The sequence below is a fragment of the Magallana gigas genome, chromosome 8 (genome assembly GCF_963853765.1).
Source record: "Magallana gigas chromosome 8, xbMagGiga1.1, whole genome shotgun sequence".
NCBI classification, from domain to species: Eukaryota; Metazoa; Mollusca; class Bivalvia; order Ostreida; family Ostreidae; genus Magallana; species Magallana gigas.
The window spans coordinates 40,000,844-40,140,024 of NC_088860.1; the positions used below are offsets into that span (position 1 = coordinate 40,000,844).

The window sequence follows — 139,181 nt, forward strand, 5'->3', positions numbered from 1 at the left end:
TCTGATCCTGTGAAACCCTTTGGTGTAAAAATAAAGACTTTAAGAGGATGAAAGGTGTCGTTTAGAACAACCGTATATATAGTGAAAGGTAATTTCATCGAACGAAATTCGACCAAAACAAAAAGGTTGGCCTATACAAAGAAGCATAAAACCCCCCACTTTTTTTGAACCTGTTTAAAGCAGCATATCGTTTGCAATATGTTAGCATTTGATTTTTCAAAATACCCAAACCTGCCTTTTTTTAGGAATGTAAAAAACACGACTATTCTTTTGCTTAAAAGAGTCGTTTGGAAAACGGGGGTCAATGAGAAGACACAATAAGTCAAGATGTCTGTGTGAATTTGTTAAGTAAAGTTTAAGAGGGCAATTCAAAACATGCATAACAAATTGAAGTCTATACAAGATTCGTGATTCTACTTTCAATTTCATTTTAATTCAGCATTTTTGAGACCTGTTTGAAAGTTTGATGTTTAAAGAATGAGATGGTTTGCGGCTGTTCTTTCAAAATAATAGTTAAATATTATCTTACCGCATGACTGGATTATATAATTATGACTTTATTGTCAAGGACATGACATTATGAGGTATAGGTTTTTTTATGTTTTTTCGCGAGAGCGTGGCGCTTATAGGACTTTTACAACCGTAATGTTTATTGTTTTTATATCTGGTCTATATTAATTGCATTTTAATTAGGACTTTTACAACCGTAATGTTTATTGTTTTTATATCTGGTCTATATTAATTGCATTTTAATTACATACATTTTTATCACTCCATTTACCCAGTGTGTTTTATCTTCAACGCGATTACTTTTGGCAAAATGTTTTAATATATTTTTTATAAAAGTTGTCAATTCATGACAAAGTCATATACTTATTTTGTGGTCGAAACAAATCAAATTCTGTGCTCCGTACGCGTTTAATTGTATCTTTTGATTTTAGTTATTTGTTGATGAAAACAAATTTCTGCTATTAAAGCTTAGATATTTCATGACCCAAAAAAAAAGAGTTGAAAATGTTGGAAATATAATCACAAAGATGTCATCAGATGAATTCTAAATGTTTCAAGAGTACGTAAAAATTACGTGTATGCGTTTAAATCTGTAACGAGAGCTTCCGCTAAAACTGCTGCATCTATAGACAAACCGAGTGTGGCCCACAGAAACCTTATTCATTTCACCGACTTATGACGTTCGGCAACGCTTTAATGATCAGGGATTATCCTTTTAGATAAAAGTAAAAACCTTTACATCCGGGAGTGCCTAGAGTTCAATGGCGGTTTTTTCTATACCTCTACTTAAACTTCAAATGTATCGTTTCACGTAGAAACTTTGTCCATATATGGAAAAGCAGTACGATATGCGTGTCGTTCCCATTATTAGATATACCGGTAAGTGTTCTATGTAGTTCATTAACGAAGAGATCGACTTTAGTGAAAATAATGCAAATCATGTAAAACTTCCCCAGCTAAAAAAAGACAATGAATAATCCAAAACAGAACAGATCAACAACACAACACTCCTTCTAATGTTATGGAAAGAAACACTACAAGACAAATCAGTATCAAACAGAAGATCCCAAATACCGGTATAACATAATTATCTATTGTAAACTTAAACATATTTACTGAATACGTACGGAGAGAGAGAGAGAGAGAGAGAGAGAGAGAGAGAGAGAGAGAGAGAGAGAGAGTTTCAGTTTCCAGAGCCAAAGTTACAAAAATTGACTTCTTAAAAAAAGTATCTTTTTGAATAATTATGCATAACTAAGAGAAAACTTTACTAAATAGTTATATTGACCAAGAAACACCCAAACAATATTGTAAATATCATGTACCCCAGCGTAGACGGTCTTTTCTATAGGGCAGGGAATAAATACATGTGGTCGTATAGAGAATGAAAGATGAAAGTATATTTTAATAAATATGGTAGCGCTTGAAACAGGTGTTGTATCGTCAGGTGGGGGTTAACAAAAAATCAATTTTGTTTTTTAAATATGATGACATTAAAAATGATTCAATACAAATGAGTAAAGAATTAATACAGTCTTCTTCTTTCATTCTGAATGCCTTGAGCGATTTAAAATAGTTCAACGAATAACGGTATATACAAAACAATTTCTATAGAGACGTTTACGTTTACAATTTCCTGATTTTATTTTAACAATTAAAAAACTATAAAGAACACTTTTTAACCTACTAATGTGGTTTCATTTATTTATACAATATTCAAGGGTATCAATTTTCGTGGTTAAAGTGAAATTCACAGTTTCAATGATATGTGAGGTTGTGGCCAATGATCCTATCAGTCCAAAGTTTTAGTAGACATTGTAATTTATTTAAGGAAGGAGTCTTCTCGTTATCAAACATACTTATTATAATAAGAAATTCATGAAATTTTAACACAGTCAAACAGATCATATTACCAAATGATTCTATCAGTTTAATCAAATTTGACCTTAAGTTTTTGTTTTCGGATATAGGTTAGGTCAAGGTCCCTACCTTTTTCCTCAACGTAAAGGATGATAAATATAAGTGTTACTCTTTGTAGTTCTGTAGACATTTGTTTGAGATTTGAAGATTCTACTCTTCAATGAAATGATAGAATATCAGAATGTCTATTAGCTTTAACTACTAAATTGGAATAAATATTTATACTAAAATTGATATTGATTAGACCGCATTTCCTCTAATTTTCTTAAATTTTGAAGAAATTTTGATTATTTTTTATGATTCAATAATGAAATATTTCTGAATTTTATGTAGAATGAAGACTTTATATAAAGATATGAATTGACAGAAAAGCTAATATATTGAGGATTTAATAAGAGAGAAAGACTGATTTTAGCGATTTTTTCACAAATATCGATGTTTAGAATGGGCGCTTTAAAAAGCTTATAAAAATGTAACTGCAGGGCTGTAGCTCCCGGTCTGAAAAATTTGGATTAACGACCCGGGAGCTATAGTGCCTCCCATAGTAAAAATCTGCAATTTACGGCGCACAAAAATCTGCGCTAGTTTTGGACTGATTAACCTTATTTATACAAAAACTCTGTAAAAAAGAAAATAGTACCATTGAATTATTCATGCAATTTTCTACTGATGTCGCCTTTTTACTTGCCTCAGACTTTTCCCAAAACACGGTTCCCGACCTGGGGAAATGAAGTATGTTAAATTCACGTCGAGATCGAGAGTCGCCATTTTTACATGTAAACAAACTGCATCACTTCACTTCACGGGACTGGTGATGGTGTTTAAAAGAATATCAGAGGCAAGTAAGGTGACGATATCTGTAGTAAAATGTCCGAAGAATTTTTTGAAATCAAATATTTGTACAGAATGTGCTATGAAATAAAGTTAATCAGTCCAAAACTGGCGTAGATTTTTGTGCACCGTAAATTGCAGATTTTTACTATGGGAGGCACTGTAGCTTCCAGGTCGTCCATCCGAATTTTTTCAGACCGTGAGCTAAAACATATTCTAAAACCCAAGTATCATAACATTAGTTCACATTAGTAAATAAATTAAACATTAATGTTATTGTTTTTGAAATGCTAAAACAAAATCAATAATCTGCAGCAATTCTGAATTGCAAAACATGTGATATTTTCCTACGCCAATATTACGCCAAAATATAGTACTTGTTAGATTCTAAACATTGATTACTTTTTCTATGCCAAGTTGTATGATAAAAAAAGAAAAGAAAAATATGCTATTTAAATTTCCTTTCATCTTGATTTAAAGAACAATTAAATCAAATTAACGTTTGACAAGTCGAAAACCAGAAAAGACTCCTTCCTTAAATGAACATTAATTTTCATTGATAAACTTGAAGGGGCATGGTCACGATTTTGGTCAAATTCCATTGTGGTATTTTTTTTTTATTTACAATGCTTTATGAATGTATTTCTTATGATCAAGTAAAATTTGAGATTCAGTCGTAGGGTTATGAGCAAGATACAAGGCTCACAAGTCTTTGTCATGTAAACAAGGCTCGTGCCCTGTTTTTGTTTACAGAGGTTCAATACAGCAATAAAAGGATCTTTTTCAAGCTGATTTGTCTATCCTATTATTCATTTTAAGCATAAATAAACAGTTTCTAACTTTTAACACATTCATTTTAGGTCTAAAACTGGAATTTTTAATTCAACATTCAAAACGTAAACAAAAGCTTTGTTCACAGAACAAAGAATTGTAAGCTCTGTAACTTGCTTAAAACTCAACAAATGATACTCATATTTTGGTTGCCTATTAAAAATGTCTTAATGAACCATTGTAAACATTAAAATCGGTAAATATTTTTTGACCAAGATCGTGGCCATGCCCCTTTAACAACGAAATCCACGAGATATTGATGAAAACCACAGTATAGGCATTTCATAAAAGGAAAGGTATAGGGATAAGTAAAGATATGATTGTGTATTTCACAAATGAGTGTGTGGTAAGTTGTATTACAGAGAATTTCTATAATACATTTCCAAAAAAAGGTAACACAGGTTGGATAAATTGTTTTCTGTATCACAACAACTCTACCGGTGTATAAATATGGATATATTTTTTTTCAATCTTATGACAGTATACGTATTTTCTCCATATACCATATATTTATTTTAATGAAAAAGCTTAAAAAATAAAACAAATATACTTCCTTATCTACTTGTTTATTCTCAGTTATTGTTTATTCAAAAGGCAACACCAAAGCCGTTGTGTAAACTGTTATTGTTGAACAAGGTGTGATCAAAGTGTGATGTAGAGTATTCCAGTTATTTATGACATAATTGTCAAATTGCGTACTCGAATCAAAGTGCTGAAGTCCCAAAAAGGAGTTACTTGATATTTATATATATATATATATATATATATATATATATATATATATATATATATATATATATATATATATATATACACCATGAAGTAATGACACATATGGCAAAAAAAACACCCAATTATGGTATAGGGTTACAGTTATAGCGTCATATGACGGATTATAAGGTATTTCACTCCTCATGTTTTGATTTCATTGCGCAGATGATCATTATATTTAAAATGAATATGATTATATTTATTTAATCATCACAGATAGATTATTATTTCATAATTACACAACATTCATAAAGAAAATCCATTTGAATTCAAGAAACAAACGAGTTTTTTGGGGAACTATTTTTTCGTGCGGAAGGTTTTTTAGACGAAAATGACAGAAACAAGGAATTTTATGAATTTTCAATATTCTTTTCTTTTTATTATACTTTATTCATTATTCACATTTTTAACATTTGATAGGTTTGTAACATATTTTATAGGTTCTGTGTGACATGTACAAAATCAAATCTTGAGAATGTGATAGCCGTTTAGCATAAAATCATGTATATATATAGAACGTCTGAACTTTTTTAAGGAAGGAGTCTTTTCTGGTTTTCGACTTGTCAAACGTAAATTTGATTAATTGTTCATTAAATCAAGATGAAGGAAATTAAAATAGTATATTTTTCTTCCTTTTTTTACTATCATACAACTTGGCATAGAAAAATGTTATTAATGTTTAGAATGGAACAAGGACTATATTTTTGACGTAATATTGGCGTAGGAAAATATCACATGTTGCGCAATTCAGAATTGCTGCAGATTAAATATATATAATGAGTCTGTTTTAGCATTTTAAAAACAATAACAATAATGTTGGATTTTTTTTACTAATGTGAACTAATAATATGATACTTGGGTTTCGGAATATGTTTTTGAAATATGATTTGCCTATCAAATAACATTTTTATAAGCTTTTTAAAGCGCCCATTCTATACATTGATTTTTGTGAAAAAATCACTAAAATCACTTTCTCTCTCTTATGAAACGGTCAATATATTAGCTTTTCTGTCAATTTATATCTTTATAAAAAGGCTTCATAATACATAAAAATTAGAAATATTTTATTATTGGAAGCATAAAAAAATAATCAAAATTTCTTCAAAATTTAAGAAAATTAGAGGAAATGCGGGCTAAGCAATATCAATTTTAGTATAAATATTTATTACAATTTAGTAGTATAAGCTGATAGACACTCTCATGGTCTATGATTTCATTGAAGATTTGAATCTTCAAATCTTAAACAAATGTCTACAGAACTATAAATACCTACACTTATTTTTATCACTCTTTACGTTGAGGAAAAAGGTAGTGACCTTGACCTGACCTTTATCCGAAAACAAAAAGGTCAAATTTAATTAAACTGATAGAATCATTAAGTAATATGATCCGTTTGACTGTGTCAAAATTTCATGCATTTCTTATTATAAGAAGTATGTTTGATAGTGAAAAGACTCCTTCCTTAAGTCAAATTTTGCGAGAATTTTACCTTTGAAGCCCTATATCTAAAATTTGACATCACTGACCCCATGTTATATTATGTCAAAATGATACTGAATACATATTTAGGCAAACTGGATTAATCTTATAAAATTCTTGATATTCAAAAAGTTTTTATTTCAAATCAAATTGTAACTATTATAGAAATTGTCTATTTTAAGTGCAAAAAGGTCACAAAAAAATTTATGCAGCTTTGTACAATTTTTTTTCGTAATCCCTCTATTCAGTGTGACCATTATGCATAATTAAAAACAATATTTGAAGAAATAAGTTTGCTTAATCAAAAATACTGACAACAAATCCTAATCAGGATGAAATTGCATTTTAGGTGCAAAAAGGTCAAATTAAATGGGCCATAACTCAGAGGGATGGATACTGATCCCCCATTATCTTTGTATTTTTTAAGTTTGTTTTGTCTACAGATTTCAATGATATACTTTTCAAGAAAATCTTGATACAACAACATTGAGGAGTGGGATACCTTAATTCTCCACATGGTACCTGAGATAAATTTATATAATTGTACTCTATAACAAATTCATTACGTCAAACGATCCAAAATGAGACAAAACAAATAGAATGATGTATATATAGGTATATACCAGACACATATATACAAATGTGAGAGAAATATTTCATATTTCACAAAGGATGCCTAGGGCGTAACAATTCTTAGATTTTGTAATGAACAGTCATCTTTCTAATGTTTGGACGTTAAGGGTTGACAAAATTTCTTTGAAGTCGGCATATTTGTTTATTTCCAAGTTTCAGGTTTTCATGTAGGCTTGTTTAACTATACACTAAGGTCGCTGTGTAGTTGCAGAGTCTGAGGAAGTTCTGTGTTATAACTAGTTCGAATGGCCTAAAATTATATCTTCTATTTTCCCAACCCCACCTTCTAGAAAAAATATCAATGAAGTATAAATACATGCAAAACGAAACTATAAAAGTAAAAAAAAATCAAATAAAAACATTTACAAAACACTAAATTACATTAATTACAACATTGTATTTTGTTTAATTTTAAACAGTAAAGATACAATGTAACTATGCATTGTTATTGTCTTACTGACTACATTTTATAAATCTCTCTCTCTCTCTCTCTCTCTCTCTCTCTCTCTCTCGTTGAAGATTTATGAGTATACAAGTTGATCAACTCCTTTCAATCGCCAGAGAGCACAGTCATCGCATTTTACTTTCTCATCTTCCTTAAAAGCAACATGTCTCCAGCAAGGAATTATCTTGCAATGAAACAGTCATCTTTTAATCTCCAAATGATATTTGCCGATTTAAAAACTTGTCAGCTTTTCGATACAGCAGTGCTGATGAATTGTCTCTTGGTTTAATGCAGTCTCGTTTTTAACACTTCCAATCAATTGGCCTTCGCTTCGCCTCTGGATTAAAAACGAAAAGTCACTGTAATTGGCCACGGTAGCTTTCTCGCAATTAAGTAAATTACCGCGGAAGTTCCTTGCACATGATTTCGTTTCCTGGTTCTAACAAGATTTGATTAGTTGTAAAATGGAGACAATTTCTACTTTTGTGATAGATTCGGTGTTTATATTGTATCGTATATCGGAGCTCTTACTAATGCTCTAACCAATAATTGAGTAAATGTGCATAGACGGTTTAGTGTCAAATGTTAGCAATGAAACACTGTGATTTGCAATCTTTTCATCATTACAACAGAGTACAACGACTCGTCTAAATTAATTGAATACTTCCAGACTGATAAACTTTCAAAAATAAAGTAACGTGTATGTAGGGCCCAACGGTAATATTTGTAGGCGTTTTTATGTCTGATAATATCTTTTTTTATTATTAACCTTAGCATTATTTCTAGGTAATTTTATGTCTTAAAAATAATTTCAAAACATATCACATTTACAAGTAGATTAGCCGTGAGTGGTAGGTTTCATTTATGTTTTAGAAACATCGTAAGTTGCCACTTGTCATATTTGTATGACTCATGGTCTTATAACCGCATAGCCGTGATTTCCACTGTCGTGCACACACCCAATAATGTGTTATTTTATCAGGAACATTTACTACATGATGTATATGCATGTAGTAAAGTAAGCCCCCATGAATACCGCATTTTATATAGTGTACATGTATTCATGTACTGTATTGCTTTCATTACACAAACAGTACCAGATTTATTCCACTATTCAGAGTTAATCCATTGGTACTGCTCCGAAGAAAAATCTCTTGCAATCTTTGAAATGATTGATTATGAAGTTTTTTTGAATGAAAAATTATATCTTGCTTGAATATGTGTATAATTGTTTCTCTAAGAGAAAATTTGGTTAAGAGGCAGGCTATCAACCGAATTTCCTAGTAAAACTACAAATCTGCAACTAGAAAATTAATAATGAAAAAAGAAAAACGCCCTAACTATTTGAAAATCAATATAAATGATGATTGCACAAGAACAATTGACAAAAAGTGCTGGTGAGTAAATTCGAACTTAGTTTAGAGGCATTTTATTAATGAGTCATGTATGTAGTGAATATGGATTGAAAAGCAGGCAAAGTAGCCTATATTATTTTTTTTCATTAGAGATCAAAATATAGATACATGACTGTATAACAATTATAAAAAAAAATATAAATGGTTGTAGTTTTACAAATTAGTCAAAACAAGTCACTCAAATCGTGACCTCATCCCTCAGATTCCGTGATTCAAAATTCGGCTTACATTGACCTCATATTTACATGTAAGTACAGTCTCATCTGGAAAAAAAATCGCAATTTCCGATACATGTTTAGCTCCATCACGACAACTTACAGAAATATTGCCTTTGTGCCAATTTCTTAAAGATTCTGAGAGTTAATCTCAACTAAATCCCAATCCTGACTGAGCTTAAATAAAAAAAAACTATTTCAAACTATTACAACTTTTTAATCTTAAAAGTAAAAATTCATGTGGTGATAATTCATCCTTCCTAAAAATGAGATAATGATACAGGATCTGTAAAACAAGAGGTCGGTACAAAGTGACAAAAATATGTATCAATCTCATGCATGTACACGTAGAGTCGAAATTCAATTCAACATGTCTACCGAGTATCAAGCGGCGTCACAGTAGGTTTATATTCAAATGGCACACGAACAAAGCTAGGCTAAAATTTCCAATGTCGTAAGTGTTGACACATATCATTATAAATTGTATTTTACAGAAAATGTATGTACCCACGTATGTGCTGAATCACTGTGTCGGATAACTATGTTAGTGTCAATGTGGCATTTCTGCACCCTCGTGAGATGCAGTTTCGTAAAAAGACATTTAAGAAATAAGGTATCATTTTTTGGATGTAAATCGGGATATAAATACGGGTTGGTCACGTAATCAAATCCCAAAAAGCCCGAATGGCTTATTTCCTATATTTACATTTGTTGCAAATTATGTCAATAACAATGCTCCATACTTTCTCTTTTGTGATGACCTAGAAAGCCGCTTCGATTAAGATGATGTAACAAAAAATAGTACAACAATGTTGCAAGTATTTGATTATCATGATAAATAAATATGACACTTCTTTTGACAAGAAAACACTTTATTATAAAAAAGGGAAACAGAAAAGAAAATTCACTTGTACAATTGAAAAAAAACAACGATTGAAGCTTGGCAGAATAGTACCATTTCTGTTGAAGTCGCAGAGCGGTTAGAAATTTGAAAACAAAGCGATGGAAAGTTGAGAGAAAACTCTAATCGCAGAATCAGATTCAAGAGCATAATGATTTCCTTCGACATTATAGAGCAAAGCAATTTTAACTTCGAAGTTCTTTTTCCGAAACAAAACGGACAGAAAAGCACAAGGAGTTAAATTTGACCGTGATCCATGAATGGACTAAACACGAAAGGTCTGTGATATTGCGTTTGCAATTTTGATCAAAGCTTGTAATAAAGTCAAAAATGAATTTTAACTCTCAGGAGTTAACTCCTTTGACAAATTCCGATTGTAATTTTCAAGAACGCCTCCTTACGATGTCGATCCTTTATCCCCCGCATAATTTATGTTTTATTTTTTAAGAAAATGAATGAATAAAACTTCGTATAACAAAATACAGATACGTTTATTTTTTTGTTGCCTAAATTATGTGTTCATTACGATATCTAATAGGTGTGTTTCAGCACAAGTCGGTTAGTTTGAACACATAGAAAAAATAGTGACCTAGATTATTCATGCGCTACTTTGAACTCTTGACCCATAATGATGCTATGCAGGTATAACAGCGGATTGCGCAAACAGGGAAAACATTTGCAAGTGTAAATATATATATTTACATTCTACTGTGTTTTCCCAATTAAATTCCGTGATGTTTAAATGCCTCTAAATGCAACATCTACTCACTGCGTATGAATTTACAAGTAATTTACATAAGTAGTTCTCAAACGGTCCAACATAAGAGTGGCTCACATGTCAGATGAAATATTTACTTTTGAAAATTAATATTCTAAAGGAAAATAATAAATCCTATATGAGAAATAATTTTATACAGCAAATATTGAAAATCCTGTAAGATATTCTAAAATTATAGAAATTATTTTTCCTGTAGGAAAAAAAGTATTTCCTTCAGGAATTCAATTGAGATCACGGATTTCTTTGCGCTGTTGCGTTATGTCCTTTCCTAGATCGAAACTGGTTTGTTGTAAGTTTTCACTTTCTTCTATTTGATGTTGTATGGTTTGGTGTTGGTGCTAATTTTCATCACGTAGGTCATCTTTAATATGTTGTTGTTCGGACAAAGAATACTCTAACTCGGAGTTACGAAAGTGCAAGTCGGATAATTCTTCTTCTTCATCCTCAAAAATCTGAAGTTGGTGGTTATACTTATGGGTTAGCGCTTCAATCTCTTCGGATGCCATTTTGTTTAAATCTGTTTGGTTGCGTCGAGTTGTATCTGCAGCTCTCTTCATTCTTTTCCGGAACTCTCTTGAAGCGCGTACATTTTATTTCTGGTCAAAATTAATTCCCTTTACATTTCATTGAACTGTGCAATCAATTCTAAAAAGTTGTCCTGTGAATCTTTTAGAGACTGTTTCGTTTGGGCAAGTTCATGTTTGAGAACAGCCGAATAGTCTATCAAATTACGTAGGGCCGAATTTCTTACGTTGTAAAACAGAAGTTCCTTCAAAAGTTGTTTTTGTTGGGAAAACTCTTGGATCCTGGATTTCCCACGTACCTGGTTCGATTTTGATTTCTGTGCTTTGCGAACCGTGCAGGTTCTGGCGAAATGTCCAGGCATGCGACATCCGAAGCAATTGTCGTTGAACCAGGGTTTACGTTGTTTGGAATTATGGGGAAAGTCCAAGACATCCAAGCTGGCCGAAATTGATAAGTGTCCATCGTCGTTTAGTTGAAGGGGAACTCGCTTGCTTTTATATATATATATATATATATATATATATATATATATATATATATATATATATTGTGTTTTAATTTTGATCTTCTTCACCTGCAACCGGTTTCGTCCCGTTGTAATTGTGCTAAAAAGGGTAATTGCTCAGTCTTTAATTCGCCCGCTGACAACGAAGGCAAAAGGAGCGAAACGGGGCGAATATTTCCCTGTATAGAGTGTTTGTATCTTTATAAAATTCTCATTTCCATACAAGAATAAAATTTTCTCTATATTGTAGACAAATCGTTGGTGCTATCAGTTCTCATTATATCATACCGACACAGAGACACCCCCACCCCCCCCCCCCCCCCCCCCCAAAAAAAAAAAAAATTACCCTCATTGTAAACGGAATTCGTTCCTATAATGTTATCATTTTCATTTCATGAGGTTTTCATTCAGCTTACCCTTGTGCTTCATTTATGTGCTAGTATCATCTTCTGAACACGGCACGACCACTTTCATTAATTGCCTATACTAAGTACACAATCAAGTGAAATAAAAGCAAAAACCATTCGTAGGCGATGTCGTGAAAAGATGCATAGAAAAGTGAACACAATTGAATCCTGACTTTGAGGAATTTTTTTTTGCAAAAAGATGATCCACTGTGTATGATTACGTTTAAAATATCTTTTCAATTTCTAAGCTTTTTCAATCAATTTAATATGCGCGCAATTTAATTAGTTTCTATCATTATATCACTTCTTTACAAACACTCAACTTGAAATCATTTTGATGAATTTCCCAAAATAAAATCCCCGCTAAGAAGTAATGTGATAGAGCAGTCACCTCCTATTACTACAAAACATCCGGATTTTCGCTTTTGTTTCGTGTCTCATGTGTAACTCTGAAGTTAAAAGATCGAGTCCCAACTACAAATCTAGAGTCTATAATGAGAGAGAGAGAGAGAGAGAGAGAGAGAGAGAGAGAGAGAGAGAGAGAGAGAGAGATTAGAATAAATTTAGCAGACAGACAACATTCAGACCAATCAGTCGAAAATTCGAATACTAGTAACTTTAAAGAACGTGCCAGATGATTGCGCAAACGCCTGGCTTTCTTGATATTGTGGTTTCATCAATATTCGTTGAACATAAAATTTTCGTGGATTTCGTTGTTAAGGTGAAATAACGTAAGTTACACGTTGCTGTCGACAAAATACTTTTAATACAATAAAATGTCGTTTTGATCAGAGGTCAGCCATTTTATGATGATGTGTTATTCCAAGATTGCTGAGACGTGGTTAAATGGAAAGTAAATTGTCAACGTTCTACAAAATTTCAGAACAGTCTTGATAATAAAAAATTGTTGATGTACAGTCATAACACACTTTGAAAAAAAAAATTGAAAGTGCTTTAAATTGTTCTCAAATTTAACGCACTTTGAAAAAAATTCCAGTGCGTCGATTTGATCACAAATTAATTTAAAACGCACTTTAATTTTTTTTTCAAAGTGCGTTTTCACATACCTAGAAAGGTCGGTTGTCATGATTATAATCTGTACTTCATGGGGATGTAAAGAAGCACACAAACACTTTATAGTATACAATTCATTCTTCGTTGAAAAAAGAATACAGGCAATATGTAACTTTCTTGATTATTCAACAGAAAAACGACTGAATTGTTAACTTATAGGTGACTAAATGTTAAATGACAGGTGAATGAATGTTACTGAGAGGTGACTGAATGTTAACTTTAGGGTGACTGAATATTAACTAATAAGCGATTGAAAGCTAACTTACAAATACCTGAATATTAACTAAAAGGCGATTGAATACTGAATGGGCGAGTTATATCATACGTCCATTCCAGATTTTTCAGTTAAAATTCAGTTGACAAAAACGAACAGTTCATCCCGTGAAAGACAGGCTGACAAATTAAATATGATATTGCTACATGTACCTGTGTAACCAAATACAGTTACAACGTATTGCATAAAACTTAAAAAATGCATTGAAGTAATTGTACATTTTACTGATGAAGAACTATTTTATTCTTCATGTCTATCACAGTAATTAAAATGACAATTGGTGTTGCAGACAGTAACAAACTTTGGTATCAAATGATTCATTTGAGTTCCATAAGCTAAGTTTTAATTTTTAAATATTAAGAATACATTTTATCTGTGCTCTCTGGAATTCTCAGGTCCATGCACTTAAAACACAGACATCAGAAACATACAAGTAATCCGTGTATGGCAAGTAAGCCAATGGACTGGTCAATCCAATCAAATCTCTGCAGCGAGGCCTGGCGTACATCTAGGGTTTTGCTTGAACCACAGATCAAGTCTTTCGCAAAGTTGTCCCTGCTGATGATAAATCTCATGGATGACTCAGGTATCTCCTGATTCCTTCAACTGTCGCTCTGTGGAGTCTGTATGTTCATGCTTTCTTTTAGGTCTGTACCTGAAAATAAGACAGTAGTTGGTAATCTATGTGGTATAAGGTTAATGCATGAACAAATTTTGTTTTACATATATGTTCATATCACCATGAATAACCCTGAGAAAGAATACAAGAGGCCAACTGACCAAGTTGCTCACCTGAAGACACCACTAAAGGGTTGAAATATGAATGGTGTCTTCAGGTTAGCAACTAGGTTCATGGGCCTCACCAGTAATTCTTGTATCCAATTCAACATTTCATTTAGGTTACCTGAGTCTAAGTTAATCCAGAAACCTACAAGTATAGTTATCCGGCTGCTTGTGTGTCTATCTGCATTCTAAGACTCAGATTATTTAAACAAGCTACAGCGCCAATCTTAAAGCGATATGGTCTTATATTGGAGTGTAACCAAAAAATGGTGTTCAGGCAATGGTTATAAGAGGATTAGTTTTTCCCCCAACTAATATAAGTGCTTTATTCATCCTTCAAATTGAACAATACTAGCTATGTCAAGCACAATACCAATCCTAGCCATGCTTGAGCAACTTGTTTCAATTATTATATTAATTGTAGATCCTCTGAAAATAAAAATTTTTTTCGTCATAAATAAAATATAAACTTTTGAACTTTTAATTTCTAAAAATTCTCATTATTTAACTAATGCAAGTGTACAAGAAATAGGACCCCCTCCCCCGCCCTAAAAAAAATTCACTTTTACAGACTTTAATTTTAAACAACTATGGTAAATCACATATAGTTGAAGAATATAACTACATTGTAGATTGAATTCTTTATCTTCATCAGAGATGATTTAACAAAGTCATAAATATTCTAAGTCTCATGGAATGATATATAAAGAACAAAACTTGGACATAACTTTATTTACACAACTTCTCTGATGTCCACAATAATATTCTACAGCCATGATAATAAATCATTAATTAGTTTGTGATTAATTAGCATTGATTAATTTGGCCGTAAGTCGTAAGTTCTTTTGTAAAACTCAGCCCAGGGCAATAAATTGTGAGTAAAAACTGATAAATTGAGACATCTCATCTCTTTCTTTTGTGGAATTGTTTTAATTGGTGCATGTAGGGGTCAATGTTTAAGGTGGCTCTATACACCACTTTTTGATGACGCAGTACGCAAAAAAGTAAATCTGGAAGCATGCAATTCCGGTACTGGCTGATTTAAACTGAGGTGAATTGTATTGGGACCGCTCTTTTGAAAAATTTGTTAAATGAATAGATTTAATAAACAATAAAATCAAGTATAATTTTTTAAATAGTTTCTTTCCCATCATCGATCTGTAATATCGTAGCTCATTGGGTTAGATGGTTCACTACAAACCTGTAGGTCATGAGTTTGATTCCCGTTGAGAACAATAAATTTTTTAACTTTCCAAAATTTTCTAAAACGTATTTTTTGGTTGAATAGTGTGAAAGAAAATTCTAAACCAGTGAAAGTAGTTCAATTATAATATACTTTAATGCACATTAATATCGACAGATGTTCTTTACCACCTTCAGGGGATGGGAGGGTTGCTTTGAATTTCTCTCAGGTTGGGATACATAAATCCTATTAGCCTAGTCAATTTTCCCCTTTATTTATTTGACTTAGTTTTGCATTAAAGCGAATATATTCACTTATACAGGCCTATAATATATTTATCATTCCAACATTATATTTAGGAAATTTTCTTCAACTCAGAAATGAAAAGTCCCCAAGGTGTTTGGGCCTTGAACGACAACCCTTTCCTGGGGGAACTTTCACACCAAATAAAATTTAAAATATTTTTTTGTGTTTATTTGCAATGATTTTCATTCAATTTTTTATGTCACAGTTATTAAAATACATTTTCTTATAACATCAAGCAACTTTTTCAGATGATTTGTCAACAGAGTAAGAAAATAAGAAAAACTAGATTCGATCTCGTTGCGAGCAACGAGTGGGTCTTCCGTACGATTTTTTAATAGATTAGATCATACTTATCAATTCAAAGATAAAACCGTAGATCTAAGCGAAAAAAAGTAAAAAAAAAAATTTGCGGCACTCGAGGCTTGAACCCGGGTCGCCTTGGCCATGTCCACGACTCTATCGACTGAGCTACTCGGACTCTCGCTTCAGAACTTTGACGCTTAATTTCTCGAGAATGCCTTGATCGATTTTAAAATAAATTACATATTCTAAATCAGTGAGAGGGTCACTATCAGGTGTAAAAATTTCCAAAAAAAATATTCAAAAATAAAAAAGTCGAAAAATTCAATTTTTCAAATGTCCTTCCGGTGACGACCGGAAGTGACGGCTGACATTCTCTTGACCGAGATGCACCAGAAAAACGATAGATCTATCATCTCTGAAAGTTTCAGCCCTATATCTTTACTCGTTTTTGAGAAACCTGAGAGACAAAATTGACTTTAAAAAATCGTAAAACGGCGGTAACTTCCGACCGGAAGTAAATTTTGAAAAAATGTCACGGGGGTACAAACTGCAGATGGCGAGGTATCATCAGTGAAAATTTGAAGGAAATCGAATCAGCCATTTCCGAGAAATCGCCTGCACAAAATGTGTAAGGAAAAAAAGAATAATAATAACTAGAGCAAAGCTCGTTGCAAAGCAACGAGTGGGTTTTCCGCTAATGTCGAAAGCAACGCTAGAAGTACGTCCAAGAAGCAGAGTTCTTAATCTAGTAACAAAGAAACCTAAGTACAAAAAGATAAAAAAAAATCGAATGATTCTTGGTACAACTTAACATAATCCGAATGGTTTTAAGTATGACTTAACCAAAAACCTTTAACCATTTCAAGAACAACTTAACAAAAAAAACAATGTGTTTAAGTACGACTAAACAAATTTGACTTCATTTTAGGTACAAGTTTACTTTACCTTGAACTAACATCTTTTTTCTTAATCCAGAATGTGAAATTAAAATTTACGTAAAAAATCAATTTTGTTTAAAACATAATTCTCAGCAACTTTTCCTCTTCACTGCTTTTCAAAGGGTTGACCTTTCGTACTGTGTGCTCGTTGCGTCATTAATTGTCAGAAACTTATCGATGTAAAGTTTACTTTACTGTACCTCTGTGAATATTTCCTTTGTAAAATTACTATGAACCAGACAACATTGAAACGGTGAACATTTCAAAGGGCCCCGCTTAGGTTATTTAAGAGAATTCTGCTTTGACCTTGACCTATAACTTGAAATTTTTCCAGCTGGCATAGAACTTTTAATTCAATTTCATTCCCCCTAACATACATACATTTTTATTCAATCTGACCAAGATTAAGCATATTTTAAAAATAATCTACTGTCTAAAACTTATTTTAAAAAGATCTGCTGTGACACATTGACAGACTTGGTTCAAGGTCACTGCACGCCATTAACCAATAAACTCTGTAAAGGTAAAATATTAGCCAAATTGGGGCTAAAAGGAGAGTATATCTATGCTCTTAAAATATGGATTTTTGTGTGATCTGATATGACCTTGACTCTTCATCTACAAATATCCTTCGAGGTCATTGCATATATTTTGATCAAAGGCATCATGTGGGTGAAGTATGAGGCTGAATGGAGCAAAGGGAGAGAAGATATACTCCGGACAAGGATTTTAAAAAATATAATTCTGCTATGACCTTCACAGTTTCTTTTCACTGAAAATAGGTTCAAGGTCACTACACACCCTTTCACCCTTTACTCAGAAGCTCTGCTTATGTGAAGTCTGAGCCAAATAGGGGTTAGCAAAAATTATATATGCTCTCAAAAAAGGATTTTTGCATGATCCGATATGATATTTCACCCTTTACCTAGAAATTTCATGCAAGGTCACTGCACATCGATTAACGATAGAGACAGTCTGTGAGTATTGGTCAGATTGGACCAAAGGGAGAGAAAATATGCCCCAGACAAGGATTTTATATATGTAATTCTACTATGACCTTAACCTTATACCTAACAACATGGTTCAAGGTCACTGCACATCCTTAACCCAAAGGAACCCTGTGGATGAGGTATGAGCCAGATTGTGCCAAGGGGAGAGAAGCTATGCTCTGGTCAAGCGATCTCGGATGGACAGACGGACAACCTGATCACTAGAAGGCGCCCACACAAACTTGCTTTTCTATCTAATTTGAAATATTAATACATGTAATATCCATGCTATCTGCCCATGGTGAATAGTCATCAAAACCATTCATCAGCAGAATTTGATTTCCCTCCTTTTTAAGGTTGTATGGGACATTTGTCGATATTAATGTGGATTAAAGTACTATATAATTGAAAAATTTTCACTGGTTTAGAATTTTCAAATTTTACAATATTTAACCAAAAAATAGCTTTTAAAAATATTCGAAAAGGTAAAAATTGTAAAAACCCCAGCGGGATTCGAACTAATGACTTACAGGTTTCTAGTAAACCCTCTAACCCACTGCGCTAAGGAGTTAGGTGACCATTTTTGAAAAGAAACTACATGTACTTATATAATTACACTTTATTTTATTGTTTATTTCGATAAGCAATACGTCACAACATGGAAGTGTCCCATATCACCTTAAACTCGGAACACCTCTGACCTAATAAGATCGCGGCATTAAATACAAAGTTTGATTTAACTCTAATTTGTTTATCATCAAGAAATTCTGCATTGCTGACAAATAAAGTTTTCTTCTGTATAATGAAATACCAATTAACTGACTATTCGGACAATAGCAAGTTTATTGTCCCACTCCACAGCAACTATTTCCCTTGGCTTTGCCTCATTAAATAGTTGCTGTCTTGGGGGACAATAAACTTGCTATTTTCCTCATACCCAGTAAATACTAAATAGGCATATAATATCCCATCCACCTACATTTCATGTTATATAACCTCCCGTTTGTAACCTTCAATTTCACTGTAAAGTCAACACATCTGTCATAGCGGCAAGTTTCACAATTTATTTCTGCTTCTCATGTACTTAAAATTAGGGGCCTTAATATTGCTTACCAATTCCAATAAGACACATCCCATTAACTATCGATAAACATTAAAATTCATTTCATGAATCTACGCAACACTGGTAAATCTTCAAGTACAGTCACTATCAATTTTACAAAATATTGATGGTTCTTTATCCAAAACTGTTCCTTGTACCTTTAACTTAGTACACTAACATTTTATGAAAAGACGGTTTGTCTTAGAATAAGAAAGCTAATGCAATTCTGAGAAAAAGAATACCACATATTGCAAATTCCATTGAGGTTTAATAAAAATATGGCCATTTAAGTGAACCCACCATTTCCAATTTCCATTAGTAAACACAGATTTACAGGGTTCTCCATAGTAAAACATCTTTACCTGACCTTTTAGAGGTCAACTGTTGTTCAACCACCTTTAAAAAGAAACCTTATTCAATACAACATGCATCTACATTATATAATCATGATAAAAGCTTCACATCATTTAGAAATATCCTTACATGTATACCCCCCTCCCACCCCCATCTTTTGATTTTCATAAAAAGTCATGGTTAAAAATGTTTTACCTAATTTTATGAAACTTGTGGCAATTTCCTTGAGTCATTTCTCAACATATTTGAAAACAATCATCAATGATTATAAAATTTGATCTTTATTTGTTTATTGTATGATTTGTACCATTTTAATTAACAAATAGACAGCTCACGGTCCTGCTTGTGATTTCTTGTTTTCATGAAAAAATAAGCCAACAATCATATTTAGTAAATATCTAATCTATTCTGATTTCTAGTCTCCCTCTAACCATGCTAAAACAGTAAGTTACAACCTACAAGTTAGACATCTGCCTTAAATTAGAATTAAATTCAAACACACCCAGGTAGCTGGAGACAGAGTTGATTTCAATGAAAAATGTTCAAATTTGACATGTTTTTCTCTTTTTTTATGCATATATACATTAGAAAGGTAGAAATAGGTTGTTTCTTGTTCATTTCAAAAGTAATTATCATAGCAGATGTTATTTCAAAGTCAAATGTACATTTACATATCCTACATGTAATCTTAATGCAGACAATTAAATAGGGGGGGGGGGGATTTTTCAATTATGTAAACACATCTAAATATCTTTATGAAATAAAAAATAAAGAAAACATAATTGCATACTTTTATTGAAAAACAAATTTTCACAGCAATTATGAATTTCTTTAAACAGCCTTAATTTTGTTTTCATAATTTCTTATCAAACACAAACCACAACATGGCATGATGCTTTCTTCAAGTTCCATTATTGTTTTTGCATTATCTGATTTAATTTGAATTACCGGTAAATAGTCTGTAGAACACAAGGAATATGCATGTGGATAGAGGTGACAGGTTAATCTCAGGAGCTGACCCACAAGAATCAACAGGTACCGGTAAAAGCCATGTGGTCACAAGAGTCTGTTTTGAGCTGAAATAAAAAAAAAATAATTAGCTGTGTTTACATACATGTACTAGTAATAGCTGTGTTTTCTGGAAAAAATACACTGATCATGCAGTGTAATAAGTATGACATTTCCCAATACATGACATAACATTTAGGCAGTACAAGATCAAAAATTTGCATATCAAGTCATAATATAATATTAAAAAATTTTCATAGGGCCTAAAAAAAAAAATAGTGTGTTTAGGGTAACACTGATGAAAAATTAGGTTAGATTGGTGGGGATCTTTTTTTATTTTATCTATTTTTTTGCCTGAATCCTAAGAATGTTTGTTTGTTTCATGTTTAAAAACGTATTTTTTATTGGAAATAAGATAAAATTCACAGTCGGATAAAATCAGGCATCTAAAAATGGTAGGATTGGGCCATTTTTTTAGGTTAGGTCGGGTTACCTGAAACACACAACTTTTTTTTTTAGGCCTAGGTATAAACACTTATCAAATTGAGAGAGAGAGAGAGTTTGAGAGAGAGAGAGTTTATTACCGTACTTGTAGTGCAACAGTCAATATTTCAATTCGTAAATTACAAAGGAATATTACCCACCGAACAGCGTCAAAGTACATGTACTGGTATTAGCTTCTGGTATACCATTTTTTATCAATTCTACTGTGTTGTTTTTTTTTGCAAATAAATTTAGCGAGGGTTTTTGTTTATTTTCTTATAAATTACATGTTTTAAAAACAATACTTATGTAATAAGCATAAAACATGTATGAGTAAACTTAATGAAGAATTTTTAATAGATTATTTTTCACAGAATGTGGTACATTACATGTATGTCAATCTTTATAAAACTAGTGTATATTTCGTGCGCCATAAATTGCAAGTTTTTTGTAAACATCATTTACTTGCATGATAGGTATATATGGTCTAACCAAAATTTTCTTCATAAAGCTACAGCTGTATGTACCACATATATGTTTTGTCACAAGTATACATTTTAAAAAAAATACCCTAATTCCAACAGTTGAAATAAACTCAACTCATTCTCTGATAAGTTCATTGTGTTTTGTGCGTGCATATCTTATTTGTCTGCTGCAACAGCAGCCAATCAGCGGTAAGCTGAATCCACAAAAAGAAAGTTTGTGTTTTAGGAGCGGGTAAATTGTTTATGCGACACTGTCAAGAAAACCACACCAAATAATAACAAGAAACATAAATATTCACTTAAATGTATTGTGTTGTAAAGTAAAGGTTTTTAACACTTATTGCATCTTGCAAAACATGTGATGACCCTTAATCATCTGTCATATATCTGATATACATGTATATGTAAAAGATGGGAGAAATAACGACGGAACAAACTGGGATTCGAACCTGGCCCTCTGAATCTCTAGTCAAGTGCTCTACCAACTGAGCTACATGTATCTGGCACCGGTATTCAAACCAGTCTGACCGTCACATTTCTCCCCCCTTATATGATCTTCACGCTCGAAGATCACCCCTGGCAGGAGTTAACCTGTTACATGTAGTTCCAGGGGTTGGTCACAACACCAATATTGTAACAGGATGGGAGAAATAATGAAGGACTAAACCGGGATTTGAACCTGGGCCCCCTGAATCTCTAGTCAGGTGCTCTACCAACTGAGCTATCTGGCACTGGTATTCAAACCAGTCTGATCATCACATATATAAAGAATTATTTTAAACAATGTTGTTCAATAAAAAATAACACTCGCAACCTTCAGTTTTTGTCTGTAATTAATCAACATTGGTGTGCGATCAGTTCTCGCCTAGTACCATTTCTCACCAGTGCATTGTTACGTCATTTTATCAACACATAAAATTATATACGAAAATATGATGTAACAGTGCACCAGCGAGAAATGGTCCTCGGCGAGAACTGCTCGCACGCCAGTACTGCCAGTAGTCAGATTAAGAAAAGAGAATAAAAAATTACATTTAAAACATTAACAAGGAAAATTTAAGTACACATCATAACTGCTAAACAAGAAAAATTATGTGAACTGGTAGAATGGTAGGCATAGTTCTAACTTGTAACCTACATGTACAAGTACATGTATCGGGTACCCGTTGGTCTGCTAAACCTCTTTAATGATACAATGATTGGCATCATAAAGATATTAAAGTCATGTTTTAACTCTGAAGTCTGAAGTATACAATTTTATTTACTTGAAGTTATGTCTACAGGGTATTCATGACTACATTTGGAGTCTTCTGCACAAGAATATATGATATGTTTCTAATTAGATTCTGCTTTGAATTTTGAGTTGAAAATTCACAATCTGTTATTTTTTTAAATAGATAAATTCAGTTACCCTTTCCAGTCCCCCATGAACCTCGAGCGAGTCTAAACATCCATGAAACATGTAAAAATTACACGTTAGTAAACAAACACCCACACCATAACAAAAACATCTAACAGTGTGCACGTACTTACATGTACATCTATACTATATACTAAATTTTAACCAGTTAACAAGAAACTTTAAAAGGAGTAAAAGCCTCACCTTCTTCAGTAACATCCACATAAATCACACACTTTAATGTCCATCTTTTCTCCTTTATTACTCGTAGCTTATCAACGGCTGATCGTCGACAGAAGTGTGGCTGTCAGAATTTCCTCGTAAACGATTCACACGAGAAAAATATCCTCCTTAAACAAATATGTAGCATTGTTCCCTGTGCATGTTCATATGTTTCACAGTAAATTGAAAATGCATGTGTACACAGAAAGAATACACAACTTCTCTTCTGCATTACGGCTCTCTCTTTTCTACAATGCCGTTCGTTACTGTTTACATTCGGCGCGCGCGCGGGGGTTACAAACAGGGGCGCCCCGACAAATAGTTGCACATAGAACGTTTAAATAATGTGTGTTCATTGAATTCATAAATGATATAGATGAAAAAAAATGAAATTGTATCACAACAATTTATCTAAGACGCAACACAACGTAATGCAGTAAATGCCTGGGCCTTAATGTGGCATTTCTTCGCTTGTGTGTCTATGTACACATATTAACTCGTTCATGTACGATTCTCACATATTTGTTTTATGAAATTTGAAAAAAATATAGCACAGAACTTGTTTAATTTGATACCAAATGACATTATTTAATAGATTAACAATAACTGAATTAATTTGTTTTCATAAAATGTTAACGATTTTTGCTATCAGAAAAATACGTGTATGAGCTGCTGACCCCTAATTATAGGGGCCAGCCCTTTTTTCTTAATTTTAAATGAAAGCTCTCGTTATTCTAAACAACTTTTGTTCTATATGTATTAACAAAATATTTTTAGTTTAAAGGTTATAATACAAAAAGCAACAAAATTTCAGCCCCATTAAAAATCTTAAACTTTGGCGACAAATAGCTCAACAACTAACAAAGAAATTACCAAAATTTTCATGCCAGCAAAACTATAAAGTGTTACCGACAATTTCGCCAAATTTCATGCATCTATCGTCTGTAGTTCCCGAGATCAACTCTGGACAAAAGACCCCCCAATTTTCAATTAAAGGGCAATAACTCATAACCGGAAGTGAATTTTAAAAATTTGAAAAAAACTTCTAGAGATATTAATATCATCTACATACCCTGAAAGTTTCATAGCAATCAGACAAAAAATGTTCGAGAAATCTCGTGCACAAAATTTGCGGGAAAAAAAAAAAATAATAATAAGAAACAGTAGAATAACAGAAGGGTTTTCCGTTGAAAAACGGAAAACCCTAATAATAGAATTGAAAAAGAAACCGAAGAATAATAGAAGGGTCTTCCGCTGAAGACGGAAGACCCTAATTATGTTTTTGGGAAATGCAAAAAAAAAATTGCAATAATAACATTTTTGAATGTTAAGAAGTGTTATATTTTTTCTATGTGTCCGAAGAAAATTACCATCATATGACAAAAAAATTTCTCTCAATTTGTTAATAGGTATCTTTTAGAAAAGTATTTTACAAAAAAACGAAAAAACATTTAAAAGTTCTTTAAAATACCTATAGTATCTCTATCATCATTTTAATATTTGATAAGTTTATGTTTTGTGGGCTTCTATTGAAAATTGGAATAAACTGTGGGTGTATAGAGCCACATTAAGTCATAATCGACTTTTCAAAAATAAAAAAGTAAACTACCATTTCACAGTTAAAAATTAATCTGAAAATTGCAGCTTTTTGCTATCAAAAGATACAAACTGTTACTCAGCATTATGTATTGAAAGAACAACTGATGCCAGTGTTTTTCAAACACCTTTGTGTTACTGTTCACACTATAGAATTTAAAAAACAGCAGTAAACAAACAGGCACAGGTTGGAAACTGTGAAGTCATTTTTAATGTTCTATTTTCATCCTCAGTGCAATGACTTTTTTTTTGTATTTTTTTTTTTTAAATCTTACTTTAATGTGAGGATCAAGTTAATGTATTACCGTTTCTTTACTTTCTAGTAGAAATTGTAAAAATGATTGTTGAAACTTTTTTGTACATTGTTGTACATTTAGAAAAAAAATTATTTAGTCTGGCAAAAAGATATGGTATTATCTTTGACAATTGATTTCAGATTTCATCTTCAAATTGACATGCATGCACTATATATATATATATATATATATATATATATATATATATATATATATATATATATATATATATATATGTATGTATGTATGTATGTATGTATGTATGTATATATATATATATATATATATATATATATATATATATATATATATATATATATATATATATGCACTGAAATTTATAACCACACCTTGTTGGAATGTTTTGGATCAAAAAATTGAATATATTAAAGGGACTTGGACAAGATTTGAGATCAAAAATTTTATTTTGATTTTTCTAAGTATAAAATGCTTTATTGGTACATTTTAAATGATTGGCCAAAATATTAGAACCAGATGTTAAAGTCAAGTTACAAGCGAGATACAGAGGTAAGAATTGATAGTTATGTAAACAAAGCTCGAGACCTATAGTTGTTTACAAAAAATGTAATGTAGAGATTTACCATTTCTTAGAAATTTATTTGATTGATTGAAATTTGATTGAAATTTACACCAATACAACGAAGTTGTAAAAAATGACAATATTCGAGCTTTGTTTACAAAACAAAGAATTAAGAACTCTGTATTTTGCTTATAACTTGATATTTGAGTTTCAAATTTTGACATTGATGGCATTATAAACTTCTATATAAACATTAAAAATTGAAAAATAAAATTTGAAAATTTTAAGTCAAATCGTGTCCAAGTCCCTTTAAAAAGAGAAAAGAATGAAACTTCAAAAGCAAAACAGTGACTAAAGATTTTTTTTTTAAATTTAATTGCATGCAAGGTACAAAGCTTAATCTGTTTATATTCTCACATCAAACACTTACGAGCACGACATAAAAACTCTCTACCTTTCATTGTACTAGTAATTTAATGTTGGGAAGGAAACAAGAGGCCCAGGGGCCACATCGCTCACCTGAGCAACAATTGCCTTAATTCTGATCAAATTAGCATTACAGTATCAAAATATCTTGACAACTGAGTACAGTAGATCTTGCTAAAAAAAATTGAAAATCAGCCAATTTTTATCAACCTCTTATTTTTTGGTAAATACCAAGCCCCTTTTGTTGTTGTACCTGTAAGAAGATTTGTCTCTATTCCTATATACCCCCCCCCCCCCCCTCACCATTTCATGGCCCCATTTTTCTCTAGGGAATCATGGTTTCATCAGACTTAAATCTGCATAACCTTTGCTTTCACACTAAGTACTGAGTTTTGAACCGAACACTTTCCCAGAATAGTTTTAAAGATTTTCTCTTTATATTCCTATGTAAAAATTCAAACCGCCATCACGGTCCCGTCCTACCACTAGGGACTGTGATTTTGCAAACTTGAATTTACACTACCCGAGGATGCCTCTACACAAGTTTAAACCCTTTCTGGCCAAAATTCTTTAAAAAAAAGATTTTTAAAGATTTTCTCTATATATTCCTAAGTAAAAATTCATCCCCCATTGTGGCCTCACCCTACCCCTGGACTATTATTTAAACAAACTTGAATCTATATGATCTGGGGATGCTTCCACTCAAATTTGGGCTTTCCTGGCCTAATAATTTTGAGAAGAAGACTTTTAAAGATTTTCTCTATCTATAAAAATTCATCCCCCATTGTGACCCCGCCCTACCCCCAGGGACCATGATTTGAACAAACTTGAATCTACACTTCCTAAGGATGGTTACATGCCAATTTGAGATTTCTTGGCCAAATATTTTTGAGAAGAAGATTTTTAAAAGATTTTCTCAATATATTCCTATGTAAAACTTGATCTCCCAATTGTGGCCCCACCCTACCCCCGGGGATCATGATTTGAACAAACTTGAATCTACACTACCTGAGAATGCTTCCATTTCAATTTGAGCTTTCCTGGCCTAATAGTTTTTGAGAAGATTTTTAAAGATTTTCTCTATATATTCTTATGTAAAACATGATCCCCCTATTGTGGCCCCACCCTACCCCCGGGGACCATGATTTGAACAACCTTGAATCTACACTATCTGAGGATGCTTCCACTCAAATTTGAGCTTTCCTGGCCTAATAGTTTTTGAGAAGACTTTGGCTCAGGTGAGCTAAAAAAGGTTAAGTTTACAATACAATAAGTTGTTAAAGTTGGTTTCTGGAAGAAGAGACTTTGAAAATTTTCTTAATAAATATTGAATTTTTTTTTAGTTTTTTAATCTTTAGTTTTTAAGATCTGTGTACAAACATAGAATCGTCAGCAAATCTCTGTATCTTGCTTATAATTCGAAGCTTAACACTCAAATATGGTTAGTAAATAGAAATTGTAAACAATTAAAACACAAGAAACATGCACTATAACAAATAAAGAACACAATTTATTTTTTCGAAATGAATCATATATATACATGTACATGTATATACCTACATATTTCCGACAGCGATATCAAACTCTATTTAAACTGAATAAACTCGAGAAAATGCCGAGCATCTCAACAAAACCTATTGCATTAATATACCATTACGCAAAATATAATGCCGAATTACCGATAGAATGAATTGTATTTCAGTACTTTTTTGATACATCAGATTTTGCTTAATTTGCGCAGGTAAACAGTTAACTGTTTGATTTACCGAAGTCTCTGTTTGATTTGATACGTAAAAATCACGAAATACAGACGATAGTTCCCAGGTTACAAAGCATAAATAATGAAAACGAAACGAAAATCAGAACAAGCTAACACCAACGTCATGTGTGAAAACTGTCAACGCATTGAAATATTTAGCCTCAATTTACTTCACAAAATCGGCACCAATATATTTTGCATGTTTCAAAAATTTCCCTTCATTCGCGAACTGTTGCACAACAAGCAAATTCATCATAGTCAGATCGACCCTTTTTCGTATAATGTCATGGCTGCTTTAAACAAAGAACCTCGTTTTAGATGTATGGAATACGAGTCTTGGTAAAATGGGTACGCAAACCCGGGCCGTGGCAAAATAAAAGCCGGGGCAGATCGGCAATCGTCAATTCCAAATACGCATTATTTTGCAGCAATATTTACAGCAAATATAAATATACTGGTCCATCAAATATCCTGAAATTTTAATGAGATTGGCAGATTAATAACTGCCAATCTTTTGTTTTGCCCAGGCCAAGTCTTGTCTACCCATTTTACCGGATGCCGAATCCGAAGCTATTAAACTGATTGAAACACGCCTTTCCTTTATTATTATTTTCGTAATAACTCAGATTTGAAACAGAATTAGACCTTAATTTTTGCAATTTATATTTTCCTTCCCATAAGGATAATTTATGCTAAACTACGTTGAATTGGAATCAGTAGTTCTTGAGAAGAAGATTTTTTAAAATGCACCCCCCTTTTTCTACAGTTTCAAGGTTTTCTCCGCTTTGAATACAGATCGGACTTTTATTTCTGCAATTTATATTCGCCCTCCCATAAGGATGCTTTGTGCCAAATTTGGTTGAAATTGGATAAGCGGTTTTAGAGAAGAAGTTCAAAATGTAAAAAGTTTACAGACGGACAGACAGACGGACAGACGGACGGACGGACAGACGGACGGACGGACGGACGACGGACAAAAAGTGATCAGAATAGCTCACTTGAGCTTTCAGCTCAGGTGAGCTAAAAAGTAATTTTTAATTGGGTCCTCAATAAGTTCAATTGAAACAGGTTTGATGAAATAACCACAGCAATTCCACATTGATCCTTACATATTATTGATTTTTTATGTGTATATATTTTATTAACTGGGGATAAAAAGGAAATTCAAAGAACATTATCCCTTGTATGCATCATCCATGAAAAATGCCAAGCTGTCCTCTGGCAAAAAAAAAAATCTGCCATCGGAAGTCAGCTTCGCTATCCAAGGGTGGCGATCCACGGTGTTTCCCTGTAGTAGGATACTTAATAGAAACACCAGGGATTGTCACACTTGGCTAGATCTAATATACCAGTTTAATTAACCATGTGATGAGTACCTGTCATTTGGAAATAAAATAAGTTACTAGGAATGGGTTTTTTTCAAAAATTTTGCAATTAATATGCAGAATTCATTTGGAAATGTTTTTTGACATTACTTGATCATATCAGAGTTTGCATTCTCGTGCAGATCATTCAATGATTAATTTTTAAATGATTGAATTTCATTAAAATTAATTCAAACGTTAATCAAGATATGAAAGAAAAAGTGAGCATGCTCACATACCCTGCGCTCCCCCATTACTTGCCAATGCTACTCGACATAATGAATGGCATGGTATGCCTTAAATACACAAACTAACGTAGTTTACGTATTTTTTCTGCAGTGTTTATATCTTTTTTTATATTTGTTTATATCCTTTATATCCCGCATGAATCACCATTTAGAAATGAAGCATTTTATTGTTGAAATGAAATACACAATATGTCAAAAATTTGTTTATTCTTACTTATCAATACTGTTATTTGAGAAAATTTTGCTGATCGAGTTGAAAAAAATCACAAATAGGAACAATATTCGATATCTTCATTCAGAAAATATTTGTACCACAAAATGCTTTTCAATTTCACCTAAAAATTTCCAGTTAGAATATAGCACAAAAAATAATATTTTTCTATAACTTTTGAGTTGATGAAGACAAAAATGTCAGAGATTTATCTTTTAAGGTAAAACATTTCCAATTATAAACTTTAAGGAAGTTCAACATCCCTATATTATCATTGAATATTTAAACATTTTACTCCGTAATAGATATAATGTTGGATCAAGAATATTGGATCTCTAAAACTGTTTTTTAAGTCAAACTTGAATTCTAGTTTAAAAGAGATGTTACTTAATCAGATGAAAATATGAATGACAATAAAACAAGTAAATTGAGATAGATAATCCAAATTGACCATCAGATCTAAAATATTTTATCAAGATTTATAAGTACACATATTTGAAATTTGAACAACAGGCACTGTATTCTTTGGGTGGGGTGAGGTTGCGGGGTCTAGGGGTAAAAAAAAAAGCATGAAGGCATTGATAATATCATATTGACATATAAATTTTACCTTTCCCAATGGCGGTGGTTCAAATCTGTGAAATCTTCTAGAGCAGCAATATGTTTCAGATATTTTGACAGCTTCAGTAACTCTCTGTCTTTGTCTCTGTTGAAATGAGCCTCCCTAAAGGCCCTTATCTACAATCCACAATAAACATGTACATGTAGTTAAACTACTTCGTTTTGTTTTTTTCACATGCCACAAAATTTGCAAAATTGGGGAAATTAAATCTGTTACATTTTTATTTGAGTCAGTCATTTTTTAACGATTTAAAAAGTTTCTAAATGATACAGGATATAATTTCTGCGTATTCAGTTATTTGCGATTTGAAAGAAATCGCAAAGAAGCAAAAATTAGATCATCGCAAAAATTACTGGATATACAGTAGTCAAAAGTAGTGTTCAGTAATAATGCATAATGATTTTTTGGTGTGACAAAATTGGTAATAAATATATGTATTAAGTTTAGTAGTCTTCTTTATTTCAAATAAGTTTTATGAAAACAGGTCCAATTCCAAGTGGAAATTTTGTAATGTAAATTTCATAAAAAATAAATCAATGCATTAAAGATTTACTTTGTGCAGCTTTGTTAATCTCCAATCCTTAGCTCTAAAATTATCAATTTCCACTTGTGTCAGTTAATATCATATCTCAATAATTATTATATTCGTTTATAATTATCCTTAACTAAAAAAAATATAGCTGACTTATGTATCACAACCTGTTTGGACCTAATTTCTCATCCCTTTACATTTGACCTTGACCCCCTTTTAATTTTTGGAGTCTTGTGACCTTGACACTACATACCCTGAGTCCTGTCTGGGGGTTCATGATGAAATTTCTCCTGATATCATCAAACATGATGGTATTTTTGGCACTCCATTGTTCATATTTACCCCAAATGACCCCTAAAGGTTTCACCTACAAAGGAAAAAATATAATAAAAAATATACAGATATCTTTTAGAAGTTTCTACTTTTGAAAGAACTTAACCTGGAATGTCTTCATCTTCACCAAATCACTGTTTGCAGGGAAATATTTACCCCCATTTAATTTTCGCTCCATTTGCCCTCGTGGTCGGTGGCAAATATAGTGCTTCAAATTACCTCTCTTAAAACACAACTTTGTCTGCGCGAATTCAAGACAGGGCGAAACCGTTTGCATGTGAAAAAAGGCAATGATAAGGTAGTGTGAAAGAACCCTGTATATGCAATAAGCAATAATTATTATATCTTTACATCTTGAACTGGTAAGGACAAAACACAATTGTGCCAAAACTGGGGAATCGATTCTTGGACCCGTGTTACTCGATGCATTACATGTACCATTCAAATATTTAAGACCAATATGTCCATCATCAGTTATTTTTTCATTCACTAAGGGGCTTTTTTCATACTAATCAGACTTTGTAAAAAATTAAGCAGTTAAACATATGAAGTTGTTGGCCAAAGAAAGATTATTAAAAAAAGATTGTTTTTTGTGATTGGAAGCATGACATAAAAGTTATATGCCAATTTGATGGCGACCAATGGATGCCAAATTTTTTCCAGGGGAGTCTGAACAGGGATTGCGTTTGCCGGGGGGGGGGGGGGGGGGGTCCAACATATTTTTAACACTTTTACTACATAAAATTTGATGAATTTTAATATATTAGGAGGGGCGTCCAGACCCACCCACACTCTATAGCTAGGGCCACCTTTGAGCTCTAAACATGTTTTTAATTTGGCCCAAAGCTTCTGATTTTACTAGAAGTCTGAGTTTTGTTATTACCTCAATGACTCCATATTTTGGTGTGTGGACACTGATCATGGCTAGGCTGTCCAGCATGAAGCAGATCTTGTAGTTGGGGTGAGAGGTCACTCCCAGCTCCTTCATTTTGACCTCCACCCATTTCATACCCGTGGCAGCTACAAATAGAATAGGAAATGGATAAATCAAGCTATTTATAGAGGCCATATTAGCACCTTTTGTTTAAAAAATTCATACCTTTGATTTAGCTCAAGTGAAGAAATAATTTGGCAGACCCACAACATTCAACAGAGAAGTGAAGTGAAATACAGTGAACATTTAAAAAAAAAAAAATAGTGTAATCAGACAAAATCCAAAGTTTGTTGGGACAGTCAAAACACTTATTGCTTGAGTAGGACATCATTTTGTTGGTAATTAACTGTTTGAGATACATCACAAGAAATATATTAACTTCAATGTTTACAATTCTTGATATCATTGATCTGAGAGAATGCAAGTTCTTGGGTCAGAAGCATTCACTAAAACCCACAAGCACTAACCAAGCATGAGCAATGATAATTAAACAGTGCATTTTAAACATGGAAATCAATCTGTGAACAGCAAAAAAAACTTTCATCAATACAAATTTCATAACTTTAAATACTTACACCATATGACAATGTCATAGTTTTCATAAGCCGACTCTAGAAACTCGTGTAAGAAGGGCCTCATCAGCTCGTTAGCTGTCTCTGCTACAGATCTATGGTCTGAAATAAATTAATAAATGATAAACGTGTGTGTAAGAAATCATGTTTTTGTGTCTTAATCACTTTTAAGATGATTAATGCAGCTTAATGAAATACCCCCCCCCCCCTCGGGCACAATATGGAATGCTGTGGTTTCATTAATATTCAAGGGTATCAATTTTCGTGGATAAAGTGAAAATCACAGTTTCAATGATATGTAAATTCGTGGCCAATGACCCTATCAATACAAAATGTAAATAGAAATTGCATTTCAATGAACATTAATTTCATGGATCAACTTAACAACGAAATCCACGAAAATTGGTATTCAACCAATATTGATGAAACCACAGTACCTATTTTATTTTGAGTTTTCTATTAAAGTCCTAGAAGTAATAGACACTAAAGAAATCATAGCACGATTCACATAATTCATCATTTTTTATCAACTTTTATCTGTCTTTGGTTAAAATTAAAAAAAAAAAAACTTCTAAAAACAAAACTGGTTTAAGTATACTAGCATTTCCAAATTCATGAAGAAAATTTATATCATAGTTACTGTAACATTGAAGTGAAAAATGATGAAACGAACTAGCTCTTCATCAATTGTATATTCAATATTTCAATTTTTTTTATTATACATACTCAGTCTTGTATAAACACCAAATCTATGTTATTCATGAATACAACTGGTAAAAAAAATCTTGATGAACAAATTTCGTTCTTATGTCATTGGCACATACATGTACCACCCAGTCAAAACACACATTACAACCACAATTTAAATAAGAGCACATGCTGTCAAGAGGAGCATCCCTTGCAAAATCAAAGTACTGAAGTACTGACGGGAGTTGATTTTATCGATTATCATTTATTTTAAAATCAACTTATCTTGCATGGCAATTAGTTTCTAGTCTGTATTTGAATTACGCTTTTTTTATTATGAATTTTCAGACTTTTCCGACAAGAATTTCAAGAAACCCCATATGAATCATGTTGTGTATTATTTAAAGATAGATTTCAAACTATGTATTAGTAATTGAAACAATTCTAAGAATCGTATGGATCCAGGCACTATTGATATCGAACTCTAGTCTCTTTCAACCAGGAGCTCGGCTGTCTCCGTTTATCTCCGACAAGCACGAGAGCCAATCGCAGCTTCTCGGACCTTTCCATCAAGCTCAAAAAACACATTGTCTCCGAGCTTGCCAGAAAGGCCCGAGAAGTTGCGATTGGCAAGAGAGCCTCTCTGCTTGTCAGAGATTTACGGAGACAGCCGAGCATCTGGTTGTTTATTAAACTCTGGTGTAGGAACGCATAAGACTACAAAAATATCTAAATTGTTCGTATTATATAAAATCTGACTATTTTCAAAGTGTTTATAGATAAGTTTCCTTAAAAAACAATGCTTCAGCATACATTACATCGAATTTTTCTATTATTTTCAAGAACTAAGTCTTGTCAGCGGTGATGATTTGTGCTTAGGTCCAAACACTGTTTCACTTTCGGTTTGCCAGAGTAACTGCATAGGAGGGTTGATTAAAATCAACTCCCAAAAAGAGGGTTTCATGTTCTTGTATATATTCCCTCTGCAACAAGTTAAATTGTGTTAATCACAGGTACCTGACATTATTAATTTTTATTATGAGAAAATTTTTTAACGTACGTCAGGATCCTGTGGTGTTAATGCCTTAATTGAAAACTATCTACTTAAAATTCTAAACCCCAGACTATAAGAGATGTTAAGTTTGGTGAATACAGCATACTAGTAAGAAATTACATCTCTATATAGATGATATACATACCAAACAACGTGTAATCAATGTCTAGCACCAAGAGTTTCTTCCCTTCCCTTGGTTCATTCAAAACATTGATTTTATACTCTTTGATCCGGCGCTCTATTTTGGCAAGATATTCCTCTCTAAATAACAAATACAGGCATATACAGTTTAATGATTTGCATAGTGTCTATTGAAGTATAAATATCCTAGACCAATACTCACACATTGTTTATCAGTTTAATATATTCCAGATTGACCTTTATCTATCGAGACTAGTAACTACAGTACATGTACTATTGTATGGACAAAACTACAACATTATTAGAACATACAAACTAGCTTCATGTTTTTTTTAACGTCATCAAAAGATCATTCCTAAATACTTCCGACAGATTAAGCTATGCATGTGACAAGCCTGAAGAGTGAAAACTAAATATAAGCATTTTGTGGCTAAGGGTTTATTTAATTTCACAAGGAAGCACAATAGAGGTGTCCCATTTATATGAAATGTGAATAATGCAAGCTGCGATGCACATGTAGCTTAGCGTTTTAAATTTGTGATGCTTTGTTATTTCACCAGTGTTCCTATGTATTTATCACCCTTGAATGTCTCATTGTTAAATACATAAACATAATAAATACAATATCCCTATCCCTGTATTACTACATTTATTATAATCATATTCACTGCACACCTCAATGGTGTACAAAAGAAGGAACAAGTTGATGAAAGGTTAAAAAAAAAAAAAAAGACTGTGGAATATTTAATCTGTGAAATACAAGTGTTGCTAACATAGACTTGTTTCATATCTGTTTAAACTTTTAAGCCTTGAATTTAAAAGAAAAATTTGAAGAAAAATTCAAAATAAAGATCATAATACAAGATAGGCAAAGCTAAAAACATGGAGGTGAGTACATGCATACTGTGGAATCATTAGATTTCGTGGTGGCTCAATATTCATGGAATTTGTAGGTACCTCTCATCCATGAATCAACTTCCTCCACGAATTAATAACTGATGGTTATAAAGTATTATTTCCTTTTTCAAGTATAAGAGAATACATGAAATTATGTCCCCATAAACCTGTAAAATTTAAGAAATCCTTGAAAATTGGCCCCCCACATGTTTTCATGATTCCACAGTATCCATATAGACCATATAGACCATATAAACGTCTTTAATTCCGCGGGTCTAAAATTTCATGGTTTGCCCAGTTGTTACCTTTCGCTGTGGTTTTAATTTCACGGAAAATCTAATTTTCTATGATAAAAAATTCACGATACTTGTCGTCTTTCGGTTTAAAGATGTCGGAATAAATTGCTATATATTGTTTATATCTTTGGTGTTTTTTCGGCTCTTTTACAGACCAAATACCGAGATCAATCATAAATTATTCACATTGTGCCAATTAAAATGAAGTCTGTTTTAGTAAAAGAGTTAGGTACACAGCCTGTCGCTTTAACTGATACAGAACAATACTAATAAAACAGCTGTTTATAGGCATCAATTTTGAACTCAACTATCAATATGTACACGATGTTGTTAAATTCACAGAAAATAGTCCAACGGTGAACATAGTGAAATTAAAAACATCGTAAAACTTTCCAGGTCTACAGTATGGCAAGGGCATGAAATTAGTACCTGTTCTCTATTGCTATTTCTTCCTCTTCTATGTCAAAGTCATTGACTACTTCAGGAAGGTCCTTTGGAACCTCTTTGACTTTATCCTGAAAGGAATTAAAGACCTCATAATGAAGTGCCAAATAATTACATTTATTTTACCTGTAATTTATTTGTAAAAGATGAGGGGAGAGATTTTGTTGTTTAGGCTATCCTTAAAAGTGTTTGACGTATGGAATTGCCTCCAGGAGGTCTCTGGACCCAGGAGGGAGGGAGGGATTTTTTTTTTTTAATTTTCAAACTTGAAGTTTGAATTATTGAAAATTGGTGAAAAAAATAAAAAGCTCCATATAAAAAAACAATTTCTTGATTTTTTTTAGAGGCAATTCCAAACAAACAATACTGTAAAAATGGTTATATCGGCTGTAAAAACATGTAAAAGTTTGAAGATTTTCCTAACTAAAAGAATTGATGAGTGGAGTTTTACATTTTGCTAAATCAAGAAAAAGATATTGATTGACCTAAAAACTTGCAACATAAAGCCAATTCATGCGAATTGGATATGTTCATGAAAAACTAGAAAAAGACACAGTGTTCGTAAAAAGAATTTTTACTACTGCCAGAATTACTACTACCTGGTAACCAGCAAAATGTGAAAACTTTTCGTGAAATTGTCACAATTATCACCTGCTGATCTGTACATACTGTAAATATGTTTTGATAATTATGATTAAATTATAAATAAATGGATGAAAGGAAATTTTTGTTTGTACAACTATTACAGCTGTCACATTGTACAAATGCCAGAGGCCAGAAACCTGGCCGATCGGCATGGCGGTGTGTTCTCCTAACGCCTACTTCTCAATTAAAAATAATAATTGGTCAAGGCAATTATGGGGCCCTCTAAGGGGACACAGGTAGACTTTACCTGTATATACTTTGGTTCACAGGTAGACGACATTGTCTTATTTTTAATTTGAAAAAATAAAAAGATGCAATAAATAGTGCTAATGGCTGCATGTACTTGACATTGTATTAAAAATATCATATCTTTTAAATAACCTAAATGTTTCAGTGAAATAAAGTAATCATTAAATATTATTAAAAAATATAATATAATAAATAATAATTATAATATATTTATGAGTTTGTTGTAAAACCGTGCTATGTGTCAAAATAAAAAGAAATTTGTATATAAAATGTTATGCAATTTTAAAACATTATTTTATTGTTTTGAATTATATGTAGTGCTAATAAATATATTAAAATTAATTCAATGTTTACTTTTTATTTATGCAACAATTTTAATGATAAAGACATTCAAAATTTAACAAAAATGACAAACTGTTATATTATTTTTCATTCAAGGAAACACTGGTAAAGTCTACCTGTGCCCCTTTAGAAGGCCCCATAATTGCCCAGTATAATTGAAGAACGATAATTGGGCAGTAGGCGTTCGGAGAATATATAAATCAAAGTATTGTTATTAGGAGTTGCTTGAAATGTGTTTCTGAGACTATTTATTTTTTGAAAATTTGATTATAAATAGGTTTAAAATATTTTTTTAACAAGTTTAATTTTTTTAAATTTTATGCTGTATTATATTAATCTTACACCAAAATTATTAGTTCGGGATAAAGATGCGCAAAATTAAACGAAATCAATAAGGACTTAGGTGACAAAGCAAATTTTGTTTGGAAAAGAACAAGTAAAATATTGGCAACAAATGAAATAATTCGTGATATTTGTCAAAGTTTCCACCTCGTCAAACTTTCCTCTTATACAATAATTTACATGTATTTTGGCCTAGAAAAAAATGGTTGATTAGAGCATCCTTTTTTAAGCTAATAAATGAGGTGATAAAGGTGGCTTATTTATATTGAATTTCACAAATAACACATATTATTAATTATACACAAACAATATATTACACCATAATTGTATTATAGCAAGCTATGCCATATGTCAGTAAAGAAACCAAAATTTTTTTTTATAAATTACTGGAATCCCATTGGACAGTCACAGAAGTTTGACACAATCTGTGCATAAAAAAGGAGGGGGTACATTTCAAAAATTTTAACATATTCTTAATACCAATTCTTCCTCTCGGCTGCCCATCATCATGATTTTCGTGGAGGGTTTTAATTTCATATCTGTCAATGCCACATCATCTCCTGGTGGTTTCCCTGCAATGAATAAAAAAAGTTCAAGCTAACATAGTTTTAATTCATGATTCACCCAACAAGTGATTACCAAAAAAAATCATATGGCTGTACAATTGTCCTTCTCACATGCTATAAAATATAATCATAGTATGCTCAAATTAAGCCACTGACAGTTGTACAGTACCCGCAACATTATTTTTTACAAGATAACTGATAGGATTCACTCACGATAGGATAGGATTAACACACGATGAGATAGGATTAACACATAATAGAACAGTATACATGCACAATAAGACAGGATTGATACACGATAGTAAAATTCATGCAAACAGGTTTAATTTGTGTGCTGTTAACAGAAAAATATCAGATATTGTCATCGGCGTTTTCTGAGGATGGTTGTTTATCGGTGTGCAAAGACAATCGATGAGAGCTCTTTTGCAATTGACTATTATTTTTATACCTTGACAACATGTTTTATCATAATAGAATGTCAAAATTATCCCATCTGGGGACCCCTGACTCAAAACATATTCAATTTATATATTATTATTTTAAGTACTCGAGTGATAGCTATACAAGTTTTATCACATTCAGACAATGAATATCGTACCACACATAAGCTTCTTTTCCTTTATGAGTAAATGTCACCCACCTGTCAATAACAAGAAACCAGCAAGCCCATAATTAAAAAAAGAAGTTTAATTCTAACACGTGTCCACCGCTCAAAGTGGTCTTCAATATAGATTCTCATTTTACAACGTTTTCTGTCAAACTATTTCTTTCATTTCTCTTCGAATGCGTTATTCCACTGCCAACGGACCAACCATGTTTCCGCGTCAACCTCTTGTGTATGTTCTAAAATTAACTTGTCACATCACGTGCTAATGGATATTTCAAAGTTGGGCATTTATTGACCAGCCCGTTCAAAAAATAAATATTACTCATCATATATTATTCAAATTTATATTAAATACTTTTAAATGCGTTTGATTTAAACTGTATAATTTGCAGTAAGTTTACTTAATAACTTTTGTAGCTTATTGGAAAAATGAAAACAGTTCTTTTCTTAAAAAATTTCATTTAAAATGGCATATATACCTTTAAATTGAACAACAAACCTGATATGATTTGATAAACGCAATATTGGATAGGATTAATGCATGATGGAATTGTTACACACATCATACGATAGGATTGACACATAACCAGATAATCATAAGATTGGATTGTAAAAAAATAACTTTGTGGGTACTGTACCATTAATCCAAGATTCCTCTGACTCTAACCCCTGCTTTTATATTGTGACGTGCAGGGGAGACATAAAAGCGCGGGGGTTAGAGTCAGAGGAATCTCGGATTACGGTACCATTATAGGTACATTTGTGTCAGAATTCCAATACATGAAACCTGTGAAACTTCACAAATGTTTGTTTCAAGATTCTACAGATACATGTGTAACACGTTAATCATTTACGTTTCTCAAAAAATGTTATTCGTGTCTGCTATATGTAAATACATAAACAATCTAACAATTACAAACCTTTGAATTTCAGCCCGAGTAATTTCTGTCGCTCTGGCAGGACACCGGTGGCGGCTTGTGTGGCTTTCTTTAGATCCCCTACCGTGGCATCTTTTGGTAAAGACAGTCTGAACTCTTGACCGCTCCATTTTATCACCACGGTATGATCAGAACCCTCTCCGGACATTTAGAATTGTTCTTCAATCAAAACTCTGCCAACGTTCGCAACGAGAGATGTTTTCGCAGTATCTATTAACTCGTTCAAAATTTAGTCGTAATGAAACAAAACAACTCGTACAGTTAATCAAGATAAAACCCGTCATGTCAGAATATGCTATAGTATCTAGCTTAAAATTAAAAGCCTAAGGCTGAAAAGATTTAACAGGCATAATGGCAATTAAATGACCACTCTCTAAATCTGCGCAAGGATTTCTTTTTACTTTGAAATAACGTTGGAGAGATCATCTTTCCTTGCGTCAATCCAGAGAATGGTCTCGGGGGGGGGGGGGGGGGGGGGGGGGTCTGACCTAGCATAATTAATGAAAATAGATTCCGTCGTAAACAAGATATTGAATATTTTCAAACAGTAATTAATTGCTTAAAATTTGTTGAGGTTCGTTGACCTACAATGTACATTATCATAATTTTCATTAATTTCAAAATGACTGATTTCAACAGCCAGTGGCTGACATACAGGGCTATGGGTAAGTATCACTTCAGAGACAATTAATATATATATCGAATTAGGTTTCCTTTGCCAAGATAAGAAGGACAACTCTAAAGAGTCATTAAAAGGGTAACAACTTTGCAATTGTCAGTTGATGGTGGCACTGAATGAAGGAGGGGGGGAATACCACCCACCCCCCGAAAAATATTGACAAATAACGATCACACAAATATCAAACACTTAGCACGGTAAACATTTTCCAAACCACAATTAATAATTTCAAAACGATGTCATCTCTATTTTTGCACAGTCATATTAGATATTGTTTTGTATAAATTAAATATTATATTCAAATGTAATATTTTATTTACTAACACTCCCAACAACCCATTTACCATTAACCCCTGAATCCCCGCAATTTCGATTCCAATTTCGTTTCTGTTGATTTCCGTCAAAATCATACTAAAATCCTGAAATTCCGACTTACCAAAAAACCCAACTCTTAATTTTATTTTTAAAGAAACCATTATAGGCCCCTGACTTTAATTGCAGTTTAAAGAAATGTGCAATAATTATTTAAAGTTTAGAGACTGGACTTTTTTAGAACCCTTACTCATTTAAGTTTTTCCATGTTTTAAAAATAGGCCTACTTTCTCCTGTCCTTGTTTAAATTGGGATCAGATTAAAATACTGTTGCAATAATAGCACAATAACGGGCTAAACAGTCCGGTCTCAAAGTTGAAACCATTTAAACCACCCACGACTTGAACTTCTAACAAAGAGAATAATAACTGGAGGTTAGTTTGGATTTTTACATTCATTTGGAATGGATTCAGTCTCTGATTCTATTTTAAAATGCTAGTATGTTTAAAGAAAAGTGAAGTCAGTACTCATTTGACCAATGGTTGTCCTCCATTACACCCCCACCCCCTCCTCTCAAAAGGTAAAGACAAAATAAAGACTTTCAGACTGGTACCAAAACGAAAAGGAAAGTGTGAACAAAGCTTGATTCAAATCACTATATAATTTTTTCTGCTACAAATATTTCCAAGTCTTAAATAAAGAAAAGTCAATTTGATTGGATGTATGAAGATTAAGAAATATGTATAAAAACTCGGAGGTCGATATTTTGCATTTATTTTTTAATACAAGAAAAACAATGATTGCTTTACTCTTCAAACAAGTGATTTTTGGTACGTATTTTACATTGTTATTGAATTTATGATCATAACTGTTATACATGCATCACAAGACAAACTTTGACTGCATTAGTTTTATTCATTTAGTACAAATCTAAATTGGTGAAATTTATCTTATATATCTTTTTTAGATGCTATATTCTATATAAAAACAAGATTTTAGAAAAGGACCAACACTTTCACAATGTAGAATAATTGTGTGTGTTTTTTTTACGATGTATTACCCCCCGCGCCCCAACAGCTAAAACCCTACTTCGGCGATAATAAATAAATGGTGGAATTTATTGAAAGATACAAAAAAACTTATTATTGTACGCCCAATGTCCTTTCACACGTCTATCTATTAATACATTTTTTTTAAAAATTACAGTTTTGAAAAACAATTTGAATCTAAATTAATTTTTGTGTTTTAGACTAAATATAATGAATAACTGTTACAGTAATTAATGCTTTGCAGATATGATTTGGTAATTGTATTATTTAGTTTTATATTAAAAAAAAATTATACAATTGAGTCAATCCAAGACATTTTTTCCTCACAAAGGTATACTCCTAAGTGAAGCAGTTTTAACCCTGGCAAACTGTGCAGGTTTCACCTTGTGCAAGAAAACTCGATTTCCATGGAAACGTCACGTGATTAGTTACGAGAGACCGTGCAGCGGAGAGGAAATTATCAACTCCACCGTGTCCCCTGTGTTCTTGGAGGAAAGCTTTGTCCAATTAAGAAACAACTACATGACCAGTTTGTACGAGCTTTCTTGGCAAATCCAGAATTTGACTCTATTTGCGGTAAGTGGGTCAGGTTGATGTTTATCAGAAATTTCCTTTAGATGATAAAGAGTTTTGAAATTTTATTTACTGGGTTGACATGCTGTATTTTCAAATTGATACATGTAACAACCTAGACTGTTGAAAGAACACACTATGAATTATGATGGCTATAAGATCAATAATTATTATATTCAGACACATTGATTATTCCAATCCATGATGTTTAAAGTAGTCTAAGAAATTTTTCTTTTCTTTTCAGATTGAGCGAATGCCTGTCCAAACAAGTTTCGAAAAATCCAGAATCATTACAAAAGTTGGACAAAGATGCCCATCGGTAAATTAGTTCTATTGATAAATTATAAAATTATTTTAACCCATTCTTACTTGAATATAATTATATGATTTAAGATTAATACAGTCAGTTCAATTAAAGAATACAAACTCATGTGACCCTTATCTTTTCGGATGTACACGAACAAGGGATAAAATATATACTAGTACATGCATCCGGCTATTTTGTACTGAAACAAAGGGGGACCAAAACTGTAGACACATGGACCTGGCTTCTTTGCCTAAAACTAAAGAAAATGTTTCATGGTTAAGAAGAAATAATATAAACTCTCTCTCTACTTTTTATTTTCGTTTTTTATCCATAGAGCTCAATTTTACTGGACCTGTTCGAAAAGCTTTCAGAAATCGGACTTTACATGTCTCTGATACAAGAACATTTCTCTGTATTCATGGACTTCAACTGGCAAGAGGACCACCTGCTGAGAGTGATGTGTAACCTGCGGAAGATTTATCACAGACACGGAGAATCGGACCACCATTCGAACACTCTTCTTCAATCAGCCACCAAATACTCACTGTGTATCAAACACAATACAAACTGTGCAAACTTCTACGTTTGGCTGTTGGACAAACTTCAGACTTTAAACAACAAAATGGATCGTGTCGTTACTTCATCTCGGAGGTTTGAGCTGCAGGGACAGTATCATATATGAACTAAATATAAAAGTCTTCCAATTTACCGGTATTATTTATATGCTTGCCATCGCCCATCTTATGCATTACATGTAACATTAACGAAGAATAAATCTTAAAGAACAAAATTTGCTTCGGAAATTGTTCTTGTACTAGTATGTTCCACTTTATCATTACCATCATCTCATATCTCTCTCTCTCTCTCTCTCTCTCTCTCTCTCTCTCTCTCTCTCTCTCATATAGATCTGAACATTAATTTGCATAATGTTTTCCACAACAAATTATTGACTTCCAAGAGGATCAGATTGCTCTTTTCGTCAAAAACAAGAAGTTCATTGGCTATATCGCTCACCTACACATCAGATCTTGTTTAGTATCTTCTCTCTAAATTTTAAAAATACGAAACTATAATTCTGAAATGTTGTAAAACTTAAAAATTTAAAGATTTGACAGTACACAAAAGCAGTAAGCAAAATGAAGATAATTTACAATGAGAATGGTTACTTAAACATATCACAGATCATAGCATGTATTGTTTTCAAAGATTATTTTTACTAGTAAACATTTTCTTTAATATTCTATATTGAACTTTGACCCCCCCCCCCCCCGGATGCCTTATTACTGGGCAATGTTTGAACAATGTACAATCTACACTGGCTGAGGTTGCTTGCATAGTAAAATCTCAGTCTATAGAGTTCAAAGTTTTACACAAAAATTAATACTCACATATTGTGAATTCCTCAGAACTTTAGACGATCATAGAGAGGGAACTTGAGACCGCTACTTCACTGTATGGAAAGTGCTCATCGAAATGTGCATAATTGGGAACACTTGCTACATACTGTTGTATTTTGATACTCTTCTGAACATTTAGACAAAAATGCCATATGAAGCACTTTTACTTAACTTTGATAAAATTGCATCAAATTCATCAAATTAAAATCGATTATCAAATAAATTTTTGAGTGCTATAATTTTCGTTGTCATGACGGCTACACTTTTTCGTCTTAATCACAAGTTTTGTGTAACTATTATGTTCGATGCATTTAGCACCCTGCACTACAAATTATGTGTATGTAAGAATATATACATTCTAAATTATTCATATATAGACGTGACTTTGCAAATGTCGGTTTCAGTAACATTATTTACATATACATGTATCTAAACGTACGTTAACCATGATTGTCTTTGCCTATGATAAAACTACAAATCTATTTTGTAATGTTCTCATTCGTCCAATACACTTTATTAATGACTATTTGAACATTTAATTGTGCAATTACAGAAATTTATATAAGTATAGGTAATAAGGAATAATTCTTTGAATATCATGATGTGATCAAATGAGGCCAGGAAAAGTATAATTATATCTGTCATAAAACTCTCCGGACTTTATTGGATTCGACCACCCTGGCCGTATTTCATTACCTCATATTACTCAAATAATGATACCTTATTCCTTAAAAAAGATACCACCATATAAATGCTAGTTTCAAATATGCTGTGATAGCATTCAGTTTAAAGCTCTGCATTTTCATACATACAGAGAGTACCAAAAACAACAAGCATTCTGAGAGTATTGCATAAGCAATACACGTCCCCTACCGGTTTGTGGAAATTGTGAAAACAATGCACTGTTATGCAGATTATCGAACCCGAACATTAAAAAATTTGAATATAAAAAAATAATTTTCTCGAAAATATGTCAAACAGACGCTACAAAAGTGTAAACTTGATCTGTAGTTTTACATTTTGAAGCTGTTCAGCAAATATCATATTATTCCTCAAACGCACAAAGAAAAAAAGTGTGGAAAACTGAAGTGGGACAGACAAACGGACAGACGGACGGACAGACAGACGGACGGACTGACGGACGCAGAGGAAAGCTATAGTCCCCTCCGGTGAAAACCGGTAGGGGACTAATAAAGCTAGTTCCAATCAATCACATGCACATTTGGAAAGTTGATCTATTCAACCTTTCAAGGTTGTAGAAGGATTCATAAATTTCAATAGGACGTTTTGATTACATTGGTATTTAAACAATCGGTCTATCGATGTTTAAAATCCAGTGACATTATAATGGTAGAAGAGACGACAATTTCAGGTTGTAAATCAATAAAAATGTAACCGAATAGCTTTAGTTTTACACACAAAAATTTCAGTTGAAATATTTATTCCATATTGACTGTTCTGAAATCTTAGGCTGGTTTCTCTATGAGCAGGTTTTTTGACCATATATATACATTTTCTTATAATTGATTTATATGCACAGTCTGTAAAAGACAAGTAACAAATTGTTGACATGTACACTGCACAAAAACATACTCATGTTGTTTGTAAACACATAGTACACAAATTAGTTTACGTGTAATATTGTATTTTTTTCACTTTTCTTGTGTACCACTCAGCCACAAAGAGATTGTCTCTGGTGTCCACACATAAACCCCATGGTAGCTGTAAATCACAGTTATCAATGTAGCGGAGGAACTGTCCGTCCTGATCCAGGATGTGGATACAGTGGTTGTCACGGTCAGCGGTTAGGATCCGACTCTGGCTGTCTGTAGCAATGCCGAACGGTTTGAAAAAGGAAGGTGGAGTATATGGAGGGCCGTTATATGTAAAACGGTGTTTCCCAGCCTGATTGACCACCACTATTGCATGGTCTCTACTATTAGACACACATATGTCTTGGTTCCTATTTTCACAGATATGTTTAGTGTAACCAGGAGATGAATAGAGAGGTTGTCCTTTGTCATCGAATTGAATACTTTGTATTTTTGTGGAGCCAGAGTAACGCACAACTTTTACCTGTTCATTATAATTATTATCCATGACAACCAGGAAGTCACCTGATGAGGTAGTACACAGGCTGAGTGGTTTCCATGCTTGTAGACTAATAGCTACTTGTATATTTGAGTTCTTCTTTACTAAGTTCACAGTTCCTTTTTTGTAATCAGTATAAACTAGGTTCCCATCCTTTGTCACTGTTATGTCCCGTGGCTCGTTCCCTGACTCTGTTTGGATTGACTTTAGTAGTTCCTCTTGGAGATTGTAGAGTTTCATTGTGTTTTCATTACCACAAGTCCATACTTCGTTATCATTACATGTAACACAGGTAACACCGTAAAGATATCCATACTCTGTGTCCAAAGTTGTGCTGATCTGGGGTACATCCATCAGTGACCGGTCTGGGGGAGAGGACTCGGCTCCCTGGGGCGGCATGCTGTGGTCTTGTTCCTCTGTTGTAAAAGATAATGCTGACAGAGAACCAAACTGGGGTACATTCATCTGTGACCGGTCTAAGGGAGAGGATTCGGCTCCATGGGGCGGTATGCTGTAGTCTTGTTCCTCTGTTGTAAAAGATGCTGACAGAGAACCACACCGGGGATCATCTACCAGTGAACGGACCGTGCAATTGGTCAAGTATTGTTTATGTGTCACAGCAGTGTGATTTTCAGATACAAATGTATATTTCTCGGCACAATCTTTACATAAACTTATATAACAAACTTCACAGTACATCAGGTCCTCAGGATTTTGACACAGGGTGCAACGTACAACATCCTGGGCACTGTTAAGGAAATCCATGACAAGGATACTGAAAAAGAAAATACAGTTCATATGAATACTGTGTAATAAAATCTGAATATGTGCCAGTTGTTTCCTTTGGGGTAGTCTGTCTTTGAATTCATTGAATAATAAGTAAACCAGGCTATATATCAAACCATTGCTAAATGACAAAACGTAACAAACAACATAGAATTTTACTGTATCTATTCTTTCTGGCTTCCGTGGAAGGTCATGTTCCACAATTGTTTGCACCCATTATTGACAGTAATGCTCTTCTGTAAAAGTTAGGAGAGGAATTCACCCTTTTCAAACAATTGACAGGTAGTAGATAAACAAGAATATTCAGACTTCATGATTTATTTTTAAAGTTTAGAAATAAGATTACATGACATTAAATGGGCAGTAATGATATTTAATTCCTCGAACATTCATTCTATAATATATTAATTCCCAAGCTCTTTTGAATAAATAATGCAATGTTGTTGTTTTAGAAACTGTCTCTTAAACATATATTTAAACTAAAATGAGATTATCTATATATTTCAAACAAAGTTTTTTATGCCAGTTTCGGATATGTTGTAATCACTTAACAAGTTTTTGCTCAAATATTTAAAAAAAAATATTTTTTCATTTTTATTTTCTTTAATGATTAATGTGGATATTTTTAATGCTTTCAAAATCTGAGTCAAATTTAGAGTAACAATTAAAATAAAATGACAATAACAAACCGTCAACCATCTCAAAAATCCATAAAACGAAATACAAATTCAAAGCAGAGCAACACGGACCTCCAAATCGATAGAGGTAGGATCAGGTGCCTAGGAGGAGTAAGCATCCTCTGCTGACCGGTCACACCTGCCGTGTGCTTTTTGTTGTAATCGAAAAAAAACCCCGGAAAAGTTCGTCGACAATTGGGTGTTTAAGAATGGTCTAACAATTTGTATGAAAAACGTCAGTCAGCATGCGACCCAGTGGAAGAATGTATTTGCTGACAAAATCGTTGTATCGACCATAGAACTTACGAAATATGACTTGATATATAGCCCTGTTTTATCAACTTGTTTGTCAGTCGCTTGCCTCGCCTTAGAAACTGTTCATACGAAGAGCATGCCCTTGCGTATCGAATCAACTGAGAGACAAAAACACAATGTGCAGGTGATGAAGATATATTGCTACATAAGTAAGGAAAGTTGACTTTGGAAGTATTGAAGTCATCGCGTTATCATAAAGTTAGAAGCAAGTTACAAAGGTTAGAATTCTCTGTGTTGTAAACAAAGCTCGAGTCTTGTTATTTTTTACATATGCATTGTATTGGTAAACGTTTTACTCTAATGTTGCTTTTTGTTGTTGATAAATGTATTTAGGTACAAATTTAAGTTTATTTTGTTGCCACACGTTATTTTGTCAAAAAATGATAATTTCTTTACTTTACATTAATTGTAAACAACTATAAAGCTCGAGCTTTGTTTACATAACACTGTCTTCTATTTTCAGTATCTCGCCTGCAACTTGATTTCTAGCTTTGGGATTTTGGTAAACCATTCAAAATACACAAATAAATCATTTTATATAGAAAATTTAATTATAAAATTTTTCATCTGAAATTGTCTTTAGGTCCCTATAGGGGAAGAATTAGTGAAAAACTTACTGTCTATTCAATCGACCTCATTCTCACATTCCAAAATGGCGTTTTTCGGTTGTGGAATATTCCCTGTTCTTCGTTACCTTTACAAGAGCACATGATTGATTTAAAGTACTCTTTTGAAAAAGAATGCATGCAGTATTTTAATCGGCCGTATTTTAAGTTGTCAGATTTAAAGAAGAATCAATTTAAAAATAATATCTTTCTACAACTATGCACCTTTTGTATGTGTAAATGCGATATTATGTTCACAATTCGTTTAGAGTAAAAATGGGATAAAAATAAGCTTACAAGCATAAACGAAAAGAAAAAATGAACATGATTTATTCAAAAAAATTATAGTAAATAGTGTTTAAGAATATCTTGCATACATGCATGTCATGTGTATATTGAAATAAATTACACGTATACGTAAAACTTACATCATTTACATCAATCTACATATTAATTATTTGAATTGCCTTACGCAAAATTACAAAAAGAATGATAAAATAGTGTATATCAATTTTGATTGGTCTTTTAAGGTACATCTTTATAAATATATGACCTTTTTTTTTATTAGATCTAAGTACAATGTTATGCAGTTTCTAGATATAACATGACACTGTCATTTTCCCGACTAAGATTTGAATAACCTGCGAGTTATCGTTCATGTTGAAGTAACGTTTACATTATTTTTTCAAGTAAAGGAGAAAATCCGAAAACTGTCCATTCTGTCCCTTCGGGCGTCGAACAGTTATTTCTCTCACAGAATGGACAGTTTGAGGATTTTATCCTACTTAAAACATTTGCTCTATTGTTAACTTGATAAACTGTCTCACATGTTGGCTTGAATGATTGCTAAGATTACGTAACCCTATTGATTATCCATTTAAAAAAAAACAACAACAACAAAATGGGTGAAAATAATGGTGTATTGTTGAACTTAATAGACAGTGCCAGGTAAGTTTGTATTTAAATGATATCTAAGCTGATTTCTCACTACTCTCTTGGTAAAACTCAATGAGAAAAGATGTATTCATCAGATGGAGAAAGTATAGTGTTGACGCAATCAAAATTTAGAGATCCAGAAGAAAGTGTAAATACAGATGAATTTTGAGTGACATTTTAGACATGGGAAAAGGAGAGGATGAAATTCAGGTGATGAAAAAAGGGGAAATATAAGTGATGGAAAAGGAAGAAATTCAAGTGATGGAAAAGGGGGGAACTCAAGTGATGGTCGGTGTGAAAAAAAATTAAAATGTACGATCCCTGTGGTTTCAATAGCACTGCACCTAGTGAAATTAATATTACCCCTGGAAATATGTCTTTCTCATTCAAATTATGATATGTTTCTGGAGTCACATTTACAGAACCATTCATTGAAATGGTCAGCATATTTGTTGTGCATGTATGCCTTTCTCCGGAGATAATGAATTCATGTTTTTGTAAAATAATATTTTTAATACTGATGTTGGTATTTATGTTTATATTTGAATTAAAGCTAATTTTCCTAACTGTTGAGAACAATGTGTGTGTATTGCTTTCAACATTTAAAACCTGTACATTAAGTTACCTGTAGCTGTACATTAAGTTGGAGAAGCTGTCGATTAAGTTAAGAATCGACAGTTTTTTCCACTTAACATACAGATACAGGTAACTTAATGTACAAGTTTTAAATATACAAATATATTACGCTATATAATGTACCAAAAACATAAAGGATTACATAACAAAAATGTTTTAATGCTACGAACACTCCATCATACAAGTTTCAGGTGTTTTTCAATAATTCACTCGGTATTTGTATGAACATATAGTATACGTATAACTTTATAAATACTTTACATCGTATTTTTATATTTATGATATAAATTATTATTTCCCTCAACGATGTGGATCAGTATACGCATAACGACACTGTAATATTTGCAGATAAATATAATGATTTTTTTTCTCAAGAAAAAATGTAATTTTACTGCACGTATTGACACAGTTGATAAATTAAAAGTTTATCAGTTACAAAACAGTTCTTGAAATCATGGATGTTGCACAGTAACGTTCTCGGTCTGGCAATGTTGTAAAATATAAAAAGAAGAGGCGTAACATTAATAGACTTTTGTTTATACATTTCAAGTAAGACTGAGACGTCAGGAAATTATCTTTTAAGAATTATAAGACCAAAACAGCTACCTTGTTACTTCAACAAAGACAAGGTTTGCACAAAGTTCTAATTTACTAACAGCTTAGGTACGAATTACAATAACATGCAGGTCATCATGGCGACTGTTCCATTAGTTATGGTGTCAAATGATTGCGCCCATGAAAAAAAGAGTCCATATGGCTATTTGTTTAACACAGAGAAAACACTTTATAAAGAGATGAATTTACAGAAAGAAAAAAATCATCTGAGAGTGCAAAACAGAGCGCTTTTTTGGTTACGAACATATGTTTTAGTTATAATTCGAATATCCGTACATTTAGTTTCCCTTCAAAATCTCTTAACAGATAAAATAAGTAATTAATGCGTATACAAAGAGTAAAATTGGCGAGACGATTATGACCCTGTCTATTCTCTTGCGTGTGATGTAAATTAATTGTGTCAGTATGATATGTCTTACTGCCGAATACTGTGAAAAATAACCTGGTTATTTACTTTTAATTACTAAAAAACATTGGGATGTTTCTTTACCCATTTATTGATGGCAGATAATCAATTAGAATGGAATAGAGACGTGTTTTTCGTTGGATGTAAAGTGCACTCTAATTGTGCATAAGACTTCTATGCGTATGTGTCATTTCCCCCTAATTTTTATGGTAGTAGAATATGTTCACTAGTTATGAACACCAATGACAGAATAGACTCATAAAACTGATGCATTATGCTCTCAAATAAAGAATTAATTAAGAGGCATCTGATCTTTTGCTTACATGTACCCCGGCAGACACGTGGACCGTAGTAGCGTGTATACCTGACCAAAACATATAATTTAGTAACAATAAATTTAATAATTTTCTTTTGACCTTTTGTAAAATCTTTACATGTAATGCTGTTAATATTGAAAGGATAAAGTTCATCTCTGTAAGTGTAAACATCTGATAAAAATACAGTGGGAAGTATTCATTAAAAATATGTAATATGTATCACTGATAGGATATAACAATTATGTATATATAATAACATGATCCAGCAAACAAAATGACTCGACATACATTCGATCTAGCGTAAGATAAATAAGAGAAAAACGTCAAAAAACCAAATCCATACTTGACCATGTACATGTGCATGCGAACAATGCATGTAAGTACTATGCAAAAGGAAATATATTTTATTTACGTGCCGAATACCGGATGCCCGGATGCGCTGCACAAAAAACCTGGACATCCTGTTTTTCGTTCTTCACGAGGACGCATTTCTTACCCAGCCTCCAGCGATGCTGTTGTCTTTATTTTTTCTCTGTGTTGTTGGTCCGCTCAGTGGGGTGTTTGGTCTGCCATGGAATCTTCCTCCCAACTTCAGGTGTACGTATATCTAAAAATATAACTTACAGGATAATTTTTCATTGATATGTGTGAAAATTTGTTTACATTTAAAAAAAAAGTTTTTAACAATAATGTTTCCTTTATTCTCTCTGATTTCATGTAAATTTGTTGAAGGTTTCAAAACTTAGATTTCATTACTTTATTATCAATAACTGTAGACTCGTTGATTTTTAAAGTAGATTTCGTTGATACCCCTTACACATTTTTTATATTCCTAATACTTAGTACTAAGTTTATCTAATTTCATCTTAAAGAACCTTTCAAAAATGATAATCAATAACAATTGATCTATTGGACGCTTCACTTACTTGGACATGTACACTGTAAATCTTTTTTTTTTAATCTGTTAGAAAATCTACAACTTTGCGAGAAGGCTAAGATATCAACAAGTTCTTTAAATGCATGCAAATTGAAATATACGGAAAATGTTACTATAAATATTTAAACTTGAATGCAGAAATTAAAACAAAGAGGTTAAATTCTCTCTGACGATTTTTTTTATACATAAATGTGTAAAACAGGCTACATATAGATCCAACCAAGTTCGGGTTTTTAAATATTCAGCGTCAACCAATAAACCAATATACTTTTACAAAATGTTGCCATCTTAGTTCCTGTTCAAATTACATTGATAAAAAGGTAACATAGTCTCGGCATTCCTACAAAAAATATAGTATTGTTTCGATGAAAATCATTTACAACGGCAAAATGATACAAAAAGACAAATGTAACGATTTTTCTATTAAGCTTAAATACAGAACTACTGCAGCTGTTAATAAGTGGAAACTGATTCATTTTTAACAACTTGATTTTAACTTTACATTAATTTTTTGTACAACTTCTTCACTTAAGTAATAAAAAATATTCAACATGTTTGACTTTGACCTTTTAGATCGGCCCGAGTGGGACAGCCTCAGAGGTATGTCGGAAGCGTTTCCCTTTTTTCCTGTTTTGCTATTTCCTGAGAGTTGTTTCTTGTAAAGAAGTACATTATTTTATCTTTCCTTTTCTCTCTTATGCTCGCTCGAATTAAAAATGATTGTATTCTTTTTACAGTTAAATGGGGACTTAATATATTTAGCGAGAACAATTTCCGAAGTCTCCCGAGAAAGGTTTCCGACGCCCACGATAGCCGATTTGCTTTGCTGCGTGATGAGTGTCAAGGTAAGAAAAAAAATCGTGACACAATAGAATAAGACATAAGCTGAAGAGAACTTTCACTAAGGCCTGCAAATCATTGGTTTCTTTAAATGAAAATATATTTAAGATAGCATGAATTTAAAATTAGCCAGATTCACAATTCAAAGGAATGAGAATATGCATGGCGTCAAGATTAGCACCTGTTATCGATTGCTAAATAGAAAAAAACCCACATACATGTACCTACATTTTCCTTTTTACCAAAAAATTATTAATATCTCTAAAATATTTAAATATAACAAATCCATACTTAATTTTATGACATTTAGAAATAATTTTAATGGAAACATAGACAATTTTTACCAATTCTGTAAAAATCCATCTTAAACTAATAGATGTTTTCACATAAATTGAATAAATTATGTACTACTTTTATGTTTTATTTTAAATTATGTCCATGAGAACTCCATACGCGCACAATGAACGGTTACTTAGAATTGCCTGAAACAATGTAACACTTTTAGCGGCTGCGCATTGTTTTGCACTTTAGTTTTCAAATATATTAATTTTGATGTTTAACTACAGAAATCGAACAGGCTAAGAAGGAAGGAAGAAAAAGTCGAGCTAAATTTGCTGGTAGACGCTACTGGAAAAACAATGACCCCAGCGTTGTCCTCATCTATGACACCAATGGCTATGTAGCTGGAATGCAAACTGCAGTGAGTTTTACAGAATGTGACACAATATTGTGCACCATATTTAGAGATTGTTGTTAAGGTTAAATGAATATAATGTTGTATAAGGTTAAATTTATGACATACATGAAATTTTATCAGAATTAAAATTATAATTTTTGTGAGTCAGAGTGAAAAAATTACAATATTTTAGATTCGTAAAAAGATTTTAGAAAAGGATGGCGAAATTATGAAATCTATTGGAGTATGGAAAGACGATGAAAAAATAATGATGCAGTCTAAATCACATGACAAAAGTGCCAAGGAAACACTTCATCGTATACGAAGACAAGTCCAAACGAGTAGCACGTCACCGGCATCGAGCACATCAACACTAGGTTCAAGTACAACACCATCTGGACTAGGTACAACAACACTAGGTTCAAGCACACAATCAACATCAACACAAGGTTCAAGTACAACATCATCAGGTCTAGGTACAACAACACTAGGTTCAAACACACAATCAACATCAACACAAGGTTCAAGTACAACACCATTAGCTCTAGGTACAACAACACTAGGTTCAAGCACACAATCAACATCAACACTAGGTTCAAGCACACAATCAACATCAACACAAGGTTCAAGTACAACACCATCAGATCTAGGTACAACAACACTAGGTTCAAGCACACAACCAACATCAACACTAGGTTCAAGCACACAATCAACATCAATACTAGGTTTAAGCACACTATCAACATCAACACAAGGTTCAAGTACAACACCATCAGATCTAGGTACAACAACACTAGGTTCAAGCACACAATCTACAGGCCAATCAGGAACACCTACATTTTTAACAGGAACACCCACACACTCCACAGGAACACCCACACAATCCACAGGAACACCCACGCACTCCACAATAACACCAATATTGTTTACAGAAACACCCACATTGTTTACAGGAACGCCCACACACTCCACAGGAACTCCCATGTTGTTTACAGAAACACCTTCGATGTTAACAGGAACACCAACGCACTCCCCGGGAACTCCCACACCATTTACAGACACAAAAACTCTCTTTCCGGCTACATCTTCACCTATCCCGGGGTCATCCACCACCTTCCATGAAACACGTACTCACGTTTCGGGGACACACATTAATACCCCTGAAACATCTTTTACAAATCCCCAAGGAGGATCTTCAACAAAGAATCCAGAGTTTTCAAAAGATCAAATGGAAGTATTACTGAAGAGACCATTGCTGTATCCGTATGTTGAAGACGAGGAGTTCTTATTCTTTACAGTTTATTTCATTAAACCAGGTAATTTAAACCTAAATACTGGTAGACATTAATGGACTTGTATTCATTAAAGCTCTGAAAAAAAGACGAGAATAATTTATCGTTGAAATGTTATTCCGTATTATTTTAAAAGAACAATGAAACATAAATAAAAATGAAAGATAAATCAGACTGGAACAATTATTTAAATGAAGACAACAGATAAAACTAATGACAGTTTTACATTAACATGTACATTTTTTTTAAAGAACGTATATGTAATCCCAAGCAAGCGCAGACAGTGGACGAATTTGAACATTTCGGTACGGGTTCCGGATTGTACATGCAAAATGGAACAGGTGTAAATTCAGTCATCGAAATACCACGTGACGAACAAAAGTTACAGGAAAATCATCCATGGAAGGCAGAAAAGTGTTTTTGGACTCAAGGTGACAATCCTTTACATAGGAATGCTTCTACTCTCTTTTAGAAAAATCATTTCCAATAAACCACATTTCTTAGTTTTCATTGATTTAAGGTTATTTAATACTTTCCGTCATAAATGAAAAAAAAATTCAAATGAATGATAAGCTACAAGGAATCAATATTTTAATATCTTTAGGGAAATCTTTTACCAAAATCATAAAACTACTGGACTATATTGACAATTAAATTAATCCGAATGATATTTCTATAGCAGTATTTCTTCACTTAAGATGTTTGCTTAGTTTAAAGTAGTTGACAAAAGAAAGAAGACACTTTAATTCATCTTCAATAGTTGCATTAAATACTTTGTAACAGTCTCTGTCGTCATTGTGATTTCAAGGTAAAGTATTACTTTATTTCAATAAGTTTGTTTTATATACCAATATGAATTCATAAATATATTTATATGATACAGGGAAGATCTATTCATACAACTTTCACGAAGACCAGGACTGCAAAGCCCAGTTTCCTCTTCTACTAAACTACAACAAAGGACGTCTGACTGGGTTTGCCATGTTGTGGAAGATGGACTTCTCATCCCCAAACTTAGAGCATCCAGACAAAGGACTGTTGAAGGTGTGGTTGCTATTTCAAGTATACAATATGGCATAGGTTTTAATTTACCTTTACAAATTTATTTAAGTAAAACAAATATTTAAACAAATTTGTTTAGTGATTCAGAAAATTAACTTAACAGATGTGGTCATGTAGGTTTGAGTTTATTAATCGGGCAATACTTTGTACATATTATTACTTCAAAATCCAATGCTAGTTCGGGGTTCGTTTTATTCATTTAAGAAGTATGTCTGTATCGGTTATTTTCAAATATATTTCGATAAATATTTTCCATGTTCTTTTCTATTTCAGTACATGTTTGAAAAGGTACCCAATTGCTACAAAGGAATAGGGCGCCTGACAAAACTACAAGTCTATTTCACCAACCACTTTCTGTCACATCGATGTTAAAAACTGAATATTGAATCAAACTGTATTTTATTCTTTATTTTCGCTGTATTGATAGACTCTTCCGATAATTCATATTTTTTAACGTTACTCTAACCGTTTAGATAATAATCTTATAAGTATAAATACTTATAACAAGTCAATCGTAGTTTAGACTATAGGACATGATTTTATTAATTTTGTGTCAAGTCCAACCCTTCAATGACTTTCCCTATTGAAAACAAAAAAACCAAACAGACTTTGTAAAACAAAAATGTTTTTGTCATTTGTACACAACATAACTTTATCAATCAAACTTTATGAAAAATGTAACTGGTATCAATATATCTGCAGTGCATTATATTACCATTTGTATCTTTAAGTTGCATGCAAAATATATTTTACTATATTACTAAATAGTATCTAATAAATCTGTAAGTATTTATTCTAAAGCAATATTTGTTACTTTTTATATTGTACTGTATTGTTACTGTTAGCAGATGTCGACAATAGCTTGATTTACATGGAAAGAATGGAGAAAAGAATTTTAAAAGATTGATTTTTCGTCCATGTCAGACAGATGTTAACAGTAGTAAATGCAAAAGACAATGCAAATACCAGACATATATTAAACATATGTATCTATATATCATACCGGTATTTAAATTGACGAAAATGGTTATATATATATATATATATATATATATATATATATATATATATATATATATATATATATATATATATTATATGTATATTAAATACCTTAATGAATTAAAATTAGCAGTGGTTATTCTTTGCTAGATAATAAATACAGAAAAAAAGCATTATTATGTAACTGAATATAATCATTACCGTTTAATTAGTATATACAAGTGCCAAATGGTTCTCATGTTGCTGTTTACTTTTGTTTTCAACAATCTATTTTGAGCTAGTTATCTATATGACAATGTAATATAGATAGGTGTAATATTAGAAAAAAACAAAACAATATATGATTAATAAGTGTATAGATCTTTTACTTAAATGATTATCAACCTTCTTATGAATAAAATAATAACTCCTGCATTTAACATTCTGCGTTTTTTTTTTTGTAAAAAATTCAATCATAAGAAATTCATTCAAATCACTCATTGAACTTTTTCAAAATTTAGATTTAGGCGATATCAATCTCCTTTTCACTTAAAAAGCATTTTTGAGAAAAAAAGTTTTGAATACAAAATCCCTTATACATGTGTTATTCAAAATGATATTAAATTTTGGAAATACATTTTAACCTATGAAATAAAACAACAAAGAGCAGAGGGTGGGTGTGACCGGCCAGAGGAGGATGTTCTATCCTCCATTGCACCTGATCCTACCTCTATTTAGAGATTCATGTTATATCTGCTCCTGTTTTGTAACACAGTATTAATTTTTGTTTTTCTTATGCGTATTGTAGAATCGTTATTAAGACTTCTGTATATAATTATATGATTGCTGAATCATTTACGTTGCTTTGAATATACCACCCAGTCTTCTCTTTTTAATCATATGCATCTATATGTATGTGCTGAGATAGTCTTAGTAGTCTAATTAAACAAACTTGTTGTAAAGTAGACCCTTTTCCGCCTCATAAATCTTCTGCTTAGTTAAATATGTGTATTGATAAAACATGCTGTCACATTTCATATGTTTAAGCTTAGATAATTGTTTTCTGTAGTAATAAATGTCGATAAACATGTTTCAATCATTTAAAATTTTAATCAAAAAAATAAACAAAGAAAATCCAACAACGCAATTTACATTTGGTATCTTGTTTGGCGTTTCTTGATATGTCAGATTGGTTTTAAAGCAAGAAAGACAGTTATTGTTACTATACCACTTGGTGTGCATCCCATCCAAATAAATTGCTGGAATCTTAATAAAAATCAAAAGAAGATTTTAAATAAAGTTTAACGAAAAAATTAAATATTACAACGCATCCTTTGATTCAACTTGTTTTTTCTATAGATCAAAACAAATAATCAGTGTCCCCAATAACAAAATCTACAGATATTTTATGGGGAAAAAAATCAGCGGAATGAGATTGTTGCGTCAAAACCGGAAAAAAGTTGCCTTATGTACTAACAAATAAGAGTACATGACATTGTGTCCTTTTTTCTGCAAAATTTAAAAGTGCAGGTAAAATTTGAACATCACGTCTTCTTGCTGTGTTAGTGCAATGAAATGTTAAAAATACATTTATATATCGGCCATTACAGAACACTTTTACATTTTATTAGCAACTGCAAATATATAATCATATCAATTTTGCATTTAATATTTTTGAATATCGTTAAACAAACATTAATCACGTACACGCATAGCTTAATTTGCATTTAAAAAAACCCGCCAATATACATGTAATAAATGCAATTTGACAATGATAATTCAAAGGTTTCCTACGATAAACAAATAAGGCTTTTACTGTAAACATTACTTAACATAGAAATTTACACGATTTCCTATATCAAATGATAAAAAAATATAGATTTGATTTCAAACGTGAAGGACAGTACAAACACCTGCATAAATGCCTCAAAAGATGATTTAAAGTATACAAAAACCCCAACAAACAAACAAACACACAAACAAAGAAACAAACAACATTTTTAAAAAATATAAAAACATACAACATGGCTTTAAGAAATACTGATAGAAAATAACACTTTGAAAATACCCTGTAAAGTTTTACAAATGCTTGACGTTTCCTTGATTAATACATATGCTTTGTTTTATCATTATTTCGTCTAAGGACGGTTGTATTTTGCAAATAATATCATGTGCATATTAATAAAATGTTATATACAATTTATAATTTCGCATAAATGATTAATGATGGGTTTTGCGATGTGGTTTTGATAAGAGTCAGGAAAATTATTGTTAAAGATTATGAAGAGTAGGTAGGTTTATTAATATAAAACATTAGTCATGTCTTCAAAATTAACAGTTTCAGATATTTAATCATTTCTTCATTACAATTTAAATGTACTTTAATTTACCGTGCAGTGTTATTTTTTTGTAACATGTTTATACCGTACCCAAATTTAATGTTTTACAAAGCAAAATTGTACTTTAGCAAGATCACTCGAGTGAATTACGAATGTTTACTAGAGCCTGGCCTGTTTCCTCTCCGCTCCAGTCGGGTATGACGGCCTTCTACACTTTGTACCAGGCTAGTTTTTGTACAATAAATGATTTGATCTGTGTGTTTTTATTTCCATTCTAATAAAAATGCAAATTTGAAAAAATACGCGATAAAAAATCGGTCATCCCTTTGGTAAACAAAACTGATTTAAGATTATTTTTGATAAATATCTGCTAATAAGATTGAAACTGTGTTATACTTAATACGTACTCTAAAGTATAGTACGTGGTCCATAGAGGTAAACAAAAATATAATTGCAATGTTTTGAACATGAGGTTTTGATTTGTTGGACGTTTCATAATGATACAATTGCAATGGCGAGGTATTGTCTTACAAAGAACAATGCAAATTATAAAGACATGTTTGGTTTTGAGAACTGTGTCCTGAACAAAAAGTGACAAATATATGGGTTTTAAGATTCTTCAACACGATAAATATATTTTTTTCACTATTTTATATGCTTATATACAACTCTACTTTTATATCTTACTATATAATTATGTAACTTTTCTTATTATCATTGAACAGATTTCGGTGTTACAAATAACAGCCCGAGTAATGAGATATTTTCAATACACTTTCCCAATAAATGCACAAGACATTTTCAGACACCGCAATAAATCATGAATCATCTAATAATTATGCAGGTTTACATAAATTTGTTTCTTTCAATTAAAGAATCTACATTGCAAAAAGGTCCTAATAATTAAAACATTGAATTTATTAATGCATTTTACTTATCGAATATATACCCAACCCCCTCCTCACTTTATGAAGATTAAAAATTACTGCTATTACACAGTGCACTTCTCTAATACTAGACATTGGTCTACATACATTCTCACTAGGTAATTTTTTGCTTTCATTTGCTTGATAGAGATTTTTTCGTAGACAGAAAGAGTGCATGCGCAATCACAACAACAGCTTCTTAATATGTAAACACCGGAACTGGATATGTTTAAAAAAAAACAAGTTAATCTTTTGCACTTTACCCATCGTCTTTATTCAGTATGGCAAACAATGATATCATATGTACTTTTCAAATTTAATTGCATTTTTAAAAATGCGTCTTAACATTAAAAAAACCCATAAAAACATGATATTTTTAATTTTATAAAGACGATAGCGACAAACAAAGGATATGGGTGGGTCTGAAACATGTATAAAAAGGAGAGCCAAAAATCGAACGGTCAGAAATCCGAAAGAAGTTGTAATAGCTTTCAATTCGACATGACCATGCAGAAACTGGTATCAACAATACTCCTTTGCATCACAGCGGTTGCTGCGCTGCCTTTAAACAAATCATCTCGAGGTAAGTAACTCCAGTTTTTTTCTAATAATCTTGTAAAATGTTTCGATGTGATAATTTTATACTAAGCACTTTTTGATTAAATTTTTTTTAATTTTTTTAAAGATTGGCCTAACAAAATAAAAAAGAAAAAAGAAAAGAAAAATAGATTTTCGATAGGCTATTGTATGGGCTATTGTATTCTTATTTTACTCCGGTACGAAAAACTTCTACATTTACATCTTCTTAAATAAAGCCCAACATGGCATATGTTTTCAGTATGCGATGAGATCAGAGAGTACACATGTACCTATTTTTCGAGATTTTGAATATATATTAAATAGAAGAAAAATATTATCGAATGCATTTTTGATAGGTAATTTCTAATAATTAAATTACATGTATTTTATTATACTTATTAACTTTAGTCGAAATAGTTGGCAATTTCCAATTTCATTTTTTTTGCCATATGGAAAAACACGGAAAAACTAAACAAATTTGAGTAAGGATTATATCTTTGGCCCGTTTTAAAAACGATGTTGGTTTGTTGGGAACAAAGTATAATGTTTATTGTACAGTGTATTTTTACAAAATCCACAATATTTTCATCGAGGAAATCTTAATTCCAAAATGAAGATATGAAAAAAGATAATCGAACACAATAAAAGTGCGAGGAAGTCGTTACATAAATACGTTATGTGTACAGAAAAATAAAGCCCTTAAGATTTTATCATTCTCATTTTTACTCAACCTGAAAAACATTACGAAGCAAAGAGATTATTCTTAGTGTATTTAAAAACTTGTTATCTCTCCTTTAAAGATGATTTCCCTAACTTAAATTTACATTTCATTGCACAATGAAAATAATACTAATTTGTACTTTATTGCAAAAAAAAAACTCAAAAGACAAAACACAGGTATTTTTTAAAACGTTAAAGTTAGTACGTTTGTGTTGCCACACAAAAATTAAACCAATAGTTGATACAGAACTGATGAAAGTGTTTTGTAACTGCAGCGGTAAGCAGAGCTGGTAACTTTGAACTACCACCGACTTTCGTTTGGAATATTTGGGATGTCTTGACACAAGGTGGAAACTGGCACCCTCAACTGTTTGATGAATGGGTATTTAATTTTTTTTTCTTCTCATGCGACGAACTTTTGAATAATGAAATCATTATAAAATAAAACATTAACCTTTTTTTAATTGTATAATTATATAATTTTAGTGCATTTGTGTTACTAATATATATGTAACCATTAACCAGATTGGGGTTCAACATTTTGAATGACCTTAATGAAAATATGGTTTGATCTGTTTATAGAAAAGTTCTTGTAAATATCTTTAGACGAAAAAAGTACGATAATGCAACGTTAAACATTGTTTAAGAAATCGATAGTATTTTTAGTTAAAATAATAATGCATTTTCATATCAATATAGGCGTGAATGTATCCTCGAGAAACTGACGATGTGGCTAAATCTTGTTTTTGTTTTTATCAAGGACCGAAACGACCAAGATTCACCTATTGCTGCTCTTTTTCAAACCATGCTAGTGTTTGACGACAAAGGAGTACCACATAAGGTCTTTCTCTAACAGCAAATAAGCAACATTTATACCATTAAGCAGTTTTTAAAACAAATATTCTTATCAAGTTACCAAATATTTATGAATGTTTTCAGATCGAAATTAACATCGGTAATTATAATCACATATTGCTAATGCTTAAAATATCTTTCAGCCACGGGGAGTTAAGCCAAGCAGAAAATCGTCAGTTAAGATAACCGAATTAGATCGTCATTTAGAAGCACCGGTTAGTATACATAAGGCAATGCGTAATGTTGGTTTTATACAAGCTATGCTTTCACTAATGATAATTCCACACAATGAACCCTGTCATTCAGTCACCTTTAAAGTGGCCTAGTGGTGACTGTAATGTGACTGTATGGCATAGCCATTCATTTTGTTCATTTTCTTATGTTGTTGTTGTTGTAGAAATCAGGACAACGAAGAGTAAGTTAATCTAAACGCTAAGAGGAGAAAAAGATTGTTTTTTAAATAAATATTTTTTATAAGATACAAAAAAAATCAGAATTAAAATTATGCAGAATTATAACTAAATGAGACAACACAACGACTTGTGGATCTTGAATAGTTAAATTAATATTGTTTAAGATAAAATTAAATATCCTAGGCATTTTAAATGTTTTTGAGATAGAAATATTTTTTCTACAATAATTGCTTTTATTACAGAAGAAAAGAAACTTCCTGACTACCTCTACCCTTTGGGAAAATAAGATCGTTCCCTACACAATACAAACTGGATGTGAGTTCATCATTTCGTCGGAATACAAAAACATTTATGAATGATAAAACAATAATTTGCTTTGTACGGCCTTAAAATTCTTTTCAAAAGACTTCCAAAAGATTTCTTGCATTTCTTGAACAAAAATGGAATACCCAAAATCTACATTAAAAGGAAATTCAATGTATTATAATAGTATTTTTGAATTGACAGTTTCTATTCAGATGAAAAATGGAATACAGAAAACTTCGTACATTTCCATTTCACAAAATATTTGATAAAAAAGAATACTTAAAATATTCGAAAAAGGACCAAATTCTAATAGTATTTTTGAATTGACAGTTTCTGCGCAGATGAACAATGGAATACAGGAAGGCATTCAAGACTTCCATGACATGACATGCCTTCAGTTTGTCCCAAACAGTCAGAGACCAAGCCTTCCCCATAACACGCACATAGCCTTTGTAAACGGGTACATTAGTTTAAGTTTTTAATAACCTTTTTAACTTTTAACCTTTATGGTCTACCTTTTCACTTTGTACATGTTAAGTAAATAACAAAAACAGTGACCTTTGTTTTATGTTATAAATTTCTCCGAGATTAAGAGGACTTTTAAAAGCATATGCATGGTAGCAGAATAACTAGCTGCAAATAATACATTGGTCCAATTTCAAATGAAACTTCTTTTCTACAGTCAAGGATGCTCTTCGTACGTTGGACGAACATCATTCACTGCACAGCAAGTGACTTTACAGGACCCACAATGCGCAGAGGTTAAAATTATTTACGTAACCTATTTACAAAGAGATTTGTACAAAGATAACAACATATCTCATGATTTCTAGACTTGCTTAAATATTGTCATTGTGATATATAATCTTTACATAAGTAATAATTAAAAAAATATAATAAGTTTCTTACCACTTTTAATACTGAGATTTTTTTTGTTTATATACAAATTATTTTCTTCAGACAAAAACCGTCATCCACGAGCTAATGCACGCTATTGGTCAGATGCACGAGCAACAACGAACTGACCGTGATCAATACATTGAAATTCTGTCTAACAACATTCCCAGCAATGCAATGAACAACTTTGACATTAGCAACACCCATGACAGAACTCCATACGATGTGGAATCTATCATGCAGTACCCATTAACAGTGAGTTATAACAACCCTTCCATGTATATTATTAAAGAATGATTAAACCTCCAAATTTTGAAACTCTTTTAAACCACGTGTTATTATTAGAAATATTAATAGAAAAAAACCACACAGCTCATGTGGTCTTGCGTTTTAAACAAAGCATATGAATAATATATGTAGATTTAAATTTTTGATAAAAAAAATATTGTTCAATTTGTTTTAGTCATTTTCCCAAAACGGAGGAAAGACGATGAAACTCAAGGATACTAGACTAGAAGTATTGATAGATACCGCCAAAACCTTCACCCATAATGACATAAAGGAAATAACTCTTGCTTATCAATGCACAGGTACGTGTTACAAATGTATCCGACACAATGATAATAATTGCACCCTTTCTTACCCCCCCCCCCCCAATAACATATTAAAAGGATTCAAATGCATGAACATAAAGAAAAGGACCTTCCTCCTCTAAAACAATTTCAAATGTTTATTTACGATACCATACACGCAGAATGGTTAAATAAATAAAAAAAATTATATTATAACGATTACGATTTAAAATGGTATAACACTGTTTTAATTGTAAACGTTCACAGTTAAAATTATCTATATGCATTCTTTTATTTAGTGTATTTTATCACTGTTTTCAACAGAATCTTGCACCAGTCCGCCTAGCTGTCAAAACGAGGGCTTTGTGGCCCATACGTGTCAGTGTCTCTGTCCCTCTGAACTTACTGGTTCTACCTGTGAACAGGTTCAAACTGACACAGGTAAATTTATGATGCATGCAGTCAAATGGTAATGTCAAAACATTAGGGAACAAAAAAAGCAATAATGGATTTGTAGAACGAAATACGGAAAGGTTAAAAAGACATAACTTTAGAAAAAAGCTTTTTGCTTATTTTGATTTTGTTATGGTATTTAATTTCTTCGATCATAAAGTAGAGTCAAGGGCAAAACTGCAAATTGTTGTCATCGACACTCAAACCATAAAACAGGAGCTTAAACTGTTTTTACACATCAACTGATTTTTATTTAAGAATTGGATTGTAACAAAACACTCTTTTTTTAATTTTAAAAAGGATGTGGTGGAGTAATAAACTTAAATTCTGGACAGCAGCATATCGTAGAATCTCCGAATTATCCAAACACAGTCACAACCGACAAGGAATGTGTTTGGCTTATAAGGGTATGTGATCTAACTCATATATATTTAATAAAGTTACTACATGTATACTTATGTTTACCTTATATTCTTTTGAATTGTAATACTTTAAAACAACCCTGCCATCAACGAGGAGCAAATAAAACAACCGACACGAAAGATTAAATGAACAATATACATATATGTTTTAAGATCTAGTTTTAAAATACTAGTAAGGTGTGATTGTACATGCACTTCTACTAGTTGTATTTCTCTTAAAATTAGTTGTGCACTTAAGATGTTTTCCCATATAGATTTTATTCAGATGGTTTTAAACATTTTCACAGGGCCCCACTGGATCAAACATCAAACTTGATATCCAGGAGCTAGATTTGGCCAGAAACAATTTTAACTCGGAATGCCATCATTGGATCGAGATAAGATATAACATGATTGGACAAAGTGGTATCAGGTATCTCAATATACATTTATATAACTTTATAAAATGTGTCTCGAGACTCTTAATTTTATTATATATTTTTGCTGAAAAAATACATTGATTTTGTCAATCTTACTTCCAGACAATGTAATACTGTTAACAACCAAGTGTATACCACCACTAATGACGGAGAGAGAAACTTGATGCTTGTAAAATTCGACAGCCGAATCAGAAAGGATATTCAATCGTCACAAGGTCAAAAGTTTAAACTCCAGTTCACAGCTGAAGGGGGTAAGTGTTTTAGAGCATTAACCAGTACAGGAACATTATTTTAATAATAAAAAGAATTCAACTTCAAAATGATACATCAAAACTTGTCAATATCTCTTTTATCAGGATCTTCTTCCAACCCATGTGATCCAAATCCATGTTTAAATTCCGGAATTTGCACTGTAATTGGATCAACGTATGACTGCGCATGTACTGCAAGTTGGACGGGATCTATTTGTGATGTCCTTGTTCAATCATGCCAACCCAATCCCTGCCAAAATGGTGGAACTTGTTCAATCATTGGTAATAGCGTGTCTTGCGACTGCCCACCAAATTGGGGAGGACCCAACTGTGAAAGTAAGCCACCAAAACATTCTATTCCATGTTGGTCTAAGTTCATTTAATGCTAATTCATTTGTCCGTGTTTGTTTGTCTGTTATATATCTATAGATATAACTTTATGTGTAAAATAAGTTTTGTAGATATATATTTCTTAAAAAGGATATAATAATAACACACACAACAAACACATCTTATTCATAATTTTTATTTTGTTAAAAATGAATCAATCCTAAATCGTTGTTCCTAATTTTTTAAAATAAACCGTTGAATTGTCTTTTAGCGTCAACAGTGGTTACCACTACTACCACAACAACAACGGTGTCACCACCAACCGGAAGTACACATCTCTGTGATTTTGAAACTAATTCATGTTGGATGAATGCTTATGGCGCCATTTATATCCGATCAGTAAGTAGATAACTTGATATCCGTTATTTCAGCAAGTAAATGGCAAAAAATTAATCATCAATAAGTTGATAATTTAATCAAGAATATTTTCAAGAGATTTCAATTTTTTATTCTAAATTCATGAAAACATCTTAATGATAAAAGCTCTTCAGCTTATCAACATAACTATGAAAGCATCTTAGGATGGATGATTAGAATATGCATAACTTACCTGTTGTAAATGACTAAAAACTTATCTGTTTATTTAGGGATCGTGGTCAGTGGAGCCGAGTTATGCGACTGAAGGAACATCTCGATATGCCTTTATTTATCCAGGAGCCTCCTTCATCCTTCGTTCACCGGACAATTTTCTCTCTGGTTAATAATTATTAAAAATTAACGAAAAAAAAAACACGCCGGCATTAGACTTGTTTGATAAATATAATTATATTGTTAATTGTTGAATGAAATGTCACTACGAAAAATATTATATAGTGCCGAAACATTTTCATTTGCTATCTTGAAAAATTCAAGGTAACATTATTTACTTTTCTTTTTTTCAATATCAATTTTTAAAAATAATGATTGATAATTACATGGATAAATTAAATTATGTATTTATTTCTTTGTAGACAAAGATTATTGCTTTGAACTGTATTACTACATGAATGGAAGCAGCCCATATTTAGAGGTCTACCACCTGAATTCATTTCAACAAACAGAAAACCTATACTCATACAGTCAAAACACATCTGGATCTTGGCACAACATAAAGCTCCCTTTCCATGGACACTCAGCTGACAAACTGGTGAAATTTTCCTCTTCACTTAATTGCAATGAGCATTGATAGAGTAGTTGTAAAATGGGAAACTTAAGGCTCGATTTAATTTTTAGGACAAAATGAAATAATTTATCCATTACCTTAAAAAAATAAATTATAGATATAGAGAGTGTGATGTTAGAATAATAAGATAGCAAGGATGCCTTGTGTGAAGTTTAACAAAATTATTAATGTTTTGAATGCTCTCTTTTTGTTTCAGACTATATATGGACAACTTGGTTATTCTTTCTTTGGAGGTGTTCTGGCACTTGACCAAATCCGTCTGACTGATGGGAGTTGCTGAGTGTTAACAAATATATCCTGCATTTAAGAACTGTTTTAAACCACGAGTAAATGACTTCTAGAAAATAATTTGAAAATCGTTGTGAAATCCATAAACACGTTCATAATGATTCATGTTATTTCAATAAAATGTATGAATTAATTAGTGTGTGTGTTATATTTAATTTATTTTGAATATTGTTTAAAAAAAAAAGACGCAAAGTAATGTGGCTATATAGCAAGATGTCACAATGCCGTTACATTATAAGCCTATTTAGGCTTGATATTATATGGCTACTAGATTTTTTTTAATATATAAATAATGCAAATTGTCACTCAGACTACGAGAGGATATTGATTTATTTAACGTGTGTTGTCTCTGTTGCGTGTCATGCAAACTAAAAAGAAGTTGTTTAAAAGCATTTAAACAATATTAAATAAAGCAACACGATTCATAGACCAAAATTGGTTTTTAGAAATGCATTTATATTATGCATGTCGGACGAGCGATGAAAATCAATCATTGTGAATTTGATATTTGAAATAGTTAACTTACAAAAAAGAAAAAAATAGATAATCCGAATTCTTCAGAGACTTTTATAAATGTTATATCAAAATTTATTTCAATAAACTTACCATCCCCCCCCCCCGAAAAAAGAAATAAAAAAATAGAAAGAACAAAGGAACACAAGCTGTAATAAGCTTTTAATAAAAAAAAAATCAATGCATTGAAATGTCTAGCATCATGGCATATGTACTTAATGCATCTAATATGATTTCACTTATATAGAAGAACATATAACGGGAACTTTTCAAAACATTATTTCCTCTAGTATATCCGGTTGTTCATTTAGTATGACCTACTGAAAAAATAACCCCTTAGAGATGCATTACAACTCTGGCAAAACATCAACTTGTAATGCATTTATTTTTTCCCAGTTTGTTACAGAAAGATGGCCTTTTTATCGCGCCACAGATCAAAGATCATTAAACACACCTTCCTTAAAATAAAAACTGAATCAAGATCCATATAAAATGACACATATGTAACTTTGTATAAAACATTCAAATTTTTTCTATGAGGGGCAGTTCACATTTTTGCATTCTATAAAACTTGACGCAATTCCCATAGACATGGTTGAAGACACAGTGAAGCTTGCTTGTTTCATCCTGATATTATCAAGCGTCGATGCATTCGCTGATGAAGGGAATATGAGTGAGCTTCAGAGGTTGTTGAGGACGAAACACCGTAAGTTCTGGAGTTATTAACGTTTTGGTATGTAAAGATAAATCCGCTGTGAATGTTGATGTTCAATTTTCTTATGATGTAACCATGATAGTTTGGTGTAGCAAAGTTTTAGGTAACAGGAAAAAAATCTGATCTAAAAAATGAATCCCGAGTCTTAGATTAAAAAAATACTTAGTTTAGTTTAAAGTAATATGAGCAGGCTCGGTAATTATATATATATATATATATATATATATATATATATATATATATATATATATATATATATATATATATATATTGTAAAATTGTTTGTAATTACTAAAATACAAACGGATTATTGTTTTAAAAATACGAAATATCAATTCTGATTTTTCAAAAATTATATTACGTCCTCTTTAGCATTAAATGATTTTAATTATATGCAGATATTAAAAAAAACAGCAGGGGGATATTTAAAGCAAACAAAATCAAAACCATACAGTTTAAAATACATAAACATTGTTTTGTGTAAACTTATTGTTAATTGTTACTTATTGTTAATGACGTCAACAGATACATAATTATGTTTGTTATGCATATCATTCATATGAATTTGGATTGTTTTGAACTAAAAATAAATAACTATATGTTTTCTGTTCATTTTAAAACATATTATTGATCCTTGTGTATCGGTCCATATACCCGGATCAACGGATGTAGAATACATTTATTTACATTTTGAGATGATGCATTGTCATTTTTGACTAAAGGTAAACAAGGGTTCATCATCAAATAAAATTTACTCTAACGACAAGAGCGTTGCTTTACGATATTATCGGACAAATAAAGCCGATTGTTTGATAAACCACATATATTTTAATGGTTTTTTATCTTTAAGTTTGTTTTATTTTTCCTATAATTTTAACTTATTTTCAATTTCGTTTACAAAGAGTGGTATTAATGACGTAAATTTTAAATGCAGTCCTGTTGTGCTTAAAATATTACTTGGGCGCAAAATATTAACTTACATATAATGCAAATGCATACTTTAAAATACTAGTAAGAGCTATAAATTTATCTCATTTGAAACGAATTAATTTACACACTAGTAACACATTAACAATTCATATACTTCTAGTTAAAACAGATGCAAGGTCCCCAAAACCCATGGTGAAACAGGAACTACCGTTTGTCGCAAAATCGAGAAAAAATAGAATAGTTTGGAGTGACTGGGAAGAAATGGAGAAACCAGAAAATTGGCACAAGCACATGATTAAAGACTGGGTAAACTGTTTATACCATGAAATATAAACCCAAACTAGGAGACAAAAACTATCAAATGTATATTTTCAACGAAAACATCCAAATCCCCCAAAATATATGACATTAGATAATTCAGATTTTGTTGTAATGTCAAACTCAGTTTTCTTTTGTGGGCTTATAAATTAATATGATGATGTTTGGTTAAAAAAGCAAAATTGTAAGCTATTTCAAACTTTCTGATAACGAAAATAAAAATGTTTTCGTTGCAGGTAAAATACTACACAACCTACACAACTTGCTGTTTAAGAAATACGAAATACATATGCCGGACAATTATGCCAGTACCAAAGTGGTATTTTCGCAAGCGCTTACGACGCAGTTTCGGAAAAATCCAGTTGTACTTAATGTTAAACTATTGTCTAGAGGGTAAATAATCACTTTTGTTTTAAGTGGATTTCACCTGACAGGTGAGACAATTGCCTTTAAAAATTAATATCCCATAGGAAAATGATAATTCCCGTAGGAGAAATGATTCTGATAATCCTATAGAATTGTCTGAAAATCCCATAGGAAAATGATAATTCCCGTAGGAGAAATGATTCTGACAATCCTATAGAATATGGGTATAGTCCACTAATACATTTTCCATAGCCGGTAATGTTAACATAATGTCACACAGAAATCTCCCTAATTTTCGTTCAGCAACGAGTGATCCCTCAAACTGAAGCTATACAAGTTGTCCATCTTCAGTCCGAGTTTCGTGGTTTGATGTCAGATTCGTTTTCCCGCAAAATCCGTCTGTTTACGTCAACCCCTGAAAAAGAAAGTGAAAGTAGTAAACTCCTGCCTATCAGTGAAGCATCAAATAACACAAAATAGTTCCATACACTTTCAGGTTAAATCACATTTTGCTTAATATACTTACAGGAAAAATGATCCTCACTTACAAGTATGATGTTCATAATAATACATAGCTTCATTATTTTTTTATGTAGTCTGCTAATAAAGGAACTTTTAATTTTAATGGCACTTCTTTGTTGTCCTACCGATTCTAAAAATAGTTGAAGGGATAAACCCAATTGTCTGAAAATCCCATAGGAATAATATTTCCTATCGGAGAATGATATTTCCTGTTGGAATTTGATTGAGACAGGTACCTGTAGTTTTCCTATAGGAAATTAAGATTTCGGATTTTATCAAATCGGAATTGAAATTTCGATAGGAAGTTCTTGTATTCCTATAGGATATTTTTGATATTTTTATAGTAATATTGTTTTTCCTAAGGACATTTTTTACCCTTTAGGAGTTTTAATATCTTACCTGACACAATGATTATAAAGGTTGTTGTAAACTCTTTAAGTAATTATCGATCATATGGCTTATTGTAATATTTCTATATAATTATGCAGCTTAGACGGGTGCAAAAATGCTACCTTGGCAGTGGCTAAATTATCCGGCACAGTGTTCAATACATTGCTTCTAAGTTTCTAATCTTGCATTGGCTAATACATCTGCCAAAATGATGATTGGTATTTTTTGAACAAGTCGTGCCAGAATTGAAACTGAAAAAGTTACAAAGTTAAAATTTGGATTAGCATTCCACCTCACTTTTTTTTTTAAAATTTCTATGTATAAAAATGATATTATTTGTAAATGAACACAATTGTACATTGGATTTTGTTGGCGTGTTTATCAATATGATATGTTTAAAATAACAACTTTCAGCTCACGAAAAGATCGTTAATATTAATTGCTGAAATTGACAATTTCATTTTCAATTGATATGCTTTAAAATCTCAGCAGGCTCAGCAGTATATGTAATGCATTTCAGTATCAGGGTCCTCGCAATCAAGATGACCCTATAGCAAATCTCCTTCAGACGATGCTTTCGTATGACAAAAATGGAAGACCTCACATGGTAAGCTACCGATAGGCTGATAAACAATTCTTAAAAAGGATCTTTTTTAATATTAATTGAAAAGGTGTAAATGTTGTACAATTAAATCAGCTTGAAAGAAATAATCCATCGCTGGATGGTTTACTTTAGTTTTACCATAGTTTACATATTGTCAAGCAAAAACAAATAGCGTAATAGTCACTACGTTTATTCTTTGCTATTTCAGCCAAAGGGCATTGATCCTTCGAAAAAGGCATCTGCCAAGGCTGAAAATGAAGACAATCACTTTTTTTCAAAGGTAGGTTAAATACAAAGAATGAAACAAATTGGACGTACTTATAAAAAAAAAATAACATGGCACCCCTTAGAATGAACTGTCTCAAGTGCATTAAAGTCAGCGCAGCCTGTAGCTGAGGCAGATTGGCTGAAAAGCTCAAAAGAGAATTGTAAGAGGGTTAACGTCAGGAAAGGCTATGGTAGGAATAAATAAAGTGTAACCGGCAGTATTCGTATCTGGGATATTAATTTGGGAATCAGGATAGATCTGCATAAGATTGAGGTACATGGATCCCAATATTAATAGGAACCCAATACCGGGAAGTCTGCGGTGACAGTTTGCCCGGTACCCGGTATTAGTGGAAAATCTTTACATAATCAGGTCAATCAAAATACTCATAGTATCTTAGGAAAATTTATATCCTTTAAAAAGAAGCCTTACATGTTTATCTATTATTGTTAGAAAAACATGTTACAAAAATATTAAATAACCTATATAATATAAGTCTTTGGCCCCCATAATTCGCTATTTTTTTTTAGTGTTTCGGGTACAATAAATTATTATGTTATTCTTTAGAAGAGTTATTATAAAAATCATTTTTCACTTATTCATTTGATTTATTTGCACTCACTGCCGTATATGACGTCAGTAGTGACGGTGTTTTTAGAATGCAATTAAAACCAGTCAACGATTGACATTTTTCTTATCTTTTATACGAATTGGAAATAAAGAGCGCATGCTTGGACAAGGGCATTTTTTGGTCACTTATAAGTCTTGGCAAGATACATCTCTAATAAAATGATGTTGTTTGTTCAAGCATGCGCTCTTGCTTGAAAACAAGTTGTATGCTAAAAATGCAAAATTGGCGGGAAAAAGTTATCTTTACGATGTCATATTTCTAAAATCTGGGCACTTGAATCAAAATGAAAATTGTGAGAGAAAAAAAAACATCACGTATATATCTGTACAAAGAAAAAAAGAATAATTATTACAGTAAAATGATGATGTTCATTTTAGGGGGCCATTTTAGGCCCATATCATATATCATCCTTCGCATAAGTTTTTTGTGAGATTTAGTGCAACACAATTGAAATGTAGTACATTCCAAACTTCTCAGGTAATTGTATTATTCATTGTGTGTTTCGTCAGCAGAAGTGATGGCAGAAAGGTATATATTGCACCTATGATCACCTGTCAATTTTATGGATTTGTCCATAATGTTTTTTAGGTCATGGTGTATCCTTAACAGGTGAATGACATCGCGAACACATTTCTTTAAACTAAGAATAAATTTCACACTAAGATTAAAAATAATGGAATTATGAAAATTTCAAAGATCTCATCTTCAAAGAAATGCAAGTAAAATATGGTAAAGAAAAATGGAATAAAAAATCAAGAATGTTATGTGCAATATAAAAATAAAAGTAAAATTAACTCTGACGTCAATTTGAGAGAACGGTATAATTGCATGCTCGAGGTCCATTTGACCAGGTACAAACGTAATTCCATTATTGATGTTAAGTAAAAAGTATATCAATTTTATTTCTACATTTCAAGGCTGATGGAAAAAGAAATTTTGCCGAGCGCGTGACTCTCTGGGAATATGCATACATTCCATACTATATAGACCCAACGTGTAAGTACACATGGATGTATAAATGCATTGGTCCCACAAGAAGAATGATTTGCTATATGTTAATGTTTATCCGGCCACAAATGTGTCCGTTGAAGTCAATGTATAATCATGGGTTATGATTTAAAATTTGTAATCGATTATCATAATTACGATTAGAATGAAATATATTTTTAGTCTCAAAAGGAAGCATAGTCTTGCAATTTGAATTGTTGTGACTTACATAAGTTAAGAGATTACTTAGTTAATATGGTTAGAAAAAAAAATAACATCTATTTTACGACATTCAGTACTGTGAATATATAATTATAAAAATCTAATTTCACATTATGAAATGATTTATTGTAAAAGATGTCTATTAATATGTCACGTTTATTCTTCGTCGAATTATAGTTGATTCAGCACAGAGAAAAACGATACTCGTGGGAATAAAGGAGTTCACGGATAAAACCTGCATCAGATTTGTTCCCAAAGAAATGGCTGCATGGTCAGCTCTTCCGCACCAAACATACATAAATTTTACTTCCGAGTAAGTACAGGGTGCCCAGATGTCAGATTTGAAGCTAAGGCACAATAAACATGATATATAATGTTGATATTTTGCTATTTGCCTCCCCCTTCTTTTAATTCATGCGTACATGTGATATAATATTAACGTCAAATGTAAGATTTCTTTTTTAATCGATAAATGAAATTATATTTAATTAAGTTTCGTAATGTGATAATGGAAATGCCGTATAAATGAATGTTTTTATTCTTTGATATCACTCACTGCAATAATTTTTCCAGTAATGATATTCAAACATACCTGGACACGCAATTTATTATATAATGAAATTCACTATTGTCTATAAATGTACAATTTTTATTGGCATTGATACTATTTTCTCTTTCTTTTTACAACTGTGCAGTTCAACATCGTGCAATTCATATGTCGGCCGAATACGGACTGGGTCTCAAACAATTGGGCTCAATAAGTGGAAATGTATCAATGTCAGTATGATAACATATTTTCAATCTACATTTTCTTTTGCGTATCAAGTTCATTAATTATTATATTTTCCAAAATGAAGTAAGATTTGAAAAAAAAAATAATTATAAATTGGTACTTACATGAAATGGAATTAAAATAATGATAGGTTTTTATACTTAAACGAAACGTTTCTAGATATCGTTTCTGAGTATATGTCTTTAAAAACGTAAGAATTCGCGAAACTGTAACCCTTCTATAAAATTCAAAGCCGTTAAGAATGACTTCATGCAATCACGAGGTTGTCAAATTTTATGTTGCTGTTTTTTAACGTATAAAAAGACCATTTCTACGAAACTCAAACTGTATCCTCACATCAGAGAACTACAGTTCGTTTGTTTGATATAAGTATTCAATTGTTAATGTTTTTATGAATATTCTTATTTTGTCATCAGTGTCAAGTCTAAATCAACAATTTTGTTTACTTTTACATATTAAATAACAGAAGAAAACTGTAGTTCACGAAATCATGCACGCCCTCGGACAAGTTCATGAGCAGCAACGTAAAGACAGGGACCAACACATTATAATGCACTGGAACAACGTTATAGGTGGTCAAAACAACAAAAACATGGAAATTCTCTCCATTGGTTCTCATGATAGAACTCAGTATGACCCCACTTCTTCCCTTCAATATAGTTTAAAGGTAAGCCATAAGTTTTTCCAATATCCTTAAACTTATTTCCTGGATTAAGTATTTATATAACACTAGATCGGATCTCAAGTTCGAGTCCTTCAGCTACTTTTTTCATATAAACTGAATTAGATTTTTTAATAAATTCATATTTTATTGAAATTAAAAATTGTGTATTTTCCCGCCTATTTGTATCAGAAACAATTGACGCATCATGTCATCTTTAAAAATCAAGCAGTAGTATTTTTCTGTTGATTTAATAAATAATTTCAAGATGTAATGAAACACCTTTTAGTGATTATTTATTTTTATATTCTTTATCTTATTTGATTTTGTTACTCGATATCGCCATAACAGGCATTCACGAGTAACCAACAGAAAACGATGTCTTTCCGAGATTCAACGCTTGAATCCTTAGTTGGTTCATCCAGTGGGCTTACTCACCTAGACGTACGAGAAATCACCCAGGCCTATAATTGTGCTGGTGAGAACTACCTATTTTCCGTTCTTTGTACATTCGATTGTCAAAACAATTTAGAAAATTTTGTGTTACAGTTAAAAAAAACATTGACGACATTTTGGGACAGGAGTTTGGCCTAGACTCTCCCCTGATTATTCTTTTTTTTTTTAGCGCAAAATCTTTAAAATTCAACAAATGCTTGATTTCTAGATCTAAATGAAATAAAATGTTTACTTACCTATCGGTTATATGAAAGTCGTTTAAAATTATGCTTTTATTTTGTGTATAAAGTGACACATGCTTGAAGTTAAGCCAATAAAATATACATAGGGCCTATAAATCTTAATAGTTTGTAGAATTTGCATTGAACCCAAAGTTGTCTCGCTTTTTTCAGGGCACTGCACAAACCGAGTATATTGTCGAAATGGCGGATTCGTGGGCGCGGATTGTACGTGTGTTTGTCCCGACGGTTTGTCTGGAACTGAGTGTCAACAGGTGGTCGGGGACCAAGGTGACAAATTGACATAAGTTTAAACATGATTTTAGACATAGAAATCTACTATATATAGAAAGGAAATTCGGAAATATTTTATTTTCCCCTTTTTGTTCACTCTTGTTGTCGATGTGCAAGTTTAAGACTTGTCGAATCAAAATAACTTTTAAATAATGTATTAATAAGAAAAAAAATATATCTACAATATCACTGTTTCTGGAGGAATTCAAAACGGGACAAAAACGTTTCCAAATAGAATAACACTATATTCAGTATCCTTCAACATGTTGGGATAGTTGTGAATGTAGAGAATAGTGTAATAGTGAAAACCATTTTAACAAGAGCTCGAACTTTAAGTAGGATGTAACAATCTATTTGTTGCGTCAAAACAAGTTAAAATGACGCTGGTTTCAAGCGAAATATACACCGTTTGCGGAGTCCTAGCTGATAAACCAGACAAGTCTTATTGTTTTCAAGAGCCATGACTGAATGGCTTACAATGAAATAGACATGCCTACGTCACATTGCTGTTTGACACAACTACCCAATGTCCAAGCTCTTGTTAAAATGGTTCTAATGTTTTTGCTGATTTTAGACTGTGGTGGAGTAGTATCATTAGATGCCGTCGACTATGTTGACCTTAAGTCTCCTAATTTCCCGAATAGATACCCAACGGATAAAGTCTGTACAGTCATTCTTACGGTAAGCGTTCAACAATGTAAACATGTGTAACACATAAAAAGTAAGCGTAGTGATCACCTGCTTATGCAGGTATTGAGTTGTATATTTTTGTAGTTACGGACATAATATTTGAATGAAAAATAGCTTTGATATAATGGCTGCACTGAAATATAATGAACCTGAAAAAATGGCTGTTACTCTACATACAATGTCCGCGACGATTTAAGGTTTAGATTATATACTTATATTTTATTGCAATGATGTTACATGTATGTTGGTTACCCATATGGTTTGATAGCAAGACGCCAACAGACCTTGATGGCCACCTGAGTACCAAAGCCACAAGATAAACCTGAAAGAGAGACTCATGTTTACAGTTTCAGATTCATTTTGAAGTCTAAACCTTAATCAGAAACTCCTCTGATTGTTACCACCGTTTTTATTATTTAATGTTTGTAAACATCAATACATAAAAAAAACCCAGAGGGGACAAGATTTGGGGAAAAAATCAAGTGGCCTAGAATATACATATGTTCACTCAATACCAATGTTCGCCACCACCAAATACAAAACATTGGCATAATTTTGGAAGACAGTATAGACTTCTTAAGAATGCATTTTATGAATTGATCTCCTACGACTGTAAAAGTACCGAAAAAAATATTCACATTTTTTTGTGCTTTCATTATGTGGTCATATTGTAAAACATACGAACATATTCGGAGCTCTGACCCATGGGTCGAGAGGTTAACAATTAAAAAAGATGGCGTCATAACCATGCATTCAGTTTATATGCACCTGCTGTAGAAATAGAGAAGACGATTTTTCAGGTTAAATACATTTTAAATACATTTTTACTATATTGGCTTCACCCAAGGACATGACCCCCTGACCCAGGTGCAGTGAATTTCATAATCATATTAATCGATCATAATACATTCAGTTTATCTCCCACTTTATTGGAAGTTAAGAAGATTTAATACACGTTTACTTTTTAGTCATATTGGCGTACTTAAGGGCTTGGATCCCTGACCCAGGTTTTATAATTTTTTAATTTAATTTTGGAAGCGGGTTTCATAGACATCTAAATCAGGTATTTAGTTTTCTCTTGAATATATAATGGAGTAGAGAAGGATTTTCAAAATTCTAATAAATTGCACATGTTCACAACATGTAATTGGCCGCAATGACTCCACCCAAGAGTCTGAACCCTTGACTCATGGGCCATGAATTACCCAATCCGTGTGTAGGATTAGATAAGAATTTTTTTTAAATGCCTATTTGCAAAGTTTGCTCCAAATATCACTTGCAGCACATATGGTTTGACTCAGGTGACCTTGAAGATATTTTTAGCTTCTGAAATAATCTACTTCTGCAATAATCAATGATAATTTTATAGCAATTAAGTTGAAATGTATTAAGTGACTAATCAACGTTTGTCTTGTAGGCTCCGACAGGAAGCAATATTGCACTTGATGTTGTGGACAACAAAATGAACCTGAAACAGTCCACGATAGACAATTCTTGTAGTCATTGGTTGGAAGTACGTTACGTTTCGCCTGAAATAATGGGTCCAAAGTAAGGGTCTAGTGAAAAGCTTATATCATTCAAACACTATGTTTTTAGTTAGGAAATAAGATTGAGTAGATCTTTTAAGTATTAATTAAATAGCTTACGACGTTTTTTCAATAATGGATTCGCATTTGACTAGACATATTATTTTTGGAAATGAAAATAATAATTACATGTCCGACACGTTCGAAACAATTGGACTCTATAATACGTTTGTATAAACGTTTTGTCTTTGCAGATTCTGTACTCCGTTTAAACGCATCGTTTCAAAAAGCAACACGCTGATGATGCGCTTTGATAGCAGGTTTTCTAAGGATGAATACCCGTATTCTAACCAATTGTTTCACTTAAGAGCAAGCACGGGTGGAGCAGGTACATGTATGAATAACTATATTCAATGAAAAATTGATTATTCAACACTATCTAGGGAAGGTAAAAATGTGTAACGACGAGTTGAGCAAAGGAAAAGTCTAAAAAGCCACGTATTCATATTATATTGTTACTAATTCATTAAATGAAATCGAATAAGGAGAAGAAGTGACCTGCTTATGGTTAAAAGATATAAATTAACCTTTTAAGCAAGATGTATATTTATTGAGCAACTTTGAGTGCCAAATTCATGTTCTATTTATAAATTCCTTAGCGTTGAATGCTATTGAATTCTTAGCTTTCATAAAATATATGAAGCATATTGGAACTAACATAATAATAAATTCAGAACATTGTCTTTGATATAAAATCATATCATGATTTCGTGATTTTTGAACAGAAATTTTCGCCATTACAAAAAAAGTAAACAATATGGAGAAAAGTTATATATGCATACGTAGTCTCCCCATGAAATAAAAATTATAGAGCCCAGCAAGAAGAAAAGAAAAAAAGTAAAGAATGGCTAACTACATGACGCAGCCATTCCTATTTATGTTATATGACAGATTTAATTTGAGATATTGCTGCTTCAAAATATTAAGTGGTTCATCTATAAATGGAAAGACACCTGAATAACGTAATCAAAAGTTGTAATCAAAGTGTTTAATACTGTCATATTTATAAACCGTTTTATCTTATATAACAGGACCAAGTATTCAAGAGCCGGGGTTTGATAAAAGCTGCAACTTTGACACTGCTGAAAATTGTTGGATGTTGATGAGTACTAGTGGAGTACATATAATACGGGTCAGAAAAAAAAGATTCTAATGTGTCCAATTTCAAAACATTTATTTCTAGCTTTTGTTCTAGTCAGACAATTTTATTTGTCATTTGAATTCGTGGGGGGGGGGGGGGGGGGGTGTTTCTTGGATTTTGGATATTTATGCCTATGATGGGCATGTTATTTCGTGGATGCGTAGGTTTTTGGTTTCATTAAGATAACTAAGTAAACTCTTTTTTTTAAAATTTGTTTTTGTCGAAGATGTAAATTTGCGGGGAAGGGCTACAGAAATTCAAATGATTCTACAGTGTTTGTAACTCTTGTTTACACTGATACTTCTTTTAATTACAAATGCAGTGTTGAACATAAACTAAACATGGACGATAACTCCTGCGATTTTATTTTTAGGATGCATTTTCTGCGGGGATGAATCCTCCAAACGGGGGGAAAGGGACCCCGGGTTATGCCTTCATAAACACTCAGACAAACTTCATTCTGCAAACACCATCGGGTACATTAGGTACGACAGAACTCATTTCAAACACATACATATATGCATAAAAAATTAAAATCTAAATGTTTTAAAAAAAATTTAAAATTCTTCTTGAAGATGCATTTTTATCATGAATTAGACTGGATTTATAGCATTATGATAAAAAAATATTTTTTATGTTTACTGAATGAAAACAAAACGTTCGGACACAATTTTAAATTTTATTACTTTTAAAAAGTAATTGGTAAATGAATGGAGCAAATACTAAATTGTCTACAGTTATCCAGATAAAATGTGACTTTACTCATCAGTTGAACTTCTTTATCTTTTCGATAGCGAATCAAAATTTTAAAAAGTTTCAAGGATGTCTTCCATATCTACTTGTAAACGCACGATAGCTACTCTGGAACGACGTTCCAAATTTCAGTTCATAATGAATTTTTATCAACAATGTCGATAACTTCATATTCATTTCATAGACGGCGAGTATTGCCTCACCCTCAGTTTTTATATGAGAGGGTCTTCAGTGTACTTTGGGATCTACAAGGCGGGACCTGGCTGGCTATGGAGCACATCAGACCCTGGAAACGTCTGGAAATCTTTGACAATGACATTCACTTGTGAATCAAGCTCATATATGGTAAGGACACTTGTAATGGCATTTAGAAGTTGGAGTTCTATTCGCTTTTCGCTATTCACTATTCGAATAGCGAATAAAAATCTGTGATCGGTTCGCTTTTCAAATTACCGTAAACATGTTAATAGACGTAAATTCAAAATTTCATATAAACTTCCCTTTTTAATTGAAAAAAACCCCAGTTTTATAGTAAAAATTATTACTTGCTGACCTAACCTGAACATTGACATAATGAACAATTAATTAGCTAGCCTGGCGAAAATGCGACATTTCGTGTAATACAGTTATAATGGGATTTCTTTCAAGGGGCTGGCTAACACCCTGTATCCCATATTTGGGCCTTCATATTTGGTGAGGATGGGGCCATGGGTCAGCCCAGTCCACCCTCAAAAGGAATTGGGTTTTCACGACCAGTAAGAGGCTTAGCTACCCTGGCAAAAATGCGACATTTCGTATAATACAGTTATAATGGGATTTCTTTCAAGGGAAACCCTTTTGAAGGTCGATTATGTTCATTGATTTTTTTAATTTACGTTAATTAGCATGTTTACGGTAATTTTGAATAGCGATCCGACCACAGATTTCTATTAGCTATTCGAATAGTGAATAGAGAAAAGCGAATAGAACTCCAACTTCTGAATGCCAACAACCTACATGTAACATAAAAAAAAATTCAACAACAAACATAGCAAGTAATGTATGGAATTAAAATTAATCGTACTTGCTTTTTTAGCTCACCTGAGCTGAAAGCTCAAGTGAGCTATTCTGATCACATTTTGTCTGTCGTCCGTCTGTCTGTAAACTTTTCAACATCTTCTCTAGAACCACTGGGCCAATTTCAACCAAACTTGGCACAAAGCATCCTTAGCCTAAGGGGATTCAAAGTTGTGAAAATTAAGGATCACGCCCTTTTGCAAAGGGAGATAATTAGGAATTTATGAAAATTTTCGAGAAATTTTCAAAAATCTTCTTCTCATGAAACATAAGACCAGGAACGCTGAAACTTGTGTGGAAGCATCCTCAGGTAGTGTAGATACTAAATTGTGAAAATCATGACCCCCGGGGGTAGGGTTGGGCCACAATGGGGGGTCGAATTTAAACATATGAATATATAGAGTATATCTTTAAAAATCTTCTTCTCAGAAACTAATCGGCCAGAAAACCTGAAATTTGTGTGGAAGCATCCTAAGGTAGTGTAGATTCAAAATTGTGAAAATCATGATCCCCGGGGGTAGGGTGGGGCCACAATGGGGGGGTCGGAGTTTTATAAAGGAATATATAGAGTAAATCTTTAAAAATATTCTTCTCAGAAACTAATCAGCCAGGAAAGCTGAAACTTGTGTGGAAGTATCCTGAGGTAGTGTAGATTCAAAATTGTGAAAATCATTATCCCCGGAGGTAGGGTGGGGCCACAATGGGGGGTCGAAGTTTTACAAAGGATTATATAGAGTAAATCTTTAAAAATCTTCTTCTCTGACACTAATCAGCCAGGAAAGCTAAAACTTGTGTGAAAGCATCATCAGGTAGTGTAGATTCATAGTTGTGAAAATAATGACCCCCGGGTGTAGGGTGGGGCCACAATGGGGGGTCGAAGTTTTAAATAGGAAAATATAGAGTAAATCTTTAAAAATCTTTATCTCAGAAACTAATCAGCCAGGACAGCTGAAATTTGTGTGGAGGCATCCTCAGGTATAGTAGATTCAAAGTTGTGAAAATCATGATCCTTGGGGGTAGGGTGAGGCCACATTAGGGGGGGGGGGTGTTAAAGTTTTACATAGGAATATATATAGTAAATCTTTAAAAATCTTCTTCTCCGAAACCAATCAGCCAGGAAAGCTGAAATTTGTGTGGAAGCATCTTCAGGCAGTGTAGATTCAAAGTTGTGAAAATCATGATCCCTGGGGGTAGGGTGGGGCACAATTGGGGGTCGAAGTTTTACATAGGAATATATAGAGGAAATATTTAAAAATCTTCTCCTCAGAAACTAATCAGCCAGGAAAGCTGAAACTTGTGTGGAAGTATCCTCAGTTAGTGTAGATTCAAAGTTGTGAAAATCATGATCCCTGGGGGTAGGGTGAGGCCACATTGGGGGTGGGGGGTGATAAAGTTTTACATAGGAATATATAGAGTAAATCTTTAAGAATCTTCTTCTCAGAAACTAATCAGCAAGATGATTCTTTGTAATTGTTAAGACTTTGACTCCAGGGCAATTCTTTGGCCTCACAAGAAGGTTCAGATTTTGATGTAGCTAAATATCCCATATATAAACAATTGTAAAGGGTCTTTTTGAGAACTGCAATACTCAACATGTGATATGACTATAAAATTGAAGCAGGCAGCTATTTTTTCATTACTGTATTGAGTTATTGCCCTTGATTTATTGATTCTTGATTATTTTAATTAATACATCCACTGTTATCCAATTGTTGTGATGATTATTTTTATACAATAATAAATATTCAATGTATATAAGTTGTTCTGCATAAATATTTTTTGGTTAGGACGGATTAGTTTGTTTATTTTTGATTTCCAATTTTTAGGTACTATGAATTATTTTAGGCCGGCACATATATAGGGACAGTGTCTATTGAGTTACATTGAGCGACTGTTTGGGGTTACACTTGAACAGGTTGGGATAGATTGAGTGTATTAACAACCTGCTCTATCTAATTTTGTGTTTTCTAACCTACGATAAAGAGTATGCGGGCATTACTGCCCTGTATCTCATTAATACAAGAGTGCGGTCACCCTTGCTTGTATTGGTGGTGGTTGCGGCGGAGCACTAGTGTGTGGTCATCCCTGCTGGTGTTCTGGCCTTTCTAGCGCAGTGTGCGGCACTCCCTGCTTGCGTTAACGTTGGTACCTTTTGAGTTGCGTAGGTGTGCGGTCATCCCTGCCTGCGTAACGTTGAGTCCCTATATATGTGCAGGAGAGGTGATTAAAGTCTGCTCATGTACATATTGGCAATCATCCTGTTAGAAAAGGGACTAATGATTAGAAACATAAGAATATCCAGGGGGAAAAATGGATTTATTTATACAGGATCTACATGTATTATTGTACATTGTCCAGATTGTTTGTATTATGACTCCATAAAGCTGACTTTATCATACCTATTGTTCCTCAGGTGAGCGATGTGTCCCATGGGCCTCTTGTTATTGCATTAACCTACTTCGTTATCACCACATGTCATCAACTTATACTGTATGTAACCTATATGTGATAATTCCATGGATCTAACTCTATTTCTCTTACTGAACAGGTAATATATGGACACCTAAGTTCTTCTGGATTAGTTGCTGTTGACCAAGTTAGGATCCAAAATGGACGCTGTCACTAAATTTTAGAATATTATTCATGTCTATTTTATCAATTTTTCCATATAAGCAGTAAATTGTAAAAGATAATAGTATATATATCAATTTGTCATTAGCAATAATACTTCTGAGTACAGTATCCAGTGCTCTTTTTATAGAAAACTAAAAGTTCAATTTTAAAATATAATCAAACTGTTTCACATAAACGTTTTTGTCTGTTTCTCTCTCTGTCCTCTAATCTGTTGTTAGCTTGTCGCTTCATCTTTGTATTCTCTTTAAGTAAATAGAATGTATATGTAAAATTTAAAATGTATACACTACTACTATTATAAATATATATGTATATGTATCTTGATTTTTGTTGGAGGGTACTATCTTCTTAAACTAATCTATGTATTTGATCCAAAAATGGATCACGTTTATATTAGTAAAAAAATAAAAAATAAAATCAAATAGTCATCTTCATTTACTCATTATATGTAAAATTTATATTAGTAAAAAAAAGAGAATGTTATTTTTTTTTTTTTCAAATCAATAATTTTTGCTTAAAATTTAAACAATAAGTACATTTACTGATATATCGTAGTTAATTTGTGTAAATTATATTTGTCCTTATATTTTTGTCTCGATCTTATTTTAAATTTTTCTGGACATTATTTTATCATCATTCTGAGAGTGTTATTTAATTTCTTCAACTGCATGTACATTTACTGGTTTTTTTCTTTTACATAGTTCAGTTATTATTATATACTAACCATATTTTGCCTTTACATGTGTGTGTGTAATAGGATATAATAAAGATTAGCTTTATGAAATTATAACTTTTTTATTATCATTATGAAATATAATCAAATGTGTTTGAACCATTTATGGAAAAGTGATTATAATTCATACCGTATACAGGAAAATAAGCAAACTCGTTGAATATTAATTTGCTCTTTTTCTTCGAAAAAACTGACGAATTCTAAGACTGCACAAGGTCAACACATTTTTTAATTCCCGGGTATCTATCATATCAAGTGTCTGGGCGAATTCAATAAGGGGCTTTTCAGTTGAATTCAAATTTATTACAAATTACCACTGCAAAAATAATGTCTTATCAAAGATTATCTTGTATGCGAAAAGGCAGGTGATAATGCTGATTTGTTTTTAACACACCTGTGCAAAAATTTGCGTTCTACAGTGTACATGTATATGCAACATATTTTGTCGCACTGTGAAGAAAAAAATGAAATTTTAAAAATTAAAAAAAAACAAAACACACACACAAAAGCAACTTTAAACCACCCCAATCGCGTTAAAATTTAACGAATTAAAAAAAAAATTAAAATGATGATATGTAGCCAATGACTTTGGCTTGAGTTAGTATATGCATCTTCGTTCGCTGAAATTCATGTCCCATAAACTTATATGTAAATCATGTTCTCTCCGTGTTCATTATTGATGTGACATGATCAGCCACACGATTTGAATCGATCGCGCTGACTGCCGAACACAGAGAATAGAGTTGTATCAGGTTAGAAGAGCTTAGTAGATCAATGCGATGATTAGATTCGTTTTAATTGCCTTCCGCTAGAAGCCTGTTATATACACAGTCAGCTGTAATTAAACATTGTTTCATGATGACTTGCAAAATGAAATCAATGTTTATACATGTTGACTTTCAATATTCCAAACCTATAAAAACTATGTGATAAAGCGATGTAGAATTCTGTTTGATGTAGTGGTTTTGATGATGATGATGATGACAACGTTTATGACGATGATTATTATGAAGACGACGATGATGTCGTCATCATCATCATCATCATTAACGTCATTAGCCTTCAATTGAGTCGGCAGTCAAAGCAGCTAATTTCCTGCAACAGATTTTGGAACGGAAAACTGCATTAAAACATGATGAATTTGAAGAAGACCTTGACTTTAATATCGCAAACAAGAGGCAAAGCAGTTTACAGGATTTTATTTTGTAGTGTTATTATTTGTCAACACTTTTGTCGTAAATTACTGTGATCATGTGAAGATGTTAAATTGGATCCAAAGTACATGTTCATGTAAATAAAAGGAACGTCATACATGTCGACCGGAGAGTTGTCCCCCTTCAATGGTTTTTATAGCGGAATCAAAATCATGATTATTTGTAACAAAAGTAATTACTGAATGCGTTGATTAAGTGATGTTCAGAAATGATAAATAAGTATGGTTCCAAAATGATAAAAATATTTTAACTCATGCCTTAATTTTCAACGGACAAATCTAAACTAAATATGATGGCTTCTTTCTGTCCGCTGTAGAAAGTATTTGTCAAACCAAGTGTCTGTACTGACCTAAGCCGTATTTATTTACAATTCACAAGTAGGTATTTGACACACATTTAATTTGAATACTAGACAAATATTATAAAACTACTGATCAATTTGCTGTGAAAGGACCCGAACATTCAATAGAAACCATTCTATGAAACAAAAGGATGCGAGATCGGCTTTATTGATTTGGACGTGTAATTCCTAAGGATGCTGCACAGCTCCCTAGCACGTCATGATCCAATCGGATCTGGTTTTTTAAAAAGGAGAGGGCCACACAAACACATCAATGTTATGCATGATTTCCTGCAGTGTTAATTGCCGAAGCATTCTAACCAAAGTACAATATATGTAACCTCTAATAATAAACGGATTAACGAGGATGACAACTTGTGCAGATCTTCAAAGGATAATTTATTAGCACTTGGATTCGTGGCTGGTTCGTAAAAGATACCAATCGGGATGTTAATTAAACATAGAATGGAGTGTGTACTAATCCTGACTTTTATCCTAACAGGCCTTGTTGTGTTTTTCGTTGGTGGTACTAACATAACAATAGGTGAGTTATTTTAATCCTGTTACATTCTCGTGACCAAAAGAAATTTTTTTATCAGCCTGTTGTGATGTTTGCTCTCGTAATGCCTGTGTATGCCTGCATTGGTATTTTTTCTGGAATCGGCAGTAATAGGTCCTACAGTCCGTAGAATTTCGAAGTCATCTATATATAAAATCGTCCGATTTCTTTTTCATCTTTTGACGCCTCTCAGTTTCAATTATTATTTATTAATTGTACTGAATTGTCAATCATAATGATTGCTATAGTTAGTCTGCAATTGCCTTTGTTTATCACCTGTAGCTGCCTTGGTTTTGTTTCTGTTCATAATGTTGTAAACGTGTCACATTTGGCTGTATATTCTATTTAGCGATTTTGAAGGATCGCAGACTCCGCAAAATCAAGAAAAGTATACATTCGCAAATGTCATACATACTCTGTAAGCACATTCAGATATGCATCAATACAAATACCTACTTCAATTTACTTGATGCAAAATATCATTTAGCACCAAATATCACACACGCTAAATACAATACCGTAATAGTTGGTTTTTAAGCATTTTTCTGTTGTAAGAGGTCCATAGTTCTTAAAAATTATTTGGTATGTTTTTCAGTTGTTGTCAAAACGATTGATAAAAATCTGCCATTCAGTCAACTAAATGGTGTTTGATAGAAATCTGAAAGGTGACTGAAAGGCATAACGGTACCATTTGGTCATTATAATTCAATACGACCTATCCGTCACCATATCAGACCTTTCATTCGCCATTTCAGATCTTTCAGTCGCCACTCCAGGCCCTTAAGTCACCATTCCAGATCATTCAGTCGCCATTTTAAATCTTTCAGTCACCATTCTAGACCTTTCAGTCGCCATTCTAGATCTTTCAGTCACCATTCCAGAACTTTCAGTTGACATTACAGACCTTTAAGTCACAATTCCAGACGACCATTCAGTCGCCATTCCAGACCTTTTTGTCGCCATTCCAGAACTTTCAGTCACCATTCCAGATATTTCAGTTGGCATTCCAGACCTTTCAGTCACAATTCCAGACGACCTCTCAGTTGCCATTTCAGATCTTTCAGTCACTATTCCAGATCTTTCAGTCACCATTCCAGACCTTTCAGTCACCATTTTAGATCTTTTCAGTCACCATTCCAGATCTTTCATGATCAGTCGCCATTTCAGATTTTTCAGTCACTATTCTAGACCTTTTAGTCACTATTCCAGATCTTTCAGGCACTATTTCAGACCTTTCAGTTACCATTCAAGACCTTTCAATCACAATTCCAGTCTTTTAGTCACCATACCAGGCTTTTCAGTCACAATTATGGACCTTCAAGTTAACTTACAGTTGACTGAATGACATATCCTTTTCCAGTGACGGGTCTCGTTGACGACAGGGTTTGCCAGTCTTGGCCAATTCTTTAATGTTGGAGCGTTTTAAAAATATGTTCAAATCTCTCTGAGAAAGATTTTTTTATCCGTTGAGAAAATGACATTTGTAAAGTACTTGTACACGTTAAACAACGTACCGATTTTGCATGTAAATATAGGTTATTAGAGATTATATGCTGACTTATCAAAAACACTGTACAGATAAATATGCCAGTGCCAAAGTGGCATTTTTGCACCCGCTTAAGATGCAGTTTACGCTTAAGATATATTTACCCTTAAAAATAAATATCCCATAGGAAAATGATAATTCCCATAGGAGAATTGATTCACCTACAGGAAATATTGACAATCCTTTAGGATTTTTCAAAAGTCCTATCGGAATTATATTTCCTATAGTAGAATGGTATTTCCTGTAGGAATTTGATTCAGACATGTAGTTTTCCTATAGGATATTAAGTTTTCCCATCGGATTTTATCAAATCCTATCGGATGTTATCAAATCCTATTGGAATTAAAATTTCTTTAGGAAGTTTTTATATTCCGATAGGAAATTTCAAATTACCTATAGGAATATTGATTTTCCTATGGGAAGAATCATTTTCCTATAGCAATTTATTTTTGGAAGGTAAATATCTCACCTGACAGGTGGGATACAATGATAACAAAGGTGGTTGTCAACTCTTTAAGCAATGGTCTATCATATGGCATATTTGAATTTTTCGATATATGCAGCTTAGTCGGGTGCAAAAAGGCCACCTTGGCACTGGCATAATTATCCGGCACAGTGTTCAAACCAGTCATCTATTTTGCTTTAAGGGGGATGTCCGGTCAACGTGGACATATATTGATAAAAAAAATATAAACCCCTTTTAACTCCCCCCCCCCCCGTTTAAAAAAAGTAGCCCAAACTGCTGTTGAGAAAAAAATCAAGATAAATAAAGCTTAAGTTTTACATGTTTTCTATTAAAATTCTATTTTATTTTAAATTAACAAGTACAGAACAATGTCAATTATTTGTTTCACTAGTTAATTCATTCATTTATTCTCTCAAACCCATATCAATATACATAGTATAGTACAAGAGGTACAATATATATATAAACATCTTTACCTATATACAAACAGCTTGAATTAGCAGAGCTGGCTCATTTTGCTTTTGAAAAACAGAACTCTTTGATGTTAGTTGTAACATACAATATAAATCGAAAAAAAATAATATTAAAGGATTAAAACTGCGCAATTAAAGGTGGTTCATGGTGTTCACTCTGGAACTGTTTGTAAAGAAAAAGGTTGAATCATGCATAAAAACAATGTAAGTTGTAGTTTTGTCTCTCAAAGAGCAGTCTTGTTGTTAAAATGGATTTCAGAAATCATTCGTCGGAATGTGAGTATATAGTTTTTAAGACTTTAAAATCACCAGGAGAAGTCTGCAGCTACGCAACTCTAAGTGATTACAAAAGCATTGCGCTGTACTTGTAGGTTGTATGCACAATTTGCATACAAAACAACATATAAAAGTGATTACAAAAGGCATTGCGCTGTATTTTATGCACAATATTCATCCAAAACAACATGTAAAACCTTATCATTATATATTTTTTAATCTTTTAAAATCATGTTAAGCTAGTTTTTGGCAACACAAGGCTATTTCAAAAAATGTTTATATTTTTAGTGCACATATGAACATGAACAATATGGCCGAACATCCCCCTTAACTATTGAAATTTATCTTTTTCCGAAATTGTTTTTAATTCATATTGACATTCTGTAATGCAATACTGCATAGAAAGTGAAAATAAATCCCAAACCTCATTGAAATTTTTGATAACTTGAAGCATAGAGGCATAGATTAACATCTTTGTCGCTACTTCAACAAAAATCTCTCGTGAACATCGCGAAAGTTTCACACACGCGAGTAAATGTTGGTTTATATTACATATGTTTATTGTTTAATTTGAATTAAAATTTAATTTCGTCATAAAAAATTGACGACAACTAAGTATTTGAAAACGGTAAAAATCTAAAAACAATTAATCACAGAATGGATTTGCGACGCCTTCGACATGCTACAGAACTTTTAATGTTTCTTTGATTACCATTCCCTGGAGGAACTTGATGCAAAGGGGATGGAACATTAGTTATTAAGTGCATATGGATATGCTAGCGTGCCGACGTCAGTTGGCAAGATTGGAATGATTGTATCGATTCTTCAAAGTTTGCTTGATTTTTTAACTTTCAAATAGATTGAAAACTTGTTTTATCTTCTACATTTAAAATGCATTTTTACCTCCATATACCCGGTATAACCAACTATTGTATCACGAATTTATCATTTTGGATAACTGTAGGTGATAATGAGCATTTCACGTTGATTGAAGGTCTGATGAAATATCGAGTCAATTTTGAGTGCGTCAGACTATATATTACAACATTTTCATTTTTTAAAATTGCTTTAAAACTTGTGTTTGCTCTTGATCATAGTTTTGCTGAGGTATTCTTTTAAATGAATTTCAACCTGTCGTTGAGCATTAATTATTGAGAGCATTGTGACCGCGTAGATTTTACGGTGCTAGAGAATTCGTCTGGATCTGCATCGGTCGTGTGCAGTAAGAACCGGGTGAGGGAATATTGGCGTAAAGGGCATAATGTATAAGGTTGTGGCGCGTTGTAGGCCGTAAGGTAAAAACGAAGGGTAGGTTTGCCGTATTCCCGAAGGTCCAACAGTATACAGTTCCAGAGAAATAAACAGGCAATTGATGCAGGATCATTCTGAATTTATTGGACGCAAATAAACGATGGCAACATTATGACAATTTAACAGACAGACATGTTACAAACGAGTCGAATATGGCCAGTAGTGGCCTCCGGACTCAAGACTCTGGGTGAGTCGGACGTGGCCAAGGCTGGCTGCTGTATTTCAGACTGCCGATTGACAATTGTACATAACTATATATAAGAATCTGAGTATAAATTGACAGGTGATGACATAAGTAAACTGAGTGAAAGGTTCACAGATATAAAATAATTAAATAAACTCAATGAATCTTTGATGTCCAAGAAATGAAAAACTGATAATTGCACAATGTTGTTTTAAGAGATTAACAGTCCTTGAGACATGGCACTCTGTTTCTTTGAAACCACATATAGAGTCCGAAAAAGTGTCAATCACTAAATAAACAAGCATTCTGAGAGTATTGCATAAGCAATACACGTCCCCTACCGGTTTGTATTATTCTATGAAAGCTTCCAAACACACAACTATTTCAGAGCTATTGTAAACGAGATGTCATGCTTTAATCAGAGATAAAAGAACAGAGGAAATTAAAACTATATAGTTGATATAGAAATTAAATAGGAAATGGGTAAAATCATACTCTTTATTTCATCTCCTGTAATTTCGCCAAGTCTATTCTGTATTCGCTGGTAAAAATTTGTGAAAAAAATGCACTGTTATGCACAATATCATTTCTTACCGTCTTCTGTACCCCGAATCAAACCAAACAGTTAAACAGCCCAACCCGACAACGAACCCGATTGTAATAATAATACAAAAAAAACCTGCCGATTAAATTTACAACACAATGCTTGACACTATTTTATAGAATTCATTTGTTTGTTAGAAATGATAAAAGGAATGGTACAGGAAATGAATGGTACAAGTAACGCACAGCACTGGCGTCGGAAGCAAATTGAAAGTGGGGGGGCTAGACTAATCCTCAGAAATATTGAGAAAAAAGTAATTCCCAAAATCATGGAAATCCTAATCCGAGGGGGGGGGGGGGTATACCTATACTTCCAAAAAAAAAACTTACCCTATTTCCCCCCCCCCCAAAATCATGAAGTTCCTAATCCGTGGGGGGGGGGGGGGGGGGGGGGGTAGTATGCTTCTGAATCCAATTTCTCAATCTTTCAGGGTAAATTTAGGAACAATAATCTTTCCTGCGAGAAAAAGTGTGTGTGTGGGGGGGGGGGGGCTGAACCCTCTATCATGCTATGTTTCTAATGGTTAGGTATAACTTTGCAAAAAAAGAGGGGGGGCTCAGCCCCCCCCCCCCCGGTTCCGACGCCTATGCACAGTATACTGACTACATACTGACCTCGTTTATTCAGTTTCACACCGAACCCGATAACGAACCCGAACATTAAAAAATTGGAATATAAAAAATTAATTTTCTCGAAAATATGTCAATCAGACGCTACAAAAGTGTAAACTTGATCTGTAGTTTGACATTTTGAAGCTGTTCAACAAGTTTCATATTATTCCTCAAATGCATAAAGAAAAAAAGTGTGGAAAACTGAAGTGGGACAGACAGACGGACGGACAGACAGACAGACGGAGAGACGGACTGACGGACGCAGAGGAAAGCTATAGTCCCCTCCGGTGAAACCGGTAGGGGACTAATAAGTAACTTTGTAAGAAATAAATTGTGAGAAAATACTACAAAACAGATGTTGAATTTTAAAAGTAAAGTCCAAAATAAAGTTATAATTGAACTGTGAATTTTGCACGGTGATAGCATTATAAACTTTCTGGAAATTTCTGCAAACTACATGTATTAAAAAGCAGAAGCACTGCACTTTGTTCTATTAAAATGGTCGACGCCTCTCATCTAGATTCGTTGTTTTATAACAATATTATTACTTACATGTATTGGGTTTGTTACTTACTGACTACAGAAATATATCAGGATGATCAATCTCATAGATGGCGAGACAAAGATGAGCCCTTTATGAGATTGATCAACCCGATATAAATCTGCAGTCAGTCAGTCAGTCACAGACCTAATAAATGTATTGTGTTCCCATTTATATTTTCGCTTCACTAATGTTTACTTACAATGTTTTGTGTCCATCAAATTTTAAACGTTTTATCCTTTTCCTCTGCAGAGATTTGAGCAAATCACGACGCTGCCATGTTGTTCTGCTACAGACACAACATTGTGACGTCAATATTCAAAGGGCAACTACTCTAATTTTAAAGAACTTCAAAGGGCAACTACTCCAAATATTTTAGGAACTTATGGCAAGCAGTTTCTGTATTAAATAATATGAAAATTTCGAACTTAGTAAACGATATTGCCAAATTTTTACCGAACAGACATTAAGAGAAACATGTATATCAGACAGTGACGTACAATGTTTAAAACAATATATGAAAGTGTGACAAATCAGTCTGAGGGAAATAGAAGATTTATTTAGTCCGTCCCAAGATATTTATGCAGCACATTTGGACGATTTTTAATAAAAATACACATACCTGTGAAAGAAGTGCATTAGAAATAGATGAAAGGGATAATTTCCAAGATAACTTCATTGACACATTATCATCTTTCACTCGGAAAAACTCACACGAACGAAAAAAGATTCCTTATGGAGATTTATAATGGGGAATGTTTACATCTTTTCTCCATTCGGAATACACTCGGAATACATCGCGTTATTTTACGTTATCATCCGGGCTTGCTGTAATATAAAACCCCCGTAGACATAACATTTTTAAGCATTGTATTGAAACCTGATAAGCTAACAGGGGCGTTTTAACTGATAAATCTTGGAAATGTTTCATACTTTTGAATAAACATTGTTTGAACTCTGAGGTATTTATAAATATCATGCAATTAAGCAGAATGTAAATCCAGGATATCTTTGGACAGAGTATAGCAACATTACAGATCCATGAGAACAAGATACAAGATGTATCGATCAAAAATAGCTAAGTACCCTAAAAGCCATTTGCAACTTCTTGGGCCTTTCTGGTCTTTCGAAAAAAAGAAAACATCGATTCTATCATATAGGCATCAATGACTTCCTTCCCCCGCCCCTCTCCGTTGTTTTTATATATATATATATAAAACTAATATTACTTCTACATTTTTTCACTATCGGAAGAGATTTGAAATGGACTTCTATAGATACAATGATATGCCTTAAAGTACACCACAGACGAAACATGTAAGGCTGTCTAGCAGATGCTTAAATTGCCGATGCTCAAATTGATGGGATACGACCTTATGTATAAAATTCTAGAATCCGGTGATGTTATTATTACATTTAAGGAGTTTCTCCGACTCTCCCAGATAGGCCCAGTAATTATTTCGATTGCCCTCTATTAGAGCATGCAAGGCAAGAACATTATGACAGATCGAGAGATTCAAATGGGTAAAATAAAAGCAAATGGATTAATTCCTTAAAAGCAGTGAAGGCCGAAATATCATGGGTTATATACTAGATATTTTTATGAAGACACATTAGTAAATTTGCTGTACTTTTCGCTTATGCCCAGTAATGTTGACAATGTCGTATCTCTTTTAAATAAAAAAAAAAATCAAAAGATGCATGACGGTGAACTACTATGTGCTCTAAACTTCATGAAATGTTTCAGCCCATGTATTCAGCAATAATTAAATACATACATGTATCGTAACGCAATATTTCAGCTGCTAGAATACTTGACGTAAAAAATCAGCTTTAGTTCTGTCTAACTGCATTTTAACGCATAGTCAATGCTGTCTTACTTTCATCACTTGAATAAGTAATGTATATTCATGTTTAGATTAAGCATACTTGAATCGGAGCTAGCCAAAGAAAATCGACATGCAAGGTTTTTGTTCATGCTCGTTAACCAAATAACCAAAATTAAACATATTGGTATCGACACTTGATAATAGAAACTCAATTTCAATCGGTTATTGATATTTTTGCAAAACTCATACAAATTCTTTCCGATGAATTTACGATGTTTCAAAGGGATTTTATGCTTGTTTTATTCACCGCCCAAATATCAATAAATTATAAACCATGACCTAGTTAAACAAACATATTAATATCTTTATTTTTACCCAATAGAGACTTTATTTGTTCAAGTTCACATTTCCCGCCAAAAATAACTTTCCGGGTACCAATGCATTATCTTAAATCAATTTCCAAGTCTGCATCTCGACGACGGGCATCGTCCATCAGATGTTTATTGTAATGATTTAAGGAAAAAGGCATCATACTTGAGTATTATGAGGTGATAATTTCGGTCGGGGCGTGGTCAAATCCAATAAACCGCGGAGGGTATTATGATAGATTTGATCACGCCCCGACCGAATTTTATCACCTCATAATATTCAAAGAATGATTCCTTTATACTTATATTTATATAATTTTAAACCACCGTACGGTTAGATATTTAAAAAATAAATATTAAGCAAACCCCTGCTGGTGCCTCAATTTGGCGTCACTTGAAGTTATGGGTAATATAGTAAAAACTCGATACGTAAAATTATCACAGGCAAAGACAATTGAAAATGTATATATTTTTCATTATAATTCATCATCATTTGATGATTTACCTTAAAATGCGTACTCTTTGGTTACATGTACATGGTTTTGGTTGATATTGATGCCTCGTTTGAGTCAGTAGAAATCACGTTCACTAGTTTATTATTTTATTGAAGAAAACTGGAATGAATTCAGCATTTATTTTGTTTACAAAAGTTTAAAAAAATACCATGACTTTACTTTTTTTCTTATTCTTTTTATAATCAATTTATGAATTTGATAATAGAAGGATGCAAATATAAACAATAAGTTTCTTTCTTTGATGGTTCATGGGGGTTATGAAGGTAGCGAGTTTTGCAGAAAAAAATACATAACCCGCTAACGCAGGTTATGTTTTTTCTGCAATGTCGTCAAGTTTTTAAGATAAAACCCCAGGTACAAGATATATACATTAACCTTTAGTAGGGTACTTTATAGTAAAGAGCATAATATATGTAATCCTGATCGTCTGTTTCAGTAATTACATTCAAAAGATTTATACTTCCTCGCCCATGAACAGCAATAGCAATATGTTTAATGTCATGTTAAATGTTCTACCAAAATTTGATACCAAAAGACCACTTGATAACATTATTGTTTTTTAATTAAATTTTTAACACCCTATAGAAATGTATAGAGCCTATTACAATGTATGTGGTAATAAAAAAAACTACGCATCTGCAGAAATTCGCCAATGGTCTCGTGTGCTCAAAAACATTAAACGATGCCTTCACGACCTGATTTTAATTGACGTGTATGCATTGGAGCGTTCGTCATGCTTTCATACAACGGATTTCTATAAACATAAAAACAACAAATTTGGGTTCCGTCCCTAGAGTACTTAGAAAAATGGCACGTGGTTGAAAACGTTTATCATTTCATGCCTCAAGAACACCTGCCCTTTTGTACCCAGAATAAATAATGTAGGGTACGGCGGTAATAATAGCTACACTGATGAATAACTTATTAGCTATGCTTACGAGTCAAAGGGGCCTAAAGTATTTTTCAGCAAAAACTTGAATGGATTAAAACTATTGCTTAATAGAAATCATTATTCGACATGGGTTTTTTGGTTCAGATTGCAGAAAATAAAAAGATACAATGTGTTGTGGGTAAAGTCTGACTAGAGATACAATTTAATATCATTCCAAACAATTTCAACTATTTAAATGTATAATTAATATCAGTATAATTAATCACTTAACTTTTGATTATTAATAATTATAATCACAACAGTATACATATCTTGATTTAAGGTCAAGATCTAGTACAAGGGGCGTTCTATAAATCACGCCATCGTTGTTACCAAAAAAAAAAATAAACGCAAAAAGCATATTTTTGAATGGTTACCTTCAAAATACTTCCTTTGACAGACACACATAATTTCAATCGAATTATTCGAGCTTTGAATGCATTCAGATTATGTTTTTGGGAATGGTATTTTTGTACTGTCCAAAAGAATTCCTTGAAGCTTATCTTCTTCATGACAAGTGCTTTTTTAATATAGGAAAAAGAAAAAAAAGTTACAGGGAGACAACTCTAGTGAATAGGGAGTACGGGCATTTATTTGTTTGGGCGTTGTAATGCAGAAGTCAATTGTTGCGAATTCCGGATTTTTTCTCTCTCAACAAAATATTTCTGTATCCAGTAATTAATCGGCCTTTTGGAATAGCAACTTGAATTACAGGACTTTGACTATGAAAGAAAATTGCGTATAGTACTTTCTTTGTATTTTGTCATCGTTTTGCTATACTACGGTGTTTTACCCTTTCAGTAAACTACATTTTTCTCTGCAGTTCAAAACATTGTATCGATGTTTCATCACCTGTAAAAATTTCCAATAAACGTCGTCCACAGCAATTTTTGCAGATTTAAAGTAGTTTTCTACACATTTCTTTTTCTGTTAATAGATGAGGTATCAATCTTGCACTAACTTTTCGGAGGCCAAGGTGGTTTTTTTAATTGAAAATAATATCCCCGATGAAATGCCTACTATTTCTGTCATTTGTTTGGTAATTGACCATCATTTGTAATGATATGGGTTAATTTTGCAAGTATTGCATCCGTTGAAGCCCTACGAGATGTTCCAGAACGTCACCTATCCTTCAAGTGTGTTTGGTTGTTCTTGAATTTGTTGACAGGTTTACAATATTTAAGATATCATTTCTTTTATTGATGTTATAAAACAATTATAGCTTTGTTTGAACGGGTGTACTGGGGTTTAAACTTTTGGTATTTTTCACAAAAATTTGCCGAAATCAAAATTCAAGCAATATGCACATTATTATGATATATGTACAATCAATATGCAAAACAAAAACTTCCTAACTTGGAAAAATGTAGGAGAAGTAACTTTTATCTGTACAATACACTTCTGGTAAACGCCCGCCCGCAATTTTCACCATTTTAATAACTAGAGTTTTCTTTAAAAATAATTATAAAAAGGTCAAATCATTCTTAGAAGAAAGGATTTGGATATTAAATCAGCAATCCCTCCCCTTCAATTAAAAGATTTTTTAAATGAAAAAATGCGATTATTATATGATATGAGTTCGTAGCTCTTTGATAGGCTGATACCCAAATTAAAAGCAACGTTTTATTCGCCTGAACGTGACATAGGAGGTCCATATAATCTGCATTTTGATCGGCTAAGACTTCAAAATAAAATATTTGCTTGATAACACTCAATTAGTCGATGAATCATATGATAAAACGATTACAGTTCTTAGTCGATCAATGCCATGATTAAGCTGTCCTCAAAGTATAATCTTTGACTTTCAGAAGGATGTAGCTGTCTATTTCTTGCGTCAAAACAACGGTTTCAAGCAAAATATACAGCGATTGCGTAGTCTTAGTTTAAAAGCCAGACAAGTCTTGTTGATTTCAAAGAGCCATTACTGAGTGGCCAACAATGAAATAGACAGGTCTACGTCACATCGTTGTTTGACACAACTACATGTACCCAAAATCCAAGCTCTTGTTCAAATGGTTCTATAACCGGGAAACTGGAGATATTGCCAATCATAATCATTCACTGCTGTATGCTCTTAATAAAACAATTTTTTTTTTTGAATTGACATAAATAGATAATTTTATGACTGAAACAAGCAATGGTTTGACTGTGTGTAAGAAATATTGATAAATAATTTTTATCGACGTATTCGCCGCTCGAAGACAATGACATTCCCATGTTATAAGATAACTAGCTTAATCCAACTGTAGTTAGCTCAGTTCAGTAACTAAGTTCAATGAAGTAACGACCCAAAGCCTCTTCTTTTAACATCCATTAAGCACTGCTGTGTATTCTCCCATGTTTCTTAAGACAATAACAGGCAATTAACAGCAAATAAGCAATTAACAAGACATTTAATGCAATTCGCCCGCGTTTGTAAATGTATGTAGAGAAAACCGAAACACCAACGGCAAATAATCATATTTTTATGAGAAGTGTATCGCCAATTATGTTAAACTGTAAACCCCGAATCACAAACCGGCAAACGTTCCTAATTTTATCAAAAATTTATCGCAAATTATATAAAATTGTAAAAAGTATTGCAAATTTTTAAATGATAAATATTCCCATTCTCTTAACGACATTTCCTTGATTATAAAAGAATATCAATATGTAAATTATACAGGAATTCTTCATAATCCGGATTTCAGTCCCTTACGTAACAGGTCCAGAAACGACCTCTACGCGTATGAATATACAAGTACATGTACGCACTCCATTGGAATTTAACATGATTGCAGAAAGTAATTACATTAACTACTAGCGCATATTTCTTTACTGACCACATGAACCTCCTACAAAAGCATTTTATTGTTTCAATCAACAAATAAGATAATAACTTCAGTCTTGATTTTAGTATACGGTGGATTCGTTATCTTTTGTTTGCTCAATTTTTGTGGTATTCGTGGGTAGCTATCTCCATCAAATTTACATACTCGGCGAAAACAAAATTTTGAAAGAGTTAATTTTTTTACTGAAACTGAAAACCGACCTATCCACAAATGAGCAAAATAACCCACATTTTATTAATTCCACAGTACTCAGATAAATATTAGATAGTTAGCTGCAAAGTGTACCCTATAACATAAACCAATGATATTGTTTCGTAGTAATGACCATTCTTTGTAAATATTCATAATCTCTACATTGCTAAAATGTATTAATCTTTAAAAACCTATTTACAGCTAGGTAAACTTACGGAAACCGTCTCTTATTATTTTTTTTCAGAGAAGCCAAAGATTAATTTACTTCATAAATTTCAACATGAAATTGCTTGGTACTTTAATGGTTGACTTATTATCAAGAATTGACCAATTTAATATTGATACTTCATCGGTGTCATTAAGTGGAAATGGCTGTTAATAGTGATGTTAAAGAGGACAAGAATAGACATTTAAAAGCTCCTTTTTAAATACGTGTGCCGTAACATCTTAACAAAGACACTGAGATAAAATCTATTTTTTCATTTTTAAAAAGAAGTCGTAACACGTTTTTAAAACAAACAAGCTGTTTCCTGTATTATTATTTTTTTGCAAAGAAAACCGTTACAGATCACTTATTAACCATTGAATTAAGTATCGTGATTTTGTTAATTTTGAGAAGATTGATCTAGCAAGGAACTGGAGTTCTATACATGTACACCGTAAATATCTTGTTAGAGCTAATGAACATTCGATTATTCTTGTGTCTCATTGTCGTCTTTATTTGCAATGTGTTCCCGTCACAATAAATGGTATGTAAATTTTTCATTGACGTCAAAACCCTTTCTTTGTGTATTAAGCACAACGCATTTTATTGAAAAAAAAAATCAGTTACTTTTTTTGAGAGCTTCATTTAAATTGATACGAAAATGATAAGAACCTTTCACGAATAAAAATTATGTAATTGTTTACTAGTTTAACTGCCATAAAACGTCAAGGTATCTGCCTGGCCTCCAAACACAGAAGACTGACAATTCAAAGTGGTGAGGTTTTACAGATTGAAAAGAAAGATCTTCCCGAGCTAACAATTGTAGTAATATTAGAATTAATCTATGTTCAGAAACACTAAAAATAAAGATATTAAATACTGATGTCTATTTGTTTGAAATATTGTGTATTTCCGTTATTAAGCCATTATTTGCGCTCTTAGTCAGGAGGGATATGAAACACACATTGAAAAGCCATATTAACATGTTATTTAGTTAGCTTCCGCGACAAAAATATAAATTATATATATATATATTTCATTAAAGTTTACTCAAAACACGTGAAGACGTTTGTATCTGTGCTCAAGGCGCACGAGTTAGCAAAGTGTATATGGAAAATGGATCATCGCAGATTTCCAATGCAAAAATAAGGGAAAATATAAACTGAATGTAGATATGAGTAAATGAACAACACCACTATTGTTTGGAGCTTCATCAGACGCGTTATTGCTGTGTAAATAAATGTCTTGTAGACCCCAAAATATCGCTATATCTGTTTTGTTATTGTGTCAATGCATGCTTGATTGCTTTAATCGAATAGATAATGAATTGCACGTACCGTTTACCTTATCATTTACACTGAAACCGAGATTCAACTAATGCAAACCATTATCATGGACTAGAAGGATCGGGTACAAATAAATATGTTTAATTGTTACTTCTTTCTGAGCTAAACGAAATATGTTATAAATCAAAAGGTTGGTGTCTAATTACCAAATGATCAGCGAAACACTGCATTGTTTGAAAACTATAAGGGTGTGTAAATATAAGAAATCGTTTTGATTTTTTTTAATGCTGGTAGCATCATTAAATGACATTCTTTTGATATAATCACGAGATCATTGTTAAATATCCATTAAGGTTATTAGGTGCTTAGAATAATATGCTTGCTCAAACACATTGGTAATACATTGGTAGGTCCGAAGAACATACAACTAAGAATAATTTAAACTATATGTTATAATAAGACTAGGTAATACATAAAAAATACGAGATCCAATACAAAGTAATAATACATGCATATTTTTTTAAAGTAAGAATTTATGCATTCGTACATGTATCATGTGTTATCCAACATGAGATATTCCTTAACGTTTTAATTTATCAACCGACGAGAACGGGAAACCTAGAAAGTTTGAGAATAAAATGTAGAAACAAAATTTTCTTTGTGACAACAATATTTTAAGATAAAATATTTAATATCATTAAATGACTGAAAGGCAAAAGGCAAAACAAAATACTAGCATAATAGAAAAAAGTTATTAGAAAAAGAAATTTGGGTAAAAGCGCCAATATTCACACAGATGTTATATCGATGTCTCTGAAACTGCAAAACTAAAATAAATCACCAATATAGTACCATTTTAACAAGAGCTTGGACTTTGGGTAGTTGTGTCAAACAGCAATGTGACCTAGGCCTGTCTAATTCACTGTTGACCATTGAGCCATGGCTCTTTGAAATCAACAAAATTTGTTTGGCTTTTGAGCTAGGACTTCGCAATCGGTGCATATTTCGCTTGAAACCGCGTCATTTAAACTTGTTATGGATAGCTACGTCCAACGGACAATCCAAGGTCTTGTTAAAATGGTTCTATATAAAAACAATTGTTGAAATGAAATAAAAATATTAACAAAGTAAATTAAGTTCAAATAACATTGAAATGATATAGACAGTGGTATTGTTATACGCATATAAGCTTGGGATTGATCCAAATGTATTGATTTTGTCGGATTTAACTTAAACATTACTTGGAATAATGGAACTATCATTTTCTAAAAGTGTAATAATTGCCTATCTGTGCTCGTCAGGCAATGAAATCCAGAGGTAGCCGACCATGTTGAATCTGATGGCCCAGTTAAAATGAAGCAGAAACTCGATAATATTACCTCGAAATTAGCATCAAGCAGACATTAATCTCAAATCCATTTTTATCTTTCAACGTGGTTGTATCCATGGTGATCAAAAATAAAATGGCGTCAATAATTATTTATCTAATCAGCTTGATTAAACAAAAACCCCTGTCATCTGAATTGATTAAAGAACAGTATTTCATATCGAAAATGCATTGAAACAGTTGATAAACATCATCAAATTGATACTGAAAGACTTCGTACATGGCTTTGTTGAGTTATCGTAATGATTTTTTTTTATAAATTGTATGGATTTTGTACACTGTCCACCGCTCTATCTAAAGGTACGAAATGCTATCCTTTTTAATAATGATAGGAATATCCATAAAATAACTATGCCCAGAGCAAGCTTTATTACAATGCGGGGGTGTCTATTCATTCTTTGATATATTGTAAATGATACTCGAACCTTTAAAGTTTTGATGTTTCTCATTTGAGTGTAGTCAGGGTTTCTAAATCTGTTCTAATCAAGTCTACATAAACGCGTTTTTATGAATAACAAACTTACCTATGGAAAATAGTTATTTAGCACTCTAAGCACAGAATGCATCTATCTTATTTACCTGTTAAATCAAAGTAAGCTGTATTAATTTCTCCTGATTTTTTTTCGCCACACTGATAAATGTACTATAATATTATTAAATTTCATGATTAATAGATTTAATTAAGACAAAAAATATTGACTATTTTAAATAAGAGTCTGCATGGTAGCTCTGGTTCATGAAATATACAAGTATGTCAAGTCAATATCCGTTTGGGCGAAAATAATGTCATTTTGCTTCGATGCTAAAAATCATGAAAAATAATTACCCCCGCAAAATACGTTTGTTACATCATCATTATCATTTAGATTTGTTTTAGTCTTTCGGGTAATTTAAGATTATGTTAATTTTAAACAACATATCATTTGAACATAAATCCCCAAAAGAACTGGGTTTTTTTAAGCATTTGATAGGCCTTACATTTGGTTCTTTCTGCATCGAACACTAATGGTACGGCACGGCATAGTAAAAGTCGATCTTATTTTTAGAATATAATGCATGTTTAATGCATTGACATCTATAGAATTGTAAAAAAAAGACAATGCATATTGTCTCGCATAACGTTTATTTATGTTTCCGGAATAGAAATTAAAAAACCATGCGTCGTCATCGGCTTTTTCTGATTATCTCAGTGGGTTTCAGAAAAAAAAGTTCGGTATCTATAATGCACAAGCTATAGAGAAAACAACAATACCTTAATGTTAATACCATGTACTGCTTCAAAACAAACAATTCAATGTAGGCTGGCATTTTGTGTTTAAGATGGATTCTGAAGGTTATATCCAGGTCAATAATCAATTTAATTAGAAGAACAACTAAGTATTGATTTTTCTCAGTCAACAAATAACTCGCCTAGTAGTCCCTCTGAAGTTTGAAAGGATTATATTCGGAATTCTGCGGTCTTTCGCCTCCACCATTATCTTAGTACTCTGTGTCCGGTCGGAGACTCGCTTTTGTGTTGTGGGGCCATCTCTTAAACCGGATTTTATTTTATCGGTTTGGAACTCCACACGGAAACCATTAAGTAAATGGTTTGCTATTTGTGTATCTATAGTTTGACCTGTCGAAAACAACCATGCTGTGTTGGGAAGAGAGGCTTGGATTTCTTGCTATAGTGTTCATGGAATTTATACTTGTATATAACGTTCATGCTTCGTCTGGAACAATAGGCAAGTCTATAAAAACAACTTTTGGTAAATAATTTTTATTCACATACTAAGTCTTATGAAATATCGCTTTTTTCAAATTTCCCAAAAAACCCTCTTGAAGTATCGCAGTAAAGTATGCGTTCGTAAATTTGAATTATAGAACATATGCATTGACGTGGCTTCTTGCAGATAATAAATAGATATAACTCTTATATATTCATCAAGTTAAAGTGAAATTAAAACGATTTAACACAATAACTAATTGGTTCTGCAGATCTATCAAGATTTAAGCAACTACTTGTACTCTAGAAACTGAAAGCCAAGCGAAAAATAAATTTAACGTACAATGAAGATTGATTTCTCTTTTTTGAAAGGGGGGAAGAATGCGGGGGCTAAAGGAAAACTGTTAAAAAAAACCCCAGAGTTCCTTAAGAAGGTGGTTTTCATTTATCATTGAATATCATGTATGGGTTGAGATTCTAGTTGATTTACTTCATTTAAAAAAGATGTATAAAACATAAGTATTCTAAGTAATCTAAGTACATGTATTTGTTCTGGATCAGTGTATTTAATTTAACATGCACTGAAGAGAGAAACAATCTTTAAATTTGGTGATCGATATCAGTTTAACTTTTGTTGAAACCAAAGCAACCATGACAAGGTTACCAAAGGTGTTAACCCTCTGTATGAAAATCGGTACGGGGATTTCTTGGAAATGAATAATGCAAAGAGTAAAAAAAACATTTTTAGATGATGGCATCTCATTAAATGTGGAAAGTGTTGAGCGTTTAAAAATATTCTTTAAAATATATCCCTACCACTCGACGAAAGAGAAAACTATAATTTGTTCTTTTAGATTGTATCACAACCACAGTGTCAGGATAAGTCTTTGCCTGAATATAATGTTCAACATGTTTCTTTTTTTTTCTTCCTATGTAATAGAATATTTGGTCCACAATAACGCGTTAAAATTAATGAGGAAACTCAACTTTAGACGTTTGACTTGATGAAAATAAAGATAAAATCAATGTTTGCATAACCGTATTCAGTTTCAGCAATCAATGTATTTTAATTTAAACATTCACAAAACAATGAACGCTATTATGTGTAACATCCATCTCAAATAATGATTATATGTTGAAGTCATTGTGCACAACTTTTTCAACCAATGACTGCATCGATCTTTTTTAATTAATTAATGATATAATCTTCATAGGAGATTTTTCACAAACAAAGGCGTTTCGCTTTATACATCAGGATGTAAAATGAGGTATTAATCGTCAAATATAGATTAGATATTTAGCTGCATCGATTCGAATTGCGAGTAGGTTAAAACCTTTCATGAGTCGTTTCTTTGAACATTTAGAACAATGTAAGACTAAAAAAACACTGTTATAGTTATAAATGATTTAATACGAGAGTTAAAGTAAACATCAATGAGATTTCAATTGTAGGTGAAAAAAATAAGTTCAAATATGTAAACAATAAATAAAATTTAAAACTTCAGAGAGTCAGTGTAGCTCTATATCCATATGTAAGCAAGAGAGATAATGAGTTAATGGTTTTAAATTTAGGACAACAAAAGTTTCAGTGAACTTGTACATGCAAAAATTTATTACATGTCGTAATATATGACTGTCTTATAAATGAAGATTTGGTTAAAACACAGTTTGGTTACACATACGACCATGAGTCAATGAATAAACAGTGGCTAAAAACTACCATTCATTTAGACGATTAGAACAGGCATCTCAGCTTCCCTTATTGCCACAGAGACGTATATATGCATGCTTTTAACAACTGCACGCATTGAATTAAAATCAATGACCTTTAAGAGGAAAATAATGAATGAATGTATTTTAGGTGTTATCAACAATATTTGCTCCCACGAACATCCGGAAAACACCACTTTGGGAACGTCGACGTTAGAACTGCAGAACACCACTATCAACGTCATTTGGTCCCAGGCAGACTTTACGGAATTATACCTGGTTCTTCAGAAAGGTAAACTACGAACACATAGAATTTCAGGTAGTCAAAGATACGTGTATCAGCAAATGTATGCTACGTGTATATAATTATATGTCTAAGGTTACCATTTCAGCCACGTTTGAGATTTTCTGAAGAAATCACATGCTTTTGAAAGAATCACACTTGAACATGTAATCATTATAAATGAGAAGTCCAACATTTCATTCACTGAAATGTCAGCAGCTCTATATACATACTTTATAGTTATGAATTGAGAAGTGCAAAAACAGTTTACTTACGAAGATTTATAATGGGGAAATCTGAGATCCACTCCGACATATGCATTCGGATTTTTTATTCCATAAATTTTGGCACTAATGTTTGAAATTAGCATCCTGTTATTTTCATGTCGATTGTAACTCAATAACATTGTACAGTTTTACCTAGCCTTGCTTTGCAACTTAACAAGATAGCGGGGGTGTCTAAAAGGTCGAATTTTGAGTTTTAATACTGTAAATCTATCGTGCCGGGTTTTTTTTTACGATATTAACTCCAAAATCATTTTAGATTTGTGCGTAGGATCGATGTAACGTATGCGCGTTCATCTCGTATTCGAATTCGATCAAACGAAAGCCTTGTTGGCAGGTGACAAAGTATATGTACAAATCTTCAACACAAGATAAATTTGCAGATATTAGGCATAGAAAGTCAGGTTTTATTAAATTAGAGAGACAGATTATTAAGAGGGCTTAAAATGATCACGGCTATATTAAGACAGTATTGATCTCCTTTAGAGAAAGAGCTCTATATAATAATACAGGATATAAAAAATAAATAAATAAAGTTTAATTATGGTGATTAAATGCCATCTCCTTTAGAACGATGCAATATCCTTAAATACAAGCTACAAGAAAAGGAGATTCTGCCTGGTGTATCAACAGCATTCATACTGTTGATTGTGTCAGTGTAAGCATACCTCTATTTGGTAAACATTTACAATAAATACAAAAATCCTAATTCTCAATTAAAAACATTGAAAACAGATGTGCAAATTCATGGTTAATAAACAGTAGTGAATTCAAGCGTGGTACTGTCACAACTGTGTGATTTTAATGAAAAAATTAAATAACTTTTGTTTTCAGATTTTAACTTTAGTTTGAAATGATACTTGAATGGAATGATACGGAATGAAAAAAAAGTCTTTAAAAACGCCTCAACGAAGGGTAAATATAAATTCATGCCCGGATGAAGAATTTTTTCGTAGGGATGGGGGGGGGGGGGTCAAAGGTACATGTAAAATTATGTTTACCGGGAGGGGGGGGGGGAGGTTGCGAGGTTTATTTTCTGTACTTGTTTTATAGGAATCAAATAAGTTTGAACTTCCTAGCGGGGAACCCACGACCCTGAAGTCACCCTCTATAAGCTAGATCCGCGAATGAAATAAGATAGTTCTTAAAACAAAAAAGTTGTTTATGGTACACGACACTTTCGAAACCAATATCTTAACTAAGTTAAACAAAGCCGCGCTGCTAGTCTCGCCTATATTCCATTAGTAAACATAATTATATTAATTGATCTTGTACCGCGTCATGTAAAATTAATTTTGTGTTAAAATCTTTTCTGCTGGGGTAATGATCGTATCGCAAATCTTCTCCTGTTTTATGCATGTATTCCGCAAAGCGACAGAGGTCAAATTCGCTGTTGTTATAATCGAAGTTTCACAATCAAAGCAGTGAAAACTTCAATTAAGATTCTCTGGAGAGCCTTTAAATGGAATTTTTCATTATTGATTTGTTATGCTTTCTTCGTTCTTACAAGAACAATTCATTTCAGACGTCGCCACAAATTAACTTTGAAAATGAACTGTAAATCAATTCTAAATATTAAAAAAAAAATCAGTGGTTGATTTACTTTGACTGTTAAGAAAAAGAACAAAAATACGTGGGTTTAAATTGTCTTTGTACCTTTACTTTTGTTTGAATGGCCTGCAAAACGTTATCATCCTCATTTTTCAGCGATTCCAAATTTCCAAGTTTAACTTATAAGTTTAAATGTTAAATTTATATAAAAAAAAAAAACAACCCAGAAATCTAGAACATTTTTTTTTTCAAAATTTCTACTTTTCTGTACTTTTGATAATTTGATGAAGCGTTAAAGAGATAATTTGATGAAGCGATAAACATCGTGTGACCCTGGCCCTATGCATAGAAAACGTTCAAGTGCCTGATAATGCAACATGGTTGATAACTAGAGGCAGTTGCGTTAATGGGTTTGTTAACGCCGCTAAAAGGTGTATGGTATTCAGAACTAAGATATTATAGTGATGTTAGCAATTGCAAAGATTCAAATCCATATCATTTTTCTTGTTTTTTTTTAAATTTGCTTTTAGTCAAGGAGTTACGGAAAAACCATGCGGACCTCGTTTACGTTAATTCAACAGATCATAGCATTGTAATGGCTATATCAAACCTGAACAGCACACCTGCTTTACACCTGAATGACGTCAATCAAGAAACTGTAGAGAATCTTGTGGCCCCGGAGAGTTACTCCCCCTGCCAAGAGACACCTCCTAAAGTGGAGGATTCACCCACCGTAGCTTGCTCGGCTGTTGCTTTTGGCAAAAACATCTTTGACGAGTTTGGAATTACTTTGATGGTTTCCAGGATTTTAACACATCTGCAGTGGACATCAACTTTTGCATTTTTTGAAAACTCTACAGGTGTGTTTATTTCATAATAATTGTATTATAGAAATAATAAAGCAACACATGGATTTTTTTGACAGTGACAAATCTTACCTTAAAACGGCAAAAATTATTAAAGCACAATTGTATAACACAATAACACAACAAAACCCACTAAACCCAAGCCCCCCTTTCAAAAAACAAAACGGAAAGGCTGCAATTCTTTCATCCTGAAATATAAAGTGTGTTGTTTTTAGTTATAATCTCAAATAAATGCAAATAAAACCTTTATTTTATTTTTTCCTTTTAGCTCACAACATCGATATGATTTTGGAAAAAATAAACGAAATCGGGATCAAACATCGAACATTTAATGTTGACAATTTACGTACGACAGATGACATTCTCCAAGTACTGGATATAATCCACAGAGAAGTGGTAGATAGGATGGTCAATATCACTATTGTATGTCACCTAGACTGTATCGAGCGGATTTTGAAACAGGTAATTAATTATTTAGTTAGTATAGTCCAAGTAAGAACCGAGGTTTGTCTGTGTATATTGCTCATTATTGATACATTGATTCAGTACATACCAGTGTATGGGGCACTGCGAGACTATAAAAATTTAACGACGCAGCTTGATATGAAAAATTAATTTTTAGTGAAGATTCGGCATTGTAATTGTTTCTTCGGATGAATTCGTGTGGAAATTTTGTTCAAAGTTTATGACCAAAAACAAAAATTAGATTGGAGAATAGATAACAATGCCAATTGTGATTAGCATTCGGTTGATATATTTCACACAAGGCGTATATAATTAATATTTTATCACAAATGTCACTATTCAATTGAAAAATGACGAGTGGTATGATTATGTTTTGAACCATGCAACTGCAGCTAACAAAGAAATCCTCATTAACAGTTCGGCTAGTCAACAAATATACTTCAAATGAAGTCATAAACTATTTGTTTTTATATGTAATTCTTTAATTATCAAAATTATCTGTTAAAGAGTAGAGGAAATAAGTCTGCGTTAAATATGATCATGATTTCTGTACTCGTGTAATATAACTATCATAGCTCGCTAACAATATCTGAGGAAAGTTGTCATCCCGATTTTGTCCCTTTTCACATAATGAGAATCCACAGTTAAAACACTCCTTCGCAATCTGTGTGTGTACATTCCAATTTTGCCCTAAAATTATTGACAAATTATAATGCAGGTTAAATGTGAGTTTAACGGTATTTTTATAGCCTACTACTGTCTTCGTTGTTGCGTATTCGTATTCGTTGTTGCGAAATACGTCAACAAAGTAAAAACATAACACGTGTACAGGTATTACAGTTGTAAATTGGACTTTCTTCATTATAACGAACTTTTTTTTTTTAACCAATAATTGCAATTAAACATCTGAAGGTACCTCACTACACATACACTTATACTTTTTAAGACACTACGTCACAAGATGGCGATTTAAATGTTTTGTTAAACTGTTTATATCGTTTGATTGGGTTCTATATCCTCGTAGCTCAATGGTTAACGTATTGGGCGTCTGAAACGCAGATCATGAGTTCGAACCCGCCTGGAGCTTTTGTTCATGTTAAATCAATTTGACATATCCATTGTATTCGAGATATCGGTGTTCAAGTTACCGAAGTTCAACTGTATTTGAAAATGTAATTTTTCACCAAAAAATGCACATTTTTTGCCTATTACACTTAAATACTTCTTATCCATTATTATATCTATCAAAATCAAGTAATTTTTGGCTGATTTGAGAATATATTTCACAGTGTAGTGAGCCACCTTAAACGTCATAGTCTATTTCAATAATGACTAGGCAAACAAGTACGACAACTTGCCAGCAAACTTCCGGCGGACTGCTTTGCGGGACCACACCTTTTGGTTCGTAGTGACCCAGTTGCCTGGAGACGAAGCAGAGTTCATCCAGTCCTCCAGTGAGCTAGACAACGTTTGTGTTTTGAACATCAATGTGACAACCGATGAGTCCGCTTTAGTAAGTTCTCTGAGAATGATTGTATGATTTGTTCCAATGACTCAAAATGAATTTATACCTGCACCGCAAAAATGCATACTGTTTTGTGTGTGCTTTGCTGTGAATATACATGTAAACGTGTGTCAAAACTCTGTTTTGATACGGAAACCGATTCTTGAACCAATTCATGAAGACGTTGTGAAAGTAGATCCAATAAGTTATGGATTATGTAACTGTCTTAAAACAATTTTAAGTCCTTGGGTTTTCAGCAGGACATGACGTCAAAACAAGTTAAAAAATGAAGCTGGTTTAACTAAATAATATACACCGATAGCGTAGTCTTAGCTCAAAAGCCGGGACATTTTTGTAAATTTCAAAAAGCCAAAGCTGAGTGGCTAGCAATGAAATAGACAGGCCTAAGTCACATTGCTGTTTGACACAACTGTCCAACGTCCAAGCTCTTGTTAAAATAATTCTAAAATTAAACGGAAAAATAACTTATGATCCTATTCACTGCTTTTTGATGTTGTGGTTTAATTTTTTTTTTATTTTGCTGAAGGAATGACATGCCACCTCCGCAACGTCTTTCTGCATTAAATCAAAAATCTAATCTTATTTAACACAATTGACACTTGTCAGGGGAACAGAAATCCAAGAACTAAAAATTGGATTGTAATTTCGTCAAAATTTTGATGATTAAAAGTTTTGATTTAAAAATATACCGCATGACTAACTCTACACTTTCAATGAAAATGATAATATTAGAATTGACGGATAAAAACCAAACTGTAATAAACACTATTGAATTAACAGGATCCAAACAGTTATCTTGATCAACAGAAAATCATCGATCAACTTGGGAACATCACGACCCTTGTACAGAGTACAGGGTCTTCTTCAGCCATCCTAGCTCTGAAGGTATTGTATTATTAATGGATACACCTATCTAGATATTAACCTTGTAGTTTCACACATGAACACAGTAATTTGTTGACAACGAAACCACAAAATAATTAAGTATGCCAAATTTTTTTTTTTTGGAAAGTTTCTTTTTCGCTACTTTTAAAACACCGATTGTTTTTTGTATTGCATAATGAAAACAACAAAGTTTACATTTTTTACGATACATGTTTTACTATCTAAATAATTATACATGACGAAAATTCTTAAAGATATGCAATCATTATTTGTCGATATTTTCTTTGACACAGAATTATAGCCAGAGTATATTCAGTCCCGTGTCTTGTCGGACTTATCCGCTCTCAACTTTGATGTGGAAGGAAAATCCTGAAAATGGAACATCACTGATAAGACAGCTGGAAAATGTGGGATGGGTTGAGGTTAATGGGAGGTTTCAATTCGATTCCAAACTTTACCCAAATGTCGAATTTGGATTCAATAAAAGAAACTTTCTCGTTACAACAACTTGGGTATGTAACTTACTAGTAACTGTTTTATAAGATTTTGTTTTGCAAGTGCCCTATAATAATACATTTATCCGCTTATCCGTCTGTTCGTTCGTCCATCTGACTGATTTCATATATCCGGAGCACATTTGCTCTTTACACTTGGTCAATTTGGGCTATAATAATTATGGTTCCAGAATGCTCAGTGAAGATCAGAATTTTTTGGGGAAAATTCTCCAGATCATATTTTTGCCTCTTTGAATTCAGTTTCGGTTCGGACTTTATCCATTAAATGCCAATGTAGAGAAGGTGTTCAGTAACAAAGAACCAAGTTTTTTTTTGCCTCACTGCCTACCCCTTTTCCTTTAAGCAACTTCGTTTGTTTTCATCGGAACATATGTCTCTAGGCAGAGCAAACACAGTGACTTTTAATGACGTTTCTAGATCAAATATCAATGTCGAAAATAATCCGTTTGAAATCATTGTTTGATAAAATTCTTCACAGTTTAATGTTCTCTTCTAGAAGCAAGATAATTTTCAGTGATCAATATAATTATGTACTTTGTATTGGAAGTAGATTTATTCAATGGCTTTATCGTTTTGGAGCAATTCTGCAATTTACTGTGAACACCGAACGCATTTTCACTTTATAGTTCTACATAAGTCCCAAAATCATGTATTGCCTGCTAGTGACCAAAAAAAAAAGATGCTGTAAACTCGGAAACTTTTGGATTTATTTTAAAGAACAGAAAGAAATGTGGCTATATACGCTCTATATAAATGTATTTTTATGCATATGAATGCCATTTTAGTGGCCTCCATTTACCGAGAGAATTCAGGAAAATGGACAAACAATTGACTATGTGGGTTTCTGTGCTGATTTACTGAAGGAACTTAAGGAGGAATTAAATTTTACGTATGTCAGACTAACTACATAATAATGTAATTTGGATTTAAAGATCATAAAAACATGATATAAAAACAGTTTATTAACACGTTCCAAAAAAAATGACAAGGTTTAAATATGAATACAAATTTTAATGACAACACTTCATTGGTATTTTGTTATTAAGTTATACATACACGGAACCATCAGACAACGAATTTGGGAGCATGTACGCTAACAAATCTTGGAGCGGTATGATTGGTCAGCTGGAAAGACGAGTAAGTTCAATGATTGGAGCTCAGTATCTCACATTGTTTCCAGCCATTTACATGCCGGTGTAAGGAAGTTTAAAGTTACATGTTATGGGGGGGGGGGGAACTATAAATTTTAAAGTACTATTCTTGAAATAAAATCATTTAGAAAAATGAAATATTTGTAACAGAAAGCTTTTCAAATGAGCGTTTACTTAAATAATTCAATTGAAAAAAAAGCAATAATTAAAAACTATTTGCAGGTCATAATGATAAAATAATCGCAACAGAAACGAATCAAATGAAACCATTTTCTTTAATTATCGTAAATGTTGCACATTTTACGACAGGAAGTCGACCTAATGGTGGCAGGAGCTTCCATTCAAGCATCGAGGGAACAAGTCATGGATTTCACCCATCCCTTCTACTACGATACTACCACCATCTTGATTAAACGTCCGGACCCGGATGAAAACAAAATGTTCACTTTAGCCAAACCTTTTAAAATCGAAGTGATTGTGTGTATATTTTTTGTTCTTCCTGTATCTGCGTTCCTGTTGTTTGTCATTGAGAAGCTTTCTCCTTACTACAAGATCCACGGACCTGAAGGGAGACAAAATTACCAGATGTCCTTCTGGTATATGTTTGGGGCACTTCTAACTCAAGGTATTGGCGATATAAGTTCATTACTTCAAGTATATAATTGGTTTAGCTTGATGGCATAAAAGAACAAGTGTTATGAATTTCGATTAAGAAACGACGGTACAATTCAAAACATTTGTCCTGCAAAACTTAATCCCATTGCAACAAAGATTTGGCAGCATTCAGTCAAAGTTTATGATATTTTTCAAAACATCTAATTAAATTTTTCATTAGATAAATTCTTCTTATAAAAAAGACGCAGTTTTATTTTCACCAGAAATAATCTTTTCAAACAGCTAACACGCATAGAACTTGATCAATAGACAAATTGTGTTCTGAACAATATTTTTTGACAGGGGGAGAGAGTCTACCTAACTCCCAAAGTGGCCGCACGATGATCACGTTTTTCTGGTTATTTTCTCTCATCATGGTGGCCACCTACAGTGGAAACTTGATAGCCTTTCTGACCGTCACCATAGATAAAGCTCCCTTTAACTCTCTGGAGGAACTCGTAGAGCAAGATGATTATAAGTGGGGGATTCTTGCAGGGACGTATTTTGTAACTTGGTTTCAGGTAAAGACTTTTCATTGTCTAGTTACTTAAGTAACAATTATAAGTAAATTGTTGTTAAATCAACTGTAAATGTCAAATATAATTGTGCTTGTTAAAACTTAAAAATATTATTCTTTTTTTTTGGCATTTGACTGTTTATTTACCACATATGTTTAAGAGTGACATCGATATCTTAATGACTGATGATATATTGTTTATATAAATATCATGATACTTATCAATGTTATAATTAATGCCAAAATGTCAATTTATGATGCGAGACACGTTATAAATACATCTAATATAACTACAGGGTATTTGAGTAAAATACTTGGAAAAAAATTATTTGAATATTAATATTCAATTTGCATATATTTGTTGTTGTGCCATTTTAATTTTTTCATTACATATCTCATAAAAAAGGAATCACCTTTTGAACTACTTCAAAAAGTGTGGAGTGGAATTAAAACATTTAATAGAACAGATACCGATGTTTTAAATCCGGATCCAAATGTACATATTGATAAAATGTACAAAGAGAAATATGTGTATATTGGTGATAAGTCTTACATGGAAGTGAGGAAAGCTAACCGGTGTGAACTAATCACTGCAACAGAGGAAATTCCGAACATGTCATATGGCATTGGGCTTCCAAACAACTCCCTTTACACCAAGTTGTTCTCTGATAAGTATGAGCTTTCATATATATTGATTTGATGTAGATTATCTTCGTTTGCGAACCAAATGAGATTGTAAATCATTTCATTTTGTTTACATGCTTTTCGTTCTCTCTGGAATTTTCCATTTATTTTATTAAACTTATTATTCAGTAATAAGGAAATAGAAACTGTTGTTAATCATTTCATTGAACCATTTTCCATATCTATTAAAATTATATAATTGTTTAATTTACATTTGTGGGTTTATTTTATTTCTTTAATTTGGTACAGTGTTAATGTAAAAGAAGATTAATTGTGGATACAATATTGATAGTTTTTTATTGCAAGACAAACGAACATTCATACACGCATACTATAAACACAATTCTTTAGAGGTTTGGTGTGTTTAATTTGATACATCTTTATGGTGTACTTGCAAAATTATTGCAAATTGTTGTGTTTGAAAATCAATACCATTGAAAGTAAAAAGAAATTAAACCTATGCAGTAGTACATAAATGATGATGATTTGGTTTGTTTCGTTTCTATTGCAGAATACTTTCCCTCCAAGAAGGAGGGATATTACAGACATTCAAACAAAAACACTGGCCCCGTGAAGAGTTTTGTCACGGGTCGCTGGTGGCCGAGGCTAAAGAGATACGCCTCATTGACGTTCAGGCAGCATTCATTGTGGTCGGTGCGGGTATCGCATTAGGGACCATTGTGTTACTAATAGAAAAGTTAGTGAATCGTTTGTCGCTGAGATTTTGCTTGAAGAAAGAAAATACACCGTGTAAGCATATTAAGACAGTTCCAACGATAGAAATGGAGCTGGACGAAGTAGAGTTTTCCGGAATGTCTAATGGTGTGTATTCTGTGGAGGACAATGGTACAAACAATCACATTAATAACGGATACTATTCACAAAGTAGTCTGGATGGATATTGATGCAGTATTGATGAAATAAACATTGGTCATAATTTAACATAATTAACACATGTCCGCCAACATTTTTTTTTCTTGGCATAGCTAGACTACGTATTCATGAAATGTTGAGAAAATAAACAAAAAGTACGAAATAAAATTGAACGCGTTAGTTTTTTTTTTAAATTATAAATTTAATTTACCCCTCGACAGCAACTGCTTTACATTCCTAGGAAAGCGTTGCCATCTAAGAGGGACCATTGAACTGCTATCGGTATCATTGACTGTAAAAGATAGTATTACCTTATTGCTAGCGCTCTCGAGCGCTAGCAACTACGTTAGTCCTTTTCACTGGAATACGCATGCTCGACTCCATAGTGGGGGATTCTGGGAATACTGTACTACAGTAGATAAACTGTACCATTTGAATTTCGTTTTATCATCTTCACATGAAGTTTTGTGTTTTATTGTAAATGTCAAAAAGTAACAGTAGCTTAGGTCTTATAATGAAAGTTATTTTCAATACTATAATGAATTATAGCTAGCTTTAAATTCCTTCAAGCTCGGAAACAACTTCGGATATGTTTTCCGAGCTTGCAGGAGAGGCACGAGAAGATACGATTGCTACAAAACAGTACCAATGGTTCTTGAAAATTTTCACCTCGAAATTCAAGTAACAGTAGATACAGTGAGAATGCCAAAAATTCTTATATTTATATTACCTTCTTTATGAAATCATACATGATTGTGAAAATGAAAACAAAAAAAATAAATTATAAAAAAAACAAAACAAACAGTAGATACATGAGGTGATTAAGGCACAGTCAGTGAGCTATGCCATTGCCGATGTGAAGCCCACTCAAGATTCACAATTCTAAATTGAGACCCCACTCCAGGACAATTACACCACTGTGTCTCCAATTGTTAATTAATCTATTCAGAAATTAAACTAATGTTTAAGAAATCTGCTTCTGTATTTTATGATGGCTACAGCGCTAGCTCATCAATCTTTTTAAAAGATAAGCTTGTATAAACTAACTTTGATCGGTACTTAGTAATTGTTCCTTGTCCTGAACCCACTTTCAACATGGAAGAAAAAATCAACAAACACAGAAGTAGTACAGTTCTAACGTAAAGTTTTAAAAATTAATGCATTTTCTATCTTAAAATCTTTATACACATGCACATGTATTACGATAGATCATATTTAAAAGAAAGCATGAGAGAGAGAGAGAGAGAGAGAGAGAGAGAGAGAGAACCAGTTGTAATTGAACTAAAATCTGAAACCCAGTATTGATATCAAGATGTCACCAGCAAACTAAAACCTTTTAACGAGACAAATGGGATGAATAAAGCGATCAGTATCACTCGATCTTTGTTTGAGTGTCTCCGTTATTTAGGTCAAGGAGGCCTAGGTCAAGCTGTTCCAAAAGAATAACAATTAATGACTATCATATAAATGACAGTTGTTTTAAATAATCCCTTAAGTTACAATATTTAATAGATTTTCAATCCACTATTTCCGATATGTAATGGGATACGCTTTTTTTGTCTCGTGAGAAATGGCCACAACGAACTCTAGAGGAAAGAAATTATTTCTGAAGACTATTTCTTACGATTCTAAAACTGCTATCTTTACCCCAGTTAGCTGTGACACATATAAAGCATATCATAACAAACTGTGATATGTTTTACGTCGAATTGAATTGAATTGAATTATAGTAAATTCAAAGTACATCTCTACTTAAATATACAACGTACGTGTACGTATAGACGCTTGTTTAATACCGACTTTTGTGAGTCTTAAAGGGACTTGGACACGATTTGAGATCAATATTTTTTTTTGCATATAATTGACCAAAATATTGAATGTTAAAGTTTAGTTACAAGAAGACACAGAGGTAAGAATTGATTGTTATGTAAACAAAGCTCGAGTCTTATAGCTGTTTACAAAAAATGTAATGTAGAGAATTACCATTTCTTGATGACATGTAAAAAACAATTTTAACTAATATTCAATATCTTCATAAGTACTATTATCAACAAAAGAAAGATACATTTGGTTGAAACTTACACCAATACAACACAAATGTGAAAAAAATTACAATATTCCAGTTTTGTTTACAAAACAAAGAATTATGAATTCTGTATCTTGCTTATAACTTGATAATTTTATTTGACTTTAAAATTGTTACATAGCATTGTAGACTTCTGTATTTATCAGTATAAACATTGAAAAATTAATGGAAAACTAAAATTTGAAAATTTTAAGTCAAATCGTGTCCCAAGTCCCTTTAAGTTTATAAATTGATTAAATAAATTGCTTTAGTGTTTTATATATATATCGAATTAATCTCGAAAAAAAAACACCAGTTAATTAGAACGAATGTAATGAATTATATATTTGAGTTTATTTACAGGGTACCGTGCATTTTTAATGCATTAATTTGCAAATATACAATTTAAATCTGAAAAAACCCCCACAATATATGCAATATCTTTAAAGGTGCTATCTAAAACAATGACACGATTTTCAGTTTTATTGCGATATTTAATGGAATGAGATATAGTATTTTTAATCTTATAACCAGGTGAAGGGAGAAAACTTCTCCAAAACCAGAATCAAACTTCTGTAAAGGTGGACTTTAAAATAATTACAAAGTATCATGCAAGTTATTTCAAAATGATATCATGCAACCTTAAGCACCTGATTTCATTCATATAGCAATAACACTTAATATTTATTCTCTCAGGTTGTACATAAGAATCTTTTAACAACTTTCAATTACGTATCCTTATGCACTTTGCATGTAACATCGATCAAAGGACAATGATTGCATGGTATTGCAATAGCTACATTGAAAAGCAATCAAATAATTTTCAATCACGGAGAATATATTCTAGTAAATATTGTGGTATTAAAAATGATTTTTTTAAAGAAGTAGTAAATCGCATTTGTACATGCTTTAACAGAGCTTAATGGTTGTGGCCATTTTTTTGATAGTCTCCTTACTTTTAAAATGTAAGAACATTACTATACCCACACTTTCTAAAGAAACTTCAGGTATATTGTTGTTACCATATTCCTTCTGTCCGTCCGTCTGTCACGTTTTACTTTCTCAAACTGCTCTTACATCTTATACACAGGAAAAATAACTCTAAGAGTTTGGTTGGAGGTGTCATGTTGTTTTGTAAAAAGGTTTTATAAATGCTCTGGTAGTCCTAGGGGTCAATCAAATGGTAAAAAAAAAAAAAAATGACGTTTTTTTTTCTCTTCACAAAATACCTTCTTCCTCGAACTCATCCTACATTTTCAACATTAGACAATAAATCACTTGGAATAAGTTTTGGGGTGTCCTATAGATGCACAAAAAGGTTTTCGGAAATTTCCATTTTGTGATGGGGGTCATTTGGTAGCTGAAAAATAATTTTTTTTTGTTTTTTAACAAAAAATCTTGTTTCAAAAACGTCAACATTTTTTTTCCGTAGCCAAATTATCTTCTAGAATATGATTGTGGTGTCATTTTTAAGTGGCATCAGGTTTCAGAAAAAAATTTTCATCACGGGGATCGGTTGGCAACAAAAAAATGACGTTTTTTGCAAAAAAATGTTTGGTTGCCATAACTCCTCTTACAACGTTAAAAGAAGCTACGTCATCTCTTGGGATATGATTGGGACTGTCCTATAGATATGCAATAAGTTTTTAAAAATTTAAATTTCATTTAAGGAGTCAAATAATTATAGCAAAACTTGACGTGTATCACTCCTAAAAAACTAGAACCCAGATCTCCTCTTATAAGTTAAGGAATATGCACATCATATCTTAGGATCAAAAAGAGTCTGTATTATCAAACTATTCACTATTTTGTCTTTTAGAGACGTATTTATCTTTTTTATTAATCTTATAAATGAGACCTTATAACCAAATACTTTTGTAATATTACACTAAATAATAAAACGCCATAATATGTAAAACTATGACTATCTTATATCCTGAAAATTCTTCTGTGGTATATATTCATATCTTTAAAATATGTTTGTCATTGCAGGATACATAGCTCAATCTATAAAGCTTTATCTTTTGTTGCTTATCTCCTTTATTACTCCTATACTGCATTTTGTAAGCTTTTAGTCAAGTTATTTTTTACGATAATTTTTTCATGCTTTTGAAATAAATAATTTTCCATCAGCCTGGCTTTTCGAATGAAAGAACCATTTTTAAAGTAGTTTTTTAATCGATGTTTGTCTTAAAACCTGAAAACATCTACTTGTAATATATGTAGCAGCAGCAAACAACCTGTTAATCTAAAGAGGATTTACAATCGGGGATAACTTTGCTAGAAAATGAGAAAATATTACCAATTCAACCGAAGACATGTGGAATTAAGGGATTTTTTCGTTAAGAGCATTTACTACTTTATCCTTGTTTCCCTTCAGATTCAGGCCTAAAGTTAAAAGGAAGTATCACCTGGAAGGTTTTTTAAAAGAGAAAAACAAAGAAAAAAAAAACAAACAAACAAAAAAACTGCTTTAATTTACAATTTTATATTCTGCTTTACTGTTCTCACATAGATGAAGACATAGAGTGAATAATGATTGTACATGTCATTGGTAAAGGAACAATAAAATCAGATTTTATTCATAATGACATTAACACAATCAAATAGACCATTTATGAAGAGATTGTATACAGTTTAAACATGATATAAAGTTACAAATTCAAGTAATGCGCTTTTCATAGAATTTAACGTTCTATACACACAAACAACTAATGTCCCTTTGATCTGCAATATGTCGAATACACGTAGAGGTTTAATAAAAAAAATAAAATTGTAATATGCTACCTTAAAAAATGTATAAAGACAATTTATCAAACATTAATTTTTTGCAATAATTGTTTTACAAATTATTTTTCACGATAAATTGATGAAAAATAAGAATGATCACGCAGGGTTTATATAAACCGTTACTCTTTAGCCAAAGGCAATAGAATAATTTTTAACCGGTCTTAAGAAAAAGCTTCACAATAGTTTCAATATCCCCAAAAAAAGCGTGATTTTACAACCATAGGATGGTCCTAGGACAAGGCAAGTGATGCCCCAAACTGAGTACAAAGTTATGGCTACTCCTAAATTTAGGAGAGCTTCAAGAAACAGACTTAAGACAAAGACTATCCTTTGACCTACTTTGGACACACCATAGTCCTAAGATAGCCCTATGAACATTCATGTACCTGCAGGTTGGATTATTTTAACAGTCGTATTAAGCTAAGTCTGACACAGAACTATAATTATACTTTTGTTGTCATTTTGCTCCTGCCTCTGATATTTTCATTATTATGGCTGATGTTATGAATATGTCGCTTTCTTTTTTTCTTTCCATCGATTTTTTGTCGTTGACCACAATCTAAGATAACCACGAACGCCATCACAGCTACTATTACAGACACACCGACACATCCAATTCCGGTGGAAGAAACTCGCCCATCAGAGGCACTGATACGCTTTATAATTTCCGCTAAAACAACAAGCACAAAAATAAGATAAAGAGTAATGAAAAAACACTTTAAAAATATTCTCATATATTGTGATAGTATATAGATAAAAATATGACAGTTTTCAAATAGGCAATTTAGCAAGAGTTATTTCTTTTCGGCGGTTATTTTGTGGGACAAACTTGAGATTCCTTATCCAACGAATCTTGCCTAGCCATCCTGGGCATTTTAACGCAAATAGTACTTTTAGACATAGTTTAAGAGCTTCCATTACTTTGTTTTTCTTACGCTCTTTATTGTTTATTTCCTTTGTATATTCCTGCAATACTTTTTTGAAATTGGTTTTTTAAAGAAGACAATTAATAAGATGCCGCCTTAAAAAATAACTCATTGGGAAAAACCACTATATATTGATGACTGTGACATATACAAACCGATGCACCTCTAGACTGTAGACTTTAAAGTTTTTCCACATTTTTCTTAAATTTTACATTCAAAATTCCTTTTATGATGGCAGTTTTTGGTTGAGTTTTACATTCACACAATTTACCATTATTAGAACACTAAGCATATAATCATAAAATATGTAAACTCACTAGTTGTTTCCGATTTGTCAATCTGTAGAGCATTTCTGATGTACGCATCACTCGTAGAGTTTTTCTCTGTGTACCAGCGAAAACCTACGGGAGAGATTGAATACAACATTATAATGGATGAAAACAAAGGTAAACGTTTTCAATCTATCAGGCTCATTCGTTAAATATCAAACACAGTTAAAGTTTAAGTGAGAAAAAAAAAATATTTTCCCTGGCTGTTTTGTCACAAAATTGCCATTGGCCGCTAATCTATGCTATTGTTACAGTACATGTTTTTATCGAAGAATCTGACTTTAAATTTCAAGGAGTAAATATGTTAAAATGCGTTATAAAAACGTATTTTGCAGTTCCACACACTTGATTGACACTGTAGATGAGATATATACCAAGCTTGCTTCTGGTGCAAATTCCAGCCATGGATCCGGATGTGTCACAGGAATGAAAGGAGTATAAATCGTTATATAAGACCGATTTCTGACCGAACTGTAAACACGAGTCTTCTGGCGGGTCACTAGTAACATTAAGGACATCGACCGGAAAATCGTCTCCATTCACATTACGGTACTGACCGTCAATGAAGTGAACACCCAGCCAAGCTGATCTTATGCCCATATATGTTCTAGAAAAAAAATTGTAAAACTATAAGTTTAGCATTTTTGAGTGTCATGCTATACACCTTACAAAAAAGATTAAGCATTACATCATCCCAATGATTATATTTAATAACAAAATAATTATCAAATTGGAAGAAATAAATAATCATTTGAGAGAGAGAGAGAGAGAGAGAGAGAGAGAGAGAGAGAGAGAGAGAGAGAAAAGAGGGGGGCAACATATTGATTTTACTGTCAATCTTTCATACTGAGTATTTATGATAAGCAAGGAAAATTAGCATTTAAATCAAGATATAAAGTTTTGTTTTAAATGTGATACAACAAAAAATATAATATATGCAATATAAAATAATTAACACAAATGAAATATATATATATTATTTTCAAAATGTGCCCCCATTATAAACCATAGGTATATCTGCATGCACCTATGATCCTATGCATAATGATTCTAACTTGACGGTAAGGCCAAATGTATCTCTTCATACAATGTACTACATTGTATTATGTACAAGCACCGTGGAAAAAATTAGTTTGCTTTGATGCATTGACGCGCATTTTGTTAATCAATAACAGTAGTATTGTAATTCAGGCCTAAGAAAGATAAAACGGTAAAAAACAAACTGGACTCTTTTGATTCGAAGATTGTCCTAATAGACTCATGCATAATTTTGTTCTTACTATCTTAAAGCCGGTTTCTGGAACCGAGAACACTTTTATACATGCAATTCTTATAGAAAAGTAAAATGCATTCTGACATTAGACTGGATAATTTTATATGAAAATTATTATGGTCAACGCATTAGCCCCAATCACACAATAAAATAATTATAGAAATAGATAATATATCAAATAGTTATTTATATATCAGTGCAGTTTAAATGATAATAAACTTACTGAAAGCCAAGAAAAGCGTTTTTTAGAAATTCGAATTCCTTCAAACTTGCCACAGAGGCCAGAACACCATCCTGTTCTTTGCATTGAGCGTTTGCGCCATGAAAAGTCCAATTTGCTTTTTGTGAAATAAACCAGAAACAATCAGTCCTGCATCTCCATTCGCAGTTTGTAAAGCACAGAGCTGTAATTCAAAAAAAATATATAATGTTCTATTTATTTCTATCAACCAAATCATTCACACAATCGATCATAGATAGAAGAAATATGTCCATGCTTCTCAGAAAAAAACCATATCCTGATTACTGTAAATTCCTTATATTACGGGAGTACTTAATTCCGCGATCCCGCTGGTTTCTACCAAATTGCGAGAATATAAAACCGCGAACGTTGAACTTTTCTCCTTATTTCTTATAGTTTTCAACTCTCAGAAAATAATGGCGAGATTTTAAAATCCGCGAAGGATGCTTCTCGCGATTTTACGCGGATATTAATTCCTCGCGTTTAATTAGGAATTTACAGTATAACTGAGCAGACAAGTTGAATTGTGTAAAAATATGCTAGCAAGGTTATGTAAAGAATATGAACCAAAATGAAAAATAATATCTTTTGCATAATGTAATTCCGATGTTAATTAAACTTTTTTTAACGCAAGATTAATATGGCAACCCAATATGTTGTATATTGATATATGTACCATCCCTATAGCAGAGAAACCCATCAAAAGTCTCGGAACACTCTTTATCTTGCAGTTTAAATGGCTCTCCAACTGAATATCCTGGTGGTTCGGCATTGATCACCACACAGTTTTGATCTCTATCGCCATTCGGCTGACGTGGATTCCAAGGGAGATTATCGACTGGGGTCCCATCAAATGACGTCCAGACGCCTTCCTGAACCAAATCATTGACTCCAATTATGATTTCACTCCTTAAGGTAATCAGATTTGTAATACTAGATAAGTATTATGTTTTGAAAGCACATGCTTATCGAAGTAATGCAGTTATATGAAAAATGAAACATGTTTCTTTAATCTTAAGTGTTTGTATGATTTATTTTAATTAACATACAGTCCAATAAAAGTTAACCCTTCGACTAGCTTCACAATTAATTCTTTTTTTTTAATATTGAAGTTTTGAATTAAATGATATAACAAGTGTCCAATGGGTCACATCGCTCATCCAAACATTAGTTCCTTTTATCATTTTATATGTTTTGTAAGTATTTTACCAATATATTTGTATGTTAAAATTTAAACACCTCTTGGGACTCTAGTATTAGTCAAGGGGTTACAATTTGAACAATTTATAATTTACATGATCTTAGGATGCTTGCATTGTATTTTTACAAATTGAAGCTTTGCAGTTTTTAAGAAGATGATTTTTAAACATTTCCCTATATATTTCTGTTAAGCTCTCATGGGGCCTCAGTATTGGTCCGGGGTCACGAATTTATAATCATACATTATCAGAGGATGCTTTCATAGTAATATCACAAATTGGAGATTTTTCAACTTTTTCCCTATACATTTTAATGTTAAGCTTTGAACCCCTCTTTGGATCACAATATTGGTCCGGGGTCAGGGTTTTATTAATTTAGAATATCCATTATCTGAGTAATGCTTGCATAGTAATATCACAAATTTGGGCATTGTGGTTCATGAGAGGAAGATTTTAAAACATATTTCCTATATATTTCTTTGTTAAACGTTGAACCCCTCTTTGGGCTAAAGTATTGGTCCGGGTTTAGTTTTAACAATTTCTATATTGTTTCAATATTAATCTACATCATTTGAGGATGCTTGCATAGTAATCTCAAAAATTGAAGCATTGTAGTTCTTGAGAGGATTTTTAAATATTTTCCTTAAAAAGTTCTGTTTTGAAATTTGAACTCATCTTGGGGGCTCAGTATTAATGCGTGGGTCACAATTTCAACAATTTAGAATCTACATTATCTTTGGTTGCTTGCATAGTAATCTCACAAATTGAAGCTTTGTTGTTCTTGAGAAGAGGAATCTAAAACATTTTCCACATTAATTTTTCTGTTAAACTTTGAACCCCTCTTTGGGCCCAAATATTGGGCCGGCGGTCACGATTTTAACAACTTATAATTTTATTTTAATAACAAGACACCTTATTTTCACTCTTATGCAATCAGTTCCCACTTAAAAAGGGATTTGCCCTTTATTTTAGCAATCTAGATTCCCCTTTCCATAAAGATGCTTTGTACCAAGTTTGTTAAATTTGGCATTGCAATTCTTGAGAAGAAATCAGAGATGTGAAAAGTTTACATACAGGTGGATGGACGGATAGACAAACGAACGACGGACAACAGGTGATCAGAAAAGCTCACTTGAAACGTCGGTTCAGGGGAGCTAAATTGATTTTAGAAATATGTTCGTGATTTTTTTCATATTAAACAAATCGAAAGATTTAAGGAAGCCCCTAATATTGAAAATATAAAATCACCAAAAGCAAAAAAAATACCAAATCATAGAAATTTGATCTTGAGTCTAAGACTGCAACAACCTGGTATCTAGTATACTTTATGTTGTTGTGTTAAGTATAATGAAAGAGAAAATATAATGATATGCATTAAAACAAATTACCGGGAAGTATTTCAACCCAAAACTTAAAACATTGTGTACGTACATATAGTATCATCAATACATTGCTTTTTATGGCGTTTATTTCAGTTGATTAAAAGCAACTCGTGCAATATTTTAATATTTTCAAAGATAAAGCTTTCAAGTTTTTTTTTCAAATATCAAAATCTAGTTGTAAGACCTAGTAAATGATTTCCACAAGTTTTTGTTTTCATAAAATATGTTTATTATTTTCAGATTTTATTTTCATTAAATCAATGCTATTGTTATATGTTAAGATACTCAGATATAGAAACAGAAATCATTTTGTCAGTTCACATGGATATTTGAAGAAAATTCAAACAAACAAATTAATTCTATAGCATATAGAGTAGTTTACAAATTTGTTGAATATATTCACAATTACAACAAAATAGTTGTTTAATGTACAATCATTACTTTAAAAAAATCCGACATCCTTTTTCATTAAAAATGATTAACAATTTTATGTAATTTTGGTACAGTACAGTATACATGTTTTTCTACAGATGTATTAATATTTTCTGAGCATTTAAAAAAACACCTTGTACCTAACCGTAGGTAGAAAGTCTCGCCAAAAATTGAACTGAAATTCATCAACAAAGGGGGCTAGTTGTCCGCCTGACATCTTACAAATTGCTTCGGCTTCAAAGGTTGAATTGCTGGTTTCTTGAAGATATTCGTAGCAATGAGATCTATATTTTCCGTCACGAGAAGAGGTCCATTGTATGCATTCCAACGAATAGACACCTTTAATCATAGTAACATGTAACTCACATATTGTAAATAATCAAATGATTAAGATCAAATTGAAGAAGCAGTTGCGAACAATTACATGTGTTCAAGTGTCTGAAATATGTTTAATTAAATTGAATATTACGTCACCTCGCCATTCAAGATATTGCGTTTACATGGCCATAAAAAGACTTATGTACGAAAGCCGAATAGAGCCACATAAAAAAAATATTTTTATCTCGTAATTACGAGAAAAGATCTCGTTATTACGAGTTAATTATCTCGTTATTACGAGAAAAGATCTCGTTATAACGAGAAAAGATCTCGTTATTTTGAGATAATTATCTCGTTATTTTGAGATAATTATCTCGTTATTACAAGAAAAGATCTTGTTATTACGAGATAATTTTCTCGTTATTACGAGAAAAGATCTCGTTATTACGAGTTAATTTTCTCGTTATTACGAGATAATTATCTCAAAATAACGAGATCGTTATTACGAGAAAAGATCTATATAAAATGGTGCGTTTCTGAAAAGAATTTGACTGGATCACCTTTTCAGTCTATCTTTTTCATTACAGGAACGTTGATTCAATTTTGATTAAAATTTTAAAAATAACAACGATCATTATTCATTAACTTCCACATATCAAAATGATCTGATTTGACAATTTATTTTATATGAATAAAAGGAAAGAACTTAATGTTATTTTACTATTCAACTTATATATATTATAATCCCACTCCGAAGTAAATACCAGGTAGCCCTATAGTCGTAAAAACACAATTCTATTAATTACAGATAACTTTAATGACTATAATAGTTTCAGGCATGGATATGGAATTTGTGTTTTATATGTTCATAAACAACCTACATGTACGAAATATTGAAAATAATTGATTAAATATATTAACATTTTGGAGTCTGAAAACAAATTCCACGTATCCTTTTTCATTATTGATAAATAGTTCAATGAATTTATTAATCAATCTGCTTTGCTACTTCTTCTGAAATTTCTTTAAAACTGTTTAGTCCGATTTTATATCTAATTATGCGTACGCTTTTAAACGATGATAATGCTTAGTATGTGTATATCAATAGACATTGCATACACTTTACATAAAAAGAATAGAATGATGAAACGCGCCATTTTAAATAGATCTTTTCTCGTAATAACGAGATAATTAACTCGTAATAACGAGATCTTTTCTCGTAATTACGAGAAAGTTATTTCGTAATAACGAGATAATAAACTCGTAATAACGAGATATTTTCTCGTAATTACGAGATCCTTTCTCGTAATATCGAGATAATGAACTCGTAATAACGAGATCTTTTCTCGTAATTACGAGATATTTTCTCGTAATAACGAGATAATTATCTCGTAATAACGAGATAATGAACTCGTAATAACGAGATTTTTTCTCGTAATAACGAGATAATTAACTCGTTATAACGAGATAATTAACTCGTAATTACGAGATTAAAATATTTTTTAAAGTGACCCTATTCGTCTTTCGTACTTATGACAATAAAACACGGTTTTTATGAAGCTATCAGCGTATTTATATACATGTATTTAGGTAAAATGTAATTATACATTCTTTTTACTTATAAAGATTCAGTTGTCGAATGCCAAGTAAAGTTTATTAAATTTTGACGATTTTATAACCCCTGATCTTGATAATTTTCACATTATTCACTGGTTTCGTGTGTTATGTAATGGATAAATAACTCGATAGTGTTGAATAATTTAGAAAAAAACATCCCCTACTCGGGCCGTAGGCCCGATTAGGGGATGTTTTTTTCTAAACTATTCAACACTATCGAGTTATTTATCTTACTGAAAAAAATTCCCCAATTGATCCTCAAAGGACCCATTCATATATCCAACTGTGCTGTTATACAAATGCATCTAGTTATTTAGACATGTAACCCCCCCCCCCCCCCGAATTAGGATTTTCATGATTTTGGGAATTAGGTTGTTTTTTTTTTTGCTTGTCAAGATTTCTGAGGATTAGTCTAGCCCCCCACTTTCAATTTGCTTTCGACGCCACTGCTGAGCAGAGATAGATTTAGATAATGAACTTTTTAACGCAAAGTATAGAGGTCCACAGTTCGAGGAAAAACACGGATACCGTTTGAATTATATTTTATACTTGCATGTATGGATGGCAAGATTTTGTGCTATAATTTTGGATTTATGTTGGGAATACACGTTTCAATATTTTGTCATTTTTATTTGTTTTATGCACGTCACTTTTGGATATTTGAATATCCAACTGACGGGAGGTTGGATATTAAAAAAATATCCAACTGCCCATCAGTTGGATATTTATATATCTAACAACTGCTGATTGAATAGTGAAAATGAAAGTTGACTAAATACAAAGGGTGACGTCATAGACGTTTTGTAAACGTTGATCATAAGTGGATCGTTACATGTATTTTAGTTACTTTGTAAGCACGAACTATGCAGATTTGAACTGACCAAAGACTTTCATTTAGTTGACAACCTTTTGACACATTGGAGAATTGTTCTGTGTTTCAGATGATTATTCAAAATGAAAACGTGGTGATAATGAACAGTGTTCAAAGTCAAAAGTCTAGAGGAATAATACAAAACAGGAGCAGCGCAAATACGGACTTCCAAAAAATTTAGAGGTAGGATAAGGTGTCATGGAGGATTGAGCATCATCTGCTCACCGGTCACACCCGCCGTGTGCTCTCTGTCGTAATAGGGAAAAACGGAAAAAAATTCGATAATAAGCTGATTTTTTATGGTTTAACAATAAGTATGAAAAAGTCAGTCAGCATGCGACCCAGTGGATGATCATATTTCCTGACGAATGCACGTATATCATATCATATCATATCATATCATATCATATCATATCAATGTCCCTTTCCATAAAAATATCCAAATATGAAACAGATGACGCAGACTCTGTAATGTCTTTTATTTCAGATTCACTGGGATATATCAAGTTGACGTAAGTTTGGAAGTAACGAAGTAACGATTGTTAATTGATATTTTTTTGAATAAATTCTGCTTCATATGAATACAAAAATTGGTCTGCGAACAATTTGGGGCAATTGGTACCCATGGGTCATATTATATGAATAATTGTCAAAATGTTTTATTCACATTAGTAACCCCGAAATTGGATATTTTAGCCACTAAAAAATATAATTTTCTTCAAAAAATTAGGATAAAGAGATGAATTGGACATTTTTTATATTATATTATTTTCCATTTCTTATTGTTTACAATGCAAGGGTTATGCAAAAGTTCAGGTAGAGCAAAAAATTAGATTTAAAAGAGAAACAGAGTTTATACTTTTTTATGCTGAATGGCTCTAATGATGTTTTTGTTTACAAATATAGGTTGCTGACTAGAGGAATAATGTTAAAAAACAGACTGGGAAGTGACACTGTAATCGTGCAAATATAAACTTATTATGTTATTCCATGAACTGAAATGTGTCTGAAAGGTTTCAAAATGGTCACTAATTAGCAAAGGAATACTGTTCAGTCATCATTTTAGACCTATAAGATAATATTTTGACTATTACATGGTACTTTTTGTGGTACTTAACAATTTTCTGATTGAAAAATGAAGGAAAAAAAGTATAACGTATGAGCAAATGTAAACAAAAGCATAACACAGAGCATGAACGCTAAATCTTGTTTCTGGATGTGCATTTTTAACAAACAAAAAAACATGAACCCAAAAAAGCTTGTAACACAAGAATCATAATTGTTTATAAAATGCATGATAAAAATAATAGAACATTACCTGCACTGTATGTTTTGCAAGTACAATGTCATGCATATGTTTTTGATGATATGCTTATGATAATCTTAACGATAAGAGCATTCAATTTTCAGAGTATCCATAATGTAATATATATATTTCGAAAAATTGTATTTTTTAAGCAAATCATAATGTTTAAAAGTGGCTCGTGTACAAATTTTTATTTCACATTTAGAATGCATGCGTTATAATTTTATTTCACTATTTGTTTATAAAAGAAAAAACTTAAGGCAAAAAAAAAAAAATATGGAAAATAACACATTTAATTTTCGTACAGTTCCAAAGGAACAAGAAAAAAAATAGTATCCTCTGAGATAATTTCAAGCGATCAGGGAAAAGTTTAAATCTTCATATGATAAATACAGCATTATATATTATGGCAAAAATTTGAGAAAAATATTGAAGGTTCAAAAGGTTTAAAACTTACTTGGCGTCGTTAATTATTACTTTTTATCACAGGTGCTTGAGGACAGGATCGACCCCCCTCCCTTTTCCACCCCCTTTCAGCCCCACCCCAAAGTATAAAGATTTCATGACTTTACTCTTTTTTAAAATTAAATTATCCTTTTATGACATGTTTCTAAATTCATTCATTGCTTAAAATTACCTAAAACAACATTTTTAATAATCAGACCCTCTACATATATAATACAAGAAGGTTGCTAACTTCGTCCATCTAGAATCAACGGAAGTAAGTGGATATCGCAAGGAAGATAACTCGTAACATTATTTTTTTTAAATTTTCCCTTTTATGTCTTCCATTGTAATACTCTCAGTATGAGTGCCTTCTTTTAGATTTTCCAGTATCCAAGACGATAAAAAAGTTTTCAGTTCGTCGGGCTTGATTAGAATTCATACTTCTAATAAATTGTATTGTTTTCGAGTTTACCATGCAATTTCGTAAATCTCTTACCTTTTAATTGTTCTCGTGTACACTCGGAACTTTTCTGTTTATGAGCGGAGTTATAAGTCAGCCCGCGAGCTGACTATATTAAGTTAGGATGAAACTTCAATTGCGCTTGCGTAAATTGGAATTCTGGGAAGAAATTAGACATTTTGTGTTAGAAAAATTCGAAGACGTTATGAAACCGGTCAGTTTCTAGGAATCGTCTGCGGCCACAGTCCGGTGTCCGCTTATATCTTCCCAACTCTCTTAGTGAGATTGAAAAGTAAATATATTGGAAGTAGTTTGCCACCAGACCATGAAAATCAGAGCCATGTCTACAAAATTACAACTTTAAGTATTAAGTAGGTGTGCATTCATACATTGCATTTACACCGTTACATGCTTATCTCCTCATCTACATGTACAGTCATAAAAATAAGGCTGCAAACTAGATGTGCACCCGCATATTATTAATGTTCTGAAAACTATTTATCTAGTAATTTTATAAATTGTGTACTTACTTTTGCCCTAAAATTAAAATTCTGCTGGCTGACTTTCTTAGCTTTTCAAAAAGCTAACCTTGTCATCTTTGCGATAAACCCTCACTTCTGTTGATTCAAAACTTGCAACTTGTCGGTGAAAATTGTCCTAATTTACCAAATAAATGTATTTACACGGGCATGGTATGCAGATATTTAGTGAAGGGAATTATCGGGCTACGACATGAGGTCACCGTTTTTACTAGAAGATGTAGTTTGATAGTACATTTCAACAAATATTCATCGGCAGCTCCTCTCGGCTGGCAGACGAAGTTAGCAACCTTCTTGTATTATATATGTACAGTAGAGGGTCTGATTTTTTAAAAATGTTTGTTTTAGGTAATATTGTGCAATGAATGTATAAATTAGATACGAAATATGTCATAGGATATTAATTTAATAAAAGAAAATAAATAAAGTCCCGGGGGTCTATATACCTGGGTGGGTGGTGGAAGGGGGGGGGGTCGATCCTGTCCGCAAGCACCTATGCCTTTAAAGGTTCAGACGTTCATTATGTATAGTGAAAAACCGTTTTTATGATTTCTTTCCTACTGGATAAGGTAAGACCTTAAAAATTTATGTTTGTTTAGCTTTATTGTTAAATTAGACGTTGCCAAGCACACTGGAAAAACTAAAGAAAAAAAATCTTACCCTGTTTGGTTGTCATTACAGTTGTGTAAATAATTAGAATCTCAATGAAATAATGATCCATATGAATATATTTGCACTATTTGTAATGACTTATCCTATATTAATTGCAATTATTTTTTTTTCTGTTTTCGCCACAGCTCTTTCACGTACTAAGCTGCATTGATACTATGAACGAAGGTATTTTTATCATTTCTATTTGTAATTTCACAGAAATAACTATTGATTTTTGCATCAATATATTTTTTTTATTTAAAACCGTTTTTTATTCGCTGAACAAAAATCGAAGACCAGACACCGAGTCAACTAATGAAAATGGAAATTTTCCGCATTTCAGCGAAGAAAAAAAAAGGTAAAATTGGCATGCTAATCAAGCAATATTCTTTTCTTATTCATTTTTTCTTTTTGAAAAAGAAACAATTACCATACATATTCAAACTATTCAAAGTCAAGTATATGGAACGCCATACCTGCCTTATGAGGTTATTCGATGGGAATATGGTGCATTTTAAATGATAAGCGTATTAAGGTTTTTTGCATAGAGCAGATTGCAATTTAAAAATTTAAAGTCCTAATACATGTAAATCTAAAATGTATCGACAGTTATGTGCCTCATCAGGGGTCTGCAAGTGTTTATGATGTTTATTTTAATTAGGTGAGACCTGCTTATCTCATCGTCTCTGATTTTATGATTGCTGAAAGCAATGAGTTGGGAATCAAAATATGCTTTGCATTTAGAATTCCTAAGTAAAATATCTAAATACTTTTAAAAAAAATCAGTCCTTTTTGTACTGAGTAACTAACATTGTAGGTTTACGTATAATGCTTTAAAGTCTTTTAGAGATAAGTTTTGCTCGATTTGTGTATGTATATAAATAACTGTTTCTTTGATGATTCATTCCGAATGCCTACCTTCACATAAAAAAAAACACAAAAAAAAGAAAAAAACAAACAAAAAAAAACCCACATCCACATGAAATAACCACAGCATGACATAAAAAGCACCATATCATATGACATTAAGACAGTACAATATATATAAAAACCCACCATATTTTCATGAAAATACGGCGGCTATGGTGTCCTATACAAAGCAAATGTAAAAGAAATCACAGGATGAACAAACTCTCTGACGTTTGTCTCAATGCTTCTGTACATGGGTTTACTATGCCCAGTTTGCTGTTTGCTAGAAGTGGAGAAAAAAAGAAAGAAATAAGTCCATTCTTCTATAGTACCCTATATATATATTGTTCACAAATCTGCTTATTTATTAAATTGGCAATTGAATGAATAGAATACTAACATCTAAAATTCTATTTATTTTCTTTTTGCAAATTATACGTTTAGTATGGGTAACACATGTAGAAGCGAGAAAAACTGATAAAATGCAAATATAGTTAGGTTATTATTAACATTTAATTCTTATGATAAGCATGTACAATAAAACTTGAATAAAAGTGAACGTCCTCTGCGGGTTTACGGATTTTATTTATTGATCCTCTCCATCTACATCCTTATCATTTCCGACTCCTGCATTCTTTTATTAACATCTACTTTTATCGACATTTTAAATGCATTCAATTCAACTGGCAAGTTAAATCTCGGATCTTTAATAAATCGGAATAGTTTCAACAATATTTCTTGAATAGAACGTTAAGTATTAAGACTCAAGCCACACTACATTGTTTTGTATAGAGGCATGTACAAATCCATAGTTTACATAATAGAAAATGATTCAAAAAAGTAATGTTTTATTTTTTTCTTAAGCTTTAACAGACTACACATTTTACAATCATTGACTTTTGATGAGGGTTCTGCAATATCGATGTTTGATTAATCAAAAGGATTAGAGTAAATAGTATAGACTTTGGCTTGGCTTTGAAAATAGAATACCTCTTAGGACTACTGGAGATCTTGTATTCATTTATATTCATGATTCAAAATTTTTAATCTAACTCACACCTCATTCTTTATAAAGTATGATATAAATTAAATATTCACTGGAATCTCTCTCTCTCTCTCTCTCTCTCTCTCTCTTCCAGAAGCAGGTTACTTAAGATTATGAATCAATTTGTAGACGTAGTTTGCATAAATATTAATATGAAGGTCACTGTCATCTGTAAAACATTCTCTGCATTTCAAGTATGAACAAAATTGTTTAATAAATATAATTATGTTCCAATAGTAGTAAGAAATAGTAAAATTACAATAACAATATATCAATAGTTACACGTAGACTTTTTCATTTCACAAATACAAATAATTATATAAAATGTGTTTAAATACTGATTAGGCCAAACACTTGGGCATACGCGGTCAAGATTTTTTCGCCCGGGGGGGGGGGGGGGGTCCGAAATTAAATTGGTTTGCAGGGGAATTTAAATAGTCTGATTGCATGATTTCACAAGGGCTTCTGATCTCCTGACTCCCTTCAAGATCCGCCCATGCTATGTGACATTGTTTTGTGCCAACTAGTGGTATGTATCGGTAAATTAACTGATGTTTATGTCGGATTATGTCGGATTATGAGTGGCAGTTCTCATAAAGAAACTGATTTTTTGAAGGATCTACCATCATAAACCGTTTTTTTCCAATCGAAATGAATACACCTCGCATTAAATCTCACCAGGAAAGAATACATTGGGTTTAAAACTATCTGTAAAGAATAGACACAAAGAAAACAACAGATTTGCACGGTATTTTCTCTCTTTTCTATAGTTTCTTCTGAATATAAGAAAGAGAAAATACTGTTATATCATTATTGTGTAAGTAAGAACATGAACGTTTTCTAACATTTAAAAAACAGTTTAGTATTGCTTGGATACGGGATTAATATCCATGATTTGGTTTTTTAATTTCCAATATCAGATTTAATATTCAGATTATCAATTGTCGAGTCTTTTAAACCTCTGCGCTTTCGTTCAAATCATTACATTATACTAAGAAATCGAATATTTTAACATGCCGGTTAGACATAAGCATTTTTGATACAGCATGGAAATCAATTTTAATGATGCATGTATCATGTACTCTATGGCAAATTCCGAAAATGAACATGGTGGAGAATCATTTAAAGCATACAACACGGATTGAATATGTGCATAATGTGTCAATCGTTCATTTTTGTGTTACTGTGTCAAAGGTTGTAAACTTTATTCCATTGAATCATCATTTGTATATTTAGTATCAATTCATAATGACTGCTTATTTTCGTGTATATTATGAGAATGTGAAAAGAATTTTCCTGTTGTATATGAACTTTGATTTTAAAGAAATATATCCATATTTTATAATTTTGTTTTCCTTTATTTATACAATATGTAGATATAAATATCTGGGTCTTGGTTTTACAATTATATTTTAGTAATTTATGCTATGATCGAGCAAAGATTTGTGAGACCTTGGAGGTCGAACTTAAATCTATATTTCCGCATTCTCCTTTTAAGAGCTTCTTTCATTGTAATATTTAAAAAACGTGAGAGGGCTTTCACAAAATGCAAAGTTTTATTAAAACATCGACACTTCTAAAAATTAATACAATACAAAAATGGTATTACATAGTTCAATGTCAATGAAACTCTGCTTGAGATATTATTACAAATGTAATTTGTTGTTTGATATACATACAATAAAGTATATTGCATGTTATATGAAAACTACGAGCGTGCTTAAGTAGTATATATATGTATAAGAAGAAAATTATCAATAAAATTTATTTAGATAAAAATAAAATAAGAAATAGAGGGAATCATATTCAGTAGATGTAAATATGCAGTTTTAATTGTTATCTGTTTTACTGAAACTAAAAGCAGTTAACATACTCATGATCAATTGTAGCTCAGATTTAACGCGGCTTTTCTGGTTTTATAGGCCAAAGTTTGTCATCAAATGAACAGTGTCAACATAATAACTCCTTTTTGTAAAGTAATAACATTATTGTAACTTTTTTGCATAATTTGTCCCCTGAGAAAAGTTTCAATGTATAAATCTTATAGAACTAGGAATTTAATCAACATCGAAATAAAGACAAATACATGCAGATAAAACTTAACATAATTAGTTCTACTTGACAGCGCAGTACATAATTAATGTCCTGTAAGCTATTTCCTCAAATTCATGTTGATTTTTCATTCCTATAATCGGCATTCTTAAGTTATCCTTTAATTATATCGAACCTGCAAACAAGTACATAATTAATTATCGCTCTCATTAATATCGTTAGAATTCCCTTAATCGCTATGTTACTAAACGGTTCAAGAAACTCTTGAATAATAAAAAAAAATCTTACTTTGCCTGGCTATCATTACAACTATGTAGAGCAGTAATCTCTCACTAAAATAAGGTTTCATAATAGAATAGTGTTGTCCCTGCCCTTCCTTCAACGTCTTGCAGTATTCCCACCTAAATAGTACAAGGTACATATTCTAATAACTTCTAATGACGACTTGTGCCGAGGTTTTCCCTGGCATCTGACTTTAAATGAAAATGCTTTTGTTTGTTTTTTTCTCATTGAACACGCTTGCACGAATAACAATCATTATTTAAAGCATTTAAGAAATGGGATTGGAAAAACAGTTTGACTAATTACAAATTATTTTATGTACTTTTTAAAATAATATTTGTGCCATAATTGGACTGGAAGCAAGGAATCAACTAATGAGTGAAGCAGTTTGTATAGTACATGTTTCATATTCAGAATTAAATAGCCTCTAATGGTGATTTGTGTCGAGGTTTTCTCTGGTATCTGGGTTTTATTAAAAAGGCTATTGTTTTATTTTTCGTTTTGAACATGCTTGCACCAATCAACCCTTATTCAAAGCATGTCTTTCATCGGATCAGGAAAACATGTTGACTGTTGGCGCTAATTATAAAATATTAATTTAAAATATTATTTTTCGAGTAATGTATGACTATAATTGGATCGGAAGCAAGGAATCGACCTTAATAAGTGAAACAATTTGTATAATGAATGTTTTATCAACAGCAGGTGAAATTATAAGGGCCATTTTGTGACAAAACATACCAAAAAGTCTTAATATGATGTCCAAAATTTAAAGTGCCTTGCAATTAAAACGATGTATTAATGAGATTCACTAAAAATGCGTTTCCTGAGACATGTTCTTAATCTGGTGCTACATGTACTTTACAAAAGAAAGAAAATATTAATTTTCGACGTCTAGAAACATTTTTGGAGAATACAAATGTATAAAGTAGTTTAAAACCTCGCCCACTGATTTGGCCGTCGATATGTAAAATAAACCAATTAAAATCATTCCATTATCAAGTTTAATTTGAATTTTGGAACTATATTCCAAG

At 32.3% G+C, this 139,181-nt stretch overlaps 8 protein-coding genes and 1 long non-coding RNA gene across 13 annotated transcripts; 5 read left to right on the forward strand and 4 right to left on the reverse strand.

Moving 5' to 3' along the window:
- Window positions 1-13,797: 13,797 nt before the first annotated feature.
- On the reverse strand, window positions 13,798-39,939 carry LOC105348285 (ubiquitin-like domain-containing CTD phosphatase 1). The gene is made up of 9 exons (XM_011457640.4): window positions 39,694-39,939; window positions 38,081-38,172; window positions 36,008-36,093; window positions 34,390-34,505; window positions 32,507-32,605; window positions 31,881-32,017; window positions 30,918-31,031; window positions 30,121-30,248; window positions 13,798-14,169 (listed from the first exon to the last, which is right to left on the reverse strand). The coding sequence occupies exons 1-9, from the start codon at window positions 39,857-39,859 to the stop codon at window positions 14,097-14,099; spliced, it is 1,011 nt and encodes a 336-aa protein (XP_011455942.3). The 5' UTR covers window positions 39,860-39,939; the 3' UTR covers window positions 13,798-14,096.
- Window positions 39,940-40,333: 394 nt separating this feature from the next.
- Window positions 40,334-43,391, forward strand: LOC105348283 (uncharacterized). Its single transcript, XM_066070056.1, has 4 exons — window positions 40,334-40,376; window positions 42,083-42,327; window positions 42,569-42,643; window positions 42,966-43,391. The coding sequence occupies exons 1-4, from the start codon at window positions 40,334-40,336 to the stop codon at window positions 43,311-43,313; spliced, it is 711 nt and encodes a 236-aa protein (XP_065926128.1). The 3' UTR covers window positions 43,314-43,391.
- Window positions 43,392-44,637: 1,246 nt separating this feature from the next.
- On the reverse strand, window positions 44,638-48,619 carry LOC105348282 (uncharacterized). The gene is made up of 2 exons (XM_066069471.1): window positions 48,515-48,619; window positions 44,638-46,894 (listed from the first exon to the last, which is right to left on the reverse strand). Exon 2 carries the CDS (start codon window positions 46,882-46,884, stop codon window positions 45,658-45,660), a length of 1,227 nt encoding a protein of 408 aa, XP_065925543.1. The 5' UTR covers window positions 46,885-46,894; window positions 48,515-48,619; the 3' UTR covers window positions 44,638-45,657.
- A 3,212-nt stretch (window positions 48,620-51,831) lies between these two features.
- On the forward strand, window positions 51,832-57,224 carry LOC105348281 (serine-rich adhesin for platelets). 3 transcript variants are annotated; one of them, XM_034471424.2, is made up of 9 exons: window positions 51,832-52,009; window positions 52,923-52,949; window positions 53,087-53,194; window positions 53,756-53,889; window positions 54,059-54,269; window positions 54,882-55,181; window positions 55,409-55,588; window positions 56,041-56,201; window positions 56,493-57,222. In XM_034471424.2, exons 1-9 carry the CDS (start codon window positions 51,847-51,849, stop codon window positions 56,589-56,591), a joined length of 1,383 nt encoding a protein of 460 aa, XP_034327315.2. In that variant the 5' UTR covers window positions 51,832-51,846; the 3' UTR covers window positions 56,592-57,222. The 3 variants fall into 3 exon arrangements, with proteins under 3 accessions (XP_034327315.2, XP_034327314.2, XP_034327313.2); XM_034471423.2 differs by having other exon boundaries at window positions 54,819-55,181; window positions 56,493-57,220; XM_034471422.2 differs by having other exon boundaries at window positions 54,059-55,181; window positions 56,493-57,224.
- A 3,710-nt stretch (window positions 57,225-60,934) lies between these two features.
- On the forward strand, window positions 60,935-68,277 carry LOC105348287 (zinc metalloproteinase nas-28-like). Of its 2 annotated transcripts, XM_020075324.3 has the most exons (19): window positions 60,935-61,048; window positions 62,040-62,146; window positions 62,525-62,605; window positions 62,763-62,834; window positions 63,017-63,034; window positions 63,275-63,347; window positions 63,669-63,798; window positions 64,021-64,099; window positions 64,299-64,490; window positions 64,699-64,825; window positions 65,132-65,248; window positions 65,561-65,667; window positions 65,970-66,094; window positions 66,204-66,352; window positions 66,458-66,688; window positions 66,954-67,081; window positions 67,330-67,438; window positions 67,693-67,868; window positions 68,101-68,277. In XM_020075324.3, exons 1-19 carry the CDS (start codon window positions 60,967-60,969, stop codon window positions 68,182-68,184), a joined length of 2,187 nt encoding a protein of 728 aa, XP_019930883.3. In that variant the 5' UTR covers window positions 60,935-60,966; the 3' UTR covers window positions 68,185-68,277. The 2 variants fall into 2 exon arrangements, with proteins under 2 accessions (XP_019930883.3, XP_065925545.1); XM_066069473.1 differs by lacking the exon at window positions 63,017-63,034.
- A 985-nt stretch (window positions 68,278-69,262) lies between these two features.
- LOC105348286 (zinc metalloproteinase nas-34) lies at window positions 69,263-85,264 on the forward strand. Its single transcript, XM_011457641.4, has 17 exons — window positions 69,263-69,411; window positions 70,511-70,656; window positions 72,467-72,553; window positions 72,759-72,830; window positions 74,367-74,445; window positions 74,836-74,971; window positions 75,354-75,435; window positions 75,918-76,118; window positions 76,464-76,590; window positions 76,961-77,077; window positions 77,655-77,761; window positions 79,188-79,318; window positions 79,551-79,684; window positions 80,388-80,488; window positions 80,871-80,982; window positions 81,435-81,595; window positions 84,855-85,264. Exons 1-17 carry the CDS (start codon window positions 69,297-69,299, stop codon window positions 84,930-84,932), a joined length of 1,986 nt encoding a protein of 661 aa, XP_011455943.4. The 5' UTR covers window positions 69,263-69,296; the 3' UTR covers window positions 84,933-85,264.
- On the reverse strand, window positions 71,412-71,711 carry LOC136270743 (uncharacterized). Its single transcript, XR_010708595.1, has 2 exons — window positions 71,561-71,711; window positions 71,412-71,449 (listed from the first exon to the last, which is right to left on the reverse strand). It is a non-coding gene; the product is annotated as an uncharacterized lncRNA (long non-coding RNA).
- A 2,143-nt stretch (window positions 85,265-87,407) lies between the features above and the next one.
- Window positions 87,408-117,193, forward strand: LOC105348279 (glutamate receptor ionotropic, kainate 4). Of its 2 annotated transcripts, none has more exons than XM_011457634.4 (13): window positions 87,408-87,771; window positions 106,912-107,052; window positions 109,409-109,738; window positions 110,013-110,206; window positions 111,546-111,722; window positions 112,515-112,619; window positions 112,913-113,131; window positions 113,920-114,023; window positions 114,181-114,271; window positions 114,595-114,910; window positions 115,243-115,460; window positions 115,863-116,128; window positions 116,652-117,193. In XM_011457634.4, exons 1-13 carry the CDS (start codon window positions 87,675-87,677, stop codon window positions 117,043-117,045), a joined length of 2,652 nt encoding a protein of 883 aa, XP_011455936.3. In that variant the 5' UTR covers window positions 87,408-87,674; the 3' UTR covers window positions 117,046-117,193. The 2 variants fall into 2 exon arrangements, with proteins under 2 accessions (XP_011455936.3, XP_011455937.3); XM_011457635.4 differs by lacking the exon at window positions 87,408-87,771 and adding an exon at window positions 104,595-105,069.
- A 4,572-nt stretch (window positions 117,194-121,765) lies between these two features.
- LOC117689723 (uncharacterized) lies at window positions 121,766-138,285 on the reverse strand. The gene is made up of 7 exons (XM_034471421.2): window positions 138,154-138,285; window positions 127,791-127,989; window positions 125,314-125,546; window positions 124,620-124,800; window positions 123,498-123,730; window positions 123,112-123,195; window positions 121,766-122,538 (listed from the first exon to the last, which is right to left on the reverse strand). The coding sequence occupies exons 1-7, from the start codon at window positions 138,212-138,214 to the stop codon at window positions 122,312-122,314; spliced, it is 1,218 nt and encodes a 405-aa protein (XP_034327312.2). The 5' UTR covers window positions 138,215-138,285; the 3' UTR covers window positions 121,766-122,311.
- Window positions 138,286-139,181: the final 896 nt, after the last annotated feature.

Coding starts and splice junctions, on each gene's coding strand:
- LOC105348285 (XM_011457640.4), bottom strand. CDS start 39,859: ATGTCCGGAGAGGGTTCTGATCATACCGTGGTGATAAAATGGAGCGGT. Junction 36,094..38,080: donor GCAGCCGAGAGGAAGAATTG/GTATTAAGAATA, acceptor AATTCCTTTCAG/GATAAAGTCAAAGAGGTTCC. Junction 14,170..30,120: donor AACCACCGCCATTGGGAAAG/GTAAAATTTATA, acceptor TCTTATTTTCAG/GTACAGACCTAAAAGAAAGC.
- LOC105348283 (XM_066070056.1), top strand. CDS start 40,334: ATGACTGATTTCAACAGCCAGTGGCTGACATACAGGGCTATGG. Junction 40,377..42,082: donor GCTGACATACAGGGCTATGG/GTAAGTATCACT, acceptor TTCCTCACAAAG/GTATACTCCTAAGTGAAGCA. Junction 42,644..42,965: donor TTGGACAAAGATGCCCATCG/GTAAATTAGTTC, acceptor TTTTATCCATAG/AGCTCAATTTTACTGGACCT.
- LOC105348282 (XM_066069471.1), bottom strand. CDS start 46,884: ATGGATTTCCTTAACAGTGCCCAGGATGTTGTACGTTGCACCCTGTGT.
- LOC105348281 (XM_034471422.2), top strand. CDS start 51,847: ATGCGCTGCACAAAAAACCTGGACATCCTGTTTTTCGTTCTTCACGAG. Junction 52,950..53,086: donor CGAGTGGGACAGCCTCAGAG/GTATGTCGGAAG, acceptor TTCTTTTTACAG/TTAAATGGGGACTTAATATA. Junction 55,589..56,040: donor AAAGTGTTTTTGGACTCAAG/GTGACAATCCTT, acceptor TATATGATACAG/GGAAGATCTATTCATACAAC.
- LOC105348287 (XM_020075324.3), top strand. CDS start 60,967: ATGACCATGCAGAAACTGGTATCAACAATACTCCTTTGCATCACAGCG. Junction 65,668..65,969: donor AATGTGTTTGGCTTATAAGG/GTATGTGATCTA, acceptor ACATTTTCACAG/GGCCCCACTGGATCAAACAT. Junction 67,439..67,692: donor ACCGGACAATTTTCTCTCTG/GTTAATAATTAT, acceptor ATTTCTTTGTAG/ACAAAGATTATTGCTTTGAA.
- LOC105348286 (XM_011457641.4), top strand. CDS start 69,297: ATGGTTGAAGACACAGTGAAGCTTGCTTGTTTCATCCTGATATTATCA. Junction 74,446..74,835: donor ATACTATATAGACCCAACGT/GTAAGTACACAT, acceptor GTCGAATTATAG/TTGATTCAGCACAGAGAAAA. Junction 75,436..75,917: donor ATAAGTGGAAATGTATCAAT/GTCAGTATGATA, acceptor ATTAAATAACAG/AAGAAAACTGTAGTTCACGA.
- LOC105348279 (XM_011457634.4), top strand. CDS start 87,675: ATGTTAATTAAACATAGAATGGAGTGTGTACTAATCCTGACTTTTATC. Junction 114,024..114,180: donor AAGGAGGAATTAAATTTTAC/GTATGTCAGACT, acceptor TTTGTTATTAAG/TTATACATACACGGAACCAT. Junction 115,461..115,862: donor ATTTTGTAACTTGGTTTCAG/GTAAAGACTTTT, acceptor CTCATAAAAAAG/GAATCACCTTTTGAACTACT.
- LOC117689723 (XM_034471421.2), bottom strand. CDS start 138,214: ATGAAACCTTATTTTAGTGAGAGATTACTGCTCTACATAGTTGTAATG. Junction 124,801..125,313: donor GTTTCTCTGCTATAGGGATG/GTACATATATCA, acceptor TTTGAATTACAG/CTCTGTGCTTTACAAACTGC. Junction 122,539..123,111: donor TGACAAATCGGAAACAACTA/GTGAGTTTACAT, acceptor TTGTTGTTTTAG/CGGAAATTATAAAGCGTATC.